A 142143-nucleotide genomic window follows, 5' to 3' on the forward strand; every position below is an offset into this window, starting at 1 on the left:
CCCTGCAGCACTCTCTGCTATTCCAGTACTGAGACCCCCACACACAGCTCTGCCAATGCACCTCACTCCTGCCTTGCAGCACCCTCTGCTATTCCAGTACTGAGACCCCCACACAGAGTTCTGCCAATGCACCTCACTCCTGCCCTGCAGCACCCCCTACTATTCCAGTACTGAGACTCCCACACACACAGCTCTGCCTATGCACTTCACTCCTGCCCTGCAGCACCCTCTGCTATTCCAGTACTGAGACCCTCACACACAGCTCTGCCCATGCACCTCACTCCTGCCCTGCAGCACCCTCTGTTATTCCAGTACTGAGACCCCCACACAGAGTTCTGCCAATGCACCTCACTCCTGCCCTGCAGCACCCTCTGCTATTCCAGTACTGAGACTCCCACACACACGCTCTGCCCATGCACCTCACTCCTGCCCTGCAGCACCCTCTGCTATTCCAGTACTGAGACCCCCACACACAGCTCTGCCAATGCACCTCACTCCTGCCCTGCAGCACCCCCTACTATTCCAGTATAATATTGCCTGCTTATTGCAGTACTGAGAGCCCCCCCCCCACACACACACAACCAGCTCTGCCAAAGACCCTCATTCCTGCCATGCAGCACTCTCTGCTATTGTCTTAATAAATCTCATCTTATCACTGATTCTGGCTGCAGTGTGTTCGCAGCTTCTTGTGTGGGAATCCAGGCGGTGCATATCAGGTGTTCTGACAAAGAGACACTCCTGTTATCGCGTACCTGCTTCCTTATGCAACGGAGAACATCAGGTACCCTAGTATTTGAACTGCCCTGCTTTCAGGCTCCCTGGCTATTAAACATCTCATTAAAGCCCAACTGTTTGCTTCTTTTGTGTGCAGGTCTTAATGTGACTCCTAAGGGCAGTGGTTATAACCTTTTCCAAACAGCCATTCCCCTGATAAACCAGAGCTCTTGTAGGTCTGACGCAGGCAATCTCAGAACAATGACAGTCTAGGGCTCTTTCTCCTCCCTTCCTAGCACCTATATCCTTCACCCTGCCCCGTAGAAAGCCCCACTTCTGAAGGCAGCTGGTGTAAGGGCAGTGTCCATCACAGCTCTGAAGCCTTGAGAAAGTCTCTCACCTGTCAAAACGATGTAGAGGGCCAGATCCCTGTTGGAAAGGAGGAAGCCAGCCCTAGCTACTGACCTCAGGACTGTAGCATTCACACCAGTAATAACAAGGATCTGGTCTGCGGTCCCCTATTGACTTTACAACTGCTACTGTCCATCAGCAGGGGACACGATTCATCAGGGCCTGGATTCAAAGTTGTCTTGAGTGGCCTCCAGGTCGGACTTCAGTGGACTTTTAATTTCCAGTCTGCCCGTTGTGCGTGGGACTCTAAAAAGGTGAGTATAAAGTCAGTACATGCACACATCTCATGTGCGCTAGGATGGGAGGTGTTGGACAGCACCTAAGCTGGTGCTGAAGGCCATGACTAAACTTTTCAACAGCTGTTTTTTTTTTTCCTGCATGTCTGATCCAATCCTCCTCTGGTTCATGTCAAGGCACATGTGCTCCCTGATTGGTGTCAGTAGTGGGATAGAGCCCCATCGGGAACCCAGCTTTAAACAGCAGAGAAAAAAACCCCATATATATTTTTGTTAATATCTACTGGGTGCAGAACAGCAGGGGGAGCCTCTGAGCACAACTAATTTTGTCCAGTAATATTAAAATACAACTTTTCCTTACCCCCATACCAGTCTGGAGAAGGTGACACAGGGAGGGGGGGAATGATGATTTGTTCTGTCTGAGATCATCGCTTTGCTGTCAGATGTGCTGTTTATTCTGATGGATCCCTAACTGATGCTTGCAGAATTACTTATTAACAAGCAGCCTGCTAATAATCTCTCCCTGCAAGGGATGTAGCCTTCTTCATGTCTGAATGCTGTTAACCACCGCAGATTTCCAGCGCCTCTTTTATATGCGGGAGTTTGAATCTCTACAGAAATCGTCAAAACGGAAAGAAGGCAAGGGGGGGGTGAGATGAGGGCTTGCACTGTATGGCGCAGTTATGGGGCGAGAATGATTTTCTGGAGTTCAAGGAGCTAGATCAGGGTTCTCGAGCCTGTTACTTTCAACTGAGAACAGGCTCGGGGGGGGGAGGGGCACATGGATTTGGCACAGCCTATTCATCCCCTAAATGGTTTGGGAAGTTTTATCACTGACATGGGCCCTCTTAAATAAAGGTATGGCCGCGCTGTATCGGGGTATCTTGGCTGATAAATTTGGCAAGGTCACGTCCCAGAAATTAACTGGCGCCTGGAACGCGGATCTGGGCCTAAATCTTGATTCTAGGACCTGGAATATTGTATGGAACGGTGCCCATCATTTTATACCGTTTGCACGAGATGTACAGAAGCTTATGGGTCCGTCTGCTTCCCGGGGCTTACCGGACTCCACTGTTTTACGCCCAGTTCTCTGCCGACGTGAGTCCGGATTTCTGGAGGGGATGCGGTCTGAGATGTTCTTGTATTCACACCTGGTGGGTTTGTCCTTCGGTTCAGAACATCCCGGTCCCAAATTCCGCAAGAAATCACTGATGTTGTCGATCCTGCGCTACATGTTCGGCCTTTACTTGGTGTCCTAGAAAAACGGGATGGGCCCCTGGTACCGGAGAAGTGCAGGAAATCAGTGGGTCAGCTGCTGCTGGCAGCGCGTTAATCTGCTGCGTAACCTTCTGGAGAGCTGCTCCCGCTCTGGTTTGCTGGCGGACCCAGGTACGAGATAGTGCCGACCTAGAGAGGTTGCACTTTGTCCTAAAAGGGGAATTTTATAAGTACGAAAAGGTTTGTGATCTGTACCATTCACTTTATAGATCTTCTGTACCTGTTATTCCCTGAGCTCCTTTCCTTTATTTATTTATTTATTTTTTATTTAAAAGTTTTTCTATACCGTCATTAAGTTATTTACCATCATAACGGTTTACAATAGGGCACATATAGCAAAGGAAAGATGGTACTTTACAAGGAGGGTGCCAATAGTATCCGGTAACAAATAAACATTAAGTACTATATGGTTTATGACACGGAATTTCATTGATGAAATTCTCATGGGAGAGTACATGTGGTTGATTTTCATCATTTCGGATTATTGGCTATGATTATCTGTGGGATACAAATAATTTCCAGGTAGGTATCTGAGTGCTCTATGCCTGCTCTTCCTTATTTATTTGCCTGCGCCGTTCTCTTTGTAAAAGGCTTGTTTGAAAAGCCAGGTTTTGAGGTTTGTTTTGAAAAGTTTATAATTTCTCTGGAGTCTTAGATCGAGGGGCATTGTGTTCCATAATATGGGACTGGCCAGAGATAGTGCACGTTCCCTAACCTGGGTTAGTCTTGCTGTTTTCACAGATGGAATGGTTAAGAGAGCTTTGTTGGCTGATCTTAAATTTCTATGTGGTACATGTACTCGAAGTGCTGTGTTCAGCCATTCCGCTTTTTCGTCGTGAATCAATTTGTGTATTGTGCAAAGTGCTTTGAACTGAACTCTTTGTTCGATGGGTAGCCAATGCAGTTCGGCTAGTGTATCTGTGATGTGATCTTTTTTGCTTTTTCCAGTAAGAATTCTTGCTGCGGAGTTTCATAATATTTGCAGTGGTCTCATCGTAGTGTAAGTAAACCAAGCAGTAGTGTACTATGCTAGGCAAAAGATGTACCTTGGAAGTACATATGTGATGTTTGCCGAAAAAGTCTGTTCAATAAAGAGTTAAAAACAAAAAAAAAAGGAAAGAAGACATGATGTGGGTAATGGGTAATGATTCAGATGGACTGAATTAAATCATGGTGAACCTAGAAGATGTGGTAGACCTGATTGACAAACTGAAGAGTAGTAAATCATCTGGACCGGATGGTATACACCCCAGAGTTCTGAAGGAACTAAAAAATGAAATTTGTAACCTATCATTAAAATCATCCATTGTACCTGAAGACTGGAGGATAGCTAATGTAACCCCAATATTTAAAAAGGGCTTCAGGGACGATCTGGGAAACTACAGACCGGTTAGCCTGACTTCAGTGCCAGGAAAAATAGTGGAAAGTGTTCTAAATATCAAAATCACAGAACATATAGAAAGACATGGTTTAATGGAACAAAGTCAGCATGGCTTTACCCAAGGCAAGTCTTGCCTCACACATCTGCTTCACTTTTTTGAAGGAGTTAATAAACATGTGGATAAAGGTGAAACGGTAGATATAGTATACTTGGATTTTCAGAAGGCGTTGGACAAAGTTCCTCATGAGAGGGTTCTAGGAAAAGTAAAAAGTCATGGGATAGGTGGCGATGTCCTTTCATGGTTCACAAACTGGCTAAAAGACAGGAAACAGAGAGTAGGATTAAATGGACCATTTTCTCAGTGGAAGGGAGTGGGCAGTGGAGTGCCTCAGGGATCTGTATTGGGACCCTTACTTTTCAATATATTTATAAATGATCTGGAAAGAAATACAATGAGTGAGATAATTAAATTTGCAGATGATACAAAAATGTTCAGAGTAGTTAAATCACAAGCAGATGGTGATAAATTGCAGGAAGACCTTGTGAGACTGGAAAATTGGGCATCCAAATGGCAGATGAAATTTAATGTGGACAAGTGCAAGGTGATCCATATAGGGAAAAATAACCCATGCTATAATTACACAATGTTAGGTTCCATATTAGGTGCTACTACCCAAGAAAGAGATCTAGGCATCATAGTGGATAACACATTGAAATCGTCGGTTCAGTGTGCTGCGGCAGTCAAAAAAGCAAACAGAATGTTAGGAATTATTAGAAAGGGAATGGTGAATAAAACGGAAAATGTCATAATGCCTCTGTATCGCTCCATGGTGAGACCGCACCTTGAATACTGTGTACAATTCTGGCCGCCGAATCTCAAAAAAGATATAATTGCGATGGAGAAGGTACAGAGAAGGGCTACCAAAATGATAAAGGGAATGGAACAGCTCCCTATGAGGAAAGACTGAAGAGGTTAGGACTTTTCAGCTTGGAGAAGAGATGGCTGAGAGGGGATATGATAGAGGTGTTTAAAATCATGAGAGGTCTAGAACGGGTAGATGTAAATCAGTTATTTACTCTTTCGGATAATAGAAAGACTAGGGGGCACTCCATGAAGTTAGCATGGGGCACATTTAAAACTAATCGGAGAAAGTTCTTCTTCATTCAACGCACAATTAAACTCTGGAATTTGTTGCCAGAGGATGTGGTTAGTGCAGTTAGGGTAGCTGGGTTTAAAAAAAGGATTGGATAAGTTCTTGGAGGAGAAGTCCATTACCTGCTATTAAGTTCACTTAGAGAATAGCCACTGCCATTAGCAATGGTAACATGGAATGGACTTAGTTTTTGGGTACTTGCCAGGTTCTTATGGCCTGGATTGGCCACTGTTGGAAACAGGATGCTGGGCTTGATGGACACTTGGTCTGACCCAGTATGGCATTTTCTTATGTTCTTATGACCCTGTTTCTAAGATTTTCAAAGTGTCTCCTGGGTTTAAGCAGAGCGATTTAGGGCAGCAGTGCCTCTGCTGGCCGAGTTTTCCAGCAGCTGGCCCTTGGAGAGCTCCTGTCGCCTGGATATAGAAAGGAGCTCCCCTTGCCTAACAGCTTCGAGTATTTCTTTCCTTTCACCCCTTTAATTAAGCAATAATTATTAACATGTTTATACAATAATTCATTTTTCATCTAAGCTCCAAATACCCCAATCTAACTTATACCTTTTTGTATATAGTTTTTGTATATATATAATTTTTTGCATATAATTTGGTGTATATTATGTATTTATAACTCCCTCAATTCTCCTATGTAATCTCATGTATGCTCAGTTATCTTCCCCTGTTCCCCTCACCCCCTCCCCCCTCTTAATTTGTTTTCTCCCTCAGTTAATGTTATTTGTAAAGCTCCGTTGCTTCCCCGTTTGTGTTGCACGGTTGCAAATTTATGTTCTATGTAAACCGATGTGAAGTTACTAAACAAATGTCGGTATATAAAAATTGCAAATAAATAAAATAAATAAATTTCCTGAAAAAGCCCCCCATCCGGCCATTCGGGGGAGTCAGTGGCAAGAGTGTTGCTTTATCATGCAGAGGATCTGGGCTGTGGAGGCAGCACTCATAACCCTGGGGGGGAGGGGAGGATATTACTTATTGCTCAGTGGTGACACCTAGTGGCTGGGGAGGGAGACTGCTCAACCATTGCACGAGGTGACCACCTGTGGCCAAACTGAGGGTCCATGTTAGCCAGTTCCGGAGGGAACTGGGGTTTATGGCCTGTTACTGCAGTCATGATCGGGCTAAGCTGGGGAGGGGATATATATATATATATATATATATATATATAAAGATTCCAGTTAGCTGTGAGTGAAGGCTCAGGGTGCCCTGGCTCAATAGAAAACAGTTCAGATTGAGCTGGAAATCCGAAGGAGCAAAACAAACAAAAAAAAAAAGGTAAAACATGCCAGAAGCAGAATGCTGAATCTCAGCAAATAACTGGAAAAAAAATCCCCAAGAATCCAGCAGGTCACTGTGTTAGTGCACCCCGGGGGAACTGAGGAGCAGCGCCAGTCGCTGTGTCCCAGGTTTTAGGTCCCGGGCTCATCCTCCAGAGCTGAAAGTGTTGGAAAGGTTGGTCCGCCGGGGAGGGGGGGGGGAGGGATAAGGAAGGAGCCAGCCCCAGGGCGGTGCAGGAGGAGGCGCTGGGATCCTGCTGACAGATGCTGAGCAAAGATGAAGTGGAAGGCAAGGCTGGTGCCAAGAAGGGGACGCCGTCTCCAGCCAGGACAGCCAGGGGCTCCAAGGAGGAGGAGGAGAAGGAGAACAGCCCTGCTGCCTCACACTGCCTGCCAGCGCTGCACAGGCACAAAAAGGCAGAGAGTCCTGGGCAGTGCCAGAAAGCTGCAAGTGTGCGACCAGTAACACCAGTAGCATCAGCAACACAGAGAGCGGGTGACCAGTGACTCCAGCAGCACAGAGATTATGGGGCCAGTGACACCATTGGTACAGAGGGTGTGTGACCAGTAACACCAGCAGCACAGAGAGCGTGTGACCAGTAACATCAGCAGCACAGAGCGTGTGGCACAGAGAGCGTGTGACCAGTGACTCCAGCAGCGCAGAGGGTGTGTGACCAGTGACTCCAGCAGCACAGAGAGTTTGGGGCCAGTGACACCAGCAGCGCAGAGGGTGTGGGGCCAGTGACTCCAGCAGCACGGAGAGTATGGGGCCAGTGACACCATTGGTACAGACAGCGTGTGACCAGTAACACCAGCAGCACGGTGATTATGGGGCCAGTGACACCATTGGTACAGACAGCGTGTGACCAGTGACTCCAGCAGTACAGAGATTATGGGGCCAGTGACACCATTGGTACAGACAGCGTGTGACCAGTGACTCCAGCAGCACAGAGATTATGGGGCCAGTGACACCAGCAGCGCAGAGGGTGTGTGACCAGTGACTCCAGCAGCACAGAGATTATGGGGCCAGTGACACCAGCAGCACAGAGGGTGTGTGACCAGTGACTCCAGCAGCGCAGCGACTGCGTCCAGCCACTGCCAGTGACTGCAGCCATTCAGCAATGGGCAGTGGTCCCAGTGGATTATCCTGGGACTGAGCGAGGAAGAGTGGAGAAGAAACAGATGTGGAGTAGAGGGGATCCCCTGGGAGGCTTTCCCTGGGCCTGCAGCCGCTGACACACGCTGGGCAGTAAGAGGCTCTGCACCTCTCCTGTCTTTCTTCTTCTCACAGGCTTGTAGCCTCTCCTGTCCCTCCTCTCCTCTCTCACAGGCTATGCAGTAACTAAGGAACTTTATCATTCCCTCTCCTCCTTGTGATCATGGTTCCTGGTTTAAAAATAATCTCTCTTAATGAGCCTGCGCTTCCGCACCTCCTCCTCCCCTCTTTGTTTGGCTAATATAGATACAACAACTAGAATTTTACATTTAGATTCTTAAGCTACAGCTGTCCGTGCTGTATTCGTACCTTATGTATATCAGTGGGAAGCCTGCAAGGGGCTCCAATGAAGATCTACTCTTCATTTGTCTCTGCCGAATTCACGTTTTACATGTTTCAGTGCGATGCCTACATAGGGCTTTAATGAAGATCTGCTCTTCAGCTGTCCATGCTGTATTCATGCTTTACCTATATCAGTGTGATGCTTGTATGGGGCTCTGATCAAGATCTGCTGATCAGCTGTCTGTGCTGTATTTGTGCTTTATGCCTGTCGGTCCAATGTCCACACTGGGCTCTGACGAAAATCCTATCGCCAGCTTCCTATGCTGTGTTCATGCTTTCTGTGCGTCAAATCATCACCAGCATGCGGGTTCTGATGGCAATCAGCACAGCAGCACCTAATGTACTTCGGTTCATAATGGCAGGAATGGCTCAGAAGGAAGAATGTTAAAAAAAAAATAAAATAAAATAAAAATCCCACAAAAGCGAAGCCAGACCCAGCAGTTGCCGTAAATTGCATCCTGGTTCATGGGTGACCTCATGGCTCAGGACTTCAGGAAGCAGAACGAGTGAAAAACACTCCCTGCCATATTTTACAGTCTGCAGTGGGAGGTGGGGCGGTAGGATTGTCTTTACAGTTAATAATTATTCAAGACAATGAAATTAGTAACAACTACTGGATAAGCGGTTTGTCAAAATAACTTTTAAAGAAAACAGAATTTGCCACAATTACTGGTTACACCTAAAGCGATTACTTAACAGTCACAAAAACCTTCGTAACTGTCAGGAGTTGCAGCTAAAGCCACTTGCAAGAAACTAAACTAACGAGTAAGCTCCTAGTTAATTGTTCAGCTTCTTTGAGGGCTGTAGATCTCAGCAGTTTTATCTCTAGTACAGATCCCCGAAGAATAAACTCCTGCTGCGCCCCAGAAACGAACAGAACCAGGGAAAGGCGTAACACGGGCTGCACGAAGCCAGAGTAATAGAAAGGGCCCGGCCCTGTGGTGGTGCTGGGGGCTCCCCCTCCCCCTCCGTAAGAGCCAGCCCCGCGCCACCCTAACCACAGGTCACCTTTTAGACTCACAGCAGGGACATGTAGGGTCGCCACCCATCTCCATGTCACAGAGCCGTGGCCAGGCCATCGGGCGCCTACGGCCAAGCAAAAGTCTGCGCCCTCGCCCATCAAACAACACACGAGACCTCGAGGTGGGAGACTCTGTTCAATGTTAGGACAACAATGCCAGGGTATTAGTGCAAGGGTATTAGAGGCCCTAGGAAATCTTTACAGCCTTGCACCACCCCTCCCACCCTATCACACCCTCCTCACACACAATGACAAATTATGCATTCATAATACACATTTTACACGAAAAAGAACATTCAAAGCACAGCCTTCTGAGGTAAAAATATCACTTACAATATCTGTATTATATTCACATGCACTGCTGTGGTGCCAACCAGAAAACCCTGCGAAAAAGCAAGAGACGTTTGGAACTCATATGGTATTAGGCCTGTTGTAATGCGTCTTGGGCATGGGCTTGACCCTCAGAGAGCCACGAGAAAAACATAATTTCTATGTACAAACAGCACTAACTGCCAGCACTCAAACAGCAACAACCCTACCTCTGCAAGTTAATGCTACAAATATTACCCCAGGCCTAAAATAGTAATACAGCCCCTATTCAGAAAACAGAACAAGCCAAGCTGCCATAGATCCCTACATAGGAACTACCCACTAATGGAATAATTCACTTCAGTCACACATGCAAAACACAGATAGATCCTCAAATACAGAATAAAGAGACCATACAGTATAAATAGAAATGTACAGACAAAAACTGAACTGAAAACTGCAACAAACCAAATTCTGTATGCACTGCAACAATGCAAAAAACAGAAACATTACCATTCCTCATAAAATAAAATTAGCAAAACCATACCTATAAAAATAATAATTCAAAACAATTAATGAATAGAATAACATTCAATAATTAAAAACTCTTAATAAAAATCTTCCAAACATTAATAAAATATTTAAAAACAGACACATCAAATAACACCCAACAATTAAGATAAGGATTTTTTAAAAATTCTCTGTTATCCGTACCTTGGAACTTTTAAATTCCAGATGCTCTGAAATTGTCATGGATTAGCAGGCAGAGAGGAACTGGGGTAGTTATGCACACACATGCTCCCTCTCACTCTCCCACACACATGCTCTCTCTCACTCTCCCACACACAAGCACACATGCTCCCCTCATTCTCTCACACACATGCTCCCTCTCACTTTCCCATACACAAGCACACATGCTCTCTCACTCTCCCACACACAAGCACACTTGCTCCCTCTCACTCTCCCACACACATGCTCTTTCTCACTCTCCCACACACAAGCACACATGTTCTCACACTCTCCCACACACAAACACAGATGCTCTCTCTCACTCTCCCACAAACATGCTCTCACGCTCCCACACATATGTACACATGCTCTCTCTCACTTTCCCTCACACAAGCACACATGCTCTCTCTCACAATCTCCCACACACAAGCACACATGCTCTCTCTCACTCTCCCACAAACATGCTCTCATGCTCCCACACATATGTACACATGCTCTCTCACTTTCCCTCACACAAGCACACATGCTCTCTCTCTCACTCTCTCACTCTCCCACAAACAAGCACACATACTCCCTCTCACTCCCACACACATGCTCTCTCTCTCCCACACTCAAGCACACATGCTGTCTCTCACACTCTCCCACACTCAAGCACACATGCTCTCTCTCACACGCACTCTCACACACACACACATGCTCTCTCACATTCTCCCACACACAAGCACACATGCTCTCTCTCTTCCACACATGCTCTCACACTCTCCCACACACAAGCACACATGCTCTCTCACTCTCCCATACCCATGTTCTCTCCCACTCTCCCACACACAAGCACACATGCTCTCTCTCACTCTCCCACATACATGCTCTCATGTCATAAGGAACAGAGTAATCTGTTCCTGGCTTTATCGCAGAACACGGAGGAACTTGTGGCGCTGATTTTCTTGGGAGAATCAGAACGTCGAGTCCCTGCATTCACTGGGGTAAAGCCAGAACCGGATCAGCCTGCTCCTTACGACATGAAGCCAAGTGGCAGCCCTGGGGACCTGTTCGTTCACTCCCGTATCGTCACATAGGCCCCCCCCACCCCAGAATAAAGTTACTCTCAGTAGCACCCAGGGCCTCACTTCTGTGAACATTGGAGGTTCACCCAAAATTCCCAGACAAGTGCCAATCCCCCATAGCAGCTCTCATTTCTCGGTGCGGCATGTGAGAACAATGTTCAGCCATTCACACCGCCCAGGAATTGTTCAGCGTTGGGCTCGGAGTAGGAAGTTCCTGAAAAGCTCTGGCGCCCGGCCCGGTCCCGCCAGCCGGATCTGCTGAACCCCTGTTACAGCCTCTGAGGCTTTTATTTTTTTTTGGCATGCGTTCTGTCAGCAGGTGTGCGTCAGGCTGCGGGGCACCCTGCAATTTGCCTTGAAAATCTCTGCTATTCTGCATTTTGCTGCCACAGCTTAATTAGGGTAAGAAGCAGACAGGGCCGGCCTGGTGGCTAGCACAGGTTGTGGATTGCAAAAGACCTGGGTTTGATTCCAGGCCAGAGTTCAGGGTTCAATAATGCAGGCCGGATGGGCACCCATAGACCAGACTGACTTTCTGCGTTCCAGTGAAGTGGACCTCCCTGTGTATAACTTGCCCCCGGGCTTGTGACTGCTCGAAACTTCCTAGAAACCACTCAAAAATATTCGCTCTACCAATTTCCAACACATTTAAAGCATCTAAACTGCCTCAGGCCCTCACAATATCAGCTTTGCTTTTTCTTCAGTCTGTTACTGCCCTGTTGGGTCTTATTCCTAGCTCTCTTCTCTTTTTTCCAGATAGATTTTGTTTCCTGTAGTTTTCCACTTTTGGGGGAATATAAGGTGTGCATTCCGTAATATAGCCATACACCTCTGTTTTTAAAAAAAAAGTCTTTAGCAGGATACCCTAAAGTTGTTCACACTGTATTCATGTTTAGCATGTAGAGGTATGAAGCTTGCATGGGGGAGTCTGATGATGATCAGAACAATTGCATCCCTGATTTAATTAGCTGATGGGTAAACAACTCTTGAGGGTCAGAATTGTTTATGCAGGGGAGAGATTTGCATACCATGGAGGCTGTGCATGCAGATACATCTCATGCATATTCATTATGGCTATCCTGAAAACCAGGCCCATGTGTGGCTCTTGAGGACCAGAGTTGGCCACTCCTGAGCTAATATCATCTCAGGAATAGACATGAGAACAAGTTAAGGCAGATGATCATAAGAACATAAGAAATTGCCATGCTGGGTCAGACCAAGGGTCCATCAAGCCCAGCATCCTGTTTCCAACAGAGGCCAAACCAGGCCACAAGAACCTGGCAATTACCCAAACACTAAGAAGATCCCATGCTACTGATGCAATTAATAGCAGTGGCTATTCCCTAAGGGCCAGATCTTAAAAAATTCACGTGGGCGTAGATTTGTTCACGCCAATCTACGCCCAATTTTATAACATGCGCACGCTACCGCGTGCATGTTATAAAATCCGGGGTCGGTGCGCGCAAGGTGCACAATTGTGCACCCCCTTGCGTGTGCCGAACCCTAAGGGAGCCCCGATGGCTTTCCCAGTTCCACTCCAAAATTGGATCGGCCTCGGAGGGAACTTTCCTTCCGCCACCCCCCACCTTCCCCTACTTAACTCGCCCCCCAGCCCTACCTAAACCCCCATCCTGACCTTTGTTGCAGAAGTTACTCCTGCCTCTGCCAGCGCGCCATTCCCAGGCACGGCCGCAACGAAGGCGGCCTCGGTCCCGCCCCTGGACCCCCACCACGCCCCCTTCCCGCCCCTTTTTTGAAGCCCCGGGACATACGCGTGTATGCAAGATAGGCTCGGCACGCGCAGGGGTAGCTTGGGGCAGCTTTTACGTATGTTACACGCTTAACCCTTTGAAAATCTGCCCCTAAGTAAACTTGATTAATAGCAGTTAATGGACTTCTCCTCCAAGAACTTATCCAATCCTTTTTTGAACCCAGCTACACCAACTGCACTAACCACATCCTCTGGCAACAAATTCCAGAGCTTTATTGTGCGTTGAGTGAAAAAGAATTTTCTCCGATTAGTCTTAAATGTGCCACATGCTAACTTCATGGAATGCCCCCTAGTCCTTCTATTATCTGAAAGTGTAAATAACCGAGTCACATTAACTCGTTCAAGACCTCTCATGATCTTAAAGACCTCTATCTTATCCCCCCTCAGCCGTCTCTTCTCCAAGCTGAACAGCCCTAACCTCTTCAGCCTTTCCTCATAGGGGAGCTGTTCCATCCCCTTTATCATTTTGGTTGCCCTTCTCTGTACCTTCTCCATTGCAACTATATCTTTTTTGAGATGCGGCGACCAGAATTGTACACAGTATTCAAGGTGTGGTCTCACCATGGAGCGATACAGAGGCATTATGACATTTTCTGTTTTATTAACCATTCCCTTCCTAATAATTCCTAACATTCTGTTTGCTTTTTTGACTGCTGCAGCACACTGAGCTGACGATTTTAATGTGTTATCCACTATGACACCTAGATCTTTTTCCTGGGTGGTAGCTCCTAATATGGAACCTGACATCGTGTAACTACAGCAAGGGTTATTTTTCCCTATATGCATCACCTTGCACTTGTCCACATTAAATTTCATCTGCCATTTGGATGCCCAATCTTCCAGTCTTGCAAGGTCCTCCTGTAATGTATCACAATCCGCTTGTGATTTAACTACTCTGAATAATTTTGTTTCATCCGCAAATTTGATAACCTCACTCGTCGTATTCCTTTCCAGATCATTTATAAATGTATAGATCCTTGAGGCACTCCACTGTTTACCCTTTTCCACTGAGAAAATTGACCATTTAATCCTACTCCCTGTTTCCTGTCTTTTAACCAGTTTGTAATCCACGAAAGGACATTGCCTTCTATCCCATGAATTGACTTCAGAATTTGTTCAAAATGCCTTTTTTTCCCTCACTGGTATCATCATTTGAAATTTTGCATAATGGGGGCAGGTGGGAAAAGAGAGAGGTGTCCCTGGCCCCAGTGGTGATAGGCAGGGACAGCGGCTGATACAAGGGGATGCCCCATGTACTCCATCCAGCTCCTGCTGTGCATGCGACTCCTCTAGGAGCTTCTGCAAAAAAGCACACAGTGATTTTGAAGTTGTCGCCTGCCGTTCCCTACCAGCCTGCCGTGCAGTGCCCAGTAACTTTCTGTCAAGGGACAGGAGAGTATAAAAGTAGAATCTGCTATGGCAGGTCCCTTGTGTTTTCCTTAAGATATAAGTTTACCAAATAATTGCCTCTTCTTCACCTCCCCACTGGTCATATTCATAATTCTCCTTTCTCTTTCATTTCTTCAAAACTGTTTTTATTTCTCATGGGCTTTTTTTTTTCTTCAGTTTACATTTTGATAAAAGGAACAAACAAATGTTTCTTGTGTTAAAGCCACATTTGCCAGGGTCTTTTTTTAAATAATCCTCACAGCAAAAGTCACTTCTCAGCTGTTTCAGACTATTCACATGCTTTGAATATAGCTGGGGTGCTTTTGCCATGCTTTTTTGATGACAAACATTCCAGCGGCACCATGGTTGGTTTGGCTCCATAGTACCACCAAGCAGGAAAAACTTGAAATGTCTACATTTTACCTGCAGATTGAAACAGATGTGGTTTTTTTATAATTAGGAAAAATAAAAGTTCACTTTTGCTGGCCTCAGGCCTGCTGTAATTCCACAGGAAATATTTTGATTGCAAACAGGAAGACCGCTCTTTTCCTAGCAGGCATTTAATCGTACATACCTCCGATACCTTTTCTGCTTTCATGGTGGCGAATGACAGGATTCTTGCTAAACTTGTTTGAGCAGATTATTCATTCAGCTGCAGGGCTTGTGGAGAGAAGTGGGTTCACACTCCAACTGGGCCAGGAAGAGAAGCCGCAAGGTTGGAGGCTGGGCAGGGCCAGGTGTAGGCAGAGGCAACACAGGCACATGCTTAGGGTGCCAAATTCTGAAGGTGCCCTGAAACTAGGACTCGCCGCGTTTCGCCCTGATTTCTGGCAGTCCTCTGCCATCATTTTAAATCCGGCCCTGGTGCAGGGACTAGCACCAGAGCCTGATGGCTTCTCTTCTGAAGGGTCAACAGGAGAATTTTTTGGTCTCGTGCCAAAACTGGATCAGCTCTGGGTCCAGGAGATAAGTTACAATGCTGGGTCCAATTGCTAAAATGTGACCCCTGTTAAAGCTAAGAAAGGGTATCTCTTTGCAGTTTAAAAGTTCACTCCCATTTTAATTGACTTTGTCTTCTGTTTCTTCCTTTCTGTGGGGCCGTCCCTTATCTTTTCACTCATGCTTGCCTGGCTCTCATCAGGGAGCCATCAGGCACAGTCCATCTCTGTTGCACAATACCAAAAAGGTGACTGGAATCAGTTCCTAGACTGGCACCTCTCAGCCGGAACCACATCAAATCGGAGCAACCAGCAATACGACAGTCTTCTGGGATCCCCTCCAACAAAGTGTTTGGATGTACTTTTGGTTGGCTGGTACGGTCAGAATCTGGAGGTTATGCTGCTCTGAGGAAACATTCTTTACCTGTGACTGACCCTGAATTTCTCTTGCAAGCACTCAAAACCTTGCAAGGTGCACAGAAGGAAATAAAATGCAGTTAATTTAACCCATCTGTGATGCCAGGATAGCAACAGTTGCACAAATCTGCTTCTGACAGCTTTCTTTATGGGGTATCACAAGCCGTAAGGATTCCCGACCTTAACCATGCTGACCAAACGAGGGTCTCCTGGGCGACTGCCAAATCCGTAATGGTTGTAGGATTGTGAATGTGAAGGTTTGATCTGTGTAGCTTAACTAACTGGGGGGAAAAAAAAAAAAAAAGGAGAGAGGCAACTTTTCCTCTGTTCTCGGGTACTGCAGAGTAGCAACGGATTGTGAATCTCGGCCTGTGTTCTCCCCCCTGTCCGTGACATCATCAGGGAATGCCGGCCTAGGGCTGACGATGTCATCAGTACAGGGATCACAGGTGGAGCATCACAGTGACCGCCAGCACTGGGAAAAAGGCTTCTAAGCAGCGCACGAAAGCTCGTGGTCTCATAAGGCAGGCCTGCGGACCCTCTCACCCTTTACCTGACCGAGTAATATTCAACGCCACAAGGAAACGTTAAGAAAGACGATGCCTTCTGATCCTTGACAATATTACCAGTGCCTTTCGGCCAGTCCTGGGGTTTTTTTTTTTCAGTTTGCATCCCAGTACCAGAGGATATCCCAAGAAAGGGGGGGAAGGGGGGGTCAGCAAACCTAGAAAGGATTTAAAAAGTTCTCCCTCCAGAAACTACTTTCCAAAGGTTTTTTTGAGGTTTTTTGTTTTTTTTGTGCCTTGCTGCTGAAATATGCAACCAGTCTGACACATTTTAAGCAGGGAGGGGGAGCAGAAGAGATGGCCTCCTTGAGGTTTCTAAAATCCTCGGCGCAGTTCCGGGTTAGATTCCGTGCGCCTTGCACAAGCGGCCCCAGAGCCTCCCCCCGCTGGGATTCCTCAGCAATCACCGGGCAGCCGTCCCCCCAGCCAGCTGTGTAAGCATTAACCCTTCGCGGCCTGGAAGATCGGCATTAACCTAGTCCGATTATGGGCGGGAAGCACTGTCAGGACGGCTTCCTGACGAGAGCTGAGTGGAGCAGGGCGAGAAGGGAAAAGAGGCCACGTCTAGGAGTGAGTACAAGACCGGAGCGTGCCCTGTACTAACTGACTCGTTAACTTTGAAGGCTGTTTGTATGTCGCTGGGTTACCCCGAGGGCTTCTGAGTTACAGAGGCCATGCATGCCCCGTGGCCCGCTGGGCTTTTTTTGTGCCAAATCTCGGTCCTGGACTGGGGGCTTCAGAGGTTTGAGGCGGGCTCGCGCCGCTCTGATGTCATCGGACAGCAACCCGCCCACTGATGATGTCATCGTGAAGCGGGCGAACGCAGCTGGAACCTCACCATCCAGTTTAACTAAGCAGGGTTTCAGATAGAAGCTCACCTGCCTGCACCTCTGAGTCCCTGGCTTCGATCCGCGCAGCCTGTTCACCTGCGTTGTTGTTCATCTATTGTTTAGCCTTCCCCAGAAAGGGTGCAAATTCAAAACTTCAATGTACTTATTTGGGAATTTAAAAAAAAAAAAAAAAAAAAAGGGATTTTTAAAAGCTTGTGACCTGAAAGTGATAGAGTTGCAACCCAAGAGTCCAGGGTTAACCGAGGGAGTCTTTTGCAGAAGTATTCCTTCAGGGGCTAAAATTGTATTAATTGTTGCTGTTTCCCCTCTGGTCCAGGCAGACCCAACTGCATCGGCATGGGAGACCCAGATGCCACCGAAACCGGCCGAGACGGCCCACCCATCACCTAGGGAGTCTGCTGGACCGCGACGGACGTGCGTTTTGCCGAGCGAGCGGATATGGGAGGACGTCTTGTCACTCGCCTGACAGCTGGAATCAAAGTCAAGAGGTGCGCTGACGCTCCGCGTTAATTCCCAGTGTGCGGGGCTGTATCATCAATCACAGGCCTGGGGGGGTATAAGCAGCCACCCCTCCCCCTCCCCCCGTGCAGGTAATACAGCTCTCCATGCCTGTCAGGAACCTCCGGGATCCTTCTGGCTATCGTTTTCTGGGCGCATCGAAGCCGCAGAGGGGCGATGGGCGGCTCCTATATATAGCAGGCCACATTGCTGCTGTAGTGACCGCTCACGGGGGGGGGGGGGCATTGGAGGAAAATCCCCCCCCCTTTTGCTGCGCAGCTTCAGGTATTTCAGAGGGCGCTAGCAACTAAAGGCAAATATTTTTTAGGTGAGAATTTAAGGAAAGATAGTTTATACCTGCCAAGGTGTAGCTAAGGGCTTCTTGTTACCGGCAGGTGTATCGCTAAGGTGGGAGTATGGCTAATGGTTCCTGACTTAGAGGGGGCTACAGCTAAGGGCTTTTTTCCTGGCAGGAATATAGCAAAAGACTCCTTAGTTGGTATCGCTAAGATCTTTTAACTACTTAGCCCTACGATTGTACCTGTGCCGGTATAATGTAAAGCTTCTCACCTGCACAGGTATGTCAGGAGCACCTCAGTCTGCTGTGCAGCAGGAGGTCTTTCATTGCTACTATTCAGCAGTGCTGTCTAATGCTCTGTATGATGTGCCGTATTATCTCACATGTAACATCTGTGCTTCTTTATTTTTTTTTTCCCCCTTCCTTGTCCCCAGTGGAATTTCGGATTAAAAAAAAAAAAATGTGCAGCTTCCCAAAATGTTTTCACCGAGCGAAACATGGCTGCAACTGTGTCTTCTGATCCTCGGACTGCCAGAGAGCAGCAAGAGTGAGGCACCTTGCGTCATCTCTGACGATGGCAAGCTTGCTAGGTGTTCCGGCAAAGGCCTGAGGCAGGTGCCCGAGGGGCTGCCCCCACAGCTGGAGGGCCTGGATCTCTCCTACAATAAACTCCAGCAAGTCACCGGCAGGGACTTTTCAGCCTTCAGTCAGCTGCGGAGTTTGAATTTGGGTTATAACAACCTTTCGGCCATCGAGGAGAGCGCATTCAAGGCCAATGTCCTTCTAGAGGAGCTCAACATTTTCAACAATTCTCTCCCTGAAATTCCTATGCCGGCTCTGAGGCCTCTGAGGAATCTGAAGAAACTGGATATGTCAAACAATTTGTATCCTTATTCGACCCTTGATGAGGATTTTTACACCCTCGGGAGCCTGAAAGATCTCTCCATGGGGGGACCGATGGTCAGAGTGGTCCGCGAGAATGATTTCCAGCCCCTGAAAAATATTCCTTTGCAAAGGTTTGCTCTGAAAACCACCTCCAGCCTGGCATGTTACGAACAAGGGGCCTTCACCGTGCTGAACACCAGTGCCCTTTGGTTTGACATTGCCTTGGACAGCAATGCCAAGGCCCTTCGTCAAATCCTGCAGGACCTGCAAAACAAATCCCTGGCATACCTCCGTTTCCGAAATCTGTTTGAGTTCATCTACTACACTGACTCCTTGGACCTGTTTGATGGACTGGCAGGTATCAACGTGAAGACGCTCGTTTTCTATCGTGGCAAATTCAACGAAAACCTTCTGCGCTTGGCCTTGCTGAATGTGCAGAAGTCTTCGATCTCCAACCTGGCCCTGGTAGCCATAGACTTTGCTAGGTCACTGAATTCCTCCATTTCTGAGATCAGGATCAATAACTTGACCCTGAATAACTTGGCGCTGATGGATATCAGTAACCCTGACATCCTGAGGTTTGACTGGACATTCACTTGGTTCAACCAAGTCACCAACCTCTCCATTATCAATGTCAACTTCAACTTTGTCCCCTGTGATGCCTGGGATGAAATGAAAAATGTGGTTCTTCTCAATGTGTCCAACAACCGTCTCATAGATGAGTACATCTACAATCCATCGTGTAACTACCGAAACATAATGCCCAAAATGAAAATGTTCATTGCTAGCAACAACCAGTTGACCAGCCTGAAAGCTATTGCTCTGCTGACCACTAAGTGGCCTAATCTTACCTATGTCGATCTTGGCTATAATTCCCTCGGAGCCCTGAATGAATCTTGCATCTGGAATCCATCAATCACCACCCTCATCCTACAATATAATGCGGTCAACAGAAATGTATTCAAATGCCTGCCTACAGGTCTACATTACCTAGACATGTCCAACTCTCAGCTGGAACGGTTGGACATGGAGTACTTCAGCCAGACCCATAACCTAACCGAACTTTGGCTCAGCAGCAACAAAATCAAATTTATCCCTTCCAACTGGAAGAGTCTCAGCCTTCAAGTGTTGGCAGTGGATGGGAATTCCTTTGGTGTCATCAGCACCGGCTCCTTTGATAATATGCCCCAGCTGATTAGGTTAAAAGCGGGGAACAACCCTTATCACTGCACTTGTGACCTCAACGGCTTTATAAAAAAGACTCTGCAAACTGGGCAACTCCAGCTTCTGGACTGGCCTCAGGGCTATTCATGCTACCACCCGCAAGCCCTCCTTGACACCAGGGTAGAGCTTTTCTCCCCTGGCCGGCTTGAATGCGATGTCACTTTAGTTGTTGCAATTTCTGTCTCTGTGACGGCCGCTGTGGTCATCCTGTGCATGCTGCTTTGCTGGAAGTTTGACATCCCTTGGTATCTGAAAGCCACTTGCCAGATTGTGCAGGCCAAGTACCGCTCTCGCCAGGACAAGTCAACTAGAGCTTATACCTACCATGCTTTTGTCTCCTACAGCCACTCGGATGCAGACTGGGTAAGAGGGGAGCTCCTTTACCGCCTGGAAAACTCCAGCCCCCCTTACAGTATCTGCATCCACGAAAGGGATTTCCTGCCGGGCAAGTGGATCATCGACAACATCATCGAAAACATCGAAAAGAGCCGGAAGGTCATCCTAGTGCTCTCCCGGAACTTTGTCAACAGCGAGTGGTGCAACTACGAGCTGTACTTCGCCCACCAGAGGGCCATTGGCCACGCGTTCGAGGACGTCATCCTGGTGGTCAAGGAGAGCATCAGCCTGGACTCCTTGCCCCACAAGTTCTGCCGGCTGCGGAAAATGCTCAGCAACAAGACCTACCTGGAATGGCCCTCGGAGCCCGGCAGGCAGCCCTTCTTCTGGATGCAGCTGAAAAATGTGCTGGGGAAAGCCTTGGTGAACCCAAGGGCCCAAGGCAGCTTCTCTCTGGTGAATGAGAGCGCGGTCCTCGAGCTGCCAACTGTCTCCGGGAACATGGACCCTTCGTTTGGCGACCCCCCTTCTGGCTTCTCCCCAGATGTTTGAGCTTGAGGACCCCTGCCTAAATCTTCTATTTATTTGCTTGAAGCTGGTTATTAATCAGTATATAGGTTGGGGGTGGGGGGGTGGGGAGGGGAGGACTCCCCTGCAGTGTACACTGTGGATGGTATTTTATATGCCCAGAGCACCGGCCCAGGAGCATTTCCCCTTTCTGCTGTTTACTTCCAAGCCTGCAGCGCGGAGACCCTGCCTCTTCCTGGTGTTCTGCTGCTTGTTTGGCTTTTCTTCATGATAACCGGCCAAGTATTTTGACATGGTGGACTCCACTCATTGGAGGTTGGATTCGGCATGGATCGCACACGTCTAAGCCATGTTTACGTCAACGTGTTGTTCATACAAGTGTTCTAAGCAGAAGTATTTACTCCGCACTAACTCTTTGCACTAAGCAGAGCTATTACTTTATCATACTGAGCTGCCTCCGGCTGCAATCTGGGGTCATGCCCTGGCTCTGATTTTTGCCAGTGGGCTGATCCAGGCCCAGCTTTATCTCCAGGACAGGCATGGAGTTGTAATAAAAATATGTTTAGCCTGTCTTTCTACCTAATGCTCTAAGTGGCTAACGGTATTATTAAGTCAGATGCAATAAGTCCCTTCCCCAAAGAGCTTACTGTCTAAGGCAGCAGGAGATAAAGTGACTTGCCCAAGGTCACAAGGAATGTCATGGGGTGGGGGTGGGATTTGAACTCTGAGCTTCCCTGCTGCTCCGCCCTTTACTGTAACCACTACACCATCCCTTGTAGTTCTGATTTAAAAAGCAGATGTTGAATTTAAAAGCCAAAAAAACATGGTCCTTCGTAGCGCAGTAAGAGGGAATATGCCCATACCACAAGACGTTCCTCTGATAGCTCTGGATGCCAAACCCGTTCTCCGCATGGGCTGGTAGTGATGTCTCAAGACGCCCTTTGCCTGCCTCCTGAGTTCCCCCATCGAAGGGGAAGCAGTGTCAGTATTAATAACAGAAAAGAGGAGGACGTTTCAGAGTCTTTCTCTGCTCCGAGTATATATTTTTTTTAGGAAGAATAAGGATGCCTCACCATGGATGCACTTTAGAAAGAGAAAGCTCCCACCTCTAACGCAGGAGAGTAACCTTACTCTTAGATAAGAGATACAGTGCATAACCCCTTTATTGTACCTGCTCCACAGTCCTGGGTCAGTTCTCTGTAATGTTACAGGTGTGTGATTGCCCTATTTATCTCTACTCCATAACCTTTGCATGGTTATTTAAAGGTCATTGTTAAACAGTCCTCTAATTTCCTACAGATGACAGGCTCTCTATTTCTGCCCCTATCCCCTGAGTCCTCCAGTCCTAGCGGTGACAGGCTCTGTATCCCTGCTCCCATCCCCTGAGCCCTCCAGTCCTAGAGGTGACAGGCTCTGTATCCCTGCTCCCATCCCCTGAGCCCTCCAGTCCTAGTGGTGACAGGCTCTGTATCCCTGTGCCCATCCCCTGAACCCTCCAGTCCTAGAGGTGACAGGCTCTGTATCCCTGCTCCCATCCCCTGAGCCCTCCAGTCCTAGAGGTGACAGGCTCTGTATCCCTGCTCCCATCCCCTGATCCCTCCAGTCCTAGAGGTGACAGGCTCTGTATCCCTGCTCACATCCCCTGAGCCCTCCAGTCCTAGAGGTGACAGGCTCTGTATCCCTGCGCCCATCCCCTGAGCTCTCCAGTCCTAGAGGTCACAGGCTCTGTATCCCTGCTCCCATCCCCTGATCCCTCCAGTCCTAGAGGTGACAGGCTCTGTATCCCTGCATCCATCCCCTGAGCCCTCCAGTCCTAGAGGTGACAGGCTCTGTATCCCTGCTCCCATTCCCTGAGCCCTCCAGTCCTAGAGGTGACAGGCTCTGTATCCCTGCTCCCATCCCCTGAGCCCTCCAGTCCTAGAGGTGACAGGCTCTGTATCCCTGCCCCCATCCCCTGATCCCTCCAGTCCTAGAGGTGACAGGCTCTGTATCCCTGCTCCCATCCCCTGAGCCCTCTAGTCCTAGAGGTGACAGGCTCTGTATCCCTGCTCACATCCCCTGAGCCCTCCAGTCCTAGAGGTGACAGGCTCTGTATCCCTGTGTCCATCCCCTGAGCTCTCCAGTCCTAGAGGTCACAGGCTCTGTATCCCTGCTCCCATCCCCTGATCCCTCCAGTCCTAGAGGTGACAGGCTCTGTGTCCCTGCTCCCATCCCCTGAGCCCTCCAGTCCTAGAGGTGACAGGCTCTGTATCCCTGCTCCCATCCCCTGAGCCCTCCAGTCCTAGAGGTCACAGGCTCTGTATCCCTGTGTCCATCCCCTGAGCTCTCCAGTCCTAGAGGTCACAGGCTCTGTATCCCTGTGTCCATCCCCTGAGCTCTCCAGTCCTAGAGGTCACAGGCTCTGTATCCCTGTGTCCATCCCCTGAGCTCTCCAGTCCTAGAGGTCACAGGCTCTGTATCCCTGCTCCCATCCCCTGATCCCTCCAGTCCTAGAGGTGACAGGCTCTGTATCCCTGCATCCATCCCCTGAGCCCTCCAGTCCTAGAGGTCACAGGCTCTGTATCCCTGTGTCCATCCCCTGATCCCTCCAGTCCTAGAGGTGACAGGCTCTGTATCCCTGCACCCATCCCCTGAGCCCTCCAGTCCTAGAGGTGACAGGCTCTGTATCCCTGCTCCCATCCCCTGAGCCCTCCAGTCCTAGAGGTGACAGGCTCTGTATCCCTGCTCCCATCCCCTGAGCCCTCCAGTCCTAGAGGTGACAGGCTCTGTATCCCTGCTCCCATCCCCTGAGCCCTCCAGTCCTAGAGGTGACAGGCTCTGTATCCCTGCTCCCATCCCCTGAGCCCTCTAGTCCTAGAGGTGACAGGCTCTGTATCCCTGCTCACATCCCCTGAGCCCTCCAGTCCTAGAGGTGACAGGCTCTGTGTCCCTGCTCCCATCCCCTGAGCCCTCCAGTCCTAGAGGTGACAGGCTCTGTATCCCTGCTCCCATCCCCTGAGCCCTCCAGTCCTAGAGGTCACAGGCTCTGTATCCCTGTGTCCATCCCCTGAGCTCTCCAGTCCTAGAGGTCACAGGCTCTGTATCCCTGTGTCCATCCCCTGAGCTCTCCAGTCCTAGAGGTCACAGGCTCTGTATCCCTGTGTCCATCCCCTGAGCTCTCCAGTCCTAGAGGTCACAGGCTCTGTATCCCTGCTCCCATCCCCTGATCCCTCCAGTCCTAGAGGTGACAGGCTCTGTATCCCTGCATCCATCCCCTGAGCCCTCCAGTCCTAGAGGTGACAGGCTCTGTATCCCTGCTCCCATCCCCTGAGCCCTCCAGTCCTAGAGGTGACAGGCTCTATATCCCTGCTCCCATCCCCTGAGCCCTCCTTGAATTTATCCCATCCCACAAGGGAAAAGATTTTTTCAAAATAAAGCTTGTAGTCCTGATAAAAACAGCACACCACATCTTTTCAGATGAATGTTTTAGCTTAGAAGTAAAGCTGAGCTCCCCGCTGGGTGATGTGTTTCAGGGGAGATGAGTAATGCAGCTGTTCTCTAATCCATTTTGGATTCCTGTTTACTCGGGTTTGCCGGAATAACATTGTGCCACATCTTAATCCCTGTGTTTCTGTAGAAACTGTTAAGGCTTCAGATGGGAGCCCCTTGGCTTGTGCTCTCTCTTCTGGTCTTTTCTTTAAAAACCAAAACAAGAGCAGCTTGTAAAATTGTTTGTTTTATAAACCAATTGTACTGTATGTTTAGCTTGCTGATAAAACATTTTGAATTTTTCAAAGTTTTTACACTTTATAAAGGAGAGAAACATACAGAATAGATGAATACCCACAAAATATCAGAATTTATTCCTTTGAGCCAGGTGTGCTGCGTTGCTGGTGCATTTGTTTTAAGATGAAATGGTACTTGGGTCATCCCCTTACTCCAAGTCAGCCTATCCACTCCCAGTTTTGCCCCACTGCATGCAGGGATTTGTAGTTCAGATCCCCCCCCCTCCCCCCCCTAAGAAAAGCAGAACTAGAAGTGCATGGATTCAAAGGGAGGAAAGCAGGGCAGGTCATGTGGAACTAGCCGGCACCCTTTCCCCCTCCCCCCCCCCCCCCCCCCTCGTCTTTCTCCCTAGCCTCTGCGCAGGGAGTGTACCTCTTTGGTCAGCTGCGTCACATCTTTGTGATTTTGTTCAGGCCTTCTTCTGTGTTCCCTGCGGGATGCAGGGCACGGTTATCTGACTGTTTCGGTGGGAGAGTGGGCTGGTGCCCCTCTCCCGGGCATTTTTTCTGTACGGTCTGAAATAGGCCCCCTAAGAAAAGCAGAACTAGAAGTGCATGGATTCAAAGGGAGGAAAGCAGGGCAGGTCATGTGGAACTAGCCGGCACCCTTTCCCCCCCCCCCCCCCCCCCCCCCCTCGTCTTTCTCCCTAGCCTCTGCGCGGGGAGTGTACCTCTTTGGTCAGCTGCGTCACATCTTTGTGATTTTGTTCAGGCCTTTCTTCTGTGTTCCCTGCGGGATGCAGGGCGCAGTTCTTTGACTATTTCGGTGGGAGAGTGGGCTGGTGCCCCTCTCCCGGGCATTTTTCTGTACGGTCTGAAATAGGCCCCCCCAAGAAAAGCAGAACTAGAAGTGCATGGATTCAAAGGGAGGAAAGCAGGGCAGGTCATGTGGAACTAGCCGGCACCCTTTCCCCCTCCCCCCCCCCCCCCCACCCTGCTGGGTGCCGTCCAGCCTCACAGGAGACACCATGTCTGGGTTCAGCACACACGGGGAGAAAACCTGGGTCGAGGAAAGTCCCTGCCCGGCCCTCATCGGTGACCAGCACCTGGCAGTGGGCCTTGCTTTTGTCTGCGGTCACCACAGTCTAGGAGTCTCCAAGCCCTTCCATGCTTTTCTGAAGGCTCTCGGGCTCTGCAGCCTCCGAGCCCTCACTTGATAAGATCATTTGATCTGGACCCAAAATTAGGGTCACCAGGTTAGCTCCAAGTTATGGGGGATTTGGGGGAGGGGCAGACTGACCCAATCCTGGTTCAGGCTTCTCCCAGTCGCCTGCGTGGCACCTCGCCGTGTCGCATCCGCTTTCATTTCATTTCCTCCTCTCTCACCAGGGTCCTCTCCATCTTCCCCTGCCCTTGGATCCTTCTCTCATGCTCCCTCACCAACTCTCTCACCTGGTTTCTCTCCATCTCCTTCAGGCTTCTCTCAGAATAGCGGACCCGGCCAGTCCAGCAGGGCGGAGGCACGGTGAGCCTGCACTTCCTGTCCCCTCAACTAATCTTCCTGTGTATTCAGGGGAGGATGAGGAGGTGCAATTGCAGAGACCAGGAGCATATGCCTACTCTGTCTCCGCACTGCCAGCAATCCCACTTCCCTGGAAGGTTAGCCTTTTAAACTTGGTACTGTTTGATACGGCTTATAGCAAGGGTTCTGTGTCGGTGGCCCCTGAGGCCTGCACCGTGACAAGGCACTGGATGTGACACAAGTGAGATACAAGGCTGGGAACAGTGTAGATACGATATATAGGAAGATGAGGATATATCCCATCAAATCTTTGAGAGAACTTGCAGAGGACAACATACACGTTAGGGATGTGCATTCGTTTCATTCGTTTAATTTTACATGCTTGTATAGGAAACAAATGAAACGAATGCACATCCCTAATTTACAGGCAGTGTATCGTCGCATGCAAGAGTAGCAACCAAGAAGAGTAGATCAGTAACAGGGATTCTTGTTTCCTGGGACCCTCCCTACTACGGAATAGTCTTTGTTTCCTGGGACCCTCGTCGTATGCAAGGACAGAGTGCATATCGTTAATATCTCTGCAAGATTAAGTGGGCAGAGCAGTGGATGGATCTCTTCCTGGCCAAATAACTAAAGGGGACACAATTGTCAATATATCCCATCACTTCCCAAGAGGGAAAAATAAGCAAGTCCCATCTGTGCCCTGATCCTTGTTCACTGGAGTTTCTTTGCTGGCTGTGCTCTGGGCCCAGAATGAGGCCCAATGCTCCTAACCAGTCAACTCCAAGGAACTAATGAGTGCTCTGCTGGCCAGTTCTGTAGCACTACGAGATGCACGCAGCACTATACGGATTCACAGATGTGCTGAAGAGAGAGAGAGTCTCACACTTGCCTAAGTTTGATCACATTTGAGTGATTGTCTGCCCCTCCGTAACCTCCCCCAGTTCTTATATCTCCCAGCGGTCTCTGATTGAGTTGAAAAACACTTTTTAAGAAACCCCAGTTACTGGGGATCCACTGTGGCGGCCTATGGCCTTCTCAGGTTTTAACTGTGTCCCCCTCCTCCCCTGCCACCACCCTCACTGCCTGAAAGGAGTGTCCAGGAGAAGCAAAAGCACCAAACAAATGAAAATAAAATGTAAATAAAACCCCCCAGACCACAAAAAAAAAAATAAATCTGCAAACTTTTCCAGGAGAGAAGGAAGATGTTTTGCCGGAGTGTAAGCCATCTGTCTGCCCACCTGCGGGCAGCTGTGGGGAGGGTCCAGGAGTTGTCCTTGGCTGGTGTTTTGCACGCTGGACTGCGGACACGGATGTTTATCTTCAGAGGCAATAAAAACAGTGGCGTATTCGGGGCCTCTTAGACAAACAGCTCTGTAAAACCTGCTTTCCTCACCAAAGGTTTAGCCGGTCTGACAAATAACTGAGGCGGTATTAAAGGGAACATCTTGTTCTTCTGATTGGGGGTGTCGGGATGGGGGGTCTTCCCGGAGGGTTTTATGACTGCTGGCAGAAGCTCAAATACATACGGACTCCATGTGTACTGATTAGGAAATTCGATTGACATATTTCATCCACTGGGCCCGTTTTATAGCCTCTTAAAGTGGTGTTTGCCGGGTAAGGCCTATAAAACCTGAAACGAACCAGGTGGCAGGAGAGGGGGACGAGAGCAGAAAAGGCTGGATTTTTATCTGCTCTGATCGAGATGCCAGGGAAAACAAGGAAAATGGGTTTTGGGTTTTGTTTTTTTTTAATTTTGTATTTAACAAAGTTTAGACATCGTACATAATGCATATAACATAATCCACCGTCTCATTCACGCTGTATTAGCCGGATAAAAGCACATCTACAACAAGCATCGTTGTAGTGACTCACTTACAGCATAATGCAAAGTTGTCTACTATTCTAATTTTTTTTTCTGATTTTGACCTCATTCATGAGGAGATTTCAGTGTTTTAATCTTTCAGAAGGTTCTTCATGCATGCCTACTCCCATTGTTACGAGGATAAGGAGCAATTGGGGGTGCCGCTGTGCTGATTGTCACCAGAAACCTTGCAAAGCACGAATAGAGCATGTACAGCTGAAGAGCAGATCTCTATCAGAGGCCGTGCAGGTGTCATACTGATACGTGTAAAGAAAGAATACAGCACAGACAGCCGAAGCGTGGATCTTCATTAGAATCCCATGCAGGCGCCATGTATTCATGTATGTAAAGCAGGAATACAGCACGGACAGCTGAAGAGCAGATTGCACTGGAACCAGATGATTTGTAAAAGATGTTATCCCAAGCTATGTGAAGCTGGACAATTTCATGGATTAATCATGTATGTTGGTGGCTTTGCATCTGGATTATAAATCCCTAGTGGAGGAGACTCTGAGCAGGAATAATAAATCAGTGCAGTGACACACACTGACCGGCAGGTGGCACTGTGCCCCAGGACATGCCCAGCAGGTCGCAACCCTGCTCCAGGCTCTTCACCTGTGTCCCGTTCCCCCCCCCCCCCCCCCCGTCCCCCCTCCTTTGTTGGAGTCTGTGTTTTAGAAAGAATGACATGAGAACTTAAAACTAAATTCTGTTTTGTTTTCTGGTATTTTCCCTGCAAAAGAATTTACCAGAAGTGGTCATGCTGCTTGCACTGAGTCACATAGGTGCAACTGGTTTGGGATTTCCAGGAAGGGTTCTCAGCTCATCAGCTGTCCGGGACCTCAAGAGGAGACTCAAGTGCCTGAAAATTGGGTGTAATGTGTGTTTGTAACATGTTTGTGTGTTCCTTGTGTGTAGTATATGTGTGTGTGAAATGTATGTGTGTACTATGTGTATGCAATGTGTGTTTTGTGCAATGTGTGTATATAAACGTTTATAGTGTATGTGTGATGTGTATAATGTATGTGTATGCAACGTGTGTGTACTGTGCATGTGTAACATGTGCCTACCCTGCGTGTACACCATATTTGTATGACGGGTGTGTGTCCGTATGCATTATGCATATGAAATTTAATTTCAAAGATTTAGTTTCTGCATTCACAAAACCAATTGAGCAAGGAAGAATTACAGTATAAAATATAAAAATATAAAATAAAAAAACCACAAAGTATCAATCAGAGATGGATAGCCATAGAAAAAAGAAGAACTATGAAACAATTAAAAATAAAAAAAATCCTAACAAAAAAAAAACCTGTTACTACATGAATGAAATAAACCGGACATAAAATCAATAAACAGACACCGAGCGAAACCAATTGCACCAAACAAGACACAAAGACAACCTCAAACCTCACACATTACACACCAATAACTAAATATGGGAAATGTCAATTTAATAACTCAGAAATCAATAACAAATAACCCCCTCCACCAATACAACTACAGCCTAAGGGGAGCACTCTCAAAATTGACACCCCCCAAATCATAAAAGCACCAATAAATATCCCCTTCCAGCCAAAGACTGAATGTTCACCAAACACTGCAGATCAAAGCAGCCCTCTTTTGACATTTCTTCACCCCTCATTTGGAAGAAAAGGCCATTTGGCAAAGCCTTCTTCAAAGTGAAGTAGCCCTTGAGGTGTCTACGAGCGGAAGGCGTAGAGTTTTGCAAATGCAGAGCTCCTGAAGAGAAGACCCCTGCCCTAGTTCTAGTGAGGCAAAGTTTTTGTAAAGAGGGAGCTACTTAGGGGCCTCTGAACTGGATCTTCGGGTCCTGCAAGCATCTCACCACCTCAAGCTGGAGGAGAGATTTGTGGTTTTGTGCTCTATAACTCAAAAGAGAGCACTTTGAAGTTGACACGGACGACTGTTGGGAGGCAATGTAGCTCACAAGCAACAAAAAACGCTGCCCTTTCTGTCCGAGGTCATCCATAAATCATCCCCCTGCTGCTTTTTTTTTAGATCACTTGAAGCTTGCAAGCAAGAAGCAACTTTTTCTTGTTGGGGGAGACCAGCAAAAAAAAGGCATGACAATGCAAGTGGGAGATTTGTCAGAGCAGTCTTGAAATTGCCAAATTCCTGTTAGAGCAAACGGGGCTGCAGCCAGCCTTTAACCAGGATCTGCTCAGTGCAAGGCTGCCATGCTGTGTGCAGTTAATGGTAGTAATCCCATGCCTTCTGATTAAGTGTAGTAACTACTGTTCTATGCAGGTTACCCCCATGCACTCTTTCCTTCATTTCCAACCTCTAACTTTTAGTGTAAGGTGCGTGCTTTCTATGTTTGGGCAATGTTTTTCTGTATGCACTGTGTGTGTATATGTGTACCCTGTGTGCATGTACCTAGTGTCTGTGTGTGTGTGCATTATTTCACATATTTATGTGTATTTAGTGCATGCTTAGATAGTGTATAGTGTGGCTGCGTTAGTGAGTGTGTGAATAACGTGTGGGAGGATAATCCCTCGAGGTCTCCAGCCGCACACTGCAATCTCCAGCATTAGCAGCTGCTGGGGTTTTACTGGACTCCCAGTAACAGAGAATCGTCCTGTTATAAGCCAGCAGAGAGGGCACTACTAGAGAGAGGGAAGGGGGTTGTTGGGGGGGGGGGGAGGGCTGTTGCTGGATGAGGGAGATTGTTGGGAGGAGGAAAGTGCTCCTGGAGAAGCAGGAATACTTCCAGAGGGGAGGGGGGAAGCATTGCCGGATGGAGGGTGGGGGGAGAGAGGTGGGGAAGGTGCTGTCAATGTATGTGTGTGTGTGGGGGGGGGGAGTGATCTGGCTAACCTATTGCGAGTGGCTGGACCCTTTCCTGCCTCTGGCCGCGGAGATGGAATTTTACAGGGAGAGGGGGTGGACAGTGGCAGGGGAAGGCCATGAGAAATGAGAACATGTTGTGGAAAACAGAGCGTTTAAAGTGATAAAACAGAGCTCCATTCAGGTGAGTCATTAAGCGAGTCCCAGGAGAATGCCAGTCTCCCGAGTCCCACTCCCCTCCCCGGCTCTTCTGCTGGGAGTCTTTGAAGACTGGCACTGGGAATGATGCCCCCGGTCCCATTCGGGGGCCGGGGTTGCTGCAGAGTGAGCGCTCACAGCCTCCCAGGCGACAACCATCCCTGACTCACCACTGGGCCATGCTGGGTGGGCGCAAATCCCAGGGCAAGAGGGATCCGGTCTGGAGAGAAGGGGGGGGTTAAAAATGATGGGGGTGAGGTGGGGGATGGGGACCCCCCCAAGAGTGATCAGGGAACAGTAGCCTCGGTCAGGATGGGCTCTGATTGAGCAAGGCCAAAAAAACCACGGTGCCCCAGGCTGGATCCAATTTGGGACTCCTTGGAGCCGAAACCTACGCACGCCTTTTATAATTGTTGCTTCTCCCCCCCCCCCCCCCCCCCCCCCCCCCCGTCCTTGAGATGCCAGCTCTGGGCTGGTGACATGTTTTCTGGCTCCGTGCGGCGTCTGGGCCTGGCTGCGGCCATCCTGTGGATTATTAGAGAGAGGCTTTTAATATCCCCGGGGACTCGGGCTGTGGAAGCCCAGAGAGCAGGTCAGTTATGGCGGTGGAGGGGGGTGGAGATGAGATATCCGCTCTCTGCCAGTCTGGCTCCCAGGTGGCCGGGGGTGGCTGCCGCTCTGTGTGGCTAATGCATTACACTGGCTCCTTCCTTTCTCCTGCCTGGCTTTAGTCATTTCTGATCAGACGCTAGAGCACTGTTTGCTTCTCAGGGTAAATGAGAAATATCTGCCTCTCTGCTCCTTGCCACTGTTGCTTACAATCGTGGTCTTAGGACTACTGGGTCTCCTATTTTTGTCCTCTCTTAAAATATTTATTTTTCTTATATATATATTTTATCTCTGTGGCTCTTTTATAAAAATAAGAGGTGAGCACCAATTTTTTTTTTTTTTTTTTCTTACAGCCACATCCAGTTGTTCAATTATCTGGAGCCCTCTTTTCAGCACACCCCGCTGAATTCATGTTTTATCCTGCTGGGATGGTTCCTGCGCACTTTCTGATGACGATCAGCACAGCAGCAGCACCTCAGTTGACCTAACAGTTCAGAAGTGAGGAAGCAGAAGGAGCCCTCAAGACCTTTGCAACCCTGGTTATCTCCTCAGGACGAAAATTGAAATTCAAAATGCAACAGGAGGGATCATAATTGTTTTGTTTGTTTTAACTGGCCAACAAACCTTTTTTATCCCCCTCCAAAGTACTGTAGATTTAGTAGGTGATCTCACACAGTTTGTCCATATATATATATATATATATATTTATTTATTTTTTAAATAAGGGAAACAGCAGGCACTTTTCATGGATCTGCCTGTGACTGAAATACCTACTAAGAAACAGGAAACAGAAAAAAAAATACACACACAGAAGAAGGTAGTTTTATAAAGATCAAAGAGAAGGGGAAAATAAGCAATTTAAGGAAATACAAAAGGAAAAAAAAGAACTGAAACCAGAATAAAACAGGAAACTGGTTGGAAAAGAAATGCGTTTTTTCAATTACATTAAAAACTGTATTTATATATCCACATGCAAATGTGTAGGGCTGTGTTATTTTATTTTATTTCTTTTAGTAACACTGCCTAAAACAACCCCCAAACAGGACTTTATTAATAGTAGCCAATGAAAACTTTCTGGAGGGATGGAAAAAAAAGAAAGAAAGGGGCCAGCCTTGTGCTGAGGAGGAGAGACAGAGGGATCTTTGATGCTGCGAGCGAGGACGGCGCGTTTTCCGCTGCTCCCTGGACATGTCCCGTCTCTGGGGCCCTTGCACCATGGACTCTGACAGATGCCTGCTGCTCTCCTGCCTCCTCCTGCTCCTGAAAGGTACCCACAGAAGTAAAATCCCCCCGCTGCCTGTCCAGACTTTGTCTTGTAATCTGCGTTTGTGTCCAGGCTGGTCCTTCGTCCTCCCGCAAGCCCAAGGGAGTCTGGAGATGCACAGAGGGAGAAGGGGACCAGCAGATGTTGGAAGCTCTTTGCTGGACTGAGAATTTTGCTGCTTTCTCTATGTGGTTTTTGCAAATTTAGGGGGCCAGAGAGGGAACATGAAGTTTTCTATTTTCTTTGCGGCTGTGTGCGTGTGTGTGAGAGAGAAATAAACCATGGGGAATATTTGTCAGTGCCCTAAGATACTTATCTGCTGAGTAAAGAGATAGAGAATTAAATGCCCTGTTTTCTGCTGTCCTCCAGAAACGAACAAGCTGGGGAAAAGTGAATAAAAAAAAAAAAAAATCAAAACACATTTTTGTTCCCATGATTGGGAATAATTCGAAGCTGCAGTGCTAGTTAACCTTATTCTGTATAGCAGGTTCCCTGTGTCTTGGCTCTGTCTTTCTCTTTTGATTTTCTTCCTAATTTTCCCTTACATTCTATGCCCCTTTCATTCTATGTTTAGAATGTATTACTGTTGGCACTTTTTATTCTGGTCACACCCTGCTTTAAAAATCTCTTTCACTGATTCTGCCCTGCAGCCGTCCGTGCTGTACTCCTGTTTGTCGTGTATGGGTGTGACCCCTTCACAGGGGCTCTGCATGCCTGTGCGGTATTCATGCTTTAGGTATGTCAATGTGAAGACTGCGAGGGGCTCTCTTGGAGACCCGCTCTTCAGCTAGCTGCCCCTGCTGTATTCATGCTTTGTATATATTGGTATGATGTCTACATAGGGTTCTGATAGAGACCCTCTCTTCAGCTGTCTCTGCTGTATTCACGGTTTTATGTATTTTGGTGTGATGCCTACCTGATGGAGATTGGTTTTTCAGCTATCCGTGCTGTATTCATGTTTTTTACATATATTGGTGTGATGCCTACCTGGAGAAGATTGGTTTTCAGCTATCCATGCTGTATTTATTTATTTTATTTTTTTTTTATATTGGTGTCATGACTACCTAATGGAGATTGGTTTTCAGATATCCATGCTGTATTCATGCTTTTACGTATATTGGTGCGATGCCTACCTGGGGCTCTGATGGAGACTCAGTCTTCAGCTATCCGGGCTGTATTCAAATTTTTATGTATATTGGTGTGATGCTTGCCCGGGGCTCTGATGGAGACCCCTCTTCAGCTGTCTGTGCTGTATTCACGTTTTTATGTATATCGGTGTGATATCCACACGGGGCTTTGATGGAGACCCTTTCTTCAGCTGTCCATGCTGAATTCATGTTTTTTTTTATGTATATTGGTTGATGCCTGCCCGGGGCTCTGATGGAGACCCCTCTTCAGCTGTCCATGCTGAATTCATGTTTTTTATGTATATTTGTGTGATGTCCACACGGGGCTTTGATGGAGACCCATTCTTCAGCTGTCCATGCTGAATTCATGTTTTTTATGTATATTGGTTGATGCCTGCCCGGGGCTCTGATAGAGACCCTCTTTTCAGCTGTCCATGCTGTATTCACGCTTTGGTCACTGGGGTTCTATTGAGGACCAGCAGTTTCACCCCCACCAGTTTACTAATTTTCCTGATGGTGTGCGTGGCTGTAAGAGGAGTTCTCAGAACCCATTCCACTGACATTGTCTTGGGGGTGGAAGTGGAGGGCCTTAATGATTTTGTATTTTTGCTCCCATAAAATTTACTGAAAGAAGCTTTTGCCAGTACCACCACTGAATGTCTTGGACCCCTTCCTGCGTGCTGCTCTGCTGCAGCTGATGTGAGCAGGAGAAGGATTGGCTTAGTGGTGAGAGCAACGGGCTGAGAACCAGGGTTCAAATCTTTCCCCTCCCTCCCGATACTCCTTGTGACCTCACTCACTTTATCTCCTGCTGCCTCAGGCACCCACTCAGGTTGTAAGCTCTTGGGGACAGGGCCTTACTGCCCCCTAATTCTAGCTGCCTTCAGCTTATTTGGAAAGGTGGGCTACAAAATTAACATAAATTATTATATATTTGGTGCAGAATGCCCATCTCTTTGCAGCACTAATGCAATGTCACTCCATTGTGTAGGTTTTGAAATAAAAGCCCACCAATGCATGCATTTCTATTCCGCCTTTTGGTGAACTTTCAAAGCGGATTGTATTCGGGCACGACTGAGTGAACCCACGCGTTTCCTGCGGGCTGGCATTGCATCCCACCGGAGGGAAGACTCTCTGAGAGAGGGTGAAAGACATCGCCACCCCACCCCACAAATCCAATCAAGCAGGATTGCGCTCCAGGATTTGTAAGCTCTCTGACCTTGCTTGTTGCCCTTGGGACTGGCTGAAGGTGATCCAAAAGGTTTTCAGACCTGACGTGCACGATAATTTTATCTGCTAAAAAAGAAACAAACAACAAAAAAACCCTGAAAGTTTGCACTATGGCACATTGTGAGTTTACAGTGAAAATTGAACAGAACATCTTGTTTCTAAGGCTTTATCTACATAATTCAGTTGGAAATGTAAAAATATGATGTAAAACTCCCACTTCTCCCTTCTCAACATACACTTTGCTCCTGGGAATATATTTGTGTTTAAAGTTGGTGAAAGCGCTTCCCGTGTAGCCATTCTCACTAGAACGAAAGTCAATCAGGAGGTGCTACTGTTCTGATTGTCATCAGAACTTCCCCTCCCCTCTCCATATGCCAATGCAGGCATCGCACTGATCAACATAAAGCCATGGACAGCTGAAGAGCGGCTCTTCATGACATCACACTGATACCCATAAACCATGAATACAGCACAGTCAGCTGAAGAGTGGCTCACACTGATGCCCACAAACTATGAATACAGCACGGACGGCTGAAGAACAGTTCCTATCAGATCACACCATTACCCGTAAACCATGAATCCAGCACAGACAGCTGAAGAGTGGCTCTTCATCGGATCACGTTGACACCCATAAACCGTGAGCAACAGCACGGACAGCTGGAGAGCGTATTTACAGAATATCTTTCAGCAACGGAGTATGTGGCCATAGTATAAGACGCGCACACACCTCTTTGCTCTTCAAAAAGTGTAAAAAAAAAAAAAAAAAAAAAGATTTATCTATAACAACATGTAGACCAAAAAAACGTGAAGAAAACCCAGGAATAAGACGTAGGAGGAGCAATCAAGAAAGAGACAGACAAGTGAATGCTCTGCAGCCTCCAGCAGGTGCTGCTGCTGTAAAAGCCTTTCAGAGTCTCAACCCAAAACTGGAACATTTTTTTTCTTTATTATTTTTATATACCGACATTCGATCTCAATCGAGATATCACACCGGTTTACATTCAGGTACTGTAGGTATTTCTCTATCCCCAGAGGGCTCACAATCTAAGTTTTTGTACCTGAGGCAATGGAGGGTAAATAGTGACTAGGCGAAGGACCTAGTAGGTACTCAAACAGTTCTTCAAGGGGTTGTGACATCTGTACAGGGCGGAGAAAGAACCACCGAGAAGGTGTTGAGACTAGGAGGAGGGGGGTCAAGAAGGACGTGGCAGGGAAAAGACCAAAAGGAGGGGGGAGGGCGAACAGAGGGCTGAGAAATTAGCGGGGAGGCAAGTAATATTACAGGTTAGGAGCGGAGTCATTAACGGAATGTATGAAATATGAACACATCAAGTGAATGTAGTCGGTACCTATAATATATTTATTCATGTTGTAAACATTTGTGATCGTCACTTGGAACAACAGTACATAAAAATGGATAAATAAATAAATAATAAACCCCTAAAAAAGAAAAAAAAACCCAAACCAGCCAAGAATAGCCATTTGCCTACCTCGTTCCCCCAGCAATGCTCCCTTTTTATCTCTTAAAATACCCAAGAACGTTAATGGCTGAGCGAAGCTGTACTGGATTTTCCTTTTTGTACTTTTGCCTGGTAATTTGCTCTCCCGCACTTATTATACATACGTGCTTTCTGGAGGGGGCCAGGGGTGAATTTTTGTTTCTTTTCTGTCTTGTTTTCAGGATTTGAAGTTACGCCCTGCAGTAATTACTGGTGTGTGTGTGTTTTTTTTGTCTGAGGTTTCGGTGGCTCTGCCGCCCCGGGCTGTGCCTGAGACAGAGAGGGTTTACTGTGTGAAGGGGTGCGCGGTTACACCCATCGCGCGTGCACCCACCCCCACCACCCCGGGTCTGCGCCAGGCTCGGCTTGCCTCTTGGTCAGCTGCAGCCCCGGTGCGCAGGAGTGGGTCAGTGCCGCTCCACGAGGGCCGCAAACGGGTTGGGTTCTCGGGACATCCCCAGCGAATTTGTTGCCAGAGGATGTGATTAGTGCAGTTAGTGTAGCTGGGTTCAAAAAAGGTTGGGATAAGTTCTTGGAGAAGTCCATTAACGGCTATTAATCAATTATACTTAGGGAATAGCCACTGCTATTAATTGCATCAGTAGCATGGGATCTGCTTAGTTTTTGGGTACTTGCCAGGTTCTTGTGACCTGGTTTGGCCACTGTTGGAAACAGGATGCTGGGCTTGGTGGACCCTTGGTCTGACCCAGCATGGCAATTTCTTATGTTCTTATGAATATGCATGAGATAGATTTGCATGCAAAGGATATCTCTGCCTTCTCCGCAAAAGTTGCAATTGATTTTCTTTGGGTTGTCTGTGAATGCCGCTTTACGGATTTTTTTTTTTTAGCGTCAGTTACTGCAGAGTTAAGCTGGAATTCAAAGGTCAGAATGTGTTTCACCTCCCCTGATCTGGGAGGATGGGCCACCAGGGTGCGAGAATTTTTTGATCTTAATTGGCAATCTAAATTGGTGTCATGGGAACGTCAGAGAAAGGGTGGGGAGGGGACAGATGGGATTACATTTGACAGTGACCCCCCCCCCTTTACCAGAGAGAGATGCTTTTCTCTGTGTCTGTGGCCGTTGAAGGCAAGCCCAGCAGCTATTCCTCCGTGATTAATGAATGAGTCGCTTGTCCTGTTTGGGGAGAAATTAGTCAGCCTTCTGGTGTGGGCTTTGCTGTCTGCCGGGGACTCATCCAAACCTGACCGTTGCCATCCTTCCCTGTCTGGTCTCCGTAAGTAACCCCTGCTGCTCGCCTGGACACTGGAGGGTTACAGGAACCGGGCCCCTGGCTGGTAGGGAGCTGGCCCACGGTGCATGTCCATGTCTGCATTCGAGGATAACGGTGTTGTGCAACCGCCTCATGTAAACCGCGCTGATGTTTTTTCATTTCATTATGGCTAAGTCAATAAAGGTAAATTAGTTTCTTACCTGATAATTTTCGTTTCTGTAGTACCACGGATCAGTCCAGACTCCTGGGATTTGCCCCCCCCCCCCCCCCCCCCCCCCCCCAGCAGATGGAGACAGAAGTTTAACATCAAAACTCCGCCTTATCTAGGCTGGTGCCTCCTACAGTCTGGCAGTATTACGCAACATCAAAGCAGAATGGATTCCAAAAACCCCAAACTAACTATATACAGTAACCTAATAACTGTAAACCGGCTCATGAAACCCCCAAATGGGATTGGCACCCAAGGTATTTGGAATAATGCAACTGGTCTGCAAGAGAAAAAACAACTCATGAAAACAATAGCATGGACTCTCCAAATTCTGTTAAGACCCAAAATAGGGTGGGACTCTGGACTGATCCGTGGTACTACAGGAACGAAAATTATCAGGTAAGAAACTAATTTTCCTTTCCCTGTACGTACCCGGATCAGTCCAGACTCCTGGGATGTACCAGAGCTTCACTTACTTGGGATGGGATCTGGAAAGGCCCGCATGCAGTACCCCTGCTCCGAATGTCCGTGACCCTGACGCCTGAACATCCAAACGGTAATGTCTGGCAAAGGTGTGGAGCGACTTCCACGTAGCCGCTCTACAAATTTCCTCGGGTGACACCTGGTGACTTTCCGCCCAGGAAGCGGCTTGAGATCAAGTAGAGTGAGCTCGAAGTCCCAAAGGCAATGGCTGACCGCTCAATAAATAAGCAGAATTTATTGCCTCTTTTAACCAACGAGCTATCATGGTCTTAGAAGCCATATTACCCCGACGAGGTCCACTCCAAAGAGTCGGTCTGACACCCTGAACTCATTGGTAATTTCCAGATAGCGCAGCAAAGCTCGGCGAACATCCAACTTCCTCAAATCCTTATAATCAGGGTCCGACCGGTCTTGATCAGAGAAAGCCGGAAGCTCCACTGACTGATTCAAATGGAAAGAAGACACCACCTTGGGAAGAAAGGATGGAACCGTACGCAGGGAAACGCCCGAATCAGAAATCCTCAAAAAGGGTTCCCTACATGACAACATTTGAATCTCCGACAGTCGATGCACCGAGGCAATCGCCACCAAAAATACTACCTTCAAGGTGAGATCCTTCAAGGTCGCACTACGCAAAGGTTCAAAGGGCGCTGCACACAAGGCTTTAAGAACCAAATTCAAATTCCAAGATGGACACGGTTCTCGTATGGGCGGTCTCAAATGCTTCACGTCCCGCAAAAATCGAGAGACATCAGGATGCGCCACTAGGCCCATCCCTTGTATGTTACCACGCAAAGAACTGATCGCCGCAACCAGCACCCGCAAGGAACTCCAGGACAAGCCCTTCGACAAGCCATCCTGAAGGAAGCTCAAGACATCTGAGACTCCCGCCCAGGTAGACACAACACCCCTGGCGAGACACCATGCATCAAAAACCTTCCAGACCCGGACATAAGATAAGGAAGTGGAGACCTTACGGGACTGTAACAACGTAGTTACCACAGCATCCGAATACCCTCGTGACTGTAAACGTTTCCTCTCAAAAGCCATGCCGCTAGACAAAAGCGTTCGACCCGATTGAAATAAACGGGACCCAGATGGAGTAGATCTGGCAGCTCCTGAAATCTCAGAGGACCGTCGATGGCCAGATTGATCAGATCCACAAACCATGGGCGCCGCGGCCACTCGGGACGACGAGAATCATCTCCGCTGGATGCAATTCTATTCTGCGAAGAGTTCGACCGATGAGTGGCCAAGGAGGAAACACATAAGAACATAAGAACATAAGAAATTGCCATGCTGGGTCAGACCAAGGGTCCATCAAGCCCAGCATCCTGTTTCCAACAGAGGCCAAAACCAGGCCACAAGAACTTGGCAATTACCCAAACACTAAGAAGATCCCATGCTACTGATGCTATTAATAGCAGTGGCTATTCCCTAAGTAAAATTGATTAATAGCCATTAATGGACTTCTCCTCCAAGAACTTATCCAAACCTTTTTTGAACCCAGCTATACTAATTGCACTAACCACATCCTCTGGCAACAAATTCCAGAGCTTTATTGTGCGTTGAGTGAAAAAGAATTTTCTCCGATTAGTCTTAAATGTGCTACTTGCTAACTTCATGGAATGCCCCCTAGTCCTTCTATTATTCGAAAGTGAAAATAACCAAGTCACATCTACTCGTTCAAGACCTCTCATGATCTTAAAGACCTCTATCATATCCCCCCTCAGCCGTCTCTTCTCCAAGCTGAACAGCCCTAATCTCTTCAGCCTTTCCTCATAGGGAAGCTGTTCCATCCCCTTTATCATTTTGGTTGCCCTTCTCTGTACCTTCTCCATCGCAACTATATCTTTTTTGAGATGCGGCGACCAGAATTGTACACAGTATTCAAGGTGTGGTCTCACCATGGAGCGATATAGAGGCATTATGACATTTTCCGTTCTATTAACCATTCCCTTCCTAATAATTCCTAACATTCTATTTGCTTTTTTGACTGCTGCAGCACACTGAGCTGATGATTTTAAAGTATTATCCACTATGATGCCTAGATCTTTTTCCTGGGTGGTAGCTCCTAATATGGAACCTAACATCGTGTAACTACAGTAAGGGTTATTTTACCCTATATGCAACACCTTACACTTGTCCACATTAAATTTCATCTGCCATTTGGATGCCCAATCTTCAAGTCTTGCAAGGTCCTCCTGCAATGTATCACAGTCTGCTTGTGATTTAACTACTCTGAATAATTTTGTATCATCTGCAAATTTGATAACCTCACTCGTCGTATTCCTTTCCAGATCATTTATAAATATATTGAAAAGCACCGGTCCAAGTACAGATCCCTGAGGTACTCCACTGTTTACCCTTTTCCACTGTGAAAACTGACCAAGCAATCCTACTCTCTGTTTCCTGTCTTTTAACCAGTTTGTAATCCACGAAAGGACATCACCTCCTATCCCATGACTTTTTAGTTTTCGTAGAAGCCTCTCATGAGGGACTTTGTCAAACGCCTTCTGAAAATCCAAATACACTACATCTACCGGTTCACCTTTATCCACATGTTTATTAACCCCTTAAAAAATATGAAGCAGATTTGTTAGGCAAGACTTCCCCTGGGTAAATCCATGTTGACTATGTTCCATTAAATCATGTCTTTCTATATGCTTTACAATTTTGTTCTTGAGAATAGTTTCCAGTATTTTTCCCAGCACTGAAGGAAAAAGTAGGACATCCACTGGCCAGGGGAGAACCAGAGCGTCCACGCCCTCCGTGCACGTTTCCCTGCGGTGGGCAAAGAAGCGTGGCGCTGTGGTGTTTCTGAACGTCGCTTTCAGATCCATTCAGGGTGTTCCCTAATGGGTACAAATGCGATGAAAAGCCTCGTCCGCGAGCTCCCATTCTCTGGGATCTAGACAATGTCGACTGAGGAAGTCTGCACGAACATTTTCGACCCTGGCAATGTGGGAGGCCGCTATGCTGAATATGTTCTGTTCTGCCCAAGTGATCAGCAGACGAGCTTCCAATGCTACCGGCTGACTCCTTGTTCCTCCCTGACGGTTGATATAAGCCACCGTGGTCGCATTGTTGGAAAGAACTCACACCAACTTGTCTCGGAGAATCGAAAGAAAAGCTTGCAGAGCCAACCTCACTGCTCTGGTCTCCAGGCGATTGATGGACTACCAAGCCTCCTCAGGACCACCTGCCCTGCACCGACTTCCGCTGACAAACCACTCCCCAGCTATAAAGGCTGGCATCTGTCATGACCACAGTCCAATCCGGAATTACCAAAGGCACTCCCCGCCTTAAGTTGTCCAGATTGAGCCACCAGACTAAACTGGAACGAGCGCATTCAGTCAGAAGCAAAAGAAGATGAAACTGTTCTGAGACCGGGTTCCAGTGGGAGAGTAACACGGATTGCAAAGGCCTCATATGAGCGAAAGATCAAGGAACCAATTCCAGAGTTGATGTCATGGAACCCAGCACCTGTAAATAATCCCAAACTATTGGAGAAGACTTGGCTAGTTAGGCCTGAACCTGACCTTGAAGCTTGGTCACACGGTCTTCTGTTAGGGATACCGTGCCCTGACGAGTGTTGAACAAAGCCCCCAAAAACTCCAAGGACTGGGAGGGAGTCAGTTGACTCTTGGCCAGGTTGACCACCCAACCAAGGTTCCATAGCAACTGCAGCACCCAATGGACTGCTTCCTGACAATGCAAGTCCGACTTTGCTCGGATCAGCCAATCGTTCAAGTACGGATGGACCATATATCCTTCCTTGCGGAGCTGCGCCGCCACCACTACCATAATCTTGGTGAATGTTCTGGGTGCCGTGACTAGTCCAAATGGAAGTGCCTGGAACTGATAGTGATGCCCCAGGACGGAGAGTCATAGAAAACGTTGATGATCTGCTCGGATGCCGATATGCAGATAGGCCGGTGAGATCCAGAGATGCCAGAAACTCCCCCCGTCTCAACGATGCAATGACGGATTTTAGTGTTTCCATCTGGAATCGAGGAATCCGTAGGCATCTGTTGACCCGCGTGAGATCTAGAATGGGTCGAAAGGTTCCTTCTTTTTTTGGCACCACGAAATAAATGGAGTACCGGCCCTTTTGAAACTCCTCTGATGGCACCGGTATGATGGCTCTGAGGTCGAGCAGCCGCTGCAATGTTTCTTGTACCACTCTGCGCTTTGGTGCCTGGCCGCAGGGAGAGACCAGGAACTGTTGGTGGGGCATACGTGCAAAATCTAACGCGTAACCATGACTTATCACAGAAAGGACCCACTGATCCAACGTTATTTTGGCCCACTCCTTGTAAAACAGTCCCACTACTGGGACCGAGGAATGAGCCGGCTGTCCATCATTGCGAGGTCTTTCCACCCAGCGCACTCTGACCAGAGCCAGGCCTACCGAAACTCCGCCCCAGAAAGGACGGCGGGTAGGACTGCTGCCTACTGGTGTTGTGACGAAAGGAAGAAACCAATCCTCGAGAAGTCCAGGTCCTCCGACCTCCGCGAAAACGAGACATGGAGGGAAAAGCTCCTCTCGACTTTGGCTTATCCTCCGGCAGGCGATGCACCTTATTCTCGCCTAATGACTGGACTAGGTCCTCCAGTTCCTTGCCAAAAAGCAGCTTACCTTTGAACGGCAGGGAACCTTTTGAGTCTTCGAAGACACGTCCGCAGCCCAGTTACGGAGCCACAAAAGACGTCATGCGGACACCGCCAACACTATGGTCCTGGCTGATGTGCGAAGCAAATCGTAAAAGGCATCCGCACTGTAGACAATGACAGCCTCCAGATGATCCGCCTGTAGAGCTTCTTCCTGGGATAATGACTCATTGGCAAGGAGCTGCTGGACCCAACGCAGACCTGCTCTCAATGAAAAATTACTACACATCGCTGCCCGAATCCCCAGAGCGGAGATTTCAAATATCTTTTTAAGCTGAACTTCCAGCTTACGATCCTGTAGGTCCTTCAGGAATGTTCCCCCCCGTGACCGGAATAGTGGTCTTCTTTGTGACTGCCGCCACCGCTGCATCCACCTTAGGGACTCTCAATAGTTCCAAGGCCTCCTCAGGTAAAGGATAGAGCTTATCCATGGCCTTCGCCACCTTCAGGCCCAAGTCCGCAGTGTCCCACTCCTTAAAAAGTAAGTCCGTGGCTGAAAAATGGAAAGGGAAGGACGAAGGAGGCCCCCAGAGTCCCAACACCACAAGGTCCGTAACCCCAAGCCGAGACTCCTCCTGAGGGAACTGAATGCCTAGCTCCCCCAGGACAGCAGGTATAAGAGGTCCAAGTTCATCTCTGCGAAAAAGCCGGACCACCTTTGGATCATCTCCGTCCGTCCCATAGACTCCCCGCAGTCCTCCTTGTTGTCTCTCGGTGTCTCCCTCCACTCCCCTTGGGGGCTGAGAATACAACTCCTGGTCGTCCTGGTCCTCCGATTCTGAGGACCAATCGGAGTCAGCCACCGGGGTTCTTAAGGGCTTTGGTCGCTGGCCAGGCAAGAAACCCGAGTCCTGAGGAGCCCGAGTCAAGGCCCGGGCTGGGAGACCAGGAGGAAAGGCCTCTTTTTACCCACCTTGAGGGCCTTAAAGGCCTTATGCATGAGGAGAACAAAATCTGAGGAAAATGAAGACTCCGATGAAGTGTCATCTGTCTCCCCTACAGCAGTATCTGCAGCATGGAGCCCCTGTCCCCCTCAGGGGCTCCATGCTGCGGGGACAAACTGGGAGGAAGCTCCTCCTTACCTGGCGCTGCCTGCGCTGCCGGACCCATAGGGGCCAAGGGAGGCAAAATGGCGCCCAGCGACAGAGCCGCTGACCTCGGGGGACCTAAAATGGCATCCGTTCCCGCGCTGCCTGGGAACGGAGCAGAGATCGCCCCCGACAGCTCGCCAAACATGCCCATCATGGTCTGGACCCGGAGAACGACCCCCTTCGGGGCGTCAGAGGCACCCTCGCCCCCGGAGACACATGCGGCGCACAGGCTGTCTCTTGAGAGACATGAGCACACTGTGGCACAGGTCCGCCACGGCATGGAGGCCGAAGGAAATGACCCCCCCGCTCCCCAAAAATGCGGTGAAACGGCGTACAAACACACACACACACCCCCCCCCCCCCCGCGATCAGAGCAGCCCCGGAGACAAGCTGTGCGAAAAATAACAAACGTCGTTTTTTTTGTAAAAGTACCTGTCCAGCGCGTCTGGGTCCTGAACCTACTGGGGGGAGTGAGCCGGGCTCCCCGGTGTCACCCCCAGTAGTAGAAAGTGTTGATCCATGGGTCCTCAACCCACAACACTTACAGCCTCTGTATGTCCCCTCAGGACCTCACAACCCCCTGGGAGGTGGGAGACCCCGACCTGCAGGAACACACTGCGGTCTGTCTCCTGACAAGAAACCTGTCCCTATATATATATATATTTTTTTTTTAACTTTGCCTAACACTAACTAATTCAGCTAGGCCCTAACTCAGACTGTAGGTTTTCCACCTCCTCCACCTGCTGGAGACAGAAGGATACTGCCCGTGTGTAGGTGGCACCAGCCTAGATATAGGCGGAGTTTTGTTGTTAAACTTCTGTCTCCATCTGCTAGAGGGGGGGGAGGCAAATCCCAGGAGTCTGGACTGCTCCGGGTACGTACAAGGAAACTAAATTGCCAACCTTATAGAGGGCCTTTGGGCGAACGGGCTGCTGAGATTTAATGTGGACTAGCATAAGGTTCATGGGAGTAGGCGGGGCAATACCTGACTACCACTGACCAGGATAAGGACAGCGGCCGGCCCAGCTATGGACAGACAGGGTTTTTCACCTTCCCCTGGATTACCCCATAGAGAGAGTTGACTCCACGACTCCTCATCTCCACGGCTTCTTCCCGCCTATTGTAAGTCTGTAACTAGGGGACAGGTTGCCAGCTGAAAATCTATCCAGGCCTTCTTCACCGGACAGGTGATCCAACTCTGGAGGAGACATCTGAAATGGCCTGACTTTAATGGGAGCTTTTTTTTTTTTTTTGAGGCGGCCTGTGGCAAAGGCCACCTCAATAGCAGTGGCTATTAGGGAATAGCCACTGCTATTAATTGCATCAGTAGCATGAGATCTTCTTAGTGTTTGGGTAATTGCCAGGTTCTTGTGGCCTGGATTGACCACTGTTGGAAACAGGATGCTGGGCTTGATGGACCCTTGGTCTGACCCAGCATGGCAATTTCTTATGTTCTTATGTTCTTATATGCTGACCTGCTTAACAATCCCCCCAATGGCTCCAGGATCTCCCCAGACAGCGGAATCAAAGGTGTGGGTCCGGAAGGGTATGCGGGCAAGGCAAGAACTCTCCAGCGAGGTTTGGAGAGCAGGTGGGTGCCTCCTTCAGAGGTCGGGGAACGGTGATGGAGTTCATCACGTCATCTGCCACGTTATTATGTGACCCTCCCCGCGCCTACGTCACCTCATTTGACACGGGAACCTCCGAACAAGAACATCTCCAGCAGGGGACAAGGAATACAAGCTGCAGGTGGATGGGGGAGTCAAGAAGGGTGGATTCTGTTTCTGGTGACCTGTGCCACGTTTTTGATTTTTTACATTTCTGGCCCGGAGGAGGCCCACCCAGACGAAAAACGCCCGGTGTCACTGGCTGGATGCTGGCAATCCGAGGCAAGCCCTAGACCAGATTGCTGCCGAGTGTGATGTGGAAGTCTGCTCGGAGGCCGTTTCATCTGGGCGCCCAGCGACAGCCTTCACCCCGGTCTTCAGCCCCCTATGGCTGACCACTAATGGCCTTCCGTGGACACCGAGATTGATGCGTCCCTGACGTGAGGCGCGTGATCCTTGAGCACCTCACAGGCCCCCCTAAGTCACTTTCTAAGGGATTTTAGCACGGCCAAGATCTTGTTATGGTGATCACCGTCCTGGTTTATTATCAGCTCAACTTTATTTAAAAGCATGCGCAATATCAGATGCCATAAAACTGTCATTTCATTTTTCTGGATGTATTCCTCCTTTGCTTTTATACTCACTGTCTTGCCTCCAGTGCTGGGCTTAACTTCTCCAACCAACCCTCCGATTCTGTCCATCATAAACTTATAGAAACAGGAGCCAGAGTCACATAGTAACACAGTAATGACGGCAGAAAAAGCCCAAATGGTTCATCCAATCTGCCCAGCAAGCTTCTTATGGTAGTAAGTGCCACTCCGTGCAGGTTACTTCCATGTTTCTCTTATACAGGTCGATACAGAACAGTGCGCTGTTTAGCCCCCATTTGGCCACGCGTTTTTGATGCGCTATTATAGTGTGTGGAAAACGCTCGGCCATCTCTCCCGAAACTAATAGCGCTCATCACATGCAAATGCATGTTGATGAACCTATTAGTTAGTCACCCGCAATACAGAAAGTAAAATGTGCAGCCAAGCCACACATTTTACTCTCAGAAATTTATGCCTGCAAAAAAAAAAAAAAAAAAAGACTTCTTTAAAAAAAAAAAAAATCTGCTTATGGCCCGCGGGTTGGAAGACGGACGCTCAATTTTGCCGGCGTCTGTTTTCCGAACCCGTGGCTGTCAGCAGGTTTGACAACTGACGCCGGTAAAATTGAGCAACGGCTGTCAGACCTGCTGACAGCCGCCGCTTCCGCCAATGAAGAGGCGCTAGGGACGCGCTAGTGTCCCTAGCGCCTCCTTATTAGCGCGGGCCCTAATTCAAATACTGAATCGCGCGCCCAGGAGAGGTGCCTGGGCGTGCATTGGGAGAGCGGGTGCTCGCCTCAGAGCGCCGTCTCTCCCGCAGTTTTTTGAATTGGCCTGAAAGGAAGTAACGGTCACTCCATGCAGTTATCCCAAGCCTTAAGATACCCATAAAAATTGCAGCTAGCAACCTTTTTTTACTGGGTGATGGGCTTTCTTGAAAATTCAGGCAGTGCTGTTTGACGTGCATTGCTTATGGGCTCGGCCTTAGAAGCCGTCCTGTGCTTTTTCCCCTTACGTCTGCGTATCGGTGCACCAGACCTTGGAAGTCGGGGCCGTCCTGGTTGTTCCCTTGAATCCAGTTCCCCTTTTCTCCCGCGGAAGCGGGGAGCAATGTTTCAGTTGCATCAAGGCTTATGGGTTAAGGGCAGCGAATCTCCATGCCTTCTGCTCAGGGTAGCAACAACCTCCACTCCAGCAAGCTACCCCCATGTTCCCTTTTCCTCATTCCCATCCTCTGGCCTTTAGGGATCCACAGTGTTTATCCCATGCCCCTTTGAATTCTTTGAGTGTTTTCATCTTCACCACCTCCTCCAGAAGGGCATTCCAGGTTAATCATCTAAGGCATGAAAACATTGTAAGCAGAGAGCTGAATTGCAAAATGTAGTTTTGTTTTCCCAGTTAAGGGATTTTTTTTTTTATTGCTTAGAAGCATTCCTGGGTTTAGACTGTTCCTGTGGGTTATTTTCACATTACATCGATGCCGTGGAAGTGCTTGCCTGTGGTTCCCGTCCCAGTTCTTCCACCAACGCTTACGGTGTAACTGCAGACAGCACAATTAATCTCCCCTCCCCCCACCGAGCCTCTGAGACAGAGGTCTCGCCACCTGCTTTACCTTGTACAGTGCTGTGTACACTTCAGACCTCTAAAATAAATATCCCCTCTGTTACTGTTGTCATTCCCGCTGCGTTTGCCTGGCATGCAGAGGGTGAAAACTGGTTTCGATGTTTCACGTCTTCCCTCTGCTCTCCAGGACTGTGCTCGCCCTTCAACATTGATGAGAAGAAGGTGCAGGTCTTCCACGGGCCGCCAGAGGCTCAGTTTGGCTACAGAGTGCTGCAGCATGAGACAGAGGGGCAGAAATGGTAAGCGGCTGAACGGAAACCTACCCCTCCCTGCCCCAGGAACCCAGACCTGCTCGTGCCAGCCTCCCTAGCACTTGCTTGTCTAGAAACACTGGCTACACGGATGTATTAAAGGGGGCATTGGCTTCCAGTGCAGAGAGGACATTTTTTTTTGTTTTGTTTTTTACATTTTTCTGTTCAGGATGTGCAGCCAGGACAGGGGAAGGAGCTGGCAGTGTCCTGTACCGTTAGCCCAGGAAGGGCAATTATTCTGCAGAGAGCTCAAGGTGGCGACGCCTGCTGCCCACTGCTTGACAGATCCGTGTGGCTGTCTAGCAGGGGGCCAGCAATTCGAGCAGTCCCATTAGAGCGTAGGCAAGCGAAATGGAGCAGTTGCTTAATGCATGGTTATCACAGAGTTATCTTATGCTAAATCCACAGAGCTCCTGCTCCATAATAAGGCCAGGAATGGAGCTCCCCTGTATAATAAGGGAGGGGGCTTCCTCTCTGTGTAATAAAGGCAGGCTTAGGGTTGCCCACCTGATCCAGACCCATCCTGATAGGTTGATCCTGTCCTGGTTTTGTCCCAGGGCATGCAGGGACTTGTAGTTCCAATGTGTCTAGGAAGGGCCTGGATGGAACGGGAGGGGAGGCCGCAAAGTCAGGACTGGGTCAGTGGCAGCCCCGGTGTGGGGACCGGGCTTCCACAGATTCCCCCTCTCTTTTTTAGCCCCGGCTGATTCGCCCTGGCTCAGAAAGCTCCGGCAAACCTCACCACTGCCTCTTTCTCCCCTCCCCTCCCCAAAACAGGATGCTGGTGGGCGCACCGTGGGACGGAACGGCCGACGACAGAAAAGGAGACGTGTACAGGTGCTTGGTGGGAGCGGAGCCGAACAGCACCTGCACCAAAGTCGGTCTAGGTAAGACAGGGCTGCGGGTTCCCTTCCCACCCCCTACGACAGTAGGAACCTGACCCCTGGCTGCGGGCCGGGGGAATGCACACTGTCACCAGTGATCCTGGCTTTTTTTTTTCCCCACCTTGTCTCTCTGGTCTAAATGCAGGTGACACAGCCCTTCAAAATGTCTCCAGACAAATCCGAAACATGCACTTCGGGATGAGCCTGGTGGAGAGCGAGAAGGAAGGTTTTGTGGTGAGCCCGGTTCCCTGCTGAGCGCTAGGACAGAAGGCAGAGGCCAAGGCTGGAAATGTACAGGGCGGCCCGGAGCCAGTGACAGGTCGGGACGGGGGGGGGGGAGAGCCCTGCGGGGGGGGGGGGGTGTCTTTCCCTAAGCTTGAGAAGTTCACCCAGCCACGCCCGCTGGCAGCTGGGGCCCCTCCGTGCATTTCTGTGGCCTGGGGAATGGTGATTCACCAGCCCACATCTGTATTCCAACATCTGCCCGGAGAGGCGCTCCGGCCCCCGGCCTGCCAACCTCGGCAGACGGTGGCCGCAGAGAGAGCCTGCCTGACGGCGGTCCAGGAGCAGATAACATTCATGTGGTTATAGCATCGGGAGCAGTTTTGTTGTCCTTATCCCCTCTCCCTAGGAGCAAAGTGGTGTTTTTCTAAGGCAGAGCTTATTCATTTCCAGTCCTGGAGGGGCCCCAGAGGGTTTGGGTTTTCAGGATATCCCTAACAAATATGCACGAGGGAGGGAGATGGATGGGTGCACCCTGCCTCAGCTGAAGGCAAACCTCTCTCATGCATGTTCATCAGAGAGATCCTGAAAAGCTGGGCCCACTTGTGGCCGCCGGAGGACTGGAAGTGAATAGCACCGGAGTACAGCGTCCTGCCTTTTCTGTTTCCCGCCAGGCGTGTGCCCCGCTCTGGTCCCAGGAGTGCGGAACCTCCGCGTTCAGCACCGGGATCTGCACCAAAGTGGACAGTGGTTTCCGGCCAACCGAAAACATCGCCCCCACGGCTCAGAGTACGTACAACTCTCACTGGCTTTGTGTGGGCACAGCTGGGGGGGGGGCAGGGATTGGGACTGGGCGGTCCGGTCCGGTCCTGGTTTTACCACCCTCTGGAGCTGAGTCAGAGCAGGAGCTAGAAGTGGGGGGAGGGATAAAACCAGGACTGGACCAGCCTGTCCTTTTATGATCTGGAGCAGTCCGGAAATCCCTGAACAAAGTATCATCTAATAACTTTTCAAACGCAGTGATTATAGTCCCAGGATCCTTAGATTAGGAGTGGAGGGTCTGTTCATTTAAGCCAAATGTTTGCAAAACAGGTTTGGGTTTTTTTTTTTATGTTGTTTTACCACAATGAAGAAGACTGCCCCCTATTTTATTTATTTTTTGTTATTTTTAACAATTGCTTTCCCCAAGGGTGCCCTTCAGTTGCTGGTGCTGCACTCCTACTTTTCAATGTATTGGCATGATGGTGGCAGAGGTATGCGATGATAAACAGCACAGCAGCACCCTACTAAATGCAAAATAATAATGTATGATAGCAAATTCTGTTACTGTGGTACTAGTGCAGTAAGAAGGCTCATTTCCCCCTTCTGTGTCACTAACACATTGACACTTCATTTCATACCCGCACTTACTTATTCTCATGTCTATTTAACAGTCGTTATTCACCTTTATATAGCCACTTTTTGCAGACCATATTCGTTACTAAAATTCCTTGTAAAAAGATGAACTCACACATACTATTCATTACACGGTTAAGGTTTTGTTAATTGTTAAATTTGTTAAATATAATTATTATTACTTTCAATGTTCATTGTAATAAGGTTAAATAGTTGTAATAAGGTTCAATGGCTGATTGTTATTGTTCAATGTTCCATGTAAAAAAAACCCCGGTCTAACCTCCCAGACCAGGGCAACCTTTTCGTTACTTGTAAACCGGATTGATTTGTATTGTATACAGGAATTCCGGTATATAAAAATTAAAAAATAAATAAAATAAATAAATTCTGAGTGAGCTGGGCAGGAAGGAGGGAAGGTGTTTGGTTCCACCTGCTGGGCGGTTTTGTTTCCAACAATGCGTCTTGCCCCCTTCTCTCCTTCAGGATGCTCGACTTACATGGACATTGTCATCGTCCTGGATGGGTCCAACAGCATCTACCCCTGGTACGAGGTGCAGAAGTTTCTCAGGAACATCTTGAGCAAATTCTTCATCAGCCCTGAGCAGATCCAGGTAAGCCCCGCGGCACAGGAGAGCCTCACCCCAAGCTGCAGGCCACGAGCGACTGCAAAGTTCATCTTCTAGCCTGGGCCTCCCATAGGTATTCATTCCCAGCCCTCAAGCCCCATAAGCAGGCCGGGTTTTCAGTATATCCCTAATGAATATGCACGAGGGAGATTTGCATACAATGGAGACAGCGCGCACACACGCACATCTATTATCCGTGTTCATTGCGGATATCCAGAAAACCGGGCCTGGTTGTGCTCTCCCCTGGGTTAACCAACGCACAGTGCAGTGCCGGGCGACGGTCAAGGTAGCCAAAGTCACAGTTTACCGATGGGGGAGCCGGGGGGGGGGGGGGGGGGGAGGTAGGCTCAGCACCACACACAGGAGGAACAGTTTGCAGGCCTTACAGGCGACTCCCGCATCTGCAGGAAACGTGGCCAGGTCAGCGCCTTCTCCTCCACGCTCAACGCCCCGGGACATGAGAGGAGGAGAGCCTGGTGAGAGCCGTACATCATCCTGTGCGGGGCAGGGACGCAGATCCGAGGTGCCGGCGCGTGGTGCTCGGCGAGAGGCCACGAGCACGTGGTCGCGACGCTGCAGTAAGCAGCTTTGGGAAGTAGTGTCCTGGAAGGTTTTATGTATAAGAATCTTTGAATGATTCTTACATGGGCCCAGGTCTGCAGAGAAGGCAGTTTCCTCCAGGACCAGTACGGCTACCGGTCCCCTACGGGGCAGCCCGTGCTGCCGATCCTGGGAGTGTGGATCTAAGGGTTAAGTGCCAAGCTGGGCTCGGTGGTGCAGATCTCGCCTGCCTCCTTGCTCCTTCCCCCTTTCTGTTGTTTTCGGAGCAGGGCTTAGATGGGAATTACAGGCCAAGCCGTCCTTGTGGGATAAACCACACACTCGGCCAACGGAAGAACTAAAGCAGAATGCCTGGGGGGGGGGAGGGGAAGGGAGGCTTGGGTTTCGCTTTCTTGCGGTCAGAGCCCTGCCAGGTCAGCACATCCCAGACCTGATGTGCGCTTCCAGGGTGAGGTTCAAGCAGGAGAGAAAGGGTCAAGGGAGGAGAGAGTTAGGGATGTTACTCTTGGCGTCCTATCTTTGTTTCAATAAAACCTGTAGTGTTTAGCACCTCCCAAGCCTCCTCTCCTAAGAAAAACCTACAGGCCAATACAGTAAAGTTTGCGGGAGAGCGGGCGAGCGATTCAGTAAACTAAAATATTTAAATTAGGGCCGGCGGTAAAAAGAGGCGCTAGGGACACTAGCGCGTCCCTAGCGCCTCTTTTTTGACAGGAGCGGCGGCTGTAAGAGGGTTTGACAGTCGACACTCAATTTTGCCGGCGTCGGTTCTCGAGCCCGCTGACAGCCACGGGTTCGGAAAACAGACGCCAGCAAAATTGAGTATCTGGTTTTCAACCCGCGAGCCGCGGGCCGATTTCAATTTTTTTTTAACTTTTTGTAACTTTCGGGACCTCTGACTTAATATCGCCATGTGCACTTTCCCGGTGCCCGGAGAAATTAATTTCTGAAAGTAAAATGTGCGGCTTGGCTGCACGTTTTGCTTTCTGAATCGCGCAGGAATACCTAATAGGGCCATCAACATGCATTTGCATGTTGTGGGCGCTATTAGGTTCGGGGGGGTTGGACGCGCGTTTTCGATGCGCTATTACCCCTTACTGAATAAGGGGTAAAGCTAGCGCATCCAATCGCGGGTTAACAGTGCGCTCTGCCGGAGCGCACTGTACTGTATCGGCCTGCTAATTAGGTATGCAATCTGCCTTTCTTTCCCTTGGGACACTGTACACATTTGTCTGATCATTTTGGCACTGCTTTTTCTGGGGAGAGTAGAACCCCAGGTCCTGATGTCTCACTGCCCCCCCCCCCCCCCCCCCCCCCCGTGCCTTCTGCAGGTGGGGGTGCTGCAGTATGCTGAGCTTGCTGTCCACGAATGGTCGCTCAAAGACTACCAGACCTCCGAGGAAGTGCTGAAGGCGGCCAGGAACATCAGCCGGCAGGAGGGCCGGGAGACCAGGACGGCCTACGCGATCCGGACGGCGTGGTGCGTGAGTCCCCTGGAGCTGCACCGGTTTTCAGCAGGAGCGCGCAAAGCCATGTGCTGGAGCTCTGGTTTACCGTTTTCTCTTCCTTTCTCCCTCCTTTCCTTAAAGAAACTCCCTGCTGGTTACCTGTGGCCTCGCCAAGAAGGCGTCATTTCACTGAGTCTGAATGTGTCCGGTGTACGCTCTCAGTCCCTTATACACTCTGAACGACCTGTTTGAAACTCCACTGGGAAATGATTTATCCGGTTACGGTACTACAGCTGGCTAATCTTGAGAGCGCTTCCAGCTGTGACCCAGCAGCTAGGCTAAGTTTAGTCGGCTACAACTAGCCAGCTGTCCCTGGAGCGCTGTATAACTTGGAATTCCGAGGCCAGCTAAGCTAAATAGCCCCCTCCTCGCCTCCCTAACCAGTCCTCTAATGCCCAGGTTTTCAGCAACAACACAGCCGGCTAGAGGAATAAAGAAAGAAAGAGATGGATTTTCAGAAACTCGGGTCTGGCCGCCTAACTCCCGAAGTTGGGTGTCTTGACCCCTTTCGAAATCCTACTCCATTGCCCGAGCCTCCCCTGCTACGTTTTCAGCCCCCGCCTTATCCTCTGCAGTTTTGCAGGCAGAAAACCAGGAACTACAAGTCCCTTGCGGCAGTGATGGGGGAAAGGGGGCAGGTGAAACCGGGACTCCCTCCTGACCTTCCTGTTGTACTACCCTTTTATACACTGGAATGTAATATGTCTTAGCCAGAGGAGGTATTGCATTTTCTGGAACCTTAAGAACCTCAAGTAAATATCTCTTAAGCATTTCTTTTGGTGATATATGTGGTAGCATTGGAAAATTAATAAAACGGAGATTTCTTTTTCTATTTGACTTTTCTAAATTTTCCAATTTTGTTTGTAAAATTTTACAAACAAAATTGGGTCTTTAGTTTTTTATTCCGTCATTGTAGGCCCTTTCATCTACGATGAAATAGAAATTTCTCAGGTTTTGTTTTTTTTTTTTTTTTTTTTTGAGAGAAGATGGTTTGCACAGGCTCTGCGGTTTAATAAAAAAAAAAAAAAAAAGTACTGGATGTCCACGACCCGGCATTCTGTCGTGACTGCCGGCTGCCCACGGCACCCCCCACACTGCTCTGCAATGGAAGGGAGATGAACTTCCAGTTCAGGGGCCCGAGTTACGTGGCCCTTGTGCTACCTGCCGAGCTCCCCCACCCTGTCCCCCTCCCTGAGCCTCGGGCATCGAGAGGAATCCTCTGCCACGGAACGTGTCCCCAGTGCTTCCGTTCTAGTAGTGCACGGACCACGGGGAGAGCAGGACCTTTTTCCGTCTTCAAAGGCACAGTCCAGCAGTCTGCCCGGGCCGCGAACCGTTGGCTCTGCCGTGCCGTTCCGCTACGCGGCTGAGTCCGTGCTCCCTATGGCGCAAGCTTGAAACATACATGGAAGGAAGGGTGTTTTTAAATTGCCTCTTCGGACAAGGTTTAGAAAGCTTTCACCCTGCAGGTTAGCGTGATGTAAAGAATCCTTGCATGTGGGCAATCCAGCTTTCCAGAAATTCCTTGACCCGGCGAGGATTTAAGGCGTCTCCCTTAACCTCTCACCGAATCTCGAGAGAGAGGGAGACATTTGGAAGGTCGGCTTGGCTGGCCTCTAGGGCAAGGGCGTTCTTTTCTCGGCGGAGGTTGTAGCACCTCCTCGTGCCCTGCTGCACGGAGAGAGAACGGGGGCGAGCCATTCCTGAGAGGGCTGCTGTCCCAGGGCACGGGAGACGGCCAGGGCAGCGCTGAGGTAAGCGTCCTTTCCAGGCTGCCTGGGAGGATCTAACCGCATCCTTCCCTTTACCTCACCTTTTCAGTACAGAGGCCTTCAGCTCTGAGCGAGGAGGGAGGGATGGCGCTACCCGGCTGATGCTGGTGGTGACGGACGGGGAGTCCCACGATGGGGAGGAGCTGCCCTTGGCGCTGGCGGAGTGTGAGAAGCGACACATCACGCGCTATGCCATCGCGGTGAGTATCTGCCACTTCCAGTTACGGAGGGGGGGGGGGGGGGTAGTGCTCCCCTCTGAGCCAGTACTGACCCAGTGTCCCAGCCTGGTGTTAGGGACACTCCTCCCTCTGATCCAGTACTGACCCAGTGTCCCAGCATGGCGTTAGGGGACACTCTCCCCTCTGATCCACTACTGACCCAGTGTCCCAGCATGGTGTTAGGGGACACTCTCTCCTCTGATCCAGTACTGACCTAGTGTCCCAGCATGGTGTTAGGGGACACTCTCTCCTCTGATCCAGTACTGACCCAGTGTCCCAGCATGGTGTTAGGGGACGCTCCTCCCTCTGATCCAGCACTGACCCAGTGTCCCAGCCTGGTGTTAGGGGACGCTCCTCCCTCTGATCCAGTACTGATCCAGTGTCCCAGCATGGTGTTAGGGGACGCTCCTCCCTCTGATCCAGTACTGACCCAGTGTCCCAGCATGGTGTTAGGGGACACTCTCCCCTCTGATCCAGCACTGACCCAGTGTCCCAGCATGGTGTTAGGGGACAGACCTCCCTCTGATCCAGCACTGACCCAGTGTCCCAGCATGGTGTTAGGGGACACTCCTCCCTCTGATCCAGTACTGACCCAGTGTCCCAGCATAGTGTTAGGGACACTCTCCTCTCTGATCCAGTACTGACCCAGTGTCCCAGCATGGTGTTAGGGACACTCCTCCCTCTGATCCAGTACTGACCCAGTGTCCCAGCATGGTGTTAGGGACACTCTCCCCTCTGATCCAGTACTGACCCAGTGTCCCAGCATAGTGTTAGGGACACTCTCCTCTCTGATCCAGTACTGACCCAGTGTCCCAGCATGGTGTTAGGGACACTCCTCCCTCTGATCCAGTACTGACCTAGTGTCCCAGCATGGTGTTAGGGACACTCTCCCCTCTGATCCAGTACTGACCCAGTGTCCCAGCATGGTGTTAGGGGGACACTCCTCCCTCTGATCCAGTACTGACCCAGTGTCCCAGCATGGTGTTAGGGACACTCCTCCCTCTGATCCAGTACTGACCCAGTGTCCCAGCATGGTGTTAGGGGGACACTCCTCCCTCTGATCCAGTACTGACCCAGTGTCCCAGCATGGTGTTAGAGGACACTCCTCCCTCTGATCCAGTACTGACCCAGTGTCCCAGCATGGTGTTAGGGGACACTCCTCCCTCTGATCCAGCACTGACCCAGTGTCCCAGCATGGTGTTAGGGGACAGACCTCCCTCTGATCCAGCACTGACCCAGTGTCCCAGCATGGTGTTAGGGGACACTCCTCCCTCTGATCCAGTACTGACCCAGTGTCCCAGCATAGTGTTAGGGACACTCTCCTCTCTGATCCAGTACTGACCCAGTGTCCCAGCATGGTGTTAGGGACACTCCTCCCTCTGATCCAGTACTGACCCAGTGTCCCAGCATGGTGTTAGGGACACTCTCCCCTCTGATCCAGTACTGACCCAGTGTCCCAGCATAGTGTTAGGGACACTCTCCTCTCTGATCCAGTACTGACCCAGTGTCCCAGCATGGTGTTAGGGACACTCCTCCCTCTGATCCAGTACTGACCTAGTGTCCCAGCATGGTGTTAGGGACACTCTCCCTCTGATCCAGTACTGACCCAGTGTACCAGCATGGTGTTAGGGGACACTCCTCCCTCTGATCCAGTACTGACCCAGTGTCCCAGCATGGTGTTAGGGACACTCCTCCCTCTGATCCAGTACTGACCCAGTGTCCCAGCATGGTGTTAGGGACACTCTCCCCTCTGATCCAGTACTGACCCAGTGTCCCAGCATGGTGTTAGGGGACAGTCCTCCCTCTGATCCAGTACTGACCCAGTGTCCCAGCATGGTGTTAGGGACACTCTTCCCTCTGATCCAGTACTGACCCAGTGTCCCAGCATGGTGTTAGGGGACAGTCCTCCCTCTGGTCCAGTACTCACACAGTGCCCCAGCATGGTGTTAGGGGACAGTCCTCCCTCTGGTCCAGTACTCACACAGTGCCCCAGCATGGTATTTGAGGCACTGAAACTCATCTAGCGACATTAAGGATCTCTGGATGCTTTCTGCCGGAGAAGTAACATTGACACTGGGCTCTGTTGTGGCTAAAATCTAACCTCAGTCCGCAATCTGATACTTGCACAGCTCCCATCTGTGGCCAGGATCCAGTTAGTGGCAGCAAACATTCTGTCCCATTTCCTGATCGATACGTCTCGTGGGACCGAGAACTCTCTGCGAGCAACCTTAACCCAAGCCCGGGCCTTCACGCCGCGGCTGGTGGCAGGCCTGTCGCCCAGATCGTGTTTTGGGATTATCCCTGGGTGCAGCCTTCTTTTTCATGTTTCGGCTCCCGGCACAGAACCCGCACTCACCAGGCTCTCTGCCTTCCCCCCCCAAAACAGGTCTTGGGTCACTACATCCGCCGGCAGCAGGACCCCGACTCCTTCATCAACGAGATCAAATACATCGCGAGCGACCCCGATGAGAAGTATTTCTTCAACGTCACCGACGAGGCCGCCCTGAACGACATTGTTGATGCCTTGGGGGATCGGATTTTTAGCCTGGAAGGTACGGGGGGGGGGGGGGGGGGGTGGAGTAAACTTTTATAGATGTCCCTGTGGCGGGAGAGGATGTGGCCTGGAGGTTTAGTGTACTAGGATGGAGTCCCGAGTTCAAATCCCTGCTGCTGTGAGCTTGGGCGCGTTACTAGACTTCCTTGTGACCCGCTTAGTTTGTTTTTTAAATTTTGCCCTGCTGGTGGGAGGAGCCCAGTACCGCTTCTGGTTTAACATTGCCTGACATGCAGCCAACTTTGGGGGCGGCTGGCGCGGCAGCAGGTTTCTGTCGCCTGGACTGCAGGGTAACGGAGAGGGAAAGCCAACCTGGTTAATATTGCCCCAAGATCATTTCACTTTTCGAGATCTTCTTAGTCAGGGTGAGGCTCATGGGACATGTCTGTCTTTCTTTATCTGCTAAGGTACTGGCTCCATTTTCCTCTGCAGGGACTCACGGCTACAACGAGAGCTCCTTCGAACTCGAGATGTCCCAGATAGGATTCTCTGCCCATATCCTAGAGGTGAGCAGGTCGGTAGGACAGGGAAACCACTCCAGGAGTCAAAGTTTCAAAGTCGGAACGCAGCCCGAGCTTGGTGATCCGCTGCCGCTCTGCAGTAGCCTGATGAAAGAAAACGTGCACCTGAAAGGTCTTCTGTTTTGTTTCAGGCAGTGGCAATTATCAGCATAAAGGCATGCGAATGCAATTTTTTTTATTTTTTAAATCTGGTGTACAAGTGTTTCCTTGTAGATCAGATCTGCCCCAGCACTGCTGAACTGATATTCTTGTCCCCGTCTCGGCCCCGCTTTTACTTCTTTCAGGATGGGATTCTCTTTGGCATCGTGGGAGCTTACGACTGGGACGGGGCGGTTCTGAAGGAGAGCCGGCACGCACGGATCATCCCCCCCAGGGAAGCCTTCCAGAAGGAATTCCCCGTGGAGCTGAAGAACCACGCAGCCTACCTTGGTAATGAAAATGCCGCGCCTCTCCCCATGCCTTTCAGCTCTTTTGTTTTTTGCTTTTGCGACGTTAATTTTAAGCATGCAGGTCATGAACAGTGACAGAACAGCTGCAGCCTGCATTCTGAAAGCTGCCATGCCATTGGCTAGGATTTGATGACTTCACAGGTGCCATGTTGCTTCTTTCTGACATCATAATGATCACATGAGCCCTCTAACCAATCAGCACAGTTGATTATTCCCAGGGCACAGGTGACTTTCATGTAGCACTACCAAATGGCTCCAGGTCATTGGGAAGGGGGAGCTGGTCCTGGCTTTACCCCCAGTGCATCTATGGACTTGTAGTTCTGGGTTTCTCAAAGAAAAGTAGAGGTAGTGACTAGGACAGACTCAGACACGGAGCCGGTCTCGCAGCTGTCCATCGGAGTGGCACGTGGCATGCAGGGGGCTGCGGTTGTCTCAGCAAGGTCCTCCCTTGCTCTACAGAGATGGCGAGTCCTTCTGCTCCTGCCACAGAGCAGCACCGCTCATTATCCCCAGGGTGGCCATGTCTATTTCAAGCTCACCACTGTTTGCTTAGGCATCACCTGACCGAGGACTTCAACTCCGCTTCCATCCATGCCAACCTCCGAGAGCCAGGGGGTGGAGTGACAGGCAAGGGTGGAGGGATGGGGGTAGAGAGAGGAAGGGTTGGACTGAGATGGAACAAAGGATGGAGGAATAGAGGGAGGGAGGGAGATACAAGGGAGAGGAATGCCTCATTATTCCACTGAGGTGTAGCAGAGGAAGAGAGATTTATTTTAGGAGGGAGACCATGGAAAACGTGATGTTTCTGGCCAACAGACAAGAGAAGTTTCCGCACTGTTACATGCCACTGTGTTAAAATAAAACATTTAGGCTACTGCTGTATCTTTGTTGCTCACAACATAGGCTCAAACTAGATTCATTAACTGTTGTCTCCATTCAGTCCCAGATTGCTGTTTTACGGGCTGATACAGTAAAAGTCGTGGGAGAGCGGGCGAATGCCCGCTCTCCCGGCGTGCGCACAGGCCACTCTCCTGTGCGCACGATTCAATACTCAAATTAGGGCCGGCGGTAAAAGAGGCGCTAGGGACACTAGCGCGTCCCTAGCGCCTCTTTTTGGACAGGAACGGCAGCTGTCAGCAGGTTTGACAGCCGACGCTCAATTTTGCTGGCGTCTGTTCTCGAGCCCGCTGACAGCCACGGGTTCGGAAACCAGACGCCGGCAAAATTGAGCGTCCGGTTTTCAACCTGCGAGTCGCGGGCCGACTTCAAAATTTTTTTTTTTTACTTTTTGTAACTTTCGGGACCTCCGACTTAAAATCGCCATGATATTAAGTCTGAGGTGCACAGAAAAGCAGTTTTTACTGCTTTTCTGTGCACTTTCCTGGTGCCTGGAGAAATTAACGCCTACCTTTGGGTAGGCGCTAATTTCTGAAAGTAAAATGTGTGGCTTGGCTGCACATTTTGCTTTCTGAATTGCCCGGGAATACCTAATAGGGCCATCAACATGCATTTGCATGTTGCGGGCGCTATTAGGTTCGGGGGGATTGGATGCGCGTTTTCAACCCCTTACTGAATAAGGGGTAACGCTAGCGTGTCGAAAACGCACGTCCAATCGTGGGTTAACAGTGCGCCGGAGCGCACTGTACTGTATCGACCTGTTAAGAAGGTCTTAGTCTGGGCGAGGAGAATTTTATAGAGAACTGGAACCTGTCACCTGACTGATGGTTGGTCTGCCTGACCCAGCATGTCGCTTACTCTGCATTCAGTCCTGCTCTTGCACGCAGGAGCCTTGCAGCGTACTCTGTCTCCCCCCCGCTCCCCTCCCTCCGACCTTTGCCTGGCTTTGGAGAAAGAGCATTTAGAAATCCCTTACCAGCACGAAATTCGATGCCTCTTATGGCATAAGAGGTGATGTCCGGCTCTGGTGCAGGCAGGCAGAAACGCAGGCCTCTCGCCCAGCTGGAGTGGGATGGCACCTCTTGTCCCATAAGAGACATCATTTGCAGCGCCTGTGTGTGTGTGGCAGCTCTTCCTAAGCGGGCGTACATTGAGTCAATCCCGTGATCCGATTGGCTGCCGACGTCCTGCTCATGTAGTGCTATACAGAGGGTGCAAGAAAGCGGAGGCTGCCCTAAGGGATAACTTTACTGCCTCTGGCTTCCCCCCCTCGCCTGTCCTGCAGGGTATACGGTATCCTCGGTCAAGCTGAAGAGTGGGAAGTGTCTGTACGTCGCCGGCGCCCCCAGGTTCAAGCACAAAGGCAAAGTGATCGTGTTCACCATGAGCCGGAACGGCAGCGTGACGATTTCTCAGGCTCTGACTGGAGAGCAGGTAAAGCCCGAGCTGCAGCTGCCCAGATAGGGCCCACCCGCCCAGGCAAGGCTGCAGTTGGACCCTGCCTTGGACTAACTCTGCCTAGACCCTGGCTCTGTCATTTCTTACGGGGGAGAAAGTCCATCGCGTTCACTCATCTCCTCATCTTTTCCTTTCTATAGTTTTGGAATGGCCCAAACTGTTTTTTGTTTTAATTTATCTTCATTCCCTGAATCCATTTGTCGGCTGTCCGTGCAGTAGTCGTGCTTTATGTGCAGGAGTGTGAGGCCTGCACCAGGCTTTGATGATCTGCTCTTCAGCTGTCCGTGCTGTATACATGCTTTATGTGCAGGAGTGTGAGGTCTGCACGAGGCTTTGACGATCTGCTCTTCAGCTGTCCGTGCTGTATACATGCTTTATGTGCAGGAGTGTGAGGTCTGCACGAGGCTTTGACGATCTGCTCTTCAGCTGTCCGTGCTGTATACATGCTTTATGTGCAGGAGTGTGAGGTCTGCACGAGGCTTTGACGATCTGCTCTTCAGCTGTCCGTGCTGTATACATGCTTTATGTGCGGTGTGACACCTGAGCACCGAAGTTTGGGGGCAGGGTGGGAAGAGGGAACAAAATCCCCTCACAGATGGGTGCCGGGCCAGAGGCAGCACTGCCAAAGAAGGGAGCGCGGTGCTGGAGCTGCCACTGCTAGGGAAGTCGGGGACGGAGGTTACATGACCAAAGGTTCGCCCTGGGAGGCAAATACCAATTGCGCCGGCCCTGACCACTGCAGGAGCGCTGACCGGGTTACATCACGACCTGTTTCCTTCCCAGATTGGATCTTACTTTGGGAGCGAGGTCTGCCCCGTGGATGTTAACAGCGATGGGGTCACGGATGTGCTGTTGGTTGCCGCTCCCATGTACCTCGGGGCTCAGCATCGAGAAACGGGACGGGTCTACGTTTACAGACTCGGTCAGGTAATTGGCACCGTGCACCGGGGCTGGATTTAGGATTTGGGCACCTCCCCCAGCCAGAACTGGAGACTCTGGCGATCAGATAGTGGGTGAAGTCCCTCCCAGAGTGCCATGGCCGTGCCCCTTTGAAGTGGATTTGCTGAAGCAGGTTTCTCCTTGCTACAGTTGCTCTCACCTTTGGCCTGGCTATTTGGTGCCCCAAGGCATTTGCCTATGTGGCCACCTGACTGAGCGTATGCTTGGACTTGCCTATCCATGAAGAAGCAATAGGGCAAAGCCTGGACTGGCTGCGCCTGTCCGGGTGGCATGAAACCAGTCGATGCCTCTAAGACAGGGGTACTCACTTCCAGTCCTCAAGGACCGCGGATGGGTTGGGTTTCCAGAATATCCTTGATAGATTTGCATTCACATTGCCTTAGCTGTATGCTAAGTCTGTCTCATGTGCTGTATATTTGTTAGGGATTTCCTGGCACATCTGTGGCTCTCAAGGACTGAAAGTGAATAGATACCACTGCCCTAAGAGATGCCAATGGACCCTCCTTAGAACCTGGACACCCTCTGAGCCAGTCCTGCACTTCCAACCCAGTGCAGTTTGACTCTTTCATTTGCTATCACCACTACAGGTGCCAAGGTGCCTCAGGAGGTGGGATGTCAGAGAGCCAGGACTGGCCCAGCCTCTCTCTCTAGACACTGGACTACTTGCCATCTCTTCGTCCAGACTCCAGGACAGAGGGGTTTTTACTTAGCGTGGTCTAAATTCAACTTTGAAAGGACAGAGATCCCTCCCCCTGGGAGTCTCCCTCCCACTGCTGTGCGTGCCCTCATTCCTTGCATCTTATGGGGTTGATGACATTTTTCTCCACAGATGATCCTGACGTACAATGGAACCCTTCGCGCTGACAGGAAACCTCAGGACTCCCGTTTTGGGTACTCGCTGGCTGCAGTCCCTGACCTCAACCACGATGGGTTTAATGATGTAGTGGTGGGGGCCCCCCTGGAGGATGAGCACCGAGGAGCGGTGTATGTCTACCATGGACACCGGGTCACCGTCCTGCCAAACTACAAGCAGGTGGGTTTTAGTACACCGCCCCCAAGTGACTGATTACCCTCACACCGACTGAGCATCAGAGCTCCTTAAGTGTTTCTGAGATGGGAGCAGAGATTCTCCACTCCCGCCCATCACTAGCCAGGTCACAGCGCTACTGCCTCTGGTCTCGTAAAATCTTTTAGTCACAGGCACAGAAGTGAGGAAACCATCAGGGCCTGCTGAGTTACCTCTGTGGGCAGGAGGAGGAGGGAACAAGTGGTCACACATTAAGGGAGAGCAGAGGTTACCAACTCCGGTTATGGCAGATTCAGTAAAACCCTGGGTGTATTTCTTACGCTTTCTTTCAGAGAGTGGAATCCTCAGCCTTCTCCCAGGGCCTGCGCTACTTCGGACGCAGCGTGACTGGGCAGATGGACCTGGATGGGGATGAGCTGGTGGACCTGGCCATCGGTGCCCATGGAGCTGCCATCGTGCTGAGGTCAGCGCCAGGCGCCATCACAGCCTGGTCTGCCCCGGGAGGCAACAAGAAGTGGCTGCAGCCTGGCGGGCAGGGAGTTAATAGTCCAGCCCTGGGAATATCTCTTCTACTTTGCAGCCACCTCTGGGGCACATGGGGTTTTTTTGTAGACCTCCATGCCGAACAATGCTTTTGTATCTGATTTATGAGAAGGGTCTTTGGGCTGTGGTTATTTGACAAAAGAGGGCTGGCAGAAAGCTGATAGCATGTCATAGAAAGAGAGAGGGTTTGCAAATGAGAGGGTTTTGCAAAACCCCCAAAATATAGCGTGTGGATACAGTAACTGCCCCCAGATGAGCCTTTCTCAGCACAATAATGAGTGCCACGCCATCTGGCAACTTTGGGCCAGAGAAACCGCCTGCATTTCAGTCCCTGGGTTCTCCTCGGCGGCAGAGGCACCATAGCTTAAACATTGCTGTAAACAGAGTGTAAAAACCAGAGGATGGAAGGCAGCAATCAAGGCCGCCAGAAAAATATATTCTGCACTTATTTCCAGGGGCTCTGGAGAAAAGCAGAGCTGAGCATCGCAAGCTGTGACCAGATGGCTCAGTGAGAGCTGGGACAGCCCTCTGCATAGCTCTGGCTTTCCCCTAACAAAAAGCAGGCCTAGGCTGGCTGCCCTAGGTAGCATGGAGTCGATGAGTCACATGGGAGGGCTCGGCTTCCCAGCCCGGACTCTTATAATAATTAGAAAGGGCCCCGCTGTTTGAACAGCTTCTGTGCACCGTTTCTTTCCTGGTGTTGTAGGTCTCGCAGCATCGTGCAAGTGAACGCGTCCATTGCCGTTAACCCCTCTTCCATCAGCGTGATCCAAAAGAACTGCCAGCGGCAGGGGAAGGACTCGGTCTGCATGTCCACTACAATCTGCTTCGGGGTGACATCCAGGTCCCCAGGCAAATGGGACACTCGGTTTGGTAAGCAGCACCTGTCAAAAGAGCGCGGCGTGGCTTCGCGTTAGCCAGGAGGAGCACAGGGCCTGCCTCCCATCAGACCAGGCGCTCTCAGCTCCGTCCTCAGGACACACACCTAGCCCGTCAGGGATTCAGGATATCCACAAGGAATATGCACGAGGTAGATCTGCATGCACTGTCTCCGCTGTACACAAATCTATCTCATGGATATTCATTTGTGCATGTCCTGAAAACCTGACTGGCTAGGTGTGCCCCGCGGACCGGGCTGAGAACCACTGCTGTGGAGTACAGTTTTGGGAAACCCAGGACGGCTGTATCAGCAGACAGGAGGAGCCTGGGATCTACAGCTGTTTTGACTCTTCTCCGTTTGCCCCCTTTTTTTTTTTTACCTCCGGGCTCAGACGTACGGTACAACGTGTCTCTGGACGACAGGAAACTCAGCGCCCGGGCGATGTTTGACGAGAACTCGCAAAAGCTGCTGCAGAAGCAGTCGCGCGTGCACGTGGGGGACACGACCTGCCACGCGCTGGCCTTCCACGTCACGGTGAGTACCGCTTCGCCGTCCGTGGCGGGGGCGGCGGCGACGGCTCTCCTTGGAACCCCCGCACGAGAGCGACCGCAGGATGTTGTGGGGCGCGAGCCCCCTTTCAGCGATCCTGCCCGCTTATGGCGCCTGCTCCCGTCGCCGCCCTGGTACCGTGGAGCAACTTTCTAAGGCCAGGCTGTTCTTTTTCCCTGCAGGACACCTCCGATTACCTGAGGCCGGTTGGGATCACGGTGCGCTTTGCCCTTGCTGAATCGGACTCTGGCCCAGTGCTGGATGAGCGATGCTCCACCATGGTCAGAAGAATGGTGAGCCGATCCCGATAACCCGCAAACCGGTCTGTGGCGGTGGCGATTTGCCTTTTTTTTTTTTCCCACCAAACGTGTGGTGGGAAAGCATTGCAGCACTGCTGGACCCCTTGTGTTCTTTTTCCTTGCATCTGTTTCCCCCGAGGCTGTGGTAACACTAATCCAGTGTCCTTGTTGGCTTCAGGTGCCTTTCTTTAAAGACTGCGGCAGTGACAACGTGTGCATCACAGATTTGGTGCTGCAGGCTCGCATGGCTATCGCCGGCACGAGGTAAGGGGGGGAATGGCCGGGAGGACAGCTTCAGTACGAGAGAGGGCAAGACGCCCTCACCTTAGTGCAGGTTAGGTAGAAGGAGCGGACAGCGTCGAGCAAAGTCAAAGAAAGCTTTAATATTTTCCCCCCTTTCACAAACAGTGATAGCGTTTTCGCATTTGTTCGCCCATAAAGGAGATGGGAGTTGAAAGAGAGGCTGTTGGGTGGGTCTGCTCCCAGCAGATGGGACATAATTCCTGTGCCCTGGCAGTGTTGCGACCTGGCGGATGTTGTTTAACCTTTCAACCCCACTCGCCTGCGGCTGCAGGTAGCTGTTGGCCAAGCAGGGCCTGTCCGCCCGTTGGTGGGCACCAGGCAGGAGACTGGCACTGACCAATCTGCACTTGCAGGCAGAATCCCTACATTATCCGGCAAGGCTGGAAGAAGCTCACCGTGGACATCCTGCTGGAGAACAGGAAGGAGAACGCCTACAACACCAGCTTGAGAGTTTGGTTTTCCAAAAATCTGCACTTTGCCAGCCTTTCAGTCAAGGTGTGTTGGTGCTCCCGTTACTGCTTGTGGATTTCCTTCACCACCACAAGTGTCTTTCCCTCAAATAACGTTTAGTCTCCCGTTTCACAGGGAGAATCGCACCCGAAAGTTGAGTGCACAGCAGTGTCGGTTAACAGCAGGGTCTGCGGCATCAGCTATCCAGTCTTCCGTGCCTCGGCAAAGGTGAGGGGATCCCAGGTCTGCTGGGCTTTCAGGCATGGCCAAGACCCTCGTCAGCCTTTTTTAGTTCTCATGATCGGCGGATTATGACGCAAGGATACAGGGCCTTTCAACACTAAAGCCCCAGTTCAAATCCAAGGATTTCCATCTAAAAGCCAGTTGACTTCCCGGGTAAAATAAGTCCAGTCCAGGTCAGGGTGGAGATGCCCTTTGTGGCAAGATGGTGGCATTCAGCAGAGAAGCCATAGATTGCAGAGGCATGGAGACCAGATGATCCCCCTCATCCTAAGAGATGGACCCTCCGGAGCCTTTTGGGGCAGAAGCCATATCACAATGGGCCCAGAACGTAGCCTGCAATCCAGCTCCAGCAGTGCAGCGACCTCCCTCTCCCCCCCCCAGGCCCTCATGGCTCCTCCTCTCTCCACAGGTTGCTCTCCTCCTGGACTTTGAGTTCAGCTGTTCCACACTGTTGAACCGCCTGCAGATAAAGCTAACAACAAGTAGGTAAGAGAGTGGCCTGCCGGCTCCACCTGTGAGTGCTAATGCTTTTGTTCATTTAAATTTAGTTTAATTCACCTTGAAACCCACTTTGGGAAAAGGCAGAATATAAAATATTCATAAATAAAATATTGAACTTCTACTGGGCCAGAAAATTTGATGTGCCTGAAGAATCTGGTATTAGGGATGTGTATTCATTTGAAACAAATGGGAACATCAGGACAAAATGAGCCCATTTTCAATTTGCTTCAAATGAACCAAAAATGAAGGAAAAACACAAAGGGGTAGATCTTAAAAAAGTACGCGATTGCGTACTTTTGTTCGCGCACCAGGCGCGAACAAAAGTACGCTGGATTTTATAAAGATACGCACGTAGCCGTGCATATCTTATAAAATCCGGGGTCGGCGTGCGCAAGGGGGTGCACATTTGTGCAACCTGCGCACGCCGAGCCCAGCGGCGCTGCCTGTTCCCTCTGAGGCCGCTCCGATTTCGGAGCGGCCTCGGAGGGAACTTTCCTTCGCCCTCCCCCCACCTTCCCACCCCCCCCGGCCCTATCTAAACCCCCCCACCACCTTTGCGCGCGCCGGCTGGCAGGCCCGCTCGTGTTCTGGTCCCGGGGGCTGGTCCGCAGGCCTCGACCACGCCCCCGGGCCGGCACCACGCCCCCCGGGCCCGCCCCCAAAATGCCGCATCGTTTCAGGAATGCCCCCGGACACGCCCCCTCCCACCCCTTTTCAAAAGCCCCGGGACTTACGCACGTCCCGGGGCTTTACACGCGCCGGCGGCCTATGCAAAATAGGCGCGCCGGCGCGCAAGGGCCCTACGCGTGTAAATCCGGAAGGATTTACACGCGCAGGGCTTTTAAAATCCGCCCCAAAAAGTTTTGTATTTTCTTTTTTTCTTGAAAATGAAAAAAAAACAACCCCCCAAACCCTGAAAAACAAATTAACAAAATGAAAATGAAAAAACTGCATGCATCCATCCTTATCCAAGACAGATTGCAAGAAAGATCAAAATATCCCCCAGGCCAGCCCCACTACCTAGAGGTGTGTGAGATTTTCAGCCATTGTCATGGACCAGGGATGCTGCAGAACCGAGGCTGTAGTATTAACCTGAAAATGGCAACTTCACCCAGCCCTGTTCGTTTCAGTTTGAGTGTGTGAGTCTTACAAGGTGACTACTGACCTGGCTAGAAAGGAAAGTTTTTTTGTTTTGCAGCAGGGTATAATTTACATTACAATTTGTATTTCTAGAACCATGTTTTCCATTTCAGCTCAAGACAGTTTATAACACTCTTTCAGGTACATAAACCCCTGCCCCAAAGAGCTTACAAGTGAAATGGGTACCCAAAGCAGCAGCCTGGTGGGGCACGTGGGATGTGGATCCTGAGTTCCCAGGTTCTCAGCCCATTGCTCTAACCACTAGGCTACTCCCTGCCCCCCCCCAGTTTAGCTAAATAAAATCATGTTGTAGAAAAACAAGAATCTGGAATGGAACTGGGAAAAGCAGGAATAACAGGCCGAAAGGCTGGAAAAAAACCCCGCATTCAGGGTCACTTAAAAAAAATAAAGTTTCTGTAACACTAGTGCTCCATAGTGCAAGGCCTGTGCCAGACTCGGCAAATCTCCTCTTATGGGCGGGGGGGCAGAACCAGGTGCCATTCAGCCTTGTGCCCCGACATGGAGCTGGTAGGCGACCCTGGTCACAGATCAGATGTTCTTTCTGCACGCGGGAGACTCTCCCAGGGACCCCGTAGGGGACTTGGAAAGTTTGCAGATGAGGACAAATAGATTATTATCAATTAGGAACAGTGGGGTGCTTTCTGTGGGACCAGGAACTTAATATGCACAAATGTTTTCATGGAAACAGTGAGCTTCTTTCCCACGTCTCTTCTCCTCTCAGCCGGGATTTTTTTGGTTCTTTTTTTACCATTTTGTGACCGAGGCCTTTTACTTCTGCCCCTTCACAGCGACAGCACGGAGAGGAGCGAGACGCTTGGTGACAACACGGCCCAGCTCTTGGCCTACGTTCGCTACGCCCCAGACCTTTTCATATCCAGGTGAGGAAGGGAAAAAACCGAACCCGTGCCCAGAAAGCAGCAGCCCCGCTGACCTCGGGCTGGCCGACTCCCCAAATATTATTTTTATTTTGTTTTGGCCGAGCGACCGAGCAGCGCCCGGAGGCTGCGGCTCTGCTAGAGCCCCACACCGGACCTGGTGCTGGGACCCAGCGAAGGGACGAGCTGGATAGGCTCGCGGTATTTAAGATGGTTTTCCTCTGCCCCTAGCAACAGGTAACACCTGCATCCATGAGCACAGTTTTAGCAAGCGTGGGGGGAGGGGGAGTCATGGAAAGGGTGAGGGGGGGGGAGTTAGAAGGAAAGACATGAAGCTGTGTGCAATGCCTGGGTGGCAGGAGGAGAGAGCGTGCCACGTATGGTGTAACAAACCACGGGCCTAAGGTGTCAGAACTACGACCGCACGTGTGCGCACACTGAAATCATTCAGTCTCCCCTCTGACCGGTACCAGCAGCCCTGGAGTGAGGGGGAGGCTTCAATCAGGGATGACACAGGCTTTCTGGATGGGCACCTGCCTCTGCGTCCAGGACAGATTTAAAATTTGTGATTTTAAAGAGGAGGCATTTGGTGGGGAGGGGCAGGAACAGGGGGGAAATGACCCCAGGTTGATCCTGTCCTGGGTTTTGTCCCCCTTTGCAGTCATTGTTTTCCAAGTCCAAAGCAAAGCAGGACCTACAGGTGGCCCAGAGGCATCGGGCAGACTCAAGCTGCAGGGGTGACCCGGGTCGTCTGGTAGCGAGGGCCTCAGAAGCCCTGAGGGCCGGCTCCTTTGTTCCAGCAGTTTTCCGTCTCTCAATCCTCACTCAGCCATATCCCCGCCCGCCCGCCAGGTCCCCCCTCTCCCAAGAATGCATCACTGAACCACGTCCAACCCGTGTCTTTCCCCCACAGCGAATCGAGTCTGAACCGCTACGAAGTGCGACCGTCTCGCAAGGTGTACCACGGCTCCGGGCCTGAATTCAGAACCACCTTCAGGGTAACAGTTTTATTCATCGCGCCTCCCACTCACCCAAGCAGGTTGAGGTGCCCCACTAGAATTGCTCATGCTCTTTACCACTGGGAAGGTGACAGGCCTACACCACGGACTTGTCCATAGTTACAAAAGGCCTTGACCTGTAGCCTTTGCGGCTCAGCTACTTCTATGCTATGCTGCAACCCCTCCATCACTTGCTACCCTCCGTGCCTGCCTCGTTCCTTTTCACGATGCAGTAGTGCACACTCGCATCTCCAGTGAGCTTCAGGTCAGTAGGAACAGGCTTCAGCAGCACTGCATGGCTAGTTCCAACTTCTCCACGAGACATGGGACTACACCACCATGGGGGTGGGGGTGGGAATGGGGGTGTGCATGCGCAGAGGGTTGCCAGCCGGCTCCAGATTTTCAGGACAGGTTAATCTAGTGCTGGTTTAAGGCCATAGCATGCAGGAACTTGCAGCTTTGCCCTGGGGAAATCAGAACTACAAGTCCCTGCAGGCAATGGGATAAAGTCAGGACTGGATCAACCCTGTCCTGAAAATCTGGAGCCAGTTGGCCAACCCTAGGGCTGCAAAACCAGGACAGAGTCAGCTGTTTGCTGCTGACCAGGAGCTTCTGGCTAACCTTAAGAGCACAACCAATCTTCTTGCGCAGCTTCTGGCTTGGCCCGAGTTAGCAGCCACCACCGACCCCCGCGAGGGGCTTCAGTTGCATGGGGAGGGGGATTCTTTAAGAACATAACTGATTATTACTTAATAGATATACACCGGCAGCAGTGGTACGGGCTTTCTACCCTTCACAGCTGTAACAAAAATCCTTAAGCATACCTAATAACAGAGAAGCCCTCATCGTGTAGTAATATGACTTTTCCTCTAAGACTACTGTCTCTTAAAATTATGTCAATAGCATAGGTTTGTTTGTTTATTTATTTATTTGTTTATTTATTTATGTATGTTTTTATATACCGGCATTCGAGACAACAGTCACATCATGCTGGTTCACATAAAACGGGGGTGCATAATAAACTTAAACTAGAACTATGGTGCGGAAAAAAGCAGTTACATGTAACAAGGGTGGTTAGAACTGGGCGAAGAGGGAAGAGAAAGGACAGGTTAATAATGGCTAACGATAGTTACAAGTAGTTAAACAATGGAGTAGTTGATGTTTGTGCCTTATTGCTTCTAAATTTTCTTTGGGCAGATCCAGTATTTGGGCTGCTATCTGCTCACGAACCTGACAGCCATCATTCATCTCCCAGCAGCAGCCTACGGCCGAAAAACATTCTTATCCGTCACACGGGTCATTGCGGACAACGTAAGTACATGCCCAGTAACTCAATCAGTGCCAGCACAGGCTTGTGACCCCAGGGCATGCTGGGAAGTGTAGTTCTTCCTTGCTACAGAACCCAGAAGCAACATCTCAAGGGGGGAGGGGGAGGAGGAGATAGTAATCAAATCCCCTGGAAAAGTCACCCGAATTTATTTTTTTTAAACGAGGTAGCTCAGAAAAGGCTGGGCGAGTCCTGGTTTTAACCCTAGTGCAGGCACGGAGATGTAATCCTGTTTTTACTTAGGGAATTGAGGCAACCGTGGCAGTCCATGCCATTCAATAGCAGAAAATCCCGGGAACTACATCTCCCTGCATGCACTGTGATCAAAACCAGGAATAGCACAGCCTGGGCTAGGTGACTGCAGCGAGCTTGTCATCGTGCGTGTTCTGATTTTTCAGAAACCTGGCCCCGCTAATTATCCCGTTCGATTGACCTTTGAAGTGTCTCAAGGCAGGGTAACTGGATAAAGAAATATACTATTTTAAACCATAAAAAGCACAACACGTTTTATAAAAGCTCACTTTGTCCCTTGTTTCTCAAGGGACTCTACAGCAGAGCACGAGGGTAGCAGGGAAGACGCTTGGACAGCATTTCCATCACATCAAACCCCCACCAACCCCCCTTCTCCATTTAAAAAAAATCAATGGTGCTGGTCTGCCCCAGCACTAGGGAAGGAGTACGGGGGGGGGCAGGGGCTGCTGGAGAACCTCCTCCACTCCTGCTTCAGGCTGGGGTAGACAGTGGAGCTTCTGCCAGCAGATGGGTCAAGCACACAAGCAGGAACATGGCACCCTACAGTACCAGCCCTGGGTTCTTAATGCTGCAAGAGGCAGTCGATGCTACATAATCTCTGAGAGGCAGAGGGCCTTATTCAATACACATTGGCACAGAATGGGGAAAACAGCCCTCGGTCAGGGCTTCCTAAATCTGTGCTGGGGTTGGATATGCAAGAGCTATATTTGCATATACTGAGTCTCCACTGTACGCAGCTTGCTCTCATTCATAGCCCATTGTAGGTATCCTGAAAGCCCAACTGGCTGTGGGATCCCTAGGACACATTTGGGAAGCCCTCTGTTAGGAGTTGGCTACCGCCTCTCACAACCCCTAAATCCTTGGTCATCGCAGGGCATGTTATATTCTGCACAAAGCATGCTCACTTCACTCTGCGCCGTTTTGTCATCTCAAAAGGCAACCTGCATCCTACAGAACACGACCGAGGCAGGGAGGCGAAGCGAGCACGGGGTAATCCCCATTCACCCAGAAGAGCTCCTGCAGGCAGATAAACTGGTAAGGACAGCAAGAGACCCCCCCACCTACGATATAGATGGGGGGGGAAGTATTCCCACAGTAGGGAAGCACACCTTAGATGCCGAGAGGATTCAGGGACGGACATTTTTAGTGCATCGGTGTAAAAGCTTTGACTGATCTAAGTGCATCCTCTCCCCCCCCCCCAGAACTGCAGCAACAGCTGGTGCGAGACCGTGACCTGCCAGCTGCAGCCCCTGGGGCGGGATGCAGAGATCACACTGGCGATCCTCCGCTTCGCTCACGACGACTTCTTCACGCAGGTGAGGGGCTTTTAAAGATTTTAGCAACCCCCTGGTTCAGCGGCAGCTTATATTCAGGTAGTGCAGGGAGGTCAGAGGGCTTATAATCTAAGTGGCTACGCGAGCCAGTGAAGGGCACAGGAACTGGCGGCAGAATTTGAACCTCAGGCCGCTGCGCTTCCATTTTCTGCAAGGCCTGAATAGAGCCTGGGGCTCTTCCTCTGAACCACCACTGCATTTAACATAATGATCGAGGTGGGGTAGCTGATCTGCCATCTTGGCTGCGGCTGCAGCTGCTAAATCCATTTAGCCACTTTAACTCTGTCTGACCCATAGCGGGCAAGCTGTAGTAACAGATAGTGGCCCTGATTGATATTAAACAGCTAAGTCTTCGGATAGTGTGGTAGGAGGGTTTGACCATCTCTACAACAGTTGAGCAAGTTAGTAACAGGAGTCTGATGCCTGTGGCTCATATCTCTCTAGTGGATATCTGCATCCAGGGCCCAGCTAAGGCAGGTTAGCCCCTGCACCAACAGCTTAGAAACAGGGCAATGAAACAGGCTGCATGGGAGGAAAAAGCGGGAATTCTCTTGTGACCCCACCTACTGAAAGGAGCCCTCATCTCCCTCCTGCACCTCAGGCAAAATTCAAGTCCGTGAAAGTGGTGAGCGAGTTGGTGCTGGACGCGCGAGACAGCAGTGTCCTGTTCCTGGAAGAGGCTGTGCGGCGGAGAGAGGTAGGCGGGAAGGGGCAATCAGAGGCTGGGATGACGCCTGCTGCTGGTACAGAAAGCTAAGCCAGGAGAGAGAGAGTGGCAGAAGAAGCCGGCCCGTTACCAAGGCTGAGGTAGTTGCAGTGTGACACTCCGCGGCAGCGGGTGATTCATTGCTTCAACTCTAGAAACAAAAATACATATTAAAAAAAAAAAAAAAAAAAAGAGAGTTTAAAGCAGCACATGGCTGAGGCAGCATTACAGCCTCGCTGCCTGCCTGCCACCAGCTGTGCTGGGCATTGTAGTGGGAAATTGTGCCACAGCGCAGGCTGAGGGCTGTTCGTGTCTCTGCCACGAGCGATGATGGGATAAGGAATCAAAAAGAAGAAGAAAAACACACGAGAAGCCTGGAAAGAGAGAGCAGGCTGTACCGACCGTTAATTATGCTGCCCTGGCTGGGCACGGGCATAGGGAAGAGTGGCCTGGCACGTTTAAAATAGCACTTGGCGTGTGCGGTTTATACACATGCTTCCAAGGGGAGCGCCCAGGGCTGCTCCAGGAGCCACAGGGACAGAGCATGTGCTCCCCTGAACGATGTGTAGCAATGCTGCTTTGTAGTTGTTGGGGCATGTTTAGGTTTTTTTTTATTGCATAAGGCTTTGTTATACTTTACTGTGTACGGTGACTAATCCGCTGCGATTGGATCAGCGGAATAGAAAGCAAGGGAACAAATAATGCCTAGGTCTAACCGCTACAGACCAGGCTAACCACACACCGCCAATAGTCACACCTCATCCGTACAGGTGCATGTTGAAGTCATTTTACGTCTTGCACCCATCTACAAAATGGATTTACAGACATGTGAGCCAATGTCCCGAGGCGGTAGGGATGAAGGGCCAAGCTCACCTTCAAGTCACTGACAGGCCGATACAGTACAGTGCGCTCCACCCGCAGTTGGACGCGTGTTTTCGACGCACTAGCGTTACCCCTTATTCAGTAAGGGGGCCGAAAACGCGCGTCCAACCCTCCCGAAAGTAATAGCGCCCGCAACATGAAAATGCTTGTTGATGGCCCTATTAGTTATTCCCACGCGATACAGAAAGTAAAATGTGCAGCCAAGGCGTTAATTTCTGCCGGCACCAGGAAAGTGCACAGAAAAGCAGTAAAAACTGATTTTCAATTAAAAAAAAAAATGTAAAAATTGGCCCGCAGCTTGAAAACCGGACACTCAATTTTGCCTAGCGCCTCTTTTTACCGCGGGCCCTCCTTTGAACAATTTGTTTTAGTGAATCATGCGCACAGGAGCGTGGCCTGTGCGCTCGCCCGCTCACTTTACTGTATGGGCCTGTGCGTGATTAGGGGCCTTTTTCCTGTTCTCAACACCCACCCTTCCCTCACATAACCAACTCTTCTTTCCTCCCCCAGACAGTGCTGGAGGTCATTCAGTCCAAGGTGATCCCCCTGTCCCTGTGGATTCTCATTGGTAGCATCATCGGGGGACTTCTGTTACTGGCCCTTATTATATTTATTCTCTGGAAGGTAAGAGGACCAAACCTAGATAGAAATTGTATTTATTTTTTCACAAATACACACACACTAGGAATGGTACAGGTTTTTTTTGGGGGGGTGGAAGAGGAGAACACACTAAACTATTAAGCCTGAAGATTGTTCCCTGGAATGAAAAGTCACATCAGGTAGAGTTAAATCCTAAAGCCATTGATTTGGGAGCAGAGGGGTTTGTGTTCATGTCAAGAGGCAGTGGTGGGATTGGAACCTGGGTCTGCTTACAGAACTCGTGTTATGCTTCTGACCATCTGCCTCTCTTTATCAGCTTGGCTTTTTCACCCGCAAGATCCAAGAGGAGGGGAAGGAGGAAGCAGAGAAGAACGAAGAGTGACGCCACCCATCTCATTTCAACCAAAAAAAACCCCACAGAACAAAAATGCCTTAAAGTTCATCATAGCCACATGAGCCAAAATTCAGGATGCAAGGTGGTTATGGGACCAGAGGCCCAAGTTGCCAGTGACAGCCTTGGAGAGCAGCATGGCAGCCTTTGCTCTCAGACCTGTTACTAAAACCAATCTTTCATGGCCTGAGACAAGTGGCACCGACCCCTGACAAGACTGACAGACCATCCCCCCACCCACCCCACTTGTAAGGCTCGGACTGAGGCAATTTACAACCGACTGACCTAGCCCGTCACACTAGCTTCTCAGGAGGATTGTTACCTTGGCTTTAGGAAAAGAAAATATTTTTTGGGGGGGGGGGGTCAGCTTAGGAATTGCCTACTGGAAACCAGGCCTAAGGAGAGATTCGTCTGTTTTACCACACAATAAAAACAAGGCCCAGCCACCAGCAGCATCTGCACTGGTGCCTGTTCCAGAAACCACACGGCTCTGACTGCTCAGGCACATGCTGCTGGTGAGCGGCAGCCCTTTCTCTAAGACTGGTGCCAGCAGCTAAGCTACCTGCTGCAGCCGGCAGATGACTACAGGTGCTCCAGCAGTGCCCAGCTGCTGTCTACTGGTCACAGTAATTCACCCTTGTACAATAAACGGGACCAGACCAGGACTCCTCTCCGACGGCAGAGCAGACTTTCTCCTGCAGCAGGAGAGCCACGAACATCATGGCCCGACTTTCTCCCACCGCTGTGACAGCTCCTTCAGGTTGTGTCGGCACCAGCAGATTATGGGCTGTAGAAATGAAGCCCAATCCCCAGACTGAACAAGCTGGTGGGTTAGGGTACCCACCAATAAAGATTAAACTCTGACCCATGTCAGCTGCAGCTGTTTCATGATGGGCTGGGCATGCATGCAGTTACATTTGAGTGCTGGGGAGAATCTGCCTCCTCCACACAGTTAGCACTGGCCAGGGCACTGAACTGGGGTGGGGGTGGGGGGGGGGGGGGGGTCCTCATTGTGCAATTACAAAACTGCCTCAGATTAGATTTAAAGTTAGACTGAACTGGGGAAAGGAGGAAAAAAAATGACATACCTTAATTATTCAAGCCAGGACTGACACTAACCCCCCCTTCCCTCACCTGGACACTTACATTTATTTATTTATTGTGGGATCAAGCCAAGAAGTAGAGACAAGTTTAGAGGGGGGGGGGGGGGGGGAAGAGGAGGTAAAGGTTGCACAATTGCTGTCTAGCTCCTATAAAAAGCATCCTACCACCATTCAGGGTTGAATGGGAGACCAGTTGTAAACCTTAAAAATCTTTCAACCCCCACCTCTGTACAAGAAACACACAGCCAAGTGGTTGGGTAACACGCAGCAAAGTTACAGGCTCATGTCATCAAAATGCACTAGGACCCTACTGTCCACCCTAACACAGGCCTTAGTACATTGTGAGATGCATAGACACATTTTTAGTTTGGGCAGGGCCATTAAACCTTGCTTGCCATAGTGTAAAAGAAAATTAGGTCTTACCTTTGATAGTTTTTGTTTCTGTAGTACCATGGCTCAGTCCAGACTCCTGGGTTTTGCCCCCCCCCGAGCAGATGGAGACAGAAGTTTACAAACAAAACTCCGCCTTATCTAGGCTGGTGCCACCTACACACGGGCAGTATTACCTAATGTCAAAGCAGAATGAAGCCCCAATCAAACACCAAACTAACTATATACAGTAACCTAACAAGAACCAGCTCAACAATCCCCCAAATAGGAACAGAACCCGAGCCATCGATAACAGGATAGACAGGAAGAAGCTGAGAATGAAAGAAAAAACCAATCATTACAGACTCTCCCTTGTCATAGCAGAACAAATGGGCAGGACTCTGGCCTGATCCGTGGTACTACAGGAACGAAAATTATCAAAGGTAAGACCTAATTTTCTTTTCCCTGTACGTACCCGGATCAGTCCAGACTCCTGGGATGTACCAGAGCTACCTCACATGGGATGGGATCCAGAGAGTCCCGCTCTGATCACCCTGTACCAAAATTCCCGCTGCCTGGAGCCTGAACATCCAGGCGATAATGTCAGGCGAATGTGTGTAATGATTTCCACGTCGCTGCCCTATAAATCTCCTCTGGGGATATGGTGGCATTCCGCCCAGGACATAGCCTGGGAACACATGGAATGTGCCTTGGGACCCACTGGTGAAGACCGACCCTGCAACAGATACGCAGAACTGATTGCCTCTTTCAACCAGCGGGCAATAGTAGTCTTGGACGCAGCATTACCCCGACGAGGTCCGCCCCAAAGCACAAACAGATGGTCTGATACCCTGAAGGTGTTAGTAACCTCCAGGTAGTGCTACAGTGGCCGATGAACATCCAACCTGCGCAAATCCTTATAGAAAGGATCCGCTCTATCCAAATCAGAAAACGAAGGCAATTCAACAGTCAGATTAAGATGAAACACAGATACCACTGTAGGTAAAAAGGAAGGAACTGTCCGAAGTGACACCCCTGTTTCCGAAATTCGCAAAAAGGGCTCCTGCCAAGACAGAGTTTGGAGCTCGGAAACCCGCCTTGCCGAGATGATTGCCACCAAGAATACCACCTTCAGTGTCAAATCTTTTAAGGTAGACTTGCGAATAGGCTCAAAGGGAGCGCCGCACAAAGCCTTCAACACCAGATTCAGATTCCAGGAAGGACAAGGGCTATGGAACGGTGGATGTAAATGCTTAGCACCCCGAAGAAATTGAATCATATCTGGATGCGACGACAAACGACGCACTTTGAACCTGACCACGCAACGATGCCAGAGCCGCCACCTGCACCCGTCGGGAACTACACGATAGTCCCTTAGTCAAACCATCCTGGAGAAAAGTGCAAGAGCTCGGGCACGGAAGCGCAAGTGGGCATCACATCCCGATCAAGACACCACGTCTCAAATACATTCCAGACGCGTACATAAGATAAGGACGTAGAAGCCTTGCGGGACCTTAAAAGGGTGGTTATGACCGCATCCGAATAGCCCCGGCACTTCAGCCTTCTCCTCTCAAAAGCCATGCCACTAGACAGAAGCATTCGACCTGGTCGAAACAAACGGATCCTTAATGAAGAAGGGCCGGTACATACGGAAACCGAATGGGTTCCTCTAGCTCCAGGTTTTGGAGATCCGCAAACCAAGGACGGTGCGGCCATTCGGGTGCGATGAGTATCACGGATGTCGAATGCAACTCTATGCGCCGTAGTGTCCGACCGATGAGAGGCCACGGTGGAAATAAAGGAGCACATCCGGCCAGGGCAACACCAGTGCATCCACACTTTCTGCTCCCGTTTCCCAGCGCCAAGCAAAGAAGCGCAGAGCTTTGGCATTCTTGAATGTCGCCATCAGGTCCAGAGCCACGTCCCCCACCGGGCACAGATGAGTTGAAATGCGACATCCGCGAGTTCCCACTCTCCAGGATCCAGGCGATTGCGACTGAGAAAGTCTGCCTGGACTTTCTCTACCCCGGCAATATGTTATGCCACAATACTGCTCAGATGTCGTTCTGCCCACGCCATCAGCTGCCGGGCTTCGCATGCAACTGGTTGGCTTCTGGTTCCTCCCTGACGATTGATGTAGGCCGTGGTTGCATTGTCCGACAGTATTCTGACTGACTTGCCTCAGACCAGCGGAAAGGCAGGCCTGAAGGGCCAGACATACTGCCCTCGTCTCCAACCGATTGATGGACCAAGCCGCTTCCTGCGGCGACCAGATGTCCTGTACTGACTTTCAGAGACACACTGCTCCCCACCCGTATAGGCTGGCATCCATGGTGATCACTGTCCAGGAGGGAATCGCCAACGGGACTCCACGGCTCAAGTTGACTGGACATAGCCACCAATCCATGCTGGACCGAGCCGACTGTGTTAGAGGTAAAGGTAGATGAAATTGTTCAGACACCGGATTCCAGCGGGAAAGCAATGCTGACTGTAAGGGTCGCATATGAGTGAAAGCCCAGGGAACCAATTCCAACGTGGAAGTCATTGACCCCACCACTTGGAGATAGTCCCAGACTATTGGCATGGGCTTGGTTAACAACCGCCGAGCTTGGCTCTAACTTGAGCATGCGGTCTTGGGTGAGGGACACCATTCCCCTCCGAGTGTTGAACAAAGCTCCCAAAAACTCCAGAGACTGAGAAGGCACCAGGTGACTTTTGGCCGTATTGATCACCCAGCCGAGCTTTTGCAATAAGTCGATCACCCGTTGAACTGCTTCCTGACAAAGACATTCCGACTTCGCCTGAATCAGCCAATCGTCCAGGTACGGGTGTACTAGGAACCCTTCCCTGCGAAGGTGCGCAGCTACCACCACCATAATCTTGGTGAACGTCCGAGAGGCGGTGGCCAGACCGAACGGCAACACCTGAAACTGGAAATGTTGACCCATCACGGCAAACCTGAGGTATCGTTGGTGCTCTGCGCGGATTCCGATATGAAGATATGCTTCTGTGAGATCCAGAGATGCGAGAAACTCCTCGTCTCACCGAGGCGATGACCGACCGCAGAGTCTCCATACGAAAACGAGGGACTCTGACACTTGACGACGCTTTTGAGGTCGAGAATCGGACGAAAAGTTCCTTCCTTCTTTGGAACCACAAAATAAATGGAATACCGTCCTCTGTGGAGCTCTTGCGGCGGAACCGGCACTATCGCGCTGAGATCCTGCAGACGATGTAGCGTCTCCCGTACCGCCCAGCGTTTCTCGGAAAACCCGCACAGCGATACCAGGAAACACTGGCGGGGCCGCTGTGCAAAATCTAATGCGTAACCTCGACCTATCACCTCTAGGACCCACTGATCCAAGGTGATCCTGGTCCACGCCTCGTAAAATCATGCTAACCTGCCGCTGATCACCGGTACCGAGGAGTGGGCCGGCTGCCCATCATTGGGAAGGCTTACCACTCTGTGCACTCGTGCCGGCCCCGGCCTTCCAAAACGGCGCCCACGAAAGGACTGGGAATACGACTGCTGCCGGTTGGCACTGTGCCGAAAGGAGGCGGCCGACCCCCGCGAAAACGGAACCGCGACTACAGAGCCCCTCTAGACAGGTCTGTCCTCCGGCAAGCGATGTACCTTGTTCTCGCCTAGCGACTCAAATCCTCTAGTTCCTTACCAAACAACAACTTGCCCTTAAACAGCAGAGAGCCCAACCGAGCTTTAGACGACACATCTGCCGCCCAATGGCGCAGCCACAACAAACACTGTGCCGACACCGCCGAAACCATGGATCGTGCTGATGTGCGAAGTTATAAAAGGCATCGGCACTATAGGCAATCACCACCTCTAAGCGGCCCGCCTGTAGTGCCTCTTCCTGCAAAAGAGATTCATTGGCCAACAACTGTTGAACCCACCGAAGCCCTGCGCACAATGAGAAATTGCTGCAGATAGCCGCACGAATTCCGAGACTTCGAATATCTTCTTAAGCTGTATCTCCAGCTTGCGATCTTGCAAATCTTTGAGAGCCGTCCCTCCGGTCACCGGGATGATTGTCTTCTTCGTGACTGCCGCCGCCACCGCCGAATCTATCCTAGGGACCTTTAACAGTTTGAGCGCATCCTCAGGCAGAGGGTAGAGCTTATCCATGGCTTTAGCCACCTTAAGCCCCAAATCTGGGGTATCCCATTCCTTGAAAAGTAAATCCGACGCTGAAAAATGCAAGGGAAAAGCAGATGGTGGACCTCGGAGCCCCAAAACTACTGGATCTGTGACCCCCAATCTGGACTCTGTTTGCGGCAATTCTATGCCTAACTCCCCCAGAATCGCTGGTATCAAGGGCCCTAACTCATCCTGGCTGAACAACCGTACTACTTTGGGGTCATCCCCATCTGCCCCATGGGAACCGCTCCGACCACCTGTTAACTGATCTCCGTCCCCCTCAATAACCCTCAGGGGCTGGGACGGCGGATCCTGGTCCATTTGTTGCTCATCTGGGTCATCTGAGTCCGAGGTGGTATCAGGATCCCCCCCCAAGGGGCCCCCAGTCTGAAAGGCCGGGCCCTCCCAGGGGGATCAGACACCTGAATGGGCCTGGCCTGCTTCCCAGACTCTGTCGCCGGGCCTGGGTCCTGATACCCCCGTGACCTCTTCCTGGCTAGGTGACGCGCCTTAAAGGCTTTGTGCATCACGAACACAAACTCCGAGGAAAAGGAATCCGATGAGCCGTCCCCCGGATCCCCCTCGGGGACCTCCGAATCACTTGCACAGGGTGGCCGCGCAGATATGTCCCCCTCAGGGACTCTGAGCTGAGGAGATAAGCATGGTGGGGAGTCCTCCCCTCCTCGGTCCAACAGAGGTGCAAGAATCGCGGGCCCCGTTGGAAACAAAATGGCGGGCGTTCCCGCCGCCGGCACACCAGAGCCCAAAATGGCACCCGTTCCCGTGCTCCGTGGGGATGGTCCTAATCCAGCACACGACATGCTCCCCGGAGCCACGGCACACACCGGCTCTCGACCTCGCACTCCCTCTGGGAGTGAAGATGCCCCATTGCCTCCCGAGACGCAGCTATATAGAGGCTCTCTCGGGAGAGGCGCCGGGTTGCGCCGCAAGCGTGGCAAAACGAACGTCGCGGCATGCCCTCCCACCTCTGTAAATTCCATTCAGGCAGGGGAGAAAGAGAGGCTCTGGGATGGCACACACATTAATCATCTATTTATACCACTATAGCAGGGTCATCTCATAACTCAGTGAGGTTTTGGTGGTGGTCTAGGGGTTTGGGGTCAGAAGTAGACAAGCGAACAGCACAGTGGGCCTCAGGGAAGATTTGATGTGATTTGGAATGAGGAAAGGTACACAGATGAGATTTCTACTACAATGTACTCTAGCCGTAGCTTGACAGCAGCCGGCAGTAGCTCACGCGAGCAAGATTCAAATCCTAAGTCACTTATGGAGACAGGAAGAAGTGCAGCGTGCACGAGTCGGCACCCCTAACATACCTTGGCACCTATACTTTGCTAAATAATTCAGACTAGAAATGACCACCGTACAAAAAAAAAAAAAAAAAGTTAAGCAGTCTGCTTTAATGAATGCAGAGGACAGCCTGCTTACCAGCATCCACCTAATCCAGACATCGTCGTACTTTATTCTAACTACAAGCCAGCACGTGAAAAAGCAAGGCTGGATTAAGTCAATGGGTGACCCGGCCCAGAAATAAAAGGGTTACCATTTCAGTTTTACTGAGGACCCTAGAGTGCCATGTGCTCCCCAGTGAATCAAGCTCTGCCAAAAAATAAATAAATAAATAAATAAAACCCCAAAACCTCAGCCCATGCTCCTGGTCCCAAGACAGGTCAGATACTTCTGCAGAAGATTTCAGGTAGGGGAAGGGACAGGAGAATGTTTTCCACTCTATGCCCTTGCAATTATTAGAAAAAAAAAAAAAACCAAAACCCTTAATACATTTTGCTGCATCTTCTGAGGGAGGGAAAGGATAGTAGCAAAGTCAGAGATTAGAAGATCCTTAGGAATCAGAGGCTGTGAACGGAAGAGGGGGGAAATCCCCAAATCATCCAGTTGCGGGTCAAACTGGAAAGGGAGACTTCGGACCGGTTGTGTCCGATGCACATCCCCATCAAATCTAGCCAGATAGCTGCCCCCACCCCCAATCCTGGGCCATGCTAGCTGCTTCCTCTACAGCAAGGGAGGGTCTAAAATTCAGTTAAAACTTCAACTTATAACCCTCAATGGCAAGAAAACATCTGAAAACAAACATATGGAAATCAACATTTATTACAAATGTACAGGCAAAAAAAAAAAAAGTGTTTATAATGACAGAACCAGTCAAAATGTGGCTCCCAAGTTCACATCCAAACATCTTCTACAGGTCACACGAGTTCAGAGTCACATCATTCAATGGGGGAGGGGACGGGGAACGATATAAATATATATAAAACAAAAACGACCAAAAAAAAAAAAAGGGATGGGGGACTCGCTCTTCCTAGGGTGCACCAGAAGAAAAAACAGACAACAAAATTATATTTATACAGCTAAGAGAATTCTTTAATTACATACAAAAATTCAAGGAAGAAAAAAAAAAATTAAAATCATGACGAGTGGTGCTAGTTAGGGAGGCGGCTCTTCTTTTTAAATGTATCCAGGCAGGGCATCCTAATGAAAAGGATCCAACATGGCAAGGAGGTAGCGGGGGTGGCAGGAGGAGACTCCTGCCCGTGAAGCAAGCAAGCAACAGGAACTGCCTCCTTTCTCAAAAGCCACAGATTTAAAAGTTGAACAGGTTTCAAAATAGCAAGGAGGGATGTGCAAAACCTGCCCCCTCTCCCAGCCTCTGGCTCCATGTCTGGCAAGGATTTGGGGGGTTAAAAACCAACAGCCGATAAAAGAAGGGGAGAAAAAAAAAAAAGTTAATTTGTGGAGAGATACTGCCACCTCGTGCACAGCTATGGAACTGCATGCCCCTTATAGCGAAGCTTGGGCTCAGGGGGAGGAAGGAGGAGGAATGGGGGGGGGGATCCTCGGGTCAACCAAACCCAGGCATATGAAGACAATTTATTTTTCACGGAATCACATTGGGGGGGGGGGGGGGGGGCGGCATGCAGCAAGGAAGTTCTATTTAATTGTTCATTTGAAATCAGCAATTAAAAAAAATATATATATAGTGCAGCAGTGAACAGGTTATCGCCAGTTGCTGCTGTAGATTTTGCTCCCGATCCAAAACAAAGAGAGAAGAAAAAAAAAAAGCTCCCAGCTGTATGGATGAGGAAAGGCAAATCGTATAAAAACCTTATTTTGCAGTGCTGTACCACGTGGTACCGCTCAGGGTGGCAGGTGGACACACCCAGCAGCATCTTTAAAAGGATGGGGAGGCTGGCAAAAGTCATGAGCGCAAATCCTTTTAACGTATCTTTCCTGGAAACCCTGGGGCGGGGAGGGTGGGTTAGTGGTACAGACGGGTCAGGCATGCCACGGTTACGATACTGCGGCCAGCACGGATCTGGAGCGTGTTTTAAGACGGCCTCAGACGCTGTTGTGGGGGGGTGGGAACGACCGGGTAAAGCTGCTTAACACCACCTCAGCCAGGTGGCAGCAGATGCAAGGCGAGCGTCGCTGCTTGCCGCGTGGTACGGAGAAGAATACAAGAGGGTACGGCTTTCATTCAAAGGCCAACAGGGGAGGTTTCGGTAAATGAATATAGGAAAGTCGGGGGCAGGTGACTGCATAAAACAATCATTTGACAAAAGCCAAAAAAGGTATTTGGCCTTCAGGATAGAGGTAACCACAGAAAAAAAAAAAATAGCCAACCCTGTGTCTGAAAACACTTCCACCAAAGCAGAATGCTGCCCTCCCCAGCCACCAAAAAAAAAACAAACAAAAAGTGTACATAAATCTCCTCCCTCATGCATGGCTCCTGAATTTCCAGGAAATGCCCCCCCCCCCCCCCAACGGAGAGAGAGACTCCCCTCTACCCACCTGTCTCCGTGTCTCCTATCTGATTGATCTGGCCAAATATTTTGTTTTCTTTTTTTTACTGAAAGCGGCAACGTACAACCAAGTGTGACTTTCCCAGCTGGGGCACTAGCACGTGGATCAGGAGGCGTTCTGGGGATGCCGGCTCCAATCCAGGCAAGCCACTCCGCATCCCCATAGCCAACGGTCCCCGGGGGTGGGAGGGGGAGCCTCCAGCACTGCACCTCTCTCAAGCTTTCATGCACTCTCCGGGTGGCCAGAAATGCCCTGCTAGGCCCGCCGCACTAGAGGTGGCGCGGCAGGTGCTTTTCCAGACTTCCAGGATGAACGACCGCACCTGGACCCAAATTTATGCTCTGGGATTCTCTCTCTCTCTCTCTACCAAGCCCACCGCAGCTTACGTAAGATACAGCAGCAGAGGGAGGAATCCCCCCACCTCGTCAGCAGGAAAGTGCGAGGCAGGCCGCTGAAGACGAACAGAAAAAACAAAACAAAACCGGATTCACATACTCACAAGTATAAAATCGAGTTGAGTGCTCGAGATGTAGCATTTTCTCCACCCCCCCCTTTTTTTTTTTTTTTTTGCAAAGGGCCAAGCATCACCTCCGATGGCTTTACGATTCGATCTGCGGACGCCCATTAGTTTGGAAAGGGGGAAGGGGACAACACTCATGGCATGTGCCTTTGGGGAGGGTGGCTGGTGCAAGTTCCCTCTTCCCCCCCCCCCCCCCTCTTGTTTCCAGCTCCTTGTTCTCCTTTTCTTTTATACACTATACACCGGTGAGCGGAAGGGGCCTGCAGCCTCTGCTCAGAATGTCCATCGGTCTGGCAGCGGGCTGTCGCTGCTGAAGCTGCGACCTGCCGTGGCCTCGGGGGTCCCCGTGTGCTGGCTGGAATCCTCTCCGTTCAAGCTCTTCCTACACACTGGACACGTGTCATGCTGCACGGGGATTTAAAAGGAAAAAAAAAAAAAAGAAAGAAGTTACGGTCAGCTTGCTCTCTTCCCCTCACCCCCCCAAACTTTATTTTGGCTACGTGCACAAGCTTTTCAGCGAATCCAAGTGACAGGGAGACTTTGTAAAGGAGTCAACCTGCCATATCTAACTCCCTCTGAGACAGGGAATGCACCGCCAGCCTGGGGCACTTGTTCCAGTGCCCCCCCCCCTCCCGACTACCCCTCCCTCCCATGGTTTGAAATCTGGGACTCTGCATGTCTTGCACTTAATACCTGTTAGTATATCCCTCTAAGGCATTAGCTTTCTTACTGTGGCTGGTGGCACACAATGCCGCCCCCCCCCCCCCCTTCAGCTATATAAACGAGAGAAACTGCCAGATTACGTTACTCCAATCCAAGATTTCAAACCCGGGCTACTCAGATTACCGCAAAGCAAATAAAATATTCCGATTGCTATATTACATGTTTTATTTATATACTTGTTGAGGCCATCGTCGTGCACCTCTCTCTGGATCTGTGGAAGGGGATGTGCACCCTCCATCACGACATTTACCCTGACTTTCCGCCCCAAAGGTGGCTGCATGCATGCATGCCAAGGTGCCATGACGAAAGCACAATAAAAAGGTAATAAAATTCCAATTAAGCCAGAGCCTGAAATGCCTATACAGACTCAGAAGAGACCCAGCATGGGCAAGCTTTGCAGTACAATCCAGATTAGTAATCTGGGATTTGCTGCTCCGTTGTCAGAAAAAAAAAAAAAGCGCCAAACTCACCATTTCTAACCAGGGCACGATGCAGTCGCTGTGGAAGTAGTGATTGCAGGGTAGCTGCCGAATCTGCTCCGCCGCTGCATAGTCTTCCTTACAGACGGGACACTCCAGACCCATCTCTGCAGCGTGCACACAGACATGGACAATCAGCAATACAACAGGCAATGTCAGCAGCCTGGTAACTCCATCCGTGCGAGACCGGGTGGCCCTCTCACTGCCTTCTTCCTAGTCTCTCTCGTCTCAATCTGCATCTCTTTGCTACCATACGCAAAGAGGTCTGTGTCCCTCTAACAAACCAAATGCTTCTTCAAAAAAAAAAACAAAACTCTGTCCTCTCTATGCACACGAAAAAGGACTTATTGCAAGCCCCACCGCATTTAGAAGTCTATCATGGCAAGGCAGCAGCTCATTCCCTGCTTCCTGCCAGGTGCAGGACACGAGGGCATCGCCAGAACAAGAGATGGGTGCCTGCGGCAGCCTCACACTGAATGCAACGCTGCTCAGGTTGGGCACAGCCTGGCCAGGCTTGTCAAAGAATAAGGCATGGAAAGAATTGGGGGGGGGGGGGGGGGGGGGGAAGGGAATAAATAAATACATCCAATCCACCTACCAACTTGTTCCTGAGTTACTGTCACAACGGGAAGGGAGCTGATCTTGTCCTTGTCAGCTGGGGGAGGGCCAGTGTTTTCCAACTGTCCCAACAGCTAAAAAGAAAGCCAAAGAGACGGCTCAAGACGTGGCTCCAAGATGGAAACCCTCAGGCGTTCAACCTGCTTTGCTACCGCCCACCCCCCACTACATCTGGGCCACTGATGAGGGGGGAATGCACCACCACCATGGGAGCCCACCCCAGCAATTCCTCCTCAGGCTTAAAAAAAGGAAAAAAAACAAATCCCTGGCAAATACCAGAACTCAATTAAAAGAAAGTTCTAATAAAGTTACATGAAATCTGTCTGTGCAGGCAGTGCTAAGGATCACACTAGGCAAACTTTTTTTTTTTTTTGGTTAGCTTTTTGCGACAAAACAAATTAATTCAGGTACTGAGGTTATTTCCCGGTCCCCGCAGGCAATGGAGGGTAAAGTGACTTGCCAAAGGTCACAAGGAGTGGCAGAGGGGATTTGAACTCCTCAGCTGGTTATGGAACTCTGCACTCCTCAAGGCCTTCCCCACCCTCCCTGGTGATGGCGCAGGCCATACCTCACCTCCTCTGCGGCCTCCGGGCCACCTGCGAGACAGGAAGCCCAAGAGAGAACTCAGGGGCTGGGCTCTCGATGCATCACGGCCAAAACGCGAGCATAACACAAGACCCCGAAACGCTGGCTTTAAATTTTACCTGAGTTACAATGGCATCGAGACCGCTCTGTCCCCAGGCGTAGTCCCCGGGATTGGAGTGCAGCATACCACTCCTATAAAAACAAAAAAAACCCCACACACAAACATTTAACACAGCAGCACGAGCCAACGATTCAAGAAAGACGTGGTCTCACCTCGGGGTTATCAACCTCCCGTCACCACCACAGTACGACTGGCTACCTGCCCTCACCAGCTGAGGAGAGACCTGCAGAGCACTGTTGCTCCTCTCCCTCCCCCCAGCAGGTACACTATGCTAATTATAATGCCTGGGAAGGGAAGAGATTCCTTTGCACACCTGGCCTTCACTTTTGAGAGCACAACACAAGGCTCATTGTCCCCCAAGCTCGGGCCCCTGCTGCAGCTCTGTGCTCACTGGCCTAGCCCTGGGATCCAGGAACAGGGAAGCAGAGCTGGCTGCAGGCCATCAGCGAGTGCGGCTTTTTCACCTGCATGCAGAGAAGAGCCAAGCCTTTACAGGGTCCGGTTTAACTCAAAACGCCTGAAGAGAGACTTACAGGGCTGGGGGGGTGATAGACTCCTCCCATGCTGATAGAGGGGGGGGGGGGGGGTGTCACTAACCCAGGGATAGGAGGATGGACAGGATTGCTCCAAGACAGCAGCAGCTTTCTGCGCTACAGAATTTAAACCAAAAGTAGTTTGTTTTAACAGCTGAGTCTCAGTACAAAAAGAGAAAAAAAAAAAAAGTACTTCTGAGCTCCCCCTTCAAAACACCTCTGCCGACAGCATGTCTACTGTCAACGTTCCTGGCATGCACCTTAATGCTTATCCTGAATTACACAACACTGCATGAGATGCTTGCGTGTGTTTGTGTCCTCAGCCTTTCAGCTCTGTGGCTTTCCCCCCCCCCCCGAATTCTTGGGAGAAGCCATGCTTTCAGGTCGGGTGTGCTAAGCACCCCACGGGAATAACCTATTAGTAGCTCGGGCTAATCACCGATGAGACGCACGCTTCGGATTTTCATCTGCTCAAGCCAAGAGCGACCGATAGCGAGGACGATGGAGGAAAGAAGCGTATTTGCTCACCAGGAAAAGGGGTGTTGGGATCCAGGCATCGCAGAGTTTGCAAAAAAACCCGCAAAGATCTGCTGGATGATTCTGTCCGGAAGAGAAAAACGAAAAGCCACGGTGAGCAGACAAGTCGGTACAAGACATCCAGCGTTAAGCAGTCAGCATAGGTTCAGCGTGCCCCGTGCCCCCTGTCATCCCCAACGTCCTCGCGTCTGCAATGAGACCCTCTTTCCTAGCCAGGACAAGGGGCGGGGGCTTTCTATTAGGCAAAGCTGAAGCACCGGAGGATGCTCTAGAGGAGCTGCTGGAAACCAGAGGGGAGAAAGACGCTGGGCAACCTGGCCTGGAGAGCAAGGTAGAGATAATCAGGAAACTGAAGGAAAAGCAAGCAGACAAACAGGGGCTGGGGATGCTGTCTGTGCCCAGGATAGCCCCGAGCACCAGTATGGCATTTCTATCTGAGAAGTCCAGGACATGCAGTCACTCCCGAGTATATAAGAGCAGAGGGTCTCTCACTGCATGGGCTTGCTAGCTTGTCTTTAACCCCTTCTCTGCATGTCTGGAAGGTTTCATGCCATGAACATTTGTGTGACAGCGCAGAGCAACCATGGCCGTGTGCATCACATCTCTGGGAAGGGAAAAGAAATCCCATCCTAACCCAATCACCATGCACTCTCGCAGCACCCGCCACTTGCAGAGCACGATGGGCCTTTGGTTTCACCCACTTTGGCAAGAACGCCCGATTTTTACAGGCCAGGGGAGGGATAAACAAACCGTCTCCTCTGTGAATAATCCCGCTACGTACCCTTCAATGGCAGGAGAGCGATCGGGCCGCGAGCTGCCTCGCGATCGGTACCTCCGGGTCATGGGAAGCCGCGGGGGCCTGCTGGGCCCCCAGAGGTCCGCGTGAGCTTGGTGGCCCCTCTCGTTGTCTCTGCTGTCCAGATCCAGGGAACTGCTGTTCAGGAAGGGTCTGAAGTCTGGGAAGAACATGGTGTGATCCAAATGGTCCCAGAGCTGCAAAGAAAAAAAAACCACAAAAACAAAACCACCACCCATACAACTGCTAAGGACAAAAGGGGAAAGCGTCAAAATCAAAGCATCAGGAGACAGAAGCTGGAAAGAACTGCAGATTCCTGGAGACGGCAGGGCATCTGCGTCCACATTAATGGTAAACAGAGCTTTGCCTGGTACATGCACCCTGCACTATCCTCGCTGCCCTTCATCACGTTTGCAACTTTTACGAAACAAAGATCTGAGAGCTGGAAATCTACTTCCACTCTGCAGAACTCAAAAAAACGAAAGGGGAGGAGGGGAGTTTATGTTTTAAATTCCCTTGGCACCAGTGCTGGTGTCGCCCTACAGCCCAAGAGAGAGATGCAACTTGAGACCCCCACCCCCAATGCACAGAGCTGCTCACGTAGCAAGGACAGCAGCTCTCTTCTCGCATGTGCTGCTGCTTGTGGGCCAGGCTGCGGCAGCGCACGACCCCAGGTGCTTGCTCCTCGCGCCCAGCCCTCGCAAAGCCTCCAGCTGCAGTGCACCAAAGAGAGGGAATGCTAGGCCGGCAGCAGCTTCAATCTAGTGCTGCATTAAAATAAAAGAAAAACCCCACACATTGTCTGAGCTGGCAGTGGCTACTAGAAGCGGTCCCTGGTTTCTGCTGCATTTTGCTATTGAACTGGCTGAATAAGCAGATTCTAATTGGTCAATGCCATAGATTATTTTTAGCCGTCTTGAAATTCCACCTGAACACTAGGACGGCAGATCTGGTTTTTTGTTTTAACCCGAATATAGGTCAGCTGTGACGAGTTCCTCCGAGAGATATGCTGCCTTTTGTCAAACCTGGAGAACTTATTTAAATGTCCTGCCTGAGGACTACAGGGAAAAGGAAAAAATACAACAAAAAAAACCAACTTGCATCATCTAAATGTGGTGTTTTTCTGTTACACTTTCCAGTCCCATCGTCTCTCTATCCTGTACTCAAGATGGATATTCTCAGGCTGTGATACAATTTGATCCCTTCATTCTGGCTGCCTCTGGTAGCTGCGGTTACAAGGGGTAAAAGTCCCACAGGTACTGTCTGCTGTATTTTACATTCAAGTATGTAACTTTAGATGTTAATTCTTTGCCAGTGATCAATAAAAAGTGCTCGACCTTGAAAGCCTGGGTGTATTTCACAATTAAATGGATGCATTCCCTGCTTTTACACACAGACCCGAGGACACTGGCCACCTACTCCACCTGCCAGGTCCCTTCTCCAACACCCAAGTGTGTATAAAAATCTGCTTTAAAAGAAAAAAAACCCCAAAACACCCCCAGCTTCAAGCATGAGCTCACCAGTCAGGAAAACTGTTCATTTAAAAAACAAATTTTCCCCGAAAGTCCCCATTCTGAAGGTGAGGTCTTGGACTGCTACACGAACTTGCAAGGCGAGTCTCGGTTGGCCCAAAGGGAGTGGTGGGGCCTGAGTAGAAAGAGAGAGACCCCCGGGGGCCACGTGGGTAAGCACTTCAGGTTTGTCCTCAGGACACAGAGTGAGAATGGCAAGGACAGCAGCCGTTTGGTTACCGTAACCCAGTCACCCACCCCACCCGGCAGCTATCACCTGTCGGCTTCGACACCATCCACCTGCACACTGCTCAAGCCTGGAACAGCGAGTAATTAGATATACAAAAAAAAAAATAAATTCCAGGCTTACAACAGCGAACGGAGGTTTCAACCACAGCCAGAGTTTAATGCCAGGAGACTATGCTGAGCAGGCATGACGCAGCTGAAATAAGCAGCCCTGCACTGCGATACGATCTGCACTGCTCATTCCACAGCAAGAGCGTGCGATGCGTCCTCCTGGGAATCTAACTGCAGTGGTGCGGGTCCGGAGAGAGAGGCCAAGGTGCCCTCGAAGTCACTTGTTCTAGATATCCTGCAAGCCAGACCCTGCCGAGAAGCCCTCTTCTATGGCATTAAACACACAAAATCCCTGTGAATGGTGTTGCCAAACAGCCGGTGCACGCTGCATCACAAGAAGAGAAATAATTTTTTTTTTTTTTTAAATAACCAGCTCCTTACTTAGATCTACCACTCTCCAGCTCGGTCCGGGACTGGGCATAGTGGGGAGGCAGCAGGACTTTGTCACTGTGCAATCCAGAGGCCAAATTCAGGGTTCCAGGCTATGTCTAGACTACAGCAAGCTGACAGGGCAGGGAAAAAAAAAATCCTTGGGATAGTTGCAAATGAAAGTTCCTGGTGTCAGATCTCAGCCCTGGATCTGATTGAGCTGGAAAACTCAAGGAGCAAGAGACAACTGCTGAAACCAAAAAGAAAAAAAAAAAAAAGGAAAAAAAAAAAGAAAAAGGAAGAATACACACTTCCACAGCTCAGCTTCCAATCAATAAGATAGGAAAATTAGTTCTTACCTGCTAATTTTCATTCCTGTAGTACCACGGATCAGTCCAGACCGTGGGTTAAGCCTCCTGTCCAGCAGATGGAGACAGACCAAAACTGAAAAGGGTATCCTATATCAGGACAGAGCCTACCCTGCAGCCCCTTCAGTATAACCACTGTCAAAGCAGAAAAGTATAAAGACAACGAGAAGATCAAGCAAGTAACACGATAACTAATAAATCAGTGAAATAATTGAACAGAACAATTGAATGAACTCTGTAAATATGCGCTCTTATATAAACATCAGTCATAAGAGATGCTTCCGGTGCAGTCAATGAAAATCCAGAAAAAAAAAATATCCAGAAATATCTGTAAGGACAAGAAAGACTTCGAGCGGACAGACCAATGAAAAACATGGGAGGGCATCTGGACTGATCCGTGGTACTACAGGAACGAAAATTAGCAGGTAAGAACCAGTTTTCCTTTCCCTGTATGTACCCGGATCAGTCCAGATCGTGGGATGTACCAAAGCTTCCCTAAATAGGGTGGGACCAAGACAGTTCCGCTCGAAGAACCTGCCTTCTGAAGGACCCAAAAATTGGAGCCCGAACATCCAGATGGTAATGCCGGGCAAACGCGTGCACAGATTTCCACGTAGCTGCCCTGCATATCTCCTGAGGAGAAACAGACTGGCTCTCCGCCCACGACGTAGCCTGAGAACGCAAAGAATGAGCCTTAAGACCTTCTGGAACCACTCGGCCATGACAGATGCATGCTGAGGCAATTGCCTCCTTCAACCAATGAGCAATCGTAGCCTTAGAGTGGCCTCTGGAGTGGCCCCTATTTGGGCCACTCCAGAGAACAAAAAGATGATCCGAAACTCAGAACTCATTGGTGACCTGAAGGTAGTACAATAAAACCCGCTTCACAACAAGATGCCTAAAGATCACCCCCTGCCGTACCTGCTATATCTTCTGGAGAAAAAGCCAGGAGTTCCACCGATTGGTTAACATGAAAGGAAGAAACCACCTTTGGCAAGAAGGAAGGTACCGTCTTGAGGGAAACCCCAGAATCCGTGAAATGCAGAAAAGGTTCCCTACAAGACAATGCTTGAATCTCAGACATTCTTCTGGCGGAGGAAATGGCAACCAGAGAAACAGTCTTGAGCGTCAAATCTTTGAGGGTAGCCCGATGGAGAGGTTCGAAGGGTGCCTCGCAGAGGGCCCGAAGGACCAAATTAAGACTCCACGAGGGACAAGTAGCCCGAACAGGCGGCTTCAAGTACTTGGCACCTTTGAGGAAACGAATGATATCCGGATGAGCCGCCATCGAATCTCTCTCAACGCTGCCTAGGAGGGAGCAGAGGGCGGACACTTGGACTCAACGAGAGCTGAAAGACAAACCTTTCGATAGACCCTTCTGAAAGAAAGAAAGGACCTGGGATATCTGAGCCTTACGAGCCGGAACGCCGGATTCCGCACAGAGTTTCAAAACTTTCCATACCTGGACATAAGCAAGGGAGGTAGATGGCTTCTGAGACCGCAACAGGGTGGAAATAACTTCCTCCTTATATCCCTTCTTAATCTCCACCGTTCAAAAGCCAGGCCGCTAGACAGAAGCGATCCACCTGGTCGAAAAATATAGGACCCTGCCGAAGTTGGTGTGGTAGATGGCAGAGGCGAAGAGGACTGTCCGTCGCCAGAATTACCAGATCCGCGAACCACGGTCTGCGGGGCCACTCAGGTGCCACGAGGATGACCAGCCCCCTGTGGAGTTCTATTCTTCTGAGAACTTTTTCCACTAGTGGCCACGGAGGGAACACGTAGAGGAGAACGTAGTGGGGCCAGGGCATCCACCCCTTCTGAGCAGTGCTCCCTCTTGCGGCTGAAGAATCTGGGAGCTTTGGCATTGCCCAAGGTAGCCATCAGGTCCAGGTGAGGACGACCCCACCTGTGAATAATCAGGTCCATCATTGCGTCTGACAGCTCCCACTCGCCGGGATAGAGATGTTGACGGCTGAGGAAATCGGCTTGGACATTCTCTTTGCCTGCTTTGTGAGAAGCCGCCAGGCGCCGCTCCACCCAGGTGAGTAGCTTTCTGGTTTTGAGGCGACTCCTGGTACCCCCCTGTCGATTGATATAGGCCACCGTGGTGGAATTGTCGGATAGCACACACACCACTCTGCGGCGGATCAGAGGGATGAAGACCTTGAGAGCCAGGCGCACCGCTCGGCCTCCAGACGATTGATGTGCCAGCGGGACTGGACTTGGGACCAGTAGCCCTGTGCGGCCTGGGATTGACAAACCGCTCCCAACCCAGAGAGGCTGGCATCTGTCGTTACTACGATCCACTGCGTAGTCAGTAAGGGCATTACCTTCAAGAGGTGCGTTGGCGAAAGCCACCATTGTATGTTGGCAATGGTAGAATCAGAGAGATAGGGGCGTCTAGAACTTAGTCCCATGCTGTGGGAAGCGGGAGCGAGAGAAGTTTGTTCACTTGGTCCATAAGCTTGAGCGCCCGAGCGTCCGGGAGGAACACCTTGCTGACTCAGGTATCGAAATGCACCCCCAGGAATTCCAGGACCTGGGAGGGCTGAAGGTTGTTCTTGGAGAAATTGCCTATCCACCCGAGGGAGGTGAGGAGAGCAAGGACCTGATCGACCGCTATGCTGCAGAAAGTCACCGACTTGGCCCGCTCGAGCCAGTCGTCCAGGTAAGGATGGACTAGGATTCCTTCTCGGCGAAGAGCTGCCACCACCATTAGCATGACCTTGGTAAAGGTGCGTGGCGCGGTGGCGAGGCCGAAAGGCAGAGCTCGGAACTGGAAATGTTGGCCCAGGATGTTGAAATGGAGATACTTCTGATGCTCGTGACGAATAGGTATATGGAGATAGGCCTCCGTCAGGTCGAGGGAGGCCAGATATTCTCTTGGACGAACAGCCGCTATCACCGCCCTCAAGGTTTCCATCCGGAAATGGGGTACCTTGAGGGCCCGATTGACTCTTGAGATCCAAGATGGGACAGAAAGAACTGTCTCTTTGGTATGATGAAGTAGATGGAATACTGGCCGCTGCCTTGTTCCTCCACCGGCACTGGGACTATGGCTCCCAAATCCTGGAGCCTGGTGAGAGTGACAGATGGCCGCCCGCTTCCGGGGACCGCAAGGGGAGATCATATACAGGTCCGGCAGATCTCGAGCAAACTCTAAAGCATAACCTTGCTTTATCACCTCGAGGACCCACTGGTCAGATGTGATTTTGACCCATTCCTCCAGAAAACAGGAAAGACATCCACCTAAGTCTGGAATGGAGGAATGGGCCGGCCGGATCTCACTGGGAGGCAGGGTTTGCAGTGGAATGTTGTGGGTTACCATCCCGGAAGGCCCGGCGGCCATGAAAGGAATGAGCCCAGGATTGGGACCTGGAGTTCCCTCTAGGAAAGGAACCCCGTGCCCTGTTGGTATACCTCCTCTGCCCCCTGAAACAGGAACGCGTAGGAAAGAAAGACCTAGGGCGTTTAGGGCAGTCCTCCAGTAGCTTGTGAATCTTGTTCTCGCCCAAGGATTTAATAAGTTGTTCTAGGTCCTCGACAAAAAGCAACTTACCCTTGAAAGGATGTGTGCCCAGCTGGGACTTGGAAGAAGAGTCTGCCGACCAGTTGCGCAGCCAGAGGATGTGTCTGGCTGACACTGCCGAGACCATTGCCTTGGCTTGTACACGGCGTAAATCAGAGATCATCCACTCCATACGCCACTGCGCCCTCCAGTCGTTCAGCCTGCTCCGCCTAAGCAGATGGGATGTCCTGGGTGCTGAGCAATTGTTGGACCCACCTAAGACTTGCCTGCTGCATGAGACAGCTGCAGATCGTCCCCTGAACCCCTAAGGCCAAGACTTTGAAGATACGCTTGAGATAAAATTCAAGTTTGTGGTCCTGGACATCCTTCAGAGCGGTGGCTCCCACCATCGGAATGGTGGTGTGCTTGGTGACTGCAGAAATGGATGAGTCCACCTTGGGAATTTTCAGCATGTCCAGGCAATCCTTGGGAAGAGGATAGAGCTTGTCCATCGCTCTACCCACTCATAGCCCCATCTCGGGAGCTTCCCATTCCCGAAGGAGCAGCAGCTTGTGCATGGGATGAACAGGAAAAGTGCGTGGAGGCGCCCTGAGTCCCGCCAGGACCAGGTTCACATGGGCTGGCATTACGGCCGTAACCGTATCATCTGGAGGGACTTCAATCCCCAGCTCCTGTAGGATGAAGGTAATGAGCGGCTCCAGCTCCTCCCTTTGAAACAAACGTAGTACCCGAGGGTCATCCCCTTCGAGAGGGGGACCCAGCAAGGACAAATCCGCATCCAGATCCGGGATTGTGGGTGGCTGAGGCGGATCTGGGAGTGGGGGGGTGGGGGATGTTCCCCCGGTACCACTCTAATCCTGATGGAGCCTTGCGGATCTGGCGCTGCAGGAGCGGGCATCTGTGGAGTTTTGGGTTGTGGAGGACCTCTTCCTCCTGCAAGCTAGCCAGGTATGATTTGTACATCAACAGCACAAATTCTGAGGAAAAAAACATGGCCTGGATTTCCCGGGGGGAGAAACCTGAAAATCTGGCTCCTCTCCCCCCTGCAACTCCGAATCGGGAGCTGCACTAATACCTAAAATGGCCGCTGTTCCTGTGGTTTGCTGGCTCAGGAACGGCCTTGGCCATGTGGTGCGATGAACGCTCCCGGGTCCCTGGTGGGGGTCGGTGCAGCAGAGGAACCCTCCCCACCCGGTAAGCACCCTGAGCAAAGCCCATCGCGGGAGAGCTGCAAGGCAGGCTTCCCGCAGGCTAAGCAAGCATGAGATCGGGGCATGGCTGACAGGGAAACGCCGGGCAGGAGAAAAAAAAAAAAATCAGCTGAGAAGCGCTGGGGAGAGGAGCAAGTGCAGGTGACTGAACCCTGCCCGTTCCTTTCTCTGCTACTGCAGAGGGAGTAAACTGCCTGACAATTAGAAGCAATAAGAAACCTTATTTCTTTATCTTATATTCATTTTTTGGGTTTTGTTTTTTTTTTTTTTTGTCAGACAGGGGAATGGACTTCCCTGTCAGTGCTGCCGGGGAATACAACGTCCCGGGGCTCAAGGCAGTTAATTTAGTGGGGGAGTGACTGGACCACCAGTATCGCCCCAGTTCACCAGGAAGGAAGCCTAGACTGAGAAAACTCAAGGGGCAAGCCCTTCTAGGCCCCCCAAGAGCGAAGACACAGCGCTGTCCCCTGAATGACAGAGCTGAGAGGAAAAAAAAAAAACAAAACACAAACCAGTTTCAAAACTTTTTTTTTTTTTTTTTTTAAAGTAGGCACAAAGACCAATAATACTTGCTTGAGCTTGAGAAACAAGTAGAAAGACAACCCCGCAGGGTATAAAGGAATCGCAAGGTGAGCTGCCTGCATCTGCTGGAGACAAATACTGAAGGGCTGCAGGGTAGGCTGTCCTGATATAGGTCACCCTTTCAGTTTTGGTCTGTCTCCACCTGCTGGACAGGAGGCTCAACCCACATTCTGGACTGATCCAGGTACGTACAGGGAACATGCAGTTTCGTCTGATACAGACAGCTCTCACATAAGAATGCAGTCCCCTTATCTATGGCCAGATACCATTAACCCTGAATAAGACCTGGCTATGGGGGTTAGCAGATCAGAGAAACTAAAAAAAGGTGTCAGACTGCCAGTTACATATGCCCAGATAAGCACTCTCTCTGCACCTCAGCTGAGGTTGGACTCCGGAAACCAAATGACCTCACTTCCAACATGCTTACGAACCCAAGACGGCTTATTGGTGCTTATTCCTCGACTTTCCCCGGCACTCTGGTCACCAAAACCTCATCTGCACCTGTACTGGGAATCCGAAGCCTAGGTCACTGCTCTTTCTGCCTAAAAAGTGCGTGGCAGGGGAGAGGATCAAGAAATCTAGAGAAGAGGATAAAAGGGACGGCCATACCCGACTGCGGACCAGTCATCGTGTTTCACAAAGGCCCTCACCGGATCAATAATTCATCCGAGCAGCCCTGCTGGCACGGCATCGTACACCAGCCTCAGCCGGCAGCAGCTCCTGCCCGTAACGTGTTACACCTCCCTTCCATCCCCCATAAAGTGCCCTTCTGGCACAGGTGGAGAGTGTGTTGGAGGACGTAGTCTCCCCCACTGCTGCCAGCTGAAGGAATAAGAACCCCGGCCTGGCAGATTTTAAATCTGTTAACTCTGTGACTCTTGTTTTCAACATCCCCCCTTATTTCCCCTGTCACTTCTCAGGAGTAGCAGGGTAGCAGTTGGGGGCCAGAAATAAAATTCAGAACAAGCCCCGGGACACGAGATCCCAGGCCCCACGCCTCTAGCACGGTGGAAGAGAAGGTGGTCTGTGTTTTAAATTTGCCTCTCCAAAATTCTCTTGGGGTTTTGTTTTTTTTTTTTTAAATAGGAGATGCATCTCAAGATCTGAGTAAGTACGTGGGATCCAGTGCCACGCCAACAGCTGTTAAACAGAAGGTATCATCTCGCCGTCTGAACTCCAGCCTGAAAACAAACACCGATGATGTAAACCAACCTACAATTTAAATTTTATATTCAGACACCACCGTTTCTGCAGAAGCCTGAAGCAGCTCACCCACGGGCCGTTTGTTAATCTTTACATTTCTAGGGATCTGAAGAGAACAAAGTCTAGAGGGGGGGAGATGGGCCTGGACGACAGTTTTATTAACCCACTGGAGAGCACTTCCAACTCCTACCTGGTCAGTTTATATACAGAACGTAACCCACTGCTCCTGCAGGCAACCTCCCCCACTGCCCTCCAAGCCTTGCTCGAAGACTTCCGGACGGGAGGCGCTTACCTCTGCGAACTGCGTCGACGTGGCGTCGTCTCCTCCGCTGCCGCCGCCATCTAGGAAACTGAGTCACAGACAGGGCATTAGAAACAAAAACAGCTCCCCCCCCCTCCCTCCATATCCCCAGCTGGGGATTCCCAAAGCGCAGCACAGGGAGCAGATGCCCTCCCCTCCTGTACCAGCGCCCGGAAGACGCCAGCAACTTAAAGACAAACTTGACACGTTAAAAAGAAGCGAGTGGCCAAGAGCGCTGCTGGATAAAGCAGCAACTTTTCTGCACGAGCAGTTTGAGGGGCTGCACTGGACTGTGGCACACCAAGAACCGCATACATGCCAGCTGGCTGGTTCTAGCAGTCAAGTGAGCTTCGGGGAGGAAGACTGGATTCCCAATCAGCCAGAGCTAACTAACCGGGAATTCTTGCCTGCCTATCTGAAGGAGGCAGGCTCTACAGGATGCACATCAAAAAGCTGGACCAAAAAGGACACTTAGTATTCTGAAGGCAGAAAAAGAGTAGAGTCAGGCCAGAACTGCGTGATTAGCCTAGGACACTGACATGAGGCCATGCCTGCACTGGCACAACCGACAGCATTTCTGTGCAGGGCACATGAAGGCACAACAGGCTCCTCGGATGCATCACTGCAAGAGCAGGTTAACGCCAGGAGCTCCACTGTTTTCTAATACTGAGACAAAACAGTACTTCCCAACCTTGCCACAAATAAATACATTTCTCATTCTCCCTCAACATCACCTGTGGCAGGGTATAATTAGGTCTTACCTGCTAATTGGCTTTCCTGGCGTCCTGCCAGACCAGTAACCTGTGGCATTCTCCCTCCCACCAGCAGATGGGGGCAGAGTGCGATGGCTTCCTCTGACGTCATTACCATAAAGGCTGGGCCAACAGAGAGGAAGTCAGCAGTCTTTTGCCGAAGAGTGGCTTGTCACTTGTACCTTTATATCTTTCTGTACCCCTCTTTTTTTTTCATTTTAAGGAGTCTTAGCTCATCAGCTGATCTGCTTCCTTGTCTGTCTCCCTCCTCAGGGTGATAATTCCCCTGATATTATAGAATGCTGGTTCCCTACTTCCTGCAGTAAGGGAAGCCAGAAAACCAAAAATGTAATGAGAATGGTAATGAAAAAGCAGAGAACGCCCTGCCTTCGCATTCCTCTGTGTTCCCTTGTTTCTTTTATTCTCATTTACTTATTTGGGTACGTATTAACCTCTATTTCTTTTTTTACAGGAGGGATCCAGACTGGTCTGGCAGGACTTGAGGAATGCCAGTTAGCAGGTAAGATCTAATTGTACCTTCCTCATCGACCTGCCAGACCAGTAACCTATGGGATGTACCTAAGCGGCACTCGCCCCGGGTGGGATCCCACGTGCTGCTCCTAGGAGCCCTGTACTAAAGCTCGGCTCCCCTTTCTTGGGAGGCATGATCTATAATGCTTTGTAAAAAGTGGAAGGATGCCCATGTGGGCCGCCCTGAAGATGTCCCCAGGCGTAACCGCTATGAATTCTGTCCAAGACGCTGCCTGTGCTCTCACAGAATGCACCCTCAGACCCGCTGGGTTCCAGTATGTAAGCTGCTGCTACTGTCTCCCTGATCCATCTGGCGACTGAGGCCTTGGAAACTGCCTGTCCTTTTCCGGGCCCTGCCTTCAGGATAAATAGCCTGTTTGATTTCCTGAAGTTATTGGTCACTTCCAGGTATTTCAACAGGCACCTGCGAACATCTAGGAACCTCAAAGTTGGGTTTTCCTATGCACGCCACCTTGCTAAATCTGGGAAGAGAGAGAGTGGCCAATTTGAGGTGAAAGTCCAATACCAACTTGGGCAGGAAGGTGGGTACCGATCAGATTGTCACTTTTACTTTCAGCAAGGATAAGGATGGATCCCTGCAAAAGAGTGCCTTCAACTCAGAGATCCTTCTGGCTGAACACAGGGCTACCAATGTCACCATCTTCAGTGTTAGATCTTAGGGGAAAGTGTCCCTAATGGCTTCAAAGGGTGCTCTGGCTAGCACCTTCAGTTCAGGTCCCACCTTTTAGTGTGGTCTCACCTGCTTTGCTCCCCTGAGAAAACGCATCACATCTGTGTTAGCAGCCACCGAGATCCCCTTGCATGGCCCTCTGGAATCATGCGACCGCTGCTACTTGTACCCTCAGCGTGTTGACCCCTAGCCCTTCCTGTAAAACTGCAGGATCGAGGCGATCTCTGCTTTCATCGGAGCCAAATGTGACTGGTATATGAAGGAGGTGGTCCTCGTCCTTGCCTTTAACAGCGTAGTGTTTACTTGGGCTGAATACCCTCTTTTGTTAAACCTTCTCCTCTCAATAGCCAGGCCGTAAGAGAGAGTCTTTCTGAATTTACCATCACTATTGGCCCCTGCTTGAGGAGTGCCGACTCCCTTATGTACGAGATTGGTTCAGATCTGCGTACCAGGGACACCTTGGCTTGTCTGGCGCTATTAGTACCGCCCATCCTGGGTGTTGAGAGATTTTCCTGACCACCTTGCCCATCGCTGGCCAGGCGGAAATACGCTCGCCATCTGATCTGCCGGCCAGGGCGTCCAACCCCCTGGAACCGCTCTTTCCTTCGACCGACCTTGGTATTCCTCTTTGTTGCCATGAAATCCCACTGTGGAGTGCCCCATGCCCTCCTTATAAAGGACAAACGCCTCTTCTGCCAGCTCCCAGCGGCTGAGAAAATCCACTTGTACGTTTGTCCACTGTGCAGCGCAGAGAGATCCATGAAATGCCTCTCCGCCATCTTCATAAACGAGATCTGCCTCTGTTAGGGCTGTGCTTCTTGTGCCCCCCTTGCTTGCTCACAGAAGCCACAGCGATGTCCCAGCGGACCTGAACCGCTTCTTTAACAGAGACTGAAAGTGGCCTAGGGCTACCCTGAATAGGTTTATGGAGCTTAAGAGTCGCTTGGCCCTGATAAGCATGTTCCCCACCCCAGACGGCGGGTCCAGAGGGGCTCCTCAGGAAAGATTGCTCTAGCCACCACTGCAGACTCTGCCTGCTTTGGGGGATTAATTGAAGTTTCTTCTCGTACTGTTGACCCTGTGGTGACCAGTTGTGTAAGTATGCCTGAAGAGGGAGCACACGAGCTCTCGCCCATGGCACTACCCCAATCACCGCTGCCATGGAGCCCAGAACCTGTAAGCACCTCCATTCACATGGGAGTGGGATCTGCAACAGAGTCGGTGCTTGTTCCTGCAGCTTCCCTAGCCTTCTGTCCGTTAGATACACTCTCCCTAATTTGGTGTCGAAAAGCAGCCCCCTCCCCCATGTACCCCAGCACCTAAGCCAGTCGGAACTGTCTCTTTGCCTTGTTCACCATGCAGCCTAATTTCTCCAGGACCTGAATTGTTCTCTCTGGGGCCTGTCGGCCTTCCTGTAGGGAGGTGTCTCTTATTAGCCAGTCATCCAGGTAAGGGTGCACTTTGACCCTTCCTTCCTTCCTTCCTTAAGAAGGCCGCCACCACCAATCACCTTTGTAAAGGTCCTTGGCATTGTAGCCAGTCCAAAGGTGAGCGCCCTGAACTGGTAATGCTGACTGGCTATTTCAAATTGTAAGAAGCGCTGGAAATCCTTCTTGATGGGAAAGTGAAAGTCACTTCTGGCAGATCTAAGGGTGCCAGAAATTCCCCTGCCTTTACTGTTGCTAGTGACTCCATGCGGAAATGGGGGAACTACCAAGGCCTTGTTTACCTGCTTTAGGTCCAGCACAGGCCGAAAGCTCCCTTCCTGTTTGGGTACTAGAAAATAAGTGGAGTATCCCCCCCTGTGCCTTCCTGACTGGGTGGTACTGGGATAGTGGCCTGGAGCTGGACTAACCTGTCCAACACTCTGCCTCTCTCCTGCTTGCCCTGAATGGGGAGGAAATTAAGGAGTCCTTTAAGGTGAATTTTAACTCTGGGTCATACCCTCTGCTTATTATATCCAGGACCCATTACCTTGGCCCACTCCTGATGAAAGATCTGGGGAATCATGGAGGGGCTGTGCTCCCTGTCACTGAGCACTTTTGTCACTAAGAGGGGGCTTGGGTGTTCCCCCAAAAGGGCTGAGATCTGCCCAGAATTCTAACTGGGAGGGAGATATGACCTCTATTGCCCTTCTGTCTATACTCCCTGGGCCACTGTCTCCAATAACCCCACCCCTCCCCCCCCACGAAGCCTCTGGGCTTTTTTTCCCCAGTAACCTCTGGGGCCTTGCTCCTCCCCAGTCTTTGACCATCTTTTCCTCTCCGAACAGTGGCCTCCCTTTAAAAAAAAAAAAAAAAAAAAAAAAAAAGAGTAGCTTCCCCAGCCTGGTCTTGGCACAGAGTCTGCCGCCCAGTTTTTCAGCCATAATAGCAGTCCTGCCATGACCTCTGTTGCTGCTAATTTAGCTAAGACTCTTATAAGGTCGTAGATTGCATATCTGCCACAAAGGCCGCTGCTAAATCCATTAGGGTCACTCCCACCCTATCTCCCCTGCTTCCTCAGGACCCTGGATTTCTTGCTGAGGCCACATTAGAAGGGCCCTGGCTACATAACCTCCACACAGACACCTGGAGGACCAGGGATGATAGCTCAAAACCTCTCAGTAACGTCTCCACTTTCCTGTGCCGAGAGCCTTTCAGGCAGCTCCATGTGACAGTTTTCTTTGCCACTGCTCTGATAGCTGCATCCCCCTCTAGGCAGATCCAGAAGCCTCTCCTTATCCTGCCGTTCTATTAGGTGCAGCCTCTGCATGGTTCCACGGCTTCTAAGCCTAGAGTCCGGGATCTCCCACGCCGACAGCACGCCCTGCACTGCTGAATGGATGGGAAAGGCTTTGCAAGGTTCCCCTTCATTTTAAGCTTTGGGAAATTCCTCTTTCAGACTTGGGACCTGCGAGACCTTTGAAATTAGGGCTCCCAGCTCATCTGCCCTAAACAAAATACGCACAATCGAGTCTCTAAGCCTCAGGTTCCTCCTCACCACCTCCCCGCCCCGTCCAATCCTCCCAGCCTCAGTGTGACTTGGGCTCCCCCCCACTCCAGAGAAGCTCACTTGCTCTGCTTCTCCCTCATCTGGAGATAGGCTTGGTGCATAGCCAAAATGAAGTCAGAGGAAAATTCGGACTTCTCCTCCCCCGGAGGCTCAGGTTGCCAGGGCTGCGGAGGATTGCTTCGACTGCCCTGAAACCGGCTCCAGAAGCAGCAGCAGAAAGGACGTGGCTCCCCAGCTTCTCGCCCTCACAGCTGTGGCAGAAAGAGCCAGCGACGCTAGGGACCCGTCGGGCCCCGCACCTGCTACACTTCCTCCCCTTGCCTACCTGGGGGGGGGGGGGTAGGTTGTGATGGTTTGGGCTGGGCTGTTTCTCTGCCACTCCACCCCCCCCCCCTTTATTTATTTATTTATTTTTAAGCCACCACTCAGTTTAGGCGATTTTGGGAAGCTCAGACCTACGGAGGCCGTTGACCCTGGCCCCCAGGGAAAGTGAGACTTTAAAGGAAGGTCGCTGCCCTTGAGCCACTCCTCTCACTGCTGGACCAGCGACATCTGTGCTCCATACCCTCTGCTGGAGGCAGAGACTACCTTTACAGTAGTGACGTCAGGAGAGGAAGCTTTCACGCTCTGTCCCCATCTGCTGGTGGGAGGGAGAATTGCACAGGTTACTAGTCTGGCAGGACGAGGAGGAAGATTAAAAATGTACATCAACTCCCCTATATATGGGAGTGGTTGGGCAATAGCACTATATGCCTGCTTGCTTTGTACTTCATTTAGCTAAACTGGTTTGAAGCTTTTCAGCAAGGTTAGGATGAAAGTATAATTCACTTTTTCATTGGTGATGCCCTCAACTTAAAAAAAAAAAACCAAAAAAAAACACCCCACACAGCATCTTCTGAACAGTTTCTCTTTCTTTTCCAGTAATAAGGTGGAGCTGAAAACATGTATTGTGTATCAAGATAAAAATTTTCTTCAATCACATGCCAGAGTTGGCCAAATGCCTAGGGGCAAGGGAAGTGTCTGCTACACTACTGGTTTCATTTGGGTCCATCTAATCATCGCCCCCCTCCTCCAATTCTAAACTGTATTGCCTAGACCTTCAAATTCTCAAAAATCACACCATTTGCCCTCTGGAACTTGAGGCTGGCCTGAACGCCCGTCTGAAGGTGAGCTGGCCTACAGAGGACAAGAGAGGAGTCTTTAATTAAACCTGTTAAAGAGAGAGTGACATTTCTAGTGGTGACGGCTGCCTCCTGCCCCTCCCCTGCATTAGCATTTCAGTTTGACATCTCGCAGCTCCTGAAAAAACAAACATGTTTTTCATAAGGGCTTGCACAGCTGAGAAATGAGACATGTCATGCAAGTCTGGAGCGGCTCCGCCACCCCTCCCGAGGATGGCAGAAAGGAGAAAAAAAAAAAAAAAAAAAGTACAAATGACTACTTATGGACCTGGATGGGAAGAGGAGCTGCCAGGGATCAGACAGTTTGCAAAAACATGGACACCCACCATACAACAGGAAGAAAGGCAACTCCCCTCCTCACCCGATCAGACAGGGAAATTATGAACAGCCACAGCCGCTGCTAACACAGCTTTCCATTCAGATTCTGAGGACAAAAGCTGAACCAACTATACGACGTTAGGTTCCATTTTAGGAGTTACCACTCAGGAAAAAAGATCTAGGCATCATAGTTTATATTACATTGACACCGTTGGCTCACTGTGTTGTGTCAGTCAAAAAAGCAGACAGAATGTTAGGAATTATTAGAAAGGGAATGGCAAATAAAATGGAGGATGGATGCCATAATGCCTCTATATTGCTCCATGATGAGACCACACCTTGAATACTGTGTACAGTTCTGGCTGCTGCATCTCAAAGTATAGTTGTGATGGGGGAAGGAACAGAGAAGGGCGACCAAAATGATAAAGAGATTGGAACGGCTCCTCTATGAGGAAAGACTAAAGAGGTTAGGGCTTTTCAGCTTGGAGAAGAAACGGCTGAAGGGGGATATGAAAGAGGTCTACAAAATCATGAGAGGACATGAGCGGGTAAATGTGAAATGGTTATTTACTCTTTCAGATAATAGAAAGACTAGGGAGTACTCCATGAAGTTAGCAAATAGCACATTAAAACAAATCAGTGAAAATGTTTTCACTCCATGCACAGTCAAGCTCTGGAATTTGTTGCCAGAGGATGTGGTTAAGGCAACTAGCGTAGCTGGGTTTAAAAAAAAAAGAAAGTTTGGATAAAGTTCCTGGAGAAGTCCATCAGCTATTAATCAATAGGGAATAGCCATGGCTTATTGCTGACATTAGTAACATGGGATCTATTTAATGTTTGGGTACTTGCCAGGTACTTGACAGATTGGCCACTGTTGGAGACAGAATACTGGGCTTGATGGACCCTTGGTCTGACCTAGTATGGCATCTCTTACGTTCTTATATACCCAGGATCGTACAAAGCAAATCCCAAAGAATGTTTTAAGACTCCCATTCTATAGCAGTTTAATCCACCATGGCTTTTTGAGCTTACACTAGCATGAACAATGGGAAATTACTTACCTGATAATTTTGTTTTCCTTAGACAGATGGACTCAGGATCAATGGGTTATGCTCCCCTGCCAAAAGATGGAGTCAGATTTCAAAGCTGATGTAACCCTTTGTATACCCCTGCAGTGACCTCAGCCATTCAGTATTCTCTTCAAAAGCCACTGTGGACATACTATTGAAAAAACGATTAAAAATGGATAACTAATTGTACTCAACCAAACACTGAACCCCAGTAAGAATATAGATGCCCTGATATAGGGACTGGATGATGGCTTACCCGTAATCTCTTGGAATAGATATCCACTCCATGGATAAATCCTTGGCACCATTCTTGGGCAGCAGAGGGCGGGATGCAGAGTCCATCTGTCTACACTAAGGAAAACGAAATTATCAGGTAAGTAATTTCTCCATTTCCTAGCGTGTAGCCAAATGGACTCAGGATCAATGGGATGTACAAAGCTACTCCCAATCGGGGTGGGAGGCTGCCCACAGGTCCGGTTAACATTGCCCTTGCAAAGGCTGAATCCTCTTGGGTCTGTATGTCCAGGCGACAGAACCTGGACCACATCACTGCTCGGCAGATATCGATGGGAGACCGCAGCCTAGCTTCCACCCATGAGACTGCCTGAGCCCTAGAAGAATGAGCTTTAACCTGAGAAGGTAATGGCTTTCCTGCCTCCACATAGGCTCCTGTGACTACCTCCTTAATCCAGCGAGCTATAGTAGCTCGCGAAGCTGGTTCGCCCTGCTTCCTTCCACCGTGAAGGACAAACAGGCGGTCTGTCTATCAGACCTGTTCTGAAACTTCCAGATACTGCACCAAAAGCCTACCGACATTCAAATGCCCTAGGCGGTATTCTTCCACGTTCTTGTGCTTATTCAAGGATTGCAACGAAATGGACTGATTCACATGAAACTCTGAGATTACCTTGGGCAAGAAGGATGGAACGGTACGAAGCTGTAAACACTCCTGGAGTCATCCGGAGGAACAGATCCAGACGGGACAAGGCCTGCAGTTCAGAGATGCAACATGCCGAACATAGAGCCAATCAGGAACACCGTTTTCAAGGTTAACAAACGCAAGGAAAGACTGTGCAGCAGCCGAAAGGAGGGCCCTGCCCAAAACTCCAATACTAGATTAAGATTCCACAAGGGACCAGCCATCGTAAGAGTGGCCAAAGGTGCTTCACCCCTTTCAGAAAATGGGCCATGTCCGGATGAGCTGACATGCTGGCTCTGTTCACTTCACCCCCTGAAACAGGAGAGTGCTACTACCTGGATCTATAAGGAGTTAAGGGTCAAGCCTTTATTCAAGCCATCCTACAAAAATTCCAGAATTAGTGGAATTTTGACCACCTGAGGGGGGGGGGGGGGGGACACTGCGTTCCTCACACCAGGCCTCAAATACTTTCCAGACCTGCACATATGCTAGGGACGTAGAGAACTTCTGAGCACGGCGTAAGGTGGCAAATTCTGCTGCTAAATATTTTCGCTTCATCAGGCGAGACTGTAAGACCGAATAGAGTCAGATCCTCATGAAGGACTGGTTCCTGCTGTAGCAGGTCCCTGTGCAGCGGGTGGCACGGTGTGTGTGTGTGTGTGTGTGGGGGGGGTCTTCACCAGGATTCTCTGCTTATCACAGACACCTGGGCCAATCTGGAGCTACTAGTAGGACTAATTCCCTGTGGTGCTTGATTTTGCAAATGACTCTGCCCAGCAGGGGCCATGGAGGGAAGGCGTATAGCAACTCTTCTTCCGGCCAGGTCTGAACGACTGTGTCAATCCCTAGAAACCACTGATCTCTTCTGTGACTGAAGAATCTGGGAACCTTCAGATTGTGAGATGCGACTAGCAGGTCGATGGTAGGGAGACCCTAGCAATCTTTCAGCTGAAAGGCTTTTGCCGACAATGCCCACTGTCCTGGATTCAGACTCTCCCTGCTTAGAAAGTCTGCTCTGATGTTGTCTTTTCCTGTGATGTGGGAAGCTGAGATCATCTGTAGATGTATTTCCACCCAATCCATAAGGAGATCTCCTGTGACACTTGCTGGCTCTTGGTTCCACCCTGGTGGTTGATGTAGGCTACAGTCGTTACGTTGTCAGACATTACATAGACCGCTTGACCCTGGAGCCTGTGGGTGAATTGTAGACACAACATTCTGACTGCCCAGGCTTCCAGGCGGTTGATGTTCCAGAAGGCCTCTTCCTCAGTCCAATGTCCCTAGGCTGTCAGTTCCTGACAGTGAGCTCCCCAGCCCCGGAGGCTCACATCTGTTGGGAGAGCCAGCCAGTTCAGGGAGGACAAGGGTACACCACTGTTCAGATGAGCTTCCTGCAGCTACCACTAGAGCCAAAACGAATAGTCTTGACACTGCGGGTTCTAATGAGACAGTAGTGAGCATTGAAGTGGTCGCATGTGTGCCCTCGCCCACAGCACTATTTCCAGTGTTGTTACCATTAAATCGAGAACTTGGAGATAGCTCCACACCGTCGGGTATATTGTGCTGATCAACTGACACTTGGGACATCAACTTCCTTATCTGCATGGTCAGAAGGAAGACCTTGCCTGCTTTGTGTTGAACTGGACTCCCAGATATTCCAAGGACTGGGAGGTTTTGAGACTGCGTTTGTCCAGGTATATGACCCAACCAAGTTCCTGAAGAAGAGAGGTCACTTGGAGACTCTTCCACGGACTTGGCCCAGATCAACAGGTCGTCCAAGTACAGGTGCACCAGGTTTCACTCTCTCTCAATGCTGCTGCTATGATCACCATAATCTTGGAAAATGTTCTGGGGCGGTGGCTAGGCCAAAGGGCAGTGCCTGGAACTGATAATGGCGACCCAGTACTGCAAAGCATAGGAAACATTGGCATTCTTGACGGATTAGAATATGTAGGTAGGCCTCATAGGTCCAGGGAGGTTAAGAACTTTACCGATTGTACAGCCATTATCACGGAGCGTAGGGTTTCCATGCAGAAACGATTCACTCGTAGATGTCTGTTTACGCTCTTGAGGTCCAGGATAGGGGTGAAAGGAACCTTCCTTCTTAGGTACGATGAAATAGATGGAACACCACCATATATTTTCCTACAGTGCAGGTACTGGGGATTATAGCCTGCATCCTGAGGAGCCTGAAAAGAGTAGTCTTCACTTCCTACTTCTTGTGCTGGGAGTGGCAAGGAGACATCATGAATATGTCCCGAGAGAAATTCCAGCACATATCCTTCTCATATGACTTCCAGTCCCGTTAGTCCAAAGTGATCTCAACACACTGCTGGTAGAAGAGGGACAGTCGACCCCTGATCTCCTCGTTCTGAAAGTGGGCTGGCAAAATTTCAATAGGTGGGTGGGTGGGGGTGGGGGGGGGGGAGTTCGGGACGAACCTGAACCCAAGCCTGTCCCTCTTGGGCCATCTACTACAAAATTACAGACCTCTAAAATGTTGAGTTTCTGTAGGGGCAAAAGTGTTGGGAGCCCCTGGATCAACTCCTCATAGGTGAGCGGTGCTGTAACTGCTCTCTTATCTTCTGGTAGCTGGGGAACTGGAGATTTGCCTCATTTACTGGCCAGCTTTTCCAATTTGCTTCCGAAAAGGATTGATCCTTTAAAGGGCATCTTTGTAAGATTTGCCTTGGAGGTTGCATCTGCTGACCAATTCTGCAGCCATAGCTGTTTTCTGGCCGCCACCACCAAGCCGAAGTATGGACTAGATCCAAGCCCTCATCAGCTAAATAGGCAGCAGTGAGTTCCATAACTGCTTTTGAATTCATCCCGGGCACAACAAGAAGCAATCTGTAAGGTTATTGCTACTGCATCACAGGCCTGTTTAAGGATGGACTCCATCCATCTATCGTGCACATCCTTTAAGGCCTCTCCTCCCCTCCACTGGGATAGTTGTTCAATTAGAGATGGCACAGACCAGCGCATCTTTAGGGAAACTCAAACACACTCACTGCCAGATCCAGCGGGTGTAGAGCTTCTAATGCCCAGCCCCCTTTAAAACGTGCTTCTGGGACATCCCATTCCAAGTCAATCAACTCCTGGATGGCTTTCAGTACTGGAAAGCACAGCAAGAGGCTTTCCATAGGGAAATCAGAATGGGATTCTTCTTTGGTTCTGTCAAAGTCCACCCCAGGAACTCTCAGCATCTTTCGGGTCTGGGAAACCAGTGCCGGCAATTGTTCTCTATGAAAAAACCATAACATGGTCAGATGTGGTTCTGAACCTGGGGGGGGGGGGGGGGGGGGGAATTTCCCCATCTTCCAAGGAATCTGGATCCTCTTCTTCGCCTGTGCGTCCGGGTCCCTGCCAGGAATACCCATGGTGAGGCATGCCTCGAGGTCTGCTGATAGGATTGGGAGAGGGAGGGCTTACTGGCTGAGGTTCCATCTGGACAGGGGCAAGTGAGGTAGCAGACTCCGTCTGTACGAAGGCTCAAAGGCCTTGGAACAATTCCATCCGAAAGAAAGCAGCCTGGTCCCATGCCTAGCCCAGAAGGTATTGGGGTAGGTGCCGCTGAATTTCCCTCTCCCATGGATGACCCAGTCACGGGGTTACTCAGATCCAGGGTACTTCCAGTTAAGGCTGTTGCTGACCCATCCTCAGAATGGGAGGAGCCGGGCTTAGCAAAGTCCGGGGAGGCCAGCTCTCCCTGGGCTTCCTCACAGTGCTGACATAAGTAAGAATCCAGGTCAGACTGTGAAGCCCTAATATGACAAGCAGCGCAGAAAGAAAGGCGCTTATGTTTCTTGGCTGCCAGAGCCAGTGGCGGCAGTGACTGCGTTCTGTCGGCTCACGCTTAAAGTTTTATGCGCACAGATTTCGGATGCCTAGGCGGGATGCGGCGAGGCAAATGCACAGCACACTTGCCCAACTTTACCTGTATTCTGCACTTAGGTTGTGCGCACAGCTGACGCACTGCAGGTACCGACGTTCTATGGAGGGTAATATGGCATGCACAAAGACACGCAAGATGGCGCTTGGGAAAAGGGCTTTGGCTGTCACGGCTGTGCTCGGCTTCCTGCACCTGCTGCCTTAGCAGCAATGTTCCTATGCCAGGAACCGGCTACCTGACCAATGCACACCTCTGAGGGATCTTGGAAATCGCCTCAGCGGGGGAGGGACCTTTAGTTATCACTGCAGGAGAGTGGGGCTCAATTTTTTTCTCCAATTTAAAATGTAGAATTTCTCCTTCCTAAAAGTACAACAATCCCCACAGAGAGGTACGCCCACCATCTGCTGGAGATGGAGAAATACTGAAGGGCTGAGGTCACTGCAGGGGTGAATCTAGGGTGATGTCAGCTTTGAAATCTGACTTAGTCTCCTCCTGCTGGCAAGGGAGCATAACCTATTGGTCCTAAGTCCATCTGGCTACACGCTTACAGGCAGATACAGTAAAAATCACGGGAAAGCGCTCGCTCTCCTGTGTGTGCGATTCAGAAAAAAAGATTTAAATTAGGCCCGGCGGTAAAAAGAGGCTCTAGGGACATTAGTGCGTTCCTAGTACCTCTTTTTAGACAGGAGCAGAAGCTGTCAGCAGGTTTGACAGCAGACGCTCAATTTTGCCGGCGTCTGTTCTCAAATCCACTGACAGCTACGGGTTCGGAAATCGGACGTGGGCAAAATTGAGCATCCGGTTTTCAACCCGCGAGCCAATTGTAAATTTTTTTTTATTTTTTATTATTTTTAACTTTTGGGGCCTCCGACTTAATATCGCCATGATATTAAGTCGGAGGTTGCACAGAAAAGCAGTTTTTACTGCTTTTCTGTGCACTTTCCCGGTACACGAAGAAATTTCTGAAAGTATTGTGTGGGGCTTGGCTGCACATTTTGCTTTCTGAATCGCGCAGGAATACCTAATAGGGCCATCAGCATGCATTTATATGTTGCGGGCGCTATTAGGTTCGGGGGGACTGGACGCGCGTTTACAGTGTGCTCCGCCGGAGCGCACTGTACTGTATGGGCCTGTAGGAAAGTAAGAATTTTAGCCCACTCCTTCCCAAGTAGGAGCATCGCCGTCAGTCACACTAAAATACATTTGTGCTGCCTTTTCTGGTCTTATGAGGCTTAGTTCTGGATCCTTGACTGTCCCTCACGCCAGCATTTCTCAGCCCTCCCCTGAAGGCACATCTGGCCAGTTGGGTTTTCAGCATTTCCTTGATGAATATACACTAGGTAGATTTGCATACACCGGTTCTTCCAAGGTATGCAAGCACGCTGCTAGGAAAGACACATGCACGTATCCAAACTGAGCCTGAAATGGGGCAGTGACTACACGCATACTTGCTTTTTATCTTTTTTTTTTTGCCAGGCCCTACCAGAAGGACATAAGCCCTGTAATTATCCATGCATGACAAAGTTTGGGTTTTTGTTTTTTTTTGGGGGTGTGGGGGATGATTACTAAGTGCTGGTGCTGCATACGACTTGTTTATTTTATAATAGAGCTGCCATCTCTCCTAGGGACATTAAGGCAGTCAACAGCACCACAGAGAATATATCACACCCACCGTGGCTGAACCACAAAAGGGCCAAAAGACAGACCACAATAAATATGTAGAACATTCAACAGCATGCCAACCTGGGAGACCGGGATTCCCAGCAGGAGCTGGGGACAAGATTTCAAACCAAGTAAGAAAACGATTGCACATTATTACCAAAATAAGATGACTATTACAGCAAGTCATGTGTGCCACTAAAAGAGAGAGACTGCCTCGAACGCCAGTGGGCAGGGTCTCCCCGTGAGGCAGCTCGGCACAGAGAGTCAGGAAAAACAGTACAATCTGCATTTCCTATTTTCCACAGGAGGAGATTACGTTTTCTTCTGCACTTTTTTTTTTGGAAGAAGTGTGCACCTTTTACTAGGGTCCCAGCTTCTTGCTTCTCCTTTTCTGCCGTTTGCTCTGCGTTCATTCAGTCACACATCAGCAGCGCAGGAGTTTTCTAGCGAGGGACTCTACCCCCAAAGTACTTAAGATTCATAAAAGGAACTTTTTAAAAGCTTACCACATTCATATAACTCCAGGAAAGAACAATCTAAGTAAATAACTGTACTAAACATGGCAGCCGACATTTTTCTTGTGTGTGTGTAGCTAATAACGATGCCTCAGTATTTCTCTCCCCCCAGCTCATCGGGCAGAGTTCCTACCATCACTGCGCGCCTATCACTTTGGAGGGTGACAAACTTGAAAGTGACCCGGGGGAGGAGGGGCACACACATACCTGGAATCGTCTGTCACTTCTTCGATGAAGCCCGACTCACACCTGGGGCAGATATATTCCTAAAAACAAGAGAGAGGGAGGAATTTAGCAAGATCATGTTGTAATTTCTTATGGAGCAGTGAGAAAAAAAAAAAAAAGCAATCCAGGAATAGATCTGAGTGACCAATGTTCCTAACGGATGCGAGCTTGTCTAGCGTTCCATTCACCAGACTCTGCATCTTATTCTGAAGATAGGGAACATCTGGCTCCTACCCACTGCTGGAAATCTCTGCAGTGAACATAGGCCATTTCTTTGCTCCTGTAGCTCTTGCGCTCTCATTTAGTTTCATCTCTCCTAACATCTGTATTCACTAATTATCTCCCACAGCTGCGCTTTGCCTTGCAGGATCCGCCTGATGGCGCGGTAGCTGGGAGTTTTGTACACAGCGCAGAGTAAAACAGGCAGGGCTCTCGGGAGGTGCAACTCCCAAAATAGCAACACAACAGCGGCAGCTAGAGCTACGACCATCAAGCTTCATTATCCTAATAGGAGACACATAGCAACTAACATATGTATATATATATATATATACACACTCAAGAAGCTCTTGGTTCATGCCCCATGATGGGTTAATTGCATTAACAAAAAAAAAAAGGATTAAGTCACAAACAGCAGTTTACAAGAATTAAAAATGTAAAGCTTGTGTGCGCATGCTTGGGGGAATCCCGAATAATCCTCTGATCTGGGGCACACCCCCCTTTCCATATACATAGCAACACCGCCCTCCCATCAGAGCCACGTCCATGTCCCTCCAGGGAGACCTAGCGAGATGCTATTGTGAGCGGCCGCCTCCCATTTGGGGCACACTTGCATCATGCGTCACACTGATGATGCGGAGATCGTGGCGAGATGCCCGGGTACTGCAACCAGCGAATCTTGTGAGTTCCGGCAGTTCCCTTTCCCCAGTTTGTATTCTGCCATGTTATGGACCAAGCCGTGTGGCAACTTCTCTACTGCAGAGGAGGGACCGTGGTGTGTGTGTGGGTTACTGACCCATCCACCCAGCTTATTACCAGCACTGGGCATCCTTTACAGATGGGAAGAGGCATTTCACATCTGAATGCACGAGACGCCCACTACGCCACAGCACCCAAAAGGAGGGCAATACAGACCAGTAACATCAGACACGGTCATTCCCAACACCCATCCTACAGCCTAAATTACAAAGATGCACTCAGGATTAATAAGCTAGGTTCTTAATCACCTTATAAAAGGCTGAAGCAATCAAAGTCCGTAAAAGTGAAAGCAAAACAGAATTCCATCAAGCCACATTCTTTTAAATGTGATGAGTTTTAGGAAAAACTAAAAAAAAAAAGGGGAACTCCAGGTAGCTAACTTTCCAAGTCAGGGGAGAGTGGTTCCTGGCGGTGACAAAGGGTGGGTTTTTTTGGGGTTGTTTTTTGTTTTTTTTTTTAATAAGAGGCTACATTTATAAAGCAAAAAATAAAAAAAAAATTTGTGGCAGCGTTATAAAATTCCTAGGAGCCACAAGACCTTGCTGCCTAAAATTCAGAACACCCCCCCCCCCAATTATATACATACTAAAGAGAGCAAAAGAAGAAAAAAAAAATGTCAAGCAGAATAGCAAGAAAAGTGAGACGTTAAGGAAAAATGCTTTCCTGGTACTAAATGTTCTAAATAAAAGGTGCCAGCTTTGCATTGTAGGTTTACACTCTGCTACTAGAAACGGGTTTCCTGAGGCAGACAACTACCCAGAGCCCCACAACACACCGAGGAAGCCAGCCAGGAGGGCAGAGAAACTGGATTCTGTTCTCTCAGCCTCGGATGCCTTGACCTGCTTCTCTACACAACGCTGCAGCTTGGGGACTTGATCCCAGGTGCTGTAAGTGCACTTCCGATGTGCTAAAATGGTTTAAAGAACTGGCTGGACATAAAAGAACGTCTGTCCGTAGTCCAACCCGAACAGACAGGAAAAGGAGCAGAAGTCATTTAAAGCAGTCTCAAGGACTGATATGTGCCCACTGCTTTTATGTTTAGCAAGCTGGACTTTGTTTTAAATGCCTTACGGTGGTGCCATCTTGCTCCATGCCCACGTGTGGGTACACTCAGGATCCCTCCCCCTCATCCTACGGAAGGGACAGAATAAAAAAAATCAGATCAGGAGAGCAAGGGACACTCAAAAAACCTATAAAAAAAAAGGAGCACGAGATTCTCTATATGTGGTCATATCAAACCGGAAATGCTACAAGAAATTCCCCAGGAGAAACCCTGCTATCTCCTGGCAACTGTTACAGGAACAAACACTCAGCTCTTCAACAAAGTCACTACTGTTTCAGGAACATTAAGCCCCTCTATAAAAGGGCATGAGGGCAGGGTAAAAGCAAAACATTAGGGATGGAACTGCCAGCTGCAGAGTGTATTCCCCCGGCTTGCTCACGAACAAGAAAGGTTACAGACTTTTCATGAGTACAGACAGACGTACAGGGTCAGTACGACATCTTCTATTTGTGATGGACTGGCACATCTCTTAATACATGATATGAAAACATGCATGCAGCTCACAGGATTCACACACACACACGTCTGCAGGATGCAACAATCAAACCAGAATGGAAACAGGAATTTGACTGAGTGCATCTAAAAACAAACGTACGCTGCCATTTTGCAGCCAGAGTTAAGACTTGAAAGCAACCGAGGCAGGGTCCTGCTTTTAATAAACATCGCAGGCCGATCTCTGAGCACCGCATGGGCAAACTTAGCCTGGGAAAAGAGAATTCATGCGAGATGGGGGGGTGGGAGGGGGCCACCAAGTCAAGAACCGTCACAGACCTCCTCTAACACCAGCACAGTGAAAGGACAGATGCACATTGTTCAGAAGATGGAAGGCTCTCGTGGGGCTCTACAGCTGTGCTGATCACATTAATAACCGATTCTCCCACCAACAGTAGCAACCTTTTCCTACTGCCTTGGGGACAGTCTCTTATGCACATCCATACAGGGCTGCCATGTCTGGTAGCACTACAGAAATAAAGTAGGTAAGTCCTAGGTACTCAAGTAGACTGTAAGCTCTTTGGGGAAGGGTCTGCTAAACACTTTTCCATCTACAGCACAGGAAAAAAAAAGTCTGTAGTACTCCTGGTCCTAAATACATTTGTCATAAAGCTCCCTGGTGCCAACGTAAATCGCAAAAGCTAGTGAGAACCGGTACAATTAGTAATGGCATGTAACCTCAGTAAAACTGCAGTGTTACCACTGGCCTGTTCAATAAAATATTGTTTCTAACTGAAGTACTGAGGGTCTCATTCCTTCTGCTCAGGGTACAGACTAGACTAGCAATAGTGGAAGGTATAACAATTGGATAAGCTAAAATACAACCATAAGTTCAGTATCCAACCTTCCAATTGCTTAAAAGGTCTATAGGGTGATCCGGTGGGGGGGGGGGGGGCCCTCCAAATGATCATTGCATCCGAGGCCAAGTGAAAAACTCTGTCTTAACCCTAAACCTGCCTATCCTAGCCCGTAGCTACATCACCATTTTTTAAAGACTTCAGCATTTTTAAATTCAATCAGCTGACCAGGCAGCACTGTGCAAAGCCGTGCCGGAAGACAAAATCTTGAAGAGGAACCATTTCTCATAATAGAAAGAGAGACTCAGGCAGCAGCAGCAACTAACAGGAGCATCTCAAACTGCTGACGTCATGTAACAGGGCACGTCTAGAAGATTAATGCCCTGTGCCTTAGCCAATCGGACTGCCTATAATCCAAGTCCACATTTTTATTTACCTTGTAATACTCCAGTCACACCGATTGGCAAACCAGGGCTGACGTCAACAAAAAAAAACAGATCTGCACAGATTAACGGGATCTAGCACAGAAATATGTGACTCTCCATCCTTGAAAACATGTTTTCCTAAAGAAGCTGATGCTAACAAAGAACTCACAAATAGAATGCATCAGGTCATTCCAACATTATACTTGGAAACAAAACCTACGCTGAACCTGCCAGCGCAATTAGTTTGTTTCTATCCCCTAGGATGGGATACGATAAAATAAATCTGACTGGAGGAGAATTTAGGGACAGGGGAACCCTCAAAACCTCATCTCCATTTGTAAGGGAGTCCCCATGTTATGGGGACCCTTTGTGATCCCTCAGTGAGTGGGAGGGAGAAGAAAGCAAAACGGGTACACCACAGTCTTTATGCCTCTGCACGTTAAAATTAACAGTCTGATTTGGCTGTTAATATCTTGTGGTGAGGTCTTGGGACCCTTGTCATAGTTCCAAAGCAGGCTCCCACTGAAGAACCACAGTCTGCAGGCCTTATTCATGATCTTATGACCACCCCCCCCCCACCCAAAAAAAAAAGAAACAGTCAAATGGGTCCCAGGTAAAGTAGTAAAAACAAGATCATAGAACAGCAGCTTATTTTCCGTTTCATTTTCCAAACTAAAATAACCTATGACAGGGCACAAGAAGTTGGCTGTTGGGCTTGCAACCACAGCACTCATGCTTAGAATATCTAAATGTGAGCACATCACCACTCCTCATTTGGATGTGCTGTATACACACTATTATTCTGCAGCATAAGTAACTTTTACCTGTAACAGAAAGCTAATTCTTAACCTTTGAAAGCTAGCATGCCAGGGTTGTTTTTTCCCTATGGTAAAAGGGCTGAAAACAAAAGGGAAAGATTTAATTGAATAAATTATTTATATGTTTTAGCAGCTGATGGATCTGTTTACATTAGACCCAAAGTGACAAATCCATGACATCATGGGGAAATTATACTTGTCTTTAAATGAATGGCACTGGGATCCTTAGTAGGGAAAGATATGCTCTAAGCAGCTACTGATACCCTTTTTCCTTCCAAGGTAATAAGTAAACATTTTTTATTCCCTCCTCTATACCTCCACTCAAACATACTAGCTCGGGCTTCCTAAAGGGAAAAGTTCTAATAGTGTGTTTATTAGGGGGGGGGGGGGGGAAGGGGGGTAGCACCCGGGTCTCCAGCAAGCAGAATCACAGAATCTAACTACAGAGTGGAAACATCCCTTTCCAAGCCACAAATCAAAGTCAGGAACAATAGAAATGCAGCAGCAGTGAAGGCATTTCCTCCTTTATTTCCACCTGGTTAATTCTGGATTTAGTGCATCGGGAGGAAAGGGGAGAGTGGGGGCAAGGGGTGTAACACTTTACCACTGGACCATCGAGTGTGCAAAAGGGACTTTAGGAAGGGAGCCTCCCTGTGTTAGAATAGACGGGCTAATGTCCCCATAAAAAAAATCCTTGCAGCATTAATTAAGGGGGGGGGGAGGTTAACTTTTCATATTGGATAACTCCATTTTAGTGAAATGCTTATACTAGTATTAAACAACAGATCAGAACTATGACATGCACTCTTCACACACATTTGGTCAGGAGTGATACCTCCCTAGAACATTCAAGGGGAGATGGGGTGGGGGAGGGGAGGTAAGATGTTATTTACCCCCCATACACTTGGTGGATATAAGCCCTACTCCTCACATCATTAGGGACTAGGTAACTCGCCCTCATTAAGGGGAGGGGGGGGGAAAGCAATGCATCTCCCCCCAAAAAAAATTATCACCTCTTGAAGGCTCCCCAGGACCTCCATGTGCCCCCTCTATATGGGTAAGGGGAGAGACATAACTCAGTCTGCCCTGCACACCTTACATCAGAAAAGGAAGAGAGATATACATCCCAGGCCCCTCCACTTCTTCAGGAGTATCCCCAGAACCTCCCCACAACCTAAAGGGGAGAGAGACCCGGGGTGAGGGAGAAAATACGTCCATATCCCCCACTCCCCTGTATTGTGGAGAGGGAGGGAACAGGACCATACTATTTATCTCTCCCCCAATAATGAGAAGAAGGGCGATACCCCCAGCCTCTCCCCACCCCCATCTCCAGCGGCCCCTCCTCCCTCTGCCAGGCGCGGCCAGTCCTTACCGGCAGCTTGGGGCTGACCTTCCCTTTGCAGCAATGGCAGAAAAAGCGATGCTGGGACACAGCCGCTGCTGCCGCCTCCGCCATTTTCCGCCACCACCGTCTCCTTCCCCCTCCTACTCCAACTCCGCCGCCACCTGACGTCAGACCTCCAGGGCCACCGAGACTGGCGAGAAGAGAGCACCCGCACCGGAAGTCGGCCGACCACGTGACTAGCCGCCGCCAGCGACGTCGTTGCCCACGTCGGCCGGGCGTGAAGGCACATGACCCGAAAATATTCTTGGGGGGGGGGAGTCCGGTTGCCATGGTGCCGCAAGGCCTATCGCTGAAGTCGGCCGTACGGGAGGAAGAGAATTAAAAATATTTTCTATTTGACGTTCAATTTATTTTAATAGTGTTGGTTGGAGAGGAGCAAGGAGGAGTTAGGAAGCGGCGACAGGCTCCAAAGTTAGACTGCAGGTAGCTGCATGAGGCCATCAGGTATTAATGGCAAAGTGTAAAACGAGCAAAATGCTCAAGTTATAAGGAACTATTGGGAGAAAGTGAGAAATGGGAGCGGGGTATGTTTATTTTTATTATTACTGTTTTAAAAGAAAGCCAGCAAAGCAGTCGCGGTTGCGAATGATTATTATGTATTTACTTTTGTACTTAGTTTTTATTTATTTGGAACCCCCACCCCCAAACAAAAAAAGCTTAACCCTTCAGTTACAGTAACATTTCGGCAACGATTCATCCTAGTGAACCCGTAAATATTTTGTTTTACTCAAGGCATAATTAAGCTCTGGAATTCGTTGCCAGAGGATGTAGTGAAAGCTGTTAGTGTAGCTGCATTTATAAAAGGGGTGGACAAGTTGCTGGAGAAAAAGTCCATAAACCATTATTAAGGTGGAGTTGTAGAAATCCATTGCTTATCCCTGGGATAAGTAGCTTGGAACTCTCTACCCCTTGGGATCCTGCCAAGTACCTGTGACCTGGGGTGCCCACTGTTGGAAATAGGTTGCTGGGTTTGATCGGCCTTTGGGCTGACAGTATGGCAACTTATTATGTTCTGTAAAAAAGGTGCGAATGGTACATTAATTGTGTGATAGGCCAAAAGGAAAACCGTGACAGGTTGCAATAACCTGATCTTTTGAGTTGTGCTCACACTGAGATTTATGGAGATTGTGTTTATGGTGAAAATGTTTAGTATATCTGGACTTTAGTCTTCTTCTGCCTCTAAATTCACCTTCCCCACATCTTTTACTTTATAAACTTTTTACAGCTTTGAAAACAAACATCACCCTTGTTTATAATTTAATGCATACCTCATTCTGCAGGGACCTGAGTAAAGGAAATAGTTACAAGTGTGTTAAGTTGGGTCACTAGAAAAAGTTTAAAAGTTTATATGTTAACCTTTATTTCTAGGTAAAGAAATTAACAGAAATTGTATGAAGGTGTCAGGCCTGTAAGCATCCCTATATGAGGAGCGTCAGCTTCATTTGTAAGTATGTTGGTCCTAGGAAGGGACTTCTCATCTTTACGCATTCCTTGCCCTGTAAAAGATCGTTGCCTCTACCCAGATGCATTGTTGATTTTCATGTTGCCAAGGCACATGAACCTCTCTCCTGTACATCAGATGCACACTGCTGAAAGACGGGCCAGAGTCCTGGAGAACTACAGGATTACCTTCATCAGCCCAGTCTCTTCAGACTGAGAATTAGGGCCAGAGATTACAATAAAAGATGAAGCAATGTAGACATGTCATTTGCTCTGCTGATAAACTACACCATCATCCTTGGTCAAGTGACTTCCCTGTACTGTTGATTTCTGAGCCGTATTCTCACTTTTACACATAACAAGCTTTAGGGGTTAATGTCTATTTTTCAGAATTTTGCTAACACACAGCATTGTCTTATAAATATGTATATGTTTAACAGATGTCTTATACATATATGTTTATTTGTTTAACAGACATCTTCTAATACTCCGATGATAAGATGACGCAAGCAGAGATTAAACTATGCTCTCTCTTGCTGCTAGAGCACTTTGGAGAAATTGTAGATAAAATAGGGACACACCTGGTCAAGACTGGTAGCCAGCCGCTGCGTCTGATTAGCAGTGACACAGCGACGTCGCTGGATCAGGTAACGGAAAAGCATACAATTATTATACCATGCTGTACAACTAAACTAAAGGACAGCACTCATGCTGCCTAGAAGGATAGCTCTAGAATCCAGTTAGGTACAAGGGATTTTCTGGCAGCCAGTGAGAAATCTGCACCTGGCTAGAAACAAACTTCCGTGTATCTATTCTTGGGGTTCAGGATCTGGGATTTTTTTCACACTCTAGGGGTTCTGTGTACTATGTTTTTTTTTTTTCTATGGACACAACATGGGGAAACCCCTTTAATACGCCAGGCCATAAATTTGCATTTGCTGACATGCATGATAGTTTGTAATTACAGTACATGCGCTTTATAAGCAACATCAAGAAAGAAAACAGGGTAGGATGCTTTAACAAAAGATTTAGCAAAGATTAGAGAATCCACAAAGCTTATTTTTTTCTGAAATTTATGCATGGTCTGCAACATAAATGTAGAGTTTCTAGATCATCACTGACAAAAACAGCTGATTGGTTGACAGTTTTCCACTATCTGATAACTCTGTCCAGGTTAAGAAGGCGCTTTGTGTGCTCATTCAGCACAATCTGGCAACTTACCAGCTCAACAAGCGAGGCTTTGTGGAATATGAAGCTCACTATGACAGGGTCTTGAGGATCCTTCGATACCCACGCTATATTTACACTGCCAAAACCTTGTATGGTGACACCGGGGAGCTGATTGTGGAGGAGACGCTGCTCAATGGGAAAATGACTATGAGTGCCGCAGTGAGGAAGGTTGCAGACCGGCTGACGGAAACCATGGAAGGTGGGCCTAATAGCATAGCCAGATGAGGAGAAGTGAAATCCTCTTCCCAGAGTCATTTCCCATGGGATAGAATTTCTGATCTGATTTTTTTTGGTTTCATGACATTTTGATTACTCTGGAAATTCCAACTGTTCCAGGCAAGCCAAAGAGCCCTTGAGGTTCAGACCACTGGCAGTCTTGTCCATGGCTCCTCTCGGCTTACTGTTTTGGGGAGTGATTTTCTTGTTTCCCCCTGGTGTTTAGCCTCTCGGCATCTAACCAAGACACTTCTACATTGTAAGCCCTAGGAGCCCTTTAATGGACGCACGATAACTTTTTATTAATAAGGTGAGATACTCCCACATGAGAATTCTTTATCATTTTCAGCTTTTTAAATTTAATTGGCCCTGGGAAAATGCAGCCAGGCCATGAGAGTTATCTCTTCTCTCAAAAACAACAAGCGCCTGATAGAGATGCTTATGCTCCTGCACTCATACATTCATGATCCTGTCAAACCGCCCTGACTTTGTTTCTGATCAAATATAACTTCATGTACCTCCTGTCCCTTTTGATGTCCTTTTTAGAATAATCTCTGTTGCCTAGATTTTTTTTTTTTAATTCTTCTGTGCGTTGGCAAACTTGCTTCTTCTGCGTAGGCAGAATTGCGTCACAGGGGTAGGCTGGTTTCTCTTTTCCATTGTTCAAGCCTTGACTTTCAGTCACTGTTCGATTAGCCAGCTACTTCCTTCTCTGGGCAGTTAACCCACAGCTTTATCTGTTTCATGAACTCCTTATTTTTATAAATCACAATGTAAAACTCAATATTAAGCCTTAAAACTAGACTAAGGGGTCCTTTTTCAAGAGGTTTTCCTGGTTAAACTTTTTCCCTTTACATACCAGGATCAGTCCAGACCGCTGGGTTGTGTCTCCCTTCCAGCAGATGGAGTCAGAGAAAAAAGCTGAAAGGTACGCCCCTCTTACACTGGTGTGCCACCTGCGATCCTTTAGTATTTCTCTGACGCCAGCAGATGAGGGTGACAGAACCTGCGGTCCTGATCCTTTAAAAAGAAAACAAAGCAAACTAGAAGTTATAAGACCTAAGGATGTTTGTTTCTACCAGTGGCTAAAGCAAGCTGTTTAAAAAAAAAAAGTAGTTTTCTTCTGGAGGTGAGCAGACTCAGTCCTCCCGAGGCTGTGGCCTTCGTTGAGGCATGGCAGGGGTTAGATACCCTGTTAGCCATTTTCTCAGAGCCACTTCTTCTACCGGTGAGTAGGGGGATTTACCAGTGGGCCGGTCCCTCCCCCTTGCACCCTGAGATGGCATAATTCCTCGGGGGGGGGGGGAGGGCTGCCTGTGCTGCGATTGAGGTTCCAGGGATGTTTTTTCCCCTGGGTGGCTATGTGTCAGCGTTTTAAAAAAAAAAAAAAAGAAAAAATAGTTATTTTTCTACCTTGCGCACAGGTTTCCCGGGGCTCCGGAGGGGCAATTTTTGCCAATTTTTATGGCCTCGTGCTCGCGGGGCCTCGTGCCGCGGGGTTCGGCGTGTTCAGCATGCGGGGAGCCGGTGCCGCTGCTCTCCCGTGATAGCATTTGTACACGGTGGCTCCTGGGAGGGGAAGGACCTCATTTTCAGCACGCTCCCGTGGCACAGGGAGGAATTCACGCCTCTGCCGGCCTCAGTCTTCCCCGTCCCCGTCTAGTGCGGGAATGGCGGACATTTTGCCTCCGCCATGCTCCAGTGTAGGGCTGGATGCAGGGGGAGGGGAGATCCGTCCTCAACTCTCTCCGCCGAATTTGAGCCCTGTTAGACAACAGCTCCCAGTGCCTGCCTCCCCTCCGAGCTCTGACCCACCCCCTCCCGTGGGGGGGGGCCTTAAAGGGGCAGCTTCCCTTTTCTTCCAAATTTGTGCTTTTAATGCACAGGGTATTTTTGGAGGCCGAGGCTGAGTTGCAGGCTGAAGAGCCTCCGCCTGCGAAGGTGGCTAGGCTTTCTGGGGGTTCCGATTCCTCCAGGGGGAGGATGGGCCATGCGGATTTGGATCTCTCCAGGACCCCGGCCTCCAATCCACCGGATCCCCCTTTGCTGGACCCTCTCCTTGTGGATATTGATGGGGATGTTGATCCCAACCCAGTTGAGGGGGATGACCCGAGGGTCCTCAGATTATTTCGGAGGGAGGAACTTGATCATTTAATCCCTCATGTTCTGACGGAGCTCGGTATTGAGGCGCCGCAGCCGAGCTCGGAGGCTACCAAGGGGGACCCCGTTCTCTCGGAGCTTCGAGCCCCTTCTAAAGCTTTTCTTTTTCCCCTGTGCTACAACTCGTGATCTGAGAATGGGAGGCTCCTGAGGCCAGCGTTCAGGTGGGGCGAACCATGGAGAAGCTCTACCCGCTGCCAGACGAGTCCTAGGCCGTCCTTAGGGTCCCAAAAGTGGACATGGCCGTTTCAGCCATCACTAAGCGGATGACCATTCCGGTTGCAGGGGCTGCCGCTCTTAAGGATCTTCAGGATAGGAAGCTGGAGGTCCTTCTTAAGAGCATTTTTGAGGTCTCGGTGCTTTGCGTTAGGGCGGCGGTCTGCAGTAGCCTCTTGCAAAAGGCGACTTTGTTGGGTGCAACGTTGCTCACCACGCAGGAGTTGCCTCCAGCGGAAGCGGAGCAGGCAGATCACGTGGAGGAGGCTGTGGCTTACACCGCGGATGCCTTGTATGATCTTCTTCAGGCGTCCTCGCGCACTATGGCTTCGGCAGTCTCGGCTAGAAGGCTTCTGTGGCTCCGCAACTGGTCAGCTGATGTTTCCTTCAAGGCCCAGCTAGGCAGTCTTCCCTTTAAAGGGAAATTCTTGTTTGGGGATGATCTAGAAGCCCTTATCAAATCCCATGGGGATAATAAGATGTACAAGTTGCCAGAGGACAAGCCTCGAACCTCCAGGACGTTTGGGTCGGCGCACCCTTGGTTCCGGGGACAGCGCAAGTTTTCGGCAGGGCAGGGCTCCGGCCTTCACTCCACGTCAGCCGTCGACGAGGTCTCAGGCTTGGTATCATTCCTTTTGTGGCCGTAGGCCTCTTCACGATGGGAGTCCTCAGGGATCTTCCGGGGGCAAGTCCTCCCAATCAAGGTATTCCTGACCCACTCCTCTGTTCCAGTGATAGGCGGCCGCCTGTCTCTCTTCTTCGAGGAGTGGGTCAAGATTACGTTGGACCAGTGGGTTCTAAGCATCATCGAACACGGCTATGCTTTGGATTTTGCACGCCCGTTGCAGGACCTATTCTTCATGTCGCCCTGCGGGGCCTGTGACTCAAACCCTGGGCCGGTTGAAAGCTCTGGGAGCCATTGTCCTAGTCCCACCGGAGGAGTTCAGGACTGGCAGATACTCCATATATTTCATGGTTCCCAAGAAGGGGGGCTCCTTCCACCCGATCTTGGATCTGAAGAAGGTGAACAAAGCGCTTCGGGTACCCCGTTTTCGCATGGAAACTCTCCGCTCAGTCATTGCGGCCGTCCACTCCGGCGAATATTTGGTTTCTTTAGATCTGACAGAAGCGTATCTTCACATAGGGATCTGCGAACAGTATCAGCGGTTTCTCGGGTTCATGATTCTGGGCGAGCATTATCAGTTTCAGGCACTGCTGTTCGGATTGGCGACAGCTCCCCGCGTCTTCACCAAAGTAATGGTGGTAGTAGCTGCGGCTCTCAGGCAGGAAGGGATCTTGGTTCATCCCTATCTGGACAATTGGCTTATCCGCGCAAAGTCAGAGGAGCTTTGCAGGGCAGTGGTTCAGTCTGTAGTGGACCGGCTCCAATCCCTCGGTTGGGTCATCATTTTTGCCAAGAGCCAATTGTCCCAGGTGCTGAACTTCTTGGGTGCTCGGTTCGATACATCAGTTGGCAAGGTCTTTCTCACGCAGAAGCGAATCGAAAAGTTAACGGTGCAGATCCGGCGGCTGTTATCTACCGCTGCCCCGGGTTTGGGATTACTTGCAGGTGCTTGGTTCTATGGCGTCTACTCTAGAGTTAGTCCCTTGGGCCTTTGCTCATATGAGACCCTTGCAAAGAGCGTTACTTTCTCGTTGAGACCTGAAGTCGGAAGAGTTCCAGACCCGATTGCCGCTCTTGGAACCTGCCAGGTCCAGTCTCCTTTGGTGGTTGATTCCGGCCCATGTGCAGCACGGGATGGACCTGGAGGAGCCCCAGTGGGTGATCGTGACGACAGACGCCAGCCTCACCAGCTGGGGTGCGGTTTGCCAATCGAGGGCAGCACAGGGTCTATGGACAGAGCAGCAGGCGAAATGGTCCATAAATCGCTTGGAAACCAGGGCAGTACGTCTGGCATTGCACAGTTTTCTCCCCCTGGTGAGCCGTCGATCAGTGCGAGTATTGTCTGACAATGCAAAAACGGTGGCTTAAATCAGTTGTCAGGGGGGAACCAGAAGTCATCCAGTGGCATTGGAGACTGACCAGTTAATGCTCTGGGCGGAGTGCCATCTGGTCTGTTTAGCAGCTTCTCACATAGCCGGGTCGACAACATTCAGGCGGATTTTCTCAGTTGCCAGCATCTAGGTCCCAGAGAGTGGGAACTTTCTGAGGAGACGATGCATCTCGTGACTCGTCGGTTAGGTGTTCCTCGCCTGGACCTGATGGCGAATCAGAGAAATGCGAAGGCGGTTCGCTTCTTCAGTTGCAGGAGGGAACACGAGGCTGAAGGTGTCGACGCTCTGGTCCTGCCGTGGCCTCGCGACGTTCTGCTGTACGTCCAGTTTGTCAGCTCATGCTGGGAGTCAGGCTGCTGTGGCAGAGCCTTGGAACTCCCCTCCCATGCTGTTTCCCACGGATCAGGACCCTGCTGGTAGCAGGGGAAGGGAAGAAGCTCAGGGGGTCACGGACCTGGACCCTTCATCTTCAGATCCGGAAGCTTTTTCCATGAATTTTTTCTGTCTGCTCCATAAGGCCTATTTGGCCAGAAAGGGAGCTGGGACCAAGAGGCTTTTGCCCAGGAAGTCCCAGATGGCCAAAAAGCCTAGGGATCTGGGGCATGCAGAGTCTGGAGAGATCCTGCAAACCTCGGGTCTCAGACAGGCCGCAGTAGAAGAAGACTCTTCTGAGGAGACGGATGATCCAGACCAGATGCAAGGAGGGCCGGTGGATCTGGATGCGGACCCTGTTAGTACTTTAGTGGATCCAATGCAGGATCTGGATCAGGATCTTGTTAGTGCGTTGGAGGATCCAATGCAGGATCTGGGCGAGGTTCCGATCACGGACAGTGATGACCCTTGGGTGGTTTGGCTGTTCCATAGGGATGACCTGGGCCTGCTAATTCCCCAGGTGCTGGAGGAGCTGGGGATTAAGGTCTCTAAGGAGGATTCAGATAAAATAAAGGGTAAACCCAGTCCTAGAGGGATTACAGGGACCCCCTAAGGCTTTTCCGTTGCCAAAGAAGGTGAAGAAGCTGGGGGATTGGGCCTGAAGTGGGCTTGAAGGTGGTCAGGGCTATGGCTAAGTTATATCCCTTGCCGGAACAGACGTTGGAGTCGTGGAAGATTCCCAAGGTGGATGTGGCGGTGTCCACAGTTATCAAGAAGACGACCATCCCGGTGGCAGGTTCAGCCGCACTGAATGATGTCCAGGATCGAAAACTGGAAATTTTACTTAAAAGGCTGTTTGAAGTGTCAGCCTTGAGTCTGTGTGTGGCAGTGGCAGTGTGCAGAAGCTTGATACAGAGAGCCTGCTTATGCTGGGTGCAGAAGGCGCACTGTGGCTGAGATGGCTCAAAATATCCCTTGGAAGCAGGAGTGGCCTATGTAGTGGATGCCCTGTTTGACATGGTCCGGACCTCCGCCAGGAACATGGTCTCTGCGGTTGCAGCGTGGCGACTCCTATGGCTGCAAAATTGGTTGCCAGATGTATGGTCTAAAGTCCAGCTGTCTAACCTCCCCTTCAAGAGCAAGCTGCTATTTGGGGAGAATCTGGAGCAGCTCATGAAGCAGTTGGGGAAGTCGAAAGGTAATAAGTTGCCTGAGGACAGGAAGACCCCCAAAATGTCTTTCCCTCCGTGAGCTTGATTTCGAGAGGCAAGGAGGTTTCGCACTGGCAGGAGCCCTGGGCCGGCTATGCAAAAACAGAGTTTGGGCAGACAGCAGGCCTTTCAAGCCCAACGCAGACCTCTGAGGGACAGTGGGTCCCAAGGAGGGGGCGGAAATAAGATTGGCCAATGAAGAAAGGCTGGTCTGCTCCTTTCCGGTGGCTATCGGAGGGAGGCTCTCCCTTTTTTACGAGGAGTGGACCAAGATCACGTAGGTCCTGGAGGTGGTGAGAGATGGCTACAGCTTAGAATTTTCTCGTACGCTCAGGGATGCCTTTGTAATTTCCCGCTGCACCTCCCGGTACAAGCGGGAGGTGGTGCAGGATACAGCTCCTGCACGCCATTGTTCCAGTGCCCCCTCTGGAGAGGGGGCAGGGCCAATACTCTGTGTACTTCGTGGTGCCCAAAAAGGAGGGGACCTTTTTGGCTCATTCTCGATCTGCAGAAGGTCACTGCTGCTGTCCGGGTGCCACGGCTTCGGATGAAGACATTGCACACGGTGATAGTGGCGGTGCGCAAAGGGGAGTTTCTGGTGGCGTTGGACTTGTCGGAAATTTATCTCCATATCCCCATTCAGGCTGAACACCAGAGATTTCTGAGGTTCATGGTCCTGGGGGAGCATTTCCAATTTCAAACCCTTCCATTTGGGTTGGCGACAGTGCCGCGCACGTTCACAAAGGTGATGGTGGTAGTGGTAGCAATGCCCAGGAAGAAAGGTATTCTGGTGCACCCATACCTGGACAATTGGTTAGTATGGGCGAAGTTGGAAATGGAGTGTTGTCGCTCAGTCCAGCGGGTCCTGCAGCTCCTGGATTCATTGGGTTGGGTGACGAATCTGGTAAAGAGCCCTTTGAAGCCAACCCAGTCATTGGAATATCTGGGGGCATGCTTCGATACCCAGATGGGGGAGGTGTTTCTGACTACGAAGAAGGTAGTCAGGTTGCAGAGTCAGGTCCTTCGGCTGCTGCGTCTGTCTGTTCCCAGGGTATGGGACCATTTGCAGGTCCTGGGTTACATGGTTTCTATGCTGGAGTTAGTTCCATGGGCCTTTGCTCTTATGCACCCACTGCAGAGGGCGCTGTTATCCCATTAGAATCCGCTTTTGGAGGAATTTCAGCTTCCTTTGCCGTTGCAGGAGGATGCCAGGTCCAGTCTCTCGTGATGGCTGTCTTGGCACAATCTTGAGAAAGGGATGGATCTGGAAGTGCCCAACTGGGTGGTGGTGACCACAGATGCCAGCCTCTCTGATTGGGGGGCGATTTTGTCAAGGGAAATTTTCCCAGCGACAATGGTCGTCAGAGGAGGCGACCTGGTCCATCAATCGGCTGGAAACCAGGGCAGTGTGCACAGCCTTACTGGCATTTCGCCCCCCTCATTCAAGACAAGGCAGTGCGAGTGTTCTCAGACAATGCGACGACAGTGGTGTATATCAACCGGCAAGGCGGAATGAAGAGTCTAGTAGCATTGGAGGTGCAAGAACTATTTGGGCAGAGAAATATCTGGCAAGAATAGCTGCTTTCACTACAACCTGCCCAAAATACCGCGCACACAGACTGTTTTTAATCAATTTCTAATAAACCCCCAGAATGGAGGACAGTCTCTAACGTTACCTTATTACTCTATAACTAATTAAACAAACGTCCACAATTCTTTTATTTATTAACACAATATTCTATCACACCACATAATAAAAACAACATTATAAAAAGATCACATGTGCTCTTTTAATACATTGTTTGAACCCCCTATATTTCCATGGATGCTGCAGCGTTTCGGCAGTCGACCCATATATCCAATACATAGCCATTCTTCTCCACGCTCCTCATGTTCTCACGTGCTCACATCCTGTCCCAGCATTGTGGACGTTAGTTTAATTAGTTATAGAGTTATAAGGGAACGTTGGAGACTGTCCTCCATTCTGGGGATTTATTAGAAAAAGAATAGCTGCTTCCCATGTAGCCGGAGAGGACAACGTGTAGGTAGACTTCCTCAGCAGACAGCGTCTGGATCTGGGGGAGTGGGAGTTGTTGGAGGAGGCCTTTTCCTTGATTCAGGCCAGGTTGGGCAGACCAGTGGTGGACCTCATGGTGACTTCAGGAAATGTGAAGACGGATCGGTTTTTCAGTCGCAGAAGGGAGGTCGGATCGGAGGGTGTCGACGCTCTTGTTCAGCCGAGGCTGACACATCTGCTGCTGTTCGTGTTTCCACCGTGGCCTCTCATAGGTTGAGTGCTGCGGTGCATCGAGCTTCATCCGGGCAGGGTGATTCTGGTGGCACCTGAGTGACCGCGCCGGCCATGGTTTGCGGACCTTCTTCGTCTAGCGGTCCCGTTCACTTGGCCCATCTGTCAGGGCTGTTGCAGCAGGGGCCTGTATTTTCTGACCGGGAGGATCGCTTCTGTCTAGCAGCTTGGCTTTTGAGAGGCGGCGGCTCCGCTTGAAGGGTTATTCTGAGCCTGTGATTGCGACTTTGCTTCAGGCAAGAAAGTCTTCCATGTCGTTGGCTTATGTCTGAGTGTGGAGAGTGTTTGAATCGTGGTGTTTGCAGAACAGGGTGCAGCCTTTCAATGTGGATGTTCCGCAGATTCTGGCCTTTTTGCAAAGTGGCTTGGCCTATAATTCCCTTCGGGTTCAGGTGGCAGCTTTAGGGTCTCTTTGAGGTAGGATTCAAGGAAGACCATTGGCATCTCATCCGGATGTGGTTCGTTTCCTCAAGGGGGCAAAACGTCCTCGTCCTCTGGGCCGGAAGATTTGTCCAGCATGGAATCTGAATTTGGTTCTTCGAGTGCTGTGTGGTCCTCCCTTTGAACCGGTTAGAAAGGCTACTTTAAAGGATTTAATCCTGAAGTCTGTTCAGCTAGAAGGATTTCTGAACTGCAAGCATCGTCGTGTAGGGACCCTTTCCTGCATGTTTTGGAGGATGGAGTTCCTTTTCCTACAGTCCCTTCCTTTTTGCCTAAGGTGGTGGTCTCTTTTCACCTTAGACAAGGCCAAAGAGCCAGCAAAGCAGTCCTGTAATATATAATCACGAAAAACAACAAAAGGACTCTTGTTGTGAAACACCGGCTGCTCTCGGGTCTCATATAACATTTTCAGATACGGGTACAGACGGATTACAATTCAAAAAATATTATATTCAATTCTTTTCAAAGCATCGTTTGTGCTTCTAGAAATATCACCGCATATGAGGATTAGACCGGACGGCTCTGCTGCATGCATTGCCGTTGTCGGGCTTGCTGATGCGGTTCTCTCCTTAAAAATAACCTTTTTGAAAACAACATTCTATTACGGCGTTGGCAAGCCGCTATTTACACTTTATTATACAGTTGTTTTTCGTCTCTTTTCACCTTAACCAGGTTGTTGAGCTACCGGCCTTTCCGAATTTGGCAGCTGATGCTCCGATGGCAAGGGATGGCTTCACTCATTGGATGTGCATCAGATTCTTTTGCATTACCTTAAGGTGACGAATACCTTTTGGAGATCTGATCATCTGTTTATCTTGTTCAGTGGTGCAAGGAAGGATAATAAGGCTTCCAAGGGTACGAAGGAGACGATAGCTTCGGCTTACGTCTGTAAGGGCCGGTCAGTGCTGGAGGAGTTGAGAGCGCATTCCACCGTGGTGCAGGCGACCTCGTGGGCGGAGGGTCAGTTACTTTCTCTGCAGGAGAGTTGTCTAGCGGTGATGTGGTCTTCTCTTCACACTTTTACCAGACATTACCGCTTGGACGTGTGAGTGCCAGAAGAGGCAACGTTTGGGGAAAGCGTGTTGTGCGCGGGTCTTTCGAGTTCCTGCCCAGAATAGAGAGGCTTGGGTACATCCCACTTGTCTGGACTGATCCGGAGTACGAACAGGAAAGGAAAATTGGTTCTTACCTGCTAATTTTCGTTCCTGAAGTACCACAGATCAGTCCAGAGACCCATCCCCATCTTTTGAAAGACTTCCTCGTTTCTGGATGTTGCTGTGCTGATATGTGATATTCTCAGATTAATGAAAAGTGTACATAATTTGGTATATGCTTTGTGTTAAGGGGGCCTGGCTTTCAGGGGGCCTCCAACTTTTAAGTCTCTGTTCTATTGGTTTGGGTAGAGGTCAATACTGAGGGACCGCAGGTGGCACTCTTGGTTATGCAGCAGTGCCTCAAAGTTTTTATTCTCTGCCTCCATCTGCTGGTAGGGGATGCAAATCCCCCTTGTCTGGACTGATCCATGATACTTCAGGAACAAAAATTAGCAGGTAAGAAACAATTTTCCTATATCTACAAGTTTTTAATTCGAAAGTAGTCAAGTGTAGGTGTATGGTGGAAAATGTGTCAATGTGTTTTATATTTGTCGTAGCAACACAAAGCCCATGAGGAGCCAGGGGATACGGTCACATCAGAAAATTCAGCAGAAGAACCTTGCTTGGAGCAAGGACAGTTTGCATTTGAATCCTCTAGATTTTTAGCAGAATCCGTGTCATGCTTTGAAATATTTTGCACAGATGGGAAAGCCATGGACTACGGCGAAGTCTCCAGTACCTTTGTGCGCTTGGTAGACACGCACTTCCTTCGAAGATGCCCCGCACCTCCGGAAACCCCACTGGGGTTGGCTGTGCCAGCCCCTGCCGCACCCTTGCTGATGACCAGTGAAAAGGACATGTACACGGTCCCAAAGCTGAATATGATTGGTGAGTAGTGCCAACGGTCCATTTTAAGTTGTGGCTCGGACCACTGTGAAATGAATGTTTTTGGAAATAATTGTCTTTCGGCCAGTAATGAAATAATAAAAAAAAAAAAGCATCAATGTGAGTTTCTGCCGTTTGCTGAGGGCACAGCAGGGCCGGCAAACATGAGCTGGTTTATGCTATCGGCGGCTGCTGCATGATTGCTCTGACTCTGTGCCTCCCTGCTTGCATGAAGTGTATTGTCTTTTCTATAACCCTCCCTCTCCACAGGGAAAGGGAAAAGGAGGAGATCCTCTGAAGATGAGGATAGCAGTGAGCAGCAAGTGAAACGCCAGAAGACGGAGGCGGATGGCACAGAAGTCAGTACCTGACTCTTACAGCTGAATTTGGTAGTGCCAGGGTTAAAACGGCAGATTGTCCGACCTAGTGGTTGGTCAGTTTCTCAGTTTTATTTCTGGGTCATCTTTCTCTTTGTGTCCTCATCTGGTTTTTTTTTTTTCTCTTACGGTGTTTTTAAAAACAAAACATTTGCATGGAATAAAGGGTGCACATATTATATTATGACCACACTCACTGATTTTAAAACTGCTGTTGTCATCCCTGTGTCAGGAGCGGTTATGCAGAAGGAACCGTTAGTACACTTCAAACATTTGGTTTCCGGAATAAAATTTACAGTTAATAGAAATAAGAAAAGATGCAAGCCTAATGTTTTTGCTGCCCATTCTAGTTAAATGATTAATCTGCTGTTTTTTAATTTTGTACTGCACTTTAAACAGCATGACGCATCAGGGCCGGTATTACCTGTCCCTTAAACACAGCTCGGGTGCACTCCGAGTGGTAGGGTTAACAGCTAGCTGGCTGTGAGTTTTTCCCAGCCAGGCAGGCTGATCCAATCCTGGTTTTAATCCCTCCCCACCCCACAGCATGCAGAGAGATGAAGTTCTGATTTCTGGGAAAAGAACAGGCCTACGAGTTCACATGTGCCACGGGCCCAACACCAGAACTGGCTCTACCTAGTCCTTAAAAAATAAAATAAAATGGAGCCCTGATTGTGAGGCATGAGACTATAGTTACTCAGGTAGCCAAGAAGAGCCCTAATGTCCAGGGGTGTAGAGTGAATAAAGATATTCATCCTTTATGTGTACCTTTTGCTCTGAACGCCTTTAACCCTAATCACCCCTGAACCTCAGTGCCATATCACTGTTACAGACATGGTTCTCTTCCTTGCTATGTCACCCCAGTGCTTCCATTGGCTCTGACATCATAGGCATGTCATGCCACGAGCATTAAACGTTATTAATGGTTTTAACTGAACTGGCTCATAAGGTAAAACACCACATTTGGGAGCTTCTCGGAGATGCTAGAATACAAGTAGGGAAGGTAGAGGGAGGTTTTGTGGATTGTTTCACTGCTTGTGTCAGTGTATGATTTAAATGCTTTGTTTAAATTGTTTCCAATACCAGAAGGATTTTTACTTTTTTTTTTTTTTTGCAATGTGTTGTTCTCCCTCTTGCTTATTTCTCCCCTAGGAGGTTCCCGATGATGGGATTTACTGGCAAGTGAGTACTGAGCGATTTCACCAGCACTTCCGTGATCAGGCAATAATCAGTGCCATTGCCAACAAGATGGACCAGGTATGTGGTCAGGAAGCTGGGCCAGTGTTAAGAATTTTCAGTCTTGTTTTCTCTAGGCATATTTGCTCCATTTTGGTCTTGAGGTCCCCTCAAAAACAACATGATCTGTGTGTTTTGCTATATCTCGGCACAAAGATCAAACATAGTGACAGTTCTGCTGGTATGTCTTAATTCTCTTGATCTGAGAACCCCATATCATGTGGGACAGGTGGTTCCTGTCCTGATTAAGCCCCATTGCTTTCCTTCGAGAAATTGCACCTCCATGTCCAGAGATCCCATGGGGTAAAACAGGAACTGGATCAGTTTGCCTCTTATGACTTGGAGCCATCTGGTCGCCTTAGTCTTCATATACAGTCACACAGAGCCCCTCGGATGGTAGGTGGTTTCTCATAGGGAAACTGGATTACTTGTGTGCTAATATTGCAGAGCAGGGAGCACATTATAAAACAAAAGCAATTCCTGAAAATACCCAGATCAATCCAGACAAGTGGGTTTATGCATCCCTACCAGCAGATGGAGGCAGAGAACAAAACTTTGGGACACTGCTACATAATTGAGAGTGCCACCTGCAGTCCTTCAGCATTTCTCTGTCTCCAGCAGATGGTAGAGGTGCAAAAACCTGCAGTTCTGACCAAAAGTTGGACTTTGGACCTTAGAAGCTAGAGCAGCTCCTGGAGGTGTTAGGTTCCTTTGTGGGCCATCCCTTGAGTGGAGCCGGGCGAATGGGGGATTGGACACCCCTGGCTGTGCTAGCCTGTGATACCGGAGACTTTGATAGCCAGGGGACTGGCTCCCTTGGAGTCTCTGTGATCTCCTCCTGTCAGTCTCTGTGATCTCTGTGATCTCTGTGATCTCCTCCTGTCAGCCAAAAAAATGAGAAGTGGAAGTGAGAGAGGGTCAGCAGTGCATGTCAGCCAGGAGATTTGGTCGGCGGCGCAGAACAGGGTGGTTATAAAGTGGAGCTGTCTAAGACCACAGGAGGAGGAGGGGCAAGTGCCGCGATTTTGTTTTTTCCCCAGCGGGGAATCTTTGGCTGTGCAGCTTGATTTTTGGCACGTTGCTGGACCTACTGTGGCTCACATGCACACTGCTTGTGAGCACGCAGTGCTGAAGAGCTCCCTCATGGTGCGGCCTGCTTGGTAGTGGTGTGTTTTTAGCCACGCGGTGAAACCGCATGTGGCGGCGTGCAGGACCTGCAGGCTCTGGTTGGTCCAACTCGATTGCCACTCCCTCTGCACAGGCTATGCTTCAGGAGCGGAGCCTTTGACTTCCCCTCCGCAGGGCGGGGGGAAGTCAAAGGCTTCCCTCGGTTCGGGAGCTGTGACGGTAGTACAAGGGGAGACCTCCCCTCCAGCTGGGCCTGTTGAGGATCGTGGTCTGGGAGTTGTTCGGGGCTGGGGCACCAGCAATTCTCCTCCTCCTCTCTCTCCTGCGGTGCTGGATGCTGAGGGTGACCATGAGGAGGGAACAGATTTGGGGGGACAGCCTCCTCCCACAGGGGACAGACGATCCAGAGGATTTCTCCCTGGAGTTTGTCCTGCTACTCTACAGGGCCTTCCTGGCTAGGAAGTGTGCAGGAGTGAAGAGATCCAGGGTGCATCGTTATGGCTTTCCCAAAAGAAAGAGGGTGGCATCAGCGGGTGGTTCTGGGGATTTATTGAAGTGCCTGGGACTTTGCCGTGCCAGAGCAGACGAAGACTCCAGTGACCTGGATGATTCAGGTGAGACGCCGGATTTTGCATCGCTACAGGGGGTGGATCCGGACAGGGAACCTGATGGGGGTCAGCTGCTGGATCCTGATTTGAATAAGGATGATGATCTGGAACTCGGAAGGAGTCGGATAATGAAGTTGTGAATCTGGTCCAGGATGGACTGCGGGATCCGCCTATGGCCTTTCCATTGCCTAAGAAGATACAGAAGCTGATCAGCCAGGAGTGGAATTTCCAGGAGGCAGGCTTAAAGGCTGGTAGGGCAATGGCGAAGCTCTATCCTTGGATGGAGGAACATTTGGAGTGTCTAAAGATGCCTAAGGTAGATGCGGTGGTCTCGGCAGTGACCAAGAAGTCCATGATTCCAGTTGCAGGTTTTGCTGCGCTTAAGGATGTGCAGGACCGCAAGCTGGAGATTCAGTTGAAGCGCATATTTGAGGTGTCTGCTTTAAGCCTTCGAGCCAAGGTGTGTGCCAGTGTGATGCAGTGGGCATGCTTATGTTGGATTCAGAAGGTGCAGGAGCAGGCTTCTAGCGGGGACAATCAGTCAGCTCAGCTGGAAGCTGGTTGGCTTATGTGGCTGATGCCCTGAACAGTTTGGTGCATACCTCTGTCAGTAGCATGGTCTTGGCGGTGTCGGCATGCCGGCTTCTGTGGTTGCTTAATTGGTCTGCGGACATGTTGTCCAAGGTGCAGCTGTGCAACCTCTCCTTTAAGGGGAAATTACTGTTCGGGGAGGAGCTGGATCAGCTGATGAAGTCCCTCGGGGAATCCGAGGGAAACAGGCTGCCGGCGTATTTCTACCCCGATCCCGGTTTCAGGATTCAAGGAGGTTTCTTACTGGAAGAGGGACCACAACCTCAGGGTCAAAGTAGTCGTCAGCAGCCCTTTCGGGGCACGGGCAGATCCTCCAGAGGTGGCTCCAGTCAGGTGACTAGAGGAGGTAAAGCCTCACAATGAAGCCAGGCCCGTCCACTCCTTGCTGGAAGTGGTAGGGGCAAGTTGTCTCGTTTTTATGAGGAATGGACCAAGATCGCTGTGGACCGGTGGGTGCTGGAGGTTGTAAGATAGGATTACACCTTAGAATTTTTGCACTCAGTCAGAAAGGCCTTTCTGGAGTCCCATTGCTCATCTCGCAGCAAAAGGGGCGCAGTAGAACAGACTCTGCAAAAGTTGTTAAGTTCAGAAGCCATAACTCCAGTTCCGCTGAGTAAACAGGGAAGGGGAGGTACTCCATTTATTTTGTGGTACCAAAGAAGGAGGACACTTTCTGTCCCATTTTGGATTTGCAAAAGGTAATTGTAGCCTCGTGAGTACCATGTTTCTGGATGGTGACACTGCTTACCGTAATAGCAGCGGTCCCTAAAGGAGAATTCCTCACATCCCTGGATCTGACTGAAGCCTATCTTCATATTCCCATTTGGGAAGACCATCAGAAGTTTCTACGATTCATGGTGCTAGGATGATATTTCCGGTTTCGGGCTCTTCGCTTTGGGTTGTCTACGGCTTTCTGAACCTTCACAAAGGTAATGGTGATCTTGGCGGCAGCCCTGAGACGGGAAGGGATTTTGGTACATCCATATCTGGACTATTGGCTTATTCGAGCAAAGACAGAGGAAAAGTGCGGTCGGTCGGTGCAGCGTGTGATGAACATCCTCAGTTCTCTGGGATGGGTGATCAGTGTGGTTCCAGCCCAATCATTGGAGTATCTAGCTTCGATATCTAGCAAGGCAGGGTGTTCCTGACAGCGGACAGGTTGACAAAGTTGTAAATACAAGTGAAGCGGCTCTTGAGTCTGTCGGTGCCAAAGGTCTGGGACTACTTACAGGTATTGGGCTCCATGGGCCTTTGCTCACATGTGCCCTTTACAAAGAGCGCTTTTGTCCAGGTGGAATCCTTTGTTGGAGGAGTATCATTTGCCATTGCCTCTACAAGGAGAATCCAGATCCAGTCTTTTTGTGGTGGCTATCGAGGAGAGACCTGGAGCCTCTGGATTGGGTGGTGGTCACCACAGATGCCAGCCTCAAGAGCTGGGGAGCAATGTGCCTGGGTCAGTCTGCCCAGGGTCTTTGATCAACGGTGGAAGCATCCTGGTTGATCAATCATCTGGAGACGAGGGTGGTAAACATTTTTGTTGGTGGTCCAGGGACAGATGATACGAGTGTTTACAGACAATGCGACGTCAGTAGCATACATCATTCGACAAGGAGTGACGAAGAGTCGTGCTGTTGCTTGGGAGACTCAGCTATTATTTGTGTGGGCGGAGCATCATCTCGAGGGGATTGCGTCCTCACACATTGCGGGAGTGGACAATGTGCAGGCGTATTTCCTTAGCAGGCAACAGCTAGATCCCGGGGAGTGGGAACTGTTCCTAGAAGCCTGGAATCACATTTGTGCCAGGTGGGGTCTTCCTCAGTTGGACCTCATAGCAATGCGAACCAATACAAAGACTTCCAGATTCTTCAGTCGCTGAAGGAAGCCTGGGTCGGAGGACTCGATGCCTTGGTATGCCCATGGCCAATCGGGATTCTGCTTTATATGTTTCCTTCATGGCCACTCATCGGTCAAGTGTTGTGGCGCATAGAGTCTCATCCAGCGAGCGTGGTGCTAGTGGCGCCGGAGTGGCCTCGTCGTCCATGGTTCACAGATCTGGTGTATCTGATGATCGATGGGCCTCTGCAGTTGGCTCATCTGATAGATCTGCTGCGACAAAGACCCATATTTTCGGATCAGGAGGATCACTTTTGTCTCACGGCTTGGCTTTTGAAAGGTGGCAGTTGCGCCTGAAGGGATATTCTGAACCAGTGATCTCCACTATGCTTCAGGCTAGGAGACCACCTATGTCTTTGGAGTATGGTTGGGTTTGGAAGGTTTTTGAGTCCTGGTGACTACAACAGGATCTGGACCCGTTGTCGGTGGGAGTTCCTCACATTTTGTCCTTTCTACAACAAGGCTTGTCCAAAGGCCTAGCCTGTAGTTTGCTTTGCATTTATATGTCTGCCTTGGGTTCTCTTCAGGGCAAAGTTCAGGGATGGTCTTTTGGCTGCTCATCCCGATGTGTGTTTTCTGAAGGGGGCTAAGCATTTATGACCTCCGGTTCAGAAGGTGTGTCCGAACCCTTTGCGCCCTTAAGATGGACCTCAGTGAAGGACTTGACGTTGAAGACGGTTTTCCTGGAGGCTATTTGTTTGGCCAGGTGGATTTCCGAGCTTCAGGCGCTTTCTTGTTGAGATCCTTTTCTGCGTATTGTGGAGGACAGGGTGATCTTACATACGGTTCCCTCCTTTTTGCTGAAAGTGGTGTCTTCCTTTCATGTGAATCAGATGGTTGAGCTGCCGGCCTTTCCGGATTGGTCGCGTGGGTCTCTTCAGGATAGGGATCTGCATCTCCTGGATATGCGTCGCACGCTGTTGCATTGTTTGAAAGTCACTTCTAGCTTTCGGAGGTCAGATCACCTGTTTGTGTTGTTCGGTGGAACAAAAAGAGGAGAGACTGAAGGGAGACCATTTGTTCAGCCTTTATCCGTAAGGGTCATGGAATTCCAATTGGTCTCAAGGTGCATTTGACTCGGGCACAAGCAACCTCCTGGGCGGAAGTGTCAGTTAGTTTCTCCTCAGGAGATATGTAGGGCCGCGGTGTGGTCTTCATTACATACGTTCACCAAACCTTACCGTTTGGATGTTCGAGTGAAGGAAGATCTGTCTTTTGGTGAGATTGTGTTAAAAGCGGGTCTTTCAGGTGCCCACCCGGTATAGGGGGGCTTGGGTACATCCCACGTGTCTGGACTGATCTGGGTATGTTAATTTCCGTTCCTGTATTACCACAGATCAGTCCAGAGACCCACTCATTATTGTGGCTGAAAGACTGAATTTCCTGGTGAAGGATAGCCAGTGTACATCAGGTGCCTTTTGTTTACACACGGTTTAAAAAAAGAAAAAAAGTTGTATTTCCTTTTCTGAGTAAGTGGTTAGCAGGTCTTTGCCTGGTATTGTTTGGCTTGCCAGTTCAGGGGTTTCCAACCCTAGGTTAGATTTTTTTTTGTTTGCCCTAAAAAGAGGAGAACAGGGTCTACTGTTTGGCTTGGGTACAGGTCAATACTGAGGGACTGCAGGTGGCACACTGGGTTATGTACATTGTCAGTGAAACTTTCTCTGTCTCCATCTGCTGGTGGGAGTGCATAAACCCCACTTGTCTAGACTGATCTGTGGTATTACAGGAATGAAAATTAGCAGGTAAGAACCAATTTTCCTTTCCCCAAAATAGCCTCCATGTTCACTAAAATACTTTAAGGGGCCCTTTTTTGTGGCAAACATAAGTTTTGAAAAGCTTGCCTGCTGATTGCATTGCTGGAACGGTGACATCCGGAACAGAATCCGCTTTAGGGCATTCTGGGGTGTTCGGCTTTCAATCGGATCAAACTGCAGTAGGTTAGGTTTTTGGGGTTTTCTTTAGGGCAAATGGTGTAGGCCCCATAACAGAGGAAGCCAAACCGGTACTGGAAACACTTCCTGTCTCTGTGGTGAATGTGGAGCGTGCAGGGTTTGCGGGGGGTCTGTCTGAAGGCTGCTTTTCACTTTTATGAAACAGACCAGCAGTGAAATTGTACGGACCATGCTGAGAATGAGCGAAGTCACCACGTCCTCCAACGCTGCTCACACCCAGCCGCTGTCATCCAATGAGGTGGGTAAACAGTGCCGAGCTTCGGTCTTGTGGCAGTGTGAGCCTGCATCTGAACAGGCATGAAGTTATATCTTTCAGGCAAAGATCTAAAAAAGAAATTCCTTAGGTGTTTCTAATTAGGCTCATGGTAAAAGCGGCAGTGGCTGATAATCCTGCATACTGGGAATCTTGACACACACCCTGCTTTTCCAGTGCATGCCACGAGTTGTAT

At 49.8% G+C, this 142143-nt stretch overlaps 4 protein-coding genes across 19 annotated transcripts in view; 3 read left to right on the plus strand and 1 right to left on the minus strand.

Moving 5' to 3' along the window:
• Positions 1–1058: 1058 nt before the first annotated feature.
• Positions 1059–76642, plus strand: ITGA10 (integrin subunit alpha 10). Of its 12 annotated transcripts, none has more exons than XM_029580223.1 (32): positions 1059–1379; positions 17395–17566; positions 31909–32822; positions 48312–48423; positions 49213–49322; positions 49465–49553; positions 50216–50330; positions 51420–51547; positions 53452–53600; positions 55450–55600; positions 58005–58170; positions 58605–58678; positions 58978–59122; positions 61325–61473; positions 62281–62424; positions 63287–63490; positions 63817–63947; positions 64734–64900; positions 65299–65441; positions 65639–65749; positions 65934–66019; positions 66412–66553; positions 66644–66736; positions 67161–67237; positions 69202–69291; positions 70202–70286; positions 71484–71597; positions 72802–72900; positions 73068–73181; positions 73801–73896; positions 75298–75411; positions 75704–76642. In XM_029580223.1, exons 3-32 carry the CDS (start codon positions 32744–32746, stop codon positions 75767–75769), a joined length of 3543 nt encoding a protein of 1180 aa, XP_029436083.1. In that variant the 5' UTR covers positions 1059–1379; positions 17395–17566; positions 31909–32743; the 3' UTR covers positions 75770–76642. The 12 variants fall into 12 exon arrangements, 11 of the variants coding, with proteins under 11 accessions (XP_029436083.1, XP_029436082.1, XP_029436075.1 ...); XM_029580222.1 differs by lacking the exon at positions 1059–1379 and adding an exon at positions 2284–2750; XM_029580215.1 differs by lacking the exon at positions 1059–1379 and adding an exon at positions 6741–7714.
• Positions 18352–20871, plus strand: LOC115077484 (toll-like receptor 2). The gene has a single exon (XM_029579774.1). The coding sequence runs from the start codon at positions 18352–18354 to the stop codon at positions 20869–20871; it is 2520 nt and encodes an 839-aa protein (XP_029435634.1).
• An 8027-nt stretch (positions 76643–84669) lies between the features above and the next one.
• On the minus strand, positions 84670–120442 carry RNF115 (ring finger protein 115). The gene is made up of 9 exons (XM_029581052.1): positions 120288–120442; positions 114325–114383; positions 99584–99641; positions 90144–90355; positions 89354–89425; positions 88291–88363; positions 87567–87660; positions 86960–87075; positions 84670–86171 (listed from the first exon to the last, which is right to left on the minus strand). Exons 1-9 carry the CDS (start codon positions 120369–120371, stop codon positions 86040–86042), a joined length of 900 nt encoding a protein of 299 aa, XP_029436912.1. The 5' UTR covers positions 120372–120442; the 3' UTR covers positions 84670–86039.
• A 92-nt stretch (positions 120443–120534) lies between these two features.
• The window catches only part of POLR3C (RNA polymerase III subunit C), a 30240-nt gene continuing 8631 nt past the window's right edge, over positions 120535–142143 (plus strand). For 2 of the 5 annotated variants that reach the window (XM_029581049.1, XM_029581050.1), the window contains exons 1-8: positions 120535–120764; positions 121689–121764; positions 122235–122407; positions 122934–123189; positions 133727–133912; positions 134180–134268; positions 135439–135543; positions 141840–141932. In XM_029581049.1, the coding sequence (XP_029436909.1) occupies positions 122261–122407; positions 122934–123189; positions 133727–133912; positions 134180–134268; positions 135439–135543; positions 141840–141932 (876 nt within the window). In that variant the 5' untranslated portion in view covers positions 120535–120764; positions 121689–121764; positions 122235–122260. Of the gene's footprint in view, positions 120845–121688; positions 121765–122234; positions 122408–122933; positions 123190–133726; positions 133913–134179; positions 134269–135438; positions 135544–141839; positions 141933–142143 lie in introns of all 5 variants that reach the window. The other 3 variants (XM_029581047.1, XM_029581046.1, XM_029581048.1) reach the window with 3 other exon arrangements.

The sequence above is a fragment of the Rhinatrema bivittatum genome, chromosome 16 (genome assembly GCF_901001135.1).
Source record: "Rhinatrema bivittatum chromosome 16, aRhiBiv1.1, whole genome shotgun sequence".
Classification (NCBI taxonomy): domain Eukaryota; kingdom Metazoa; phylum Chordata; class Amphibia; order Gymnophiona; family Rhinatrematidae; genus Rhinatrema; species Rhinatrema bivittatum.

Coding starts and splice junctions, on each gene's coding strand:
- ITGA10 (XM_029580223.1), top strand. CDS start 32,744: ATGTCCCGTCTCTGGGGCCCTTGCACCATGGACTCTGACAGATGCCTG. Junction 50,331..51,419: donor CATCGCCCCCACGGCTCAGA/GTACGTACAACT, acceptor TCTCTCCTTCAG/GATGCTCGACTTACATGGAC. Junction 65,442..65,638: donor CGCTGGCCTTCCACGTCACG/GTGAGTACCGCT, acceptor TTTTCCCTGCAG/GACACCTCCGATTACCTGAG.
- RNF115 (XM_029581052.1), bottom strand. CDS start 120,371: ATGGCGGAGGCGGCAGCAGCGGCTGTGTCCCAGCATCGCTTTTTCTGC. Junction 88,364..89,353: donor TCCCAACACCCCTTTTCCTG/GTGAGCAAATAC, acceptor TTGTTTTTATAG/GAGTGGTATGCTGCACTCCA. Junction 86,172..86,959: donor TCGTGCCCTGGTTAGAAATG/GTGAGTTTGGCG, acceptor ATCCCCGTGCAG/CATGACACGTGTCCAGTGTG.
- LOC115077484 (XM_029579774.1), top strand. CDS start 18,352: ATGTTTTCACCGAGCGAAACATGGCTGCAACTGTGTCTTCTGATCCTC.